The 144,179-nt window shown below is 37.2% G+C and overlaps 1 protein-coding gene across 6 annotated transcripts; it reads left to right on the top strand.

Moving 5' to 3' along the window:
* Positions 1 to 5,432: 5,432 nt before the first annotated feature.
* On the top strand, positions 5,433 to 107,339 carry TRIQK (triple QxxK/R motif containing). 6 transcript variants are annotated; one of them, XM_061123804.1, is made up of 6 exons: positions 5,433 to 5,549; positions 28,597 to 28,751; positions 64,949 to 64,984; positions 67,533 to 67,614; positions 98,881 to 98,966; positions 104,229 to 107,339. In XM_061123804.1, exons 4-6 carry the CDS (start codon positions 67,554 to 67,556, stop codon positions 104,340 to 104,342), a joined length of 261 nt encoding a protein of 86 aa, XP_060979787.1. In that variant the 5' UTR covers positions 5,433 to 5,549; positions 28,597 to 28,751; positions 64,949 to 64,984; positions 67,533 to 67,553; the 3' UTR covers positions 104,343 to 107,339. The 6 variants fall into 6 exon arrangements, with proteins under 6 accessions (XP_060979787.1, XP_060979788.1, XP_060979785.1 ...); XM_061123805.1 differs by having other exon boundaries at positions 67,536 to 67,614; XM_061123802.1 differs by lacking the exon at positions 64,949 to 64,984.
* The last annotated feature ends 36,840 nt before the right edge of the window (positions 107,340 to 144,179 follow it).

Raw genomic sequence — 144,179 nt, forward strand, 5'->3', positions numbered from 1 at the left:
AAAAGAAATAAATGAATGACAGTAATGATTATTTTTTACGTTGGATAAGACACAAGCCAAATTGTCAAAGTGTTACTAAATAAAGCCTTATTTAATAAGCGCAGAAGTGTTTAAGGATTTTCTGTGAATTGGATCTTGGAAGACTTTCTCTCTAACCACCACTGAGTGATCAAAAGTTCTTGTAATGTAAGTTCTGTTCAGTTCAGTTGCTCAGTCATGTCCAACTTTTCTTGACCCCATGGACTGCAGCACGCCAGGTCTCCCTGTGTCCATTACCAACTCCCAGAGTTTACTCAAACTCATGTCCTTTGAGTTGATGATGCCATCCAACCATCTCATCCTCTGTTGTCTCCTTCTCCTCCTGCCTTCAATCTTTCCCAGCATCAGGGTCTTTTCAAATGAGTCAGTTTTTCACATCAGGTGACCAAAGTATTGGAGCTTCAGGTTGAGCGTCAGTCCTTCTGATGAGTATTCAGGACTGATTTCCTTTAGGATGGACTGGTTGGATCTCCTTGCAGTCCAAGGGACTCTCAAGAGTCTTTTCCAACACCACAGTTCAAAAGCATCAATTCTTTGGTGCTCAGCTTTCTTTATAGTCCAACTCTCACATCCATACATGACTACTGGAAAAACCATAGCTTTGACTAGATGGACATTTGTCAGCAAAGTAACATCTCTGCTTTTCAGTAAGTTGTCTAGGTTGATCATAACTTTTCTTCCAAGGAGCAAGGGTCTTTTAATTTCATAGGTGCAGTCACCATCTACAGTGATTTTGGAACCCCCAGAAATAAAGCCTGCCACTGTTTCCACTGTTCCCCACCTATTTGCCATGAGGTGATGGGACCGAATGCCATGATCTTAGTTTTCTGAATGTTGAGTTTTAAGCCAAATTGTTCACTCTCCTCTTTCACTTTCATCAAGAGGCTCTTCAGTTCTTCACTTTCTGCCATAAGGGTGGTGTTATCTCCATATCTGAGATTATTGATATTTCTCCTGGCAATCTTGATTCCAGTTTGTGCTTCATCCAGCCTAGCGTTTCTCATGATGTACTCTGCATATAAGTTAAATAAGCAGGGTGACAATATACAGCCTTGATGTACTCCTTTCCTGATTTGTAACCAGTCAGTTGTTCCATGTCCAGTTCTAACTGTTGCTTCTTGACCTGCATACAGGTTTCTCGAAAGGCAGGTCAGGTGGTCTGGTAGTCCCATCTCTTTCAGAATTTTCCATAGTTCGTTGTGATGCATACAAAGGCTTTGGCATAGTCAATAAAGCAGAAGTAGATGTTTTTTGGGAACTCTCTTGCTTTCTTGATGATCCAATGGATGTTGGCAATCTGACTCTGGTTCCTCTGCCTTTTCTAAAACCAACTTGAACATCTGGAAGTTCACAGTCCACGTACTGTTGAAGCCTGGCTTGGAGAATTTTGAGCATTACTTTACTGGCATGTGAGATGAGTGCAATTGTGCGGTAGTTTGAGCATTCTTTGGTATTTCCTTTCTTTGGGATTGGAATCAAAACTGACCTTTTCCTGTCCTGTGGCCACTGCTGAGTTTTCCAAATTTGCTGGCATATTGAGTTCAGCACTTTCATAGCATCATCTTTTAGGATCTGAAATAACTCCATTAGAATTCCATCACCTCCACTAGCTTTGTTTGTAGTGATGCTTCCTAAGGCCCACTTGACTTCCCATTCCAGGATGTCTGGCTCTAGGTGAGTGATCACACCATCGTGATTATCTGGGTCATGAAGATCTTTTTTGTACAGTTCTTCAGTGTATTCTTGCCACCTCTTCTTAATATCTTCTGCTTCTGTTAGGTCCATACCATTTCTGTCCTTTATTATAACCATCTTTGCATGAAATGTTCCTTTGGTATCTCTAATTTTCTTGAAGTGATCTCTAGTCTTTCCCATTCTACTGTTTTCCTCTATTTCTTTGCATTGATCACTGAGGAAGGCTTTCTTATCTCTCCTTGCTATTCTTTGGTACACAGCTTTCAAATGTGTATATCTCTCCTTTTCTCCTTTGCCTTTTGTGTCTTTTATTTTCTCAGCTATTTGTAAGGGCTCCTCAGACAACAGGAATCAAAGACAAGATTTTTTGAGAGATTAATATAAAAAAATCTGAAAACTATGGTCATGAAAAAGGAGGAGAACACATTAGGAATTCAAGTTCATTCATTTATCAAGTAAAGTTTAAAATATTGTAAGAGAATGTACAATTTTTTGTACATTTTTGAACCTACAGAAAAATGTATATACTTTTGAGAAAATGTGAATATTTCAAGTGTGTTCAAGAGGAAGTAGAACAACTGAATTAAACCTTTAACCCCAAAATAAATTGAAGTTCTATCAGTACCAGATTTTTCCCTAGATAGAGTTGTGGTAAGACTTTACAAAGTAAACAACATCCTAACTTTCTGCAGTTTCCCAAAACAAAGAAAATAAGGTGAAGCTTCCCAAGTTGTTTTATTAACTTAATATACTGAACAGTTCCCAAAACTGAGCAATGATAGCAAACACACACATGTCCCACAATATGCTAATTATACTTCCAAAATAGATACAGAAAACATAAAAAGTATTAACCAGTAAAATTAGGCAGCATATTTTTAAAGAAGTATGACCAATAGTGTTTCTCTAGGATAAAATACATTCCCACACGAGAATAGCTACGAATGTACCAACTGTAAAATGCTGTTGCTCATTTCAATGGGCAATAATAAACATTAAATAGAAACAAAAATTCACTCATGATAAAAATATTTAACAAATCTAGACTAGATCCCCCTTAACTTAGTAAAGTACCAGAGATTTAAGTGATTATCATAATGCTGAAACTTCAGAAATATTTCAAATTAGAAGTGATGCCAAGATGAAGATTCTCTTTATTGTTGCTATTTTTCAACATCATATCAATGGTCTAAGCTAAGGGAATAGTAAAAATAAAGCAGTATATACATTGGAAAGGGAGAAACAACTCTAGCAGTTATATATAATTCTAAATTCCAAGACAGTTCATCATTATTTTTACATGAGTCTAAATTTCAAATCAATCAACAGACAAACATTTATAGCAACTGAGAAATTAAACCAAGTTGAATGGCTATATACATAATCAGTTTGCAAAAAGCAATAGCTTCCCCACAAGCTAATAGTAAGCAATTAGAAAATACAATGCATATAGTAAATGCAATCCACAAAACAAAAAAACTAGAGTATTCCAAAAAGCAAACCTAAAAATAAATATGGATAAAATATGCATGACCTAAACATAAAAATTATGCAACTTAGGTTAATGAGATATAAAAAAGATGCACTATGTATATTCAAGAATAACACTTAATATTGCAAAGGTATCTAAAAATACACTTGCTCCTCAGAAGAAAAGCTATGACAAACCTAGATAGGATATTAAAAAGCAGAGACATTATTTTGCAGACAAAGGTCCATCTAGTCAAAGCTATGGTTTTTCCAGTAGTCATGTATGGATGTGAGAGTTGGACTATAAAGAAAGCTAAGCACCAAAGATTTGATGCTTTTGACCTGTGGTGTTGGAGGAGTCTTGAGAGTCCCATGGACTGCAAGGAGATCCAACCAGTCCATCCTAAAGGAGATCAGTCTTGGGTGTTCGTTGGAAGGACTGATGCTGAAGCTGAAACTTCAATACTTTGGCCACCTGGTGGAAAGAAATGACTCATTAAAAAAGACTGTGATGCTGGGGAAAATGGAAGGCAGGAGGAGAAGGAGACAGCAGAGGATGAGATGATTGGAAGGCATCACTGACTCAATGTACATGAGCTTGAGCAAGTCCTAGGAGTCAGTGCTGGACAGGGAGGCCTGTTGTGCTCAGTCCACAGTCACAGAGTGGGACATGACTGAGCGACTTAACTGAATCTCTTAAACATGTACGAATATTCAAATATTCATTTGCTGAGCTTTGAATATGCAATTGAAAAAGGATTCAAATAAATAATTCACCATTTTTATTTAAATCTTACAGTATTTATTTACACAACATACTTTCTAATTTAGAACCAGAACACATTTTAGTGTAAAACCAAATATTTTTAAAATATTAAAGTAACATAATAAAGATTATGAGTTATACAAAGGAAAACACTTTTCGTACAGAGGTATTCATAACTAGCAAGCTTTCAGAAGAATTTGGAAATTTCAATAGGACAAGAGGATAAAATCATTTGTATCTGAAATGTGTTTTCTCTACTCCCAACGGTTTTATCATGGTATGGTGGCCATTTTAATTGAATCTCAACACACTTATCCAGAGGCATTGATTTTGTTTGTTTTTATTTTATTTCTTACTACCATATCTGACAAGATTAAACAGTTCTGGGTATTGGTGTAATATAGGTATATATGATACTATGGTATAATACGGAAAAAGGATTTTACTGTTTTAAAGCTGCACACATGCAAATCTGATTAAGAGTATTAAGATAATCTCATTTAACTCTATGGCTGTTTCTGGAAGAGGAACTGGAGACCAACAAAGGATTTAGAAGGACAGAAAATAAAATTACATTTTAGACTCAATTCCTGACCCCGATATCTTGGGACATCTCACAGAATTTTCTAGTTCGTCTGTTTATATTTGTCTCTTTTGTATGCTAATTCCTTTCTCAAGGTTTTCATGTGCTTGTTTCCTTTGAAAGATTTGATGAACTGGCCTAGAGGAAAGTGACTTGTACTTCAGTGAGAGAAAAATTAAAATGGAAGTCATGTAATGTTTTTAAAAAAGAAATTTAAGCTCATTTTTACCACAGCATAAAAAATAATGACTAAAGGCACTTTTACATTTGAATGAATGTTACTCTCTGACTTGGTTTCCTTGTCCATAGGTTGTGGATAAAACTTTCTTCGGATGTTGTGAGGATTTTATCAGGTATAAATCATTCAACTGTCAGATGCTGTGCAAAAAGCAGCTAGTAACAATATTTCATTCCCATTTTGTATGGGTGAAAGGTGAAAACTGGGAATCTGGACATATCGTCAAACCTTAAATGTTAGGTTTCGGAAACCACTTTTCCTAAACTGATCAGTCTGTTAGAAGCTTGCATCTGCAAACATTTCTTTCCTAGACAGTTCATCCTTCCCTCCAGAGATGTCCCCCAAACAGTTTGGATGGGGATGTGTGTGTGAGAGAGAGGTGAGAAAAGTTCAACAATCAAAATAAAGTATTTCTGTGTTTTATATTTAAAAACAAGTGGCAGTCCTTATTTTCAATTTCTAGAGTCAGTTTGGAGATAGGGATGAGGGCTTGAGAATCGCGTTAGACGTTGAGGAAAGGCCACATCGCCCGCGCATTTCCGTCGGGGGACTCGCGGAGGATAGACGGAGAGCCTGGCCAATCGGAACGCAGGTTAGGGCTGCTCCCGCCCCCTTCCGTCGAGCCCGCCTCTTCCCCGTGCCGCCCTCTGGGAGTCCGGCAGGCTCGTCCCGCCCCCTCCCCTGAGTGACAGGACCGTGGACAGCAACATTTCCAGCCGGACACGTAGTTGGTCGGCCCTTGCGTTGGCTGAACTGAGGTGTGTGTGGTGTGTGTGTGTGTGTGTCAGGCAGGGGTGGCGAGGGGGTTGGGGAGGGCCTGCCCGGGAAGCTCGGAGTCTAGGGGTGAAAGCGGTTCCTCAGTGGGCCCCCAGTGCGTTTAGGGGACGTTCGGTCCACCCCTGGGAGCCGCACATGGGCGGGCTGGGCGGAGGTGGGCGGGGAGGGGGCTTTGGCAGTGGAGGACCCTAGAGCCCAGGAAACCCCGTAGGAACGGTCGTGGCGTGAGGAACCTTCCGGGCGCTTGGGGCGCGCGCGGTGGGGGTGGGGCGGCGGGCACGGGCCTCGCGGGGTGGGCGTGGCCGCCGCGGTTGCTAAGGAACGGCGGGCCCCGCCCTGCCAGCGTGTCTGGCCCTGGCCGCCCGGCCCTGCGAAGCGGGGCTCCGGCCGCCTCCCTGCGGCCTTCCTCTCGGGTTGGGGCCGGCCCCTCTTGTGGCCTCAGTGAAGTGGCGTCCCCTGATTTCGCTGGCCTGCTCTCCGGTATAGTGGGTGGAGAGCTCCCACTCAGGCCTCCCTCTCCCATGTTACTCCTCTCCACACTTTTCAGCTCCTCTCCTTCCAAAATGAGCAAGGATCTGCAGACCAGAACATGCTCAGAGAAGGGTTTCAGGCAGCCTGAAGTGGCTTTATTTGCCAGGATGGTGGGGCGGGAATGAGCCTTTTCCTGGGGTTTGGTGAATGCTTGAAGCCACAAGGTACTGGTGCCCCTGTGGATGACTAGGACAAGGGAGATAGGAGATGTGATTTCTTCCACCTGGAAGTCATTTTGATTGCTGCTTCTGTTTGAGCTCAAGGAGCTTCTCTGAAGTTGAGGCAAGTCATTTTTGGACAGGTCCTAATCATGTTTGATCTCCCTTTGAGACCCGCTTATGGAGAAGGGTGGTTGGTACTAAGTGGCTGAAGCCCTCTTTGGCTCCACTGCCCTATTTAATGATTAACTGTGAGATAGTAACCATAGATAACCATTCATTTCACATCTCTTCTTTGCCCCCATCATCTGGCCCCAAATGATTCAGCAGAACAAACATTCCACAGAGAAAACGCAAAGGAACCAAAAGGCTGCTTTTACTTCCTTGTGCTAGGTTTACTGTGTAAATCCCCAAGAAGGAAGCTTGTACTGCTTGTTCACTGGGAAGAAGATTGACCTAAAAATCAGGAATCTAGCTGTTAGGAAATATTTGCCATTGGGCAGTAACCATAACTGTTCTCTCATCTGGGAAGTGAAGATACTTATGTGCCCTTTGGTTATAAAACGTAAGGAGGGCTAATTGTAAAGTGTTATTGATTACACTTTTAATCTTTTTTTTTTTTTTTTTGTCTATATGATCTCTGTTGTTGATTCAGTATTAGCTCTTCTTAACGTAGTTCCTGAAATGTCCTGCATACATTTTTCCCCATTGATATCACTAGATTTTTTTCAAGTATATGCATAGCCTGAAAAAATTGGGACAGATTACTTTTTGATTCAATGATGAATTACCTTTTTGGTGGTATATACCATTTTGAGAAGCCAAGGGAAACTACTGACTCTCCCCTTAGAAAAAGACACAATTCGAAACATGGATAAAGAACATCTGTTCTCGATCAACTTCTTGAGAGTTAAGAAAATTACTCTCCTATCTTGCCTCACTCCAAAGAGTGACTTGAGTAATTTATATCCAAAAGTACTGGGAGGAGACTTGGGTCTCTTCCATGTCTTCCACAATGCATCTTACTGTAACTGACCTTAGTTTATGGTCTTCAATGAATCCTTTTTCTTCTTCTTTTAAAAAAAATGTTTATTTTTTTAGTATTTAACAAGCATGAACTACCAATGATCAATAAATTATAGATGACTCAAAACCATGTAAATTGAATTTTTTTACAAATGTCATTTGATCATTCTTTCAGAGAATATTCTTATATTTAAGCAAATGAAAAGAGAAATTATTGTCAACTTGTTTGGGGAAATGTTAAATTGTATTTTTTAGACAAACATTAAAATACACAAACTTTCTCTTCTATCAAAGTCCATTTTTGACAAATAAAAACATTACTTTTAGTATATGCTACTAGAATTCTTAAATTCAAATGAATAACCTTTATAACATAATTTCCCATGGCTAAAAAATACTGTATTTGACTCCGGGTTGGCTCTTTTCCTGATTTCTGTATTAAAATAGAAGGTTATAAATAGAAATATTTTGGTTGCTAATATACCTTTATCTAACTTTATTAATAAAAGTGGGCATCAGTAGTAGATACTATCACTAGATAGGAAAAATGATGAAAAAGGAAAATATGTATCTTTTGTAATAAACATAAGAGTATTGCTTCTCTAGCACTTATAATTTTATTCAAACTGTTTAGTATTTGACTATTATTTTGTTAACTCACGTCATTTGTAGTAGAAAAACTAGTATAAAGACAAATTGATTACAGAGACAGTTCTAATGGAATTAGAGTTTTCGGGGCTTGGTAAATAATAGCTATTGCGTTTGTAAACAGACAGGTGGAGTTGGTAATATCCAGTTCATTACAACAGAGCTGACTGGATGCATTGCTTTCAGTGGGAGACCAAAACCGAGTACTAGTACTTCCTTCCCCTTTCTAGCTCCACTCCCTGTCTCAGAACCTAGACTTCAGTCCAGTGAGAGAAAACTTCAGTTTAAAGAACAGATAGATACACTTAGAATTGTTGGTCTCTATGATCTAGGGCAGAGAGGGAAGAAAAAAAAGATAAACTTCTAGTGTTTACAGGTTTGTAATAGGTTATCTCTACCATTGAAATAATATGGACCACTGGATTTCAGCTTTGGATCAGATAACTTCCCTGTTGAAAAGCTGTGAATACTGAGTGGAATCTGAAACCAGGACTATTAATCTAGTCCTCTGGTTTTTCATCCTGGATAGTACCTCTGAGCCATTTGAAGTATGTAGGGATGTTGTTAAATTGTTGTTGTTGTTCAGTCACTAAGTCGTGTCTAATGCTTTGCAACCCCATGGATTGCAGCAAGCCAGGCTCCTCTGTCCTTCACTATCTCCTAGAGTTTGCTCAAACTATTATGAGGATATCCTTAAAAGCGACTGGCTTTTAGGACCTTGAAGTTTAAGGATGTTGAATATTGTATAATGTACAGGTCCACCAGCTCAGTAAAAAATTTCCTTCTTCTACTCCAATGCCAAAATCATCTCACAGCTATTCCAGTGGAGTTCCTCCATAAATAAACATGGAACTAGAGCAAATTTCCCCCTAGTCTTTGTTCCTATGTACCATATTTTTTCTTTCTTTTTATTTGTTTTCTTTTAAATTTAAGTGTAGTAGTTTTATAATACTATATCAGTTTTAGAAGCTACTGGCCTTCCCTAGTAGTTCAGCTGGTAAAGAATCTGCCTGCAATGCAGGAGACCCCGGTTCTATTCCTGGGTCGGGAAGATCCCCTGGAGAAGGGATTGGCTACCCTCTCTAGTATTCTTGGGCTCCCCTGGTGGCTCAGGCAGTAAAGAATCTGCCTGCAACGGGGGAGACCTGGGTTTGATCCCTTAGCTCAGTTCAGTTCAGTCGCTCAGTCATGTCCGACTCTTTGCAACCCCATGAACCGCAGCATGCCAGGCCTCCCTGTCCATCACCAACTGCCGGAGTTCACCCAAACCCATGTCCATCGAGTTGGTGATGCCACTCAGCCATCTCATCCTCTGTCATCCCCTTCTCCTCCTGCCCCCAATCCCTCCCAGCATCAGGGTCTTTTCCAATGAGTCAGCTCTTTGCATCAGGTGGCCAAAGTATTGGAGTTTCAGCTTCAACATCAGTCCTTCCAATGAACACCCAGGGTTGATCTCCTTTAGGATGGACTGGTTGGATCTCCTTGCAGTCCAAGGGACTCTCAAGAGTCTTTTCCAACACCACAGTTCAAAAATATCAATTCCTCGGCACTCAGCTTTCTTCACAGTCCAACTCTCACAACCATACATGACCACTGGAAAAACCATAGCCTTGACTAGACGGACCTTTGTTGGCAAAGTAATGTCTCTGCTTTCTAATATGCTGTCTAGGTTGGTCATAACTTTCCTTCCAAGGAGTAAGCGTCTTTTAATTTCATGGCTGCAATCACCATCTGCAGGATTTTGAAGCCCAGAAAAATAAAGTCAGCCACTGTTTCCACTGTTTCCCCATCTATTTGCCATGAAGTGATGGGACCAGATGCCATGATCTTAGTTTTCTGAATGTTGAGTTTTAAGCCAACTTTTTCACTCTCCTCTTTCACTTTCATCAAGAGGCTCTTTAGTTCTTCTTCACTTTCTGCCATAAGGGTGGTGTCATCTGCATATCTGAGGTTATTGATATTTCTCCCGGCAATCTTGATTCCAGCTTGTGCTTCCTCCAGCCCAGCATTTCTCATGATGTACTCTGCATATAAGTTAAATAAGCAGGGTGACAATATACAGCCTTGATGTACTCCTTCTCTGGAGGAGGGCATGGCAACCCATTCCAGTATGGGTTCTCCAGCCTGGAGAATTCCGTGGACAGAGGAGCCTGGTGGGCTACAGTCCATGGGCTCACAAAGAGTTGGACTCGACTAAATGACTAAGCACACATGCAACATAGTGATTCAGAATTTTTGTAGATTATACCCCCATTTAAATTTATCATAGAACATTAGGTATATTTCCTATACTCTACAGTATATCCTTGTGGTATATTTATTTTATACATAGTAGTTTATGCCACTTAGTTCCCTACCCCTATCGTGCCCCTGCTCTCTTCCAATCTCCCCACTGATAACCAGTAATTTGTTCTATGTGAGTCTGTTTCTGATTTGTTATTTTCATTCATTTTATTTTTTAGATTTCACATATAAGTGATAATATACAGTATTTGTCTTATTTCACTGAGAATAATACCTTCTAGGCCCATTGTATTATTGCAAATGGAAAGATTTTATTCTTTTTACGTCTAAATAGTATTCTGTTTTATATGTATATATATACTTGCACACCACATCTCTACAGCCCCATGGGCTGTAGTCCGGCAGGCTGCTCTGTCCATGGAATTTTCCAAGTAAGAATACTGGAGCAGGTTGCCATTTCCTATTTCAGGGGATCTTCCGACCCAGGAGTCAAATCAATATCTCTTGCATCTCCTGCATTGGCAGGCAGATTGTTTACCACAGTGCCACCTGGGAAGCTTCTGTGTTTACATACCACACCTTGTTTATCCATTCATCTGTTGAGTATGTACCATGTTTTTGATATCAATAGATTTGACTCTAATTGTGAAGGTTTTAAAAATTCTGCTTAGAATATGGTTACTTTTTGGTATTCTCTCGGAATGACTAAAATTACATTAGTGGAAAATAGCGATATATATTTAATTATATTTTATATTCTTAAGACTAAATATATCCTTATTGAACATAAAAGAATCATAGACTCCTAAGACCTAAGTTTTGGTCACACCTATTATGTACAGTTAATCCTTTCTTATATGGTTCAAGTGTTAAGTATCTTTGCAACAATAGAGTGAGTATCTTTTCATGAAAAAGAAAAGGTGGCTTCTTAGCTTACTTCTTACTAATTCCCTTGTAGCTCAGTTGGTAAAGAGTCTGCCTGCAATGCAGGAGACCTGGGTTTGATTCCTGGGTCAGGGAGATCCCCTGAAGAAGGAAATGGCAATCCGCTCCAGTATTCTTGCCTAGAGAATCCCATGGACAGAGGAACCTGGCAGGTCACAAAAGTGGGACATGACTTAGCCACTAAATCAATATAGCTTACTTTTTATTTTGTAGTGTTAAAAAACAATGATAGAAAGGTAAATCCTCTGTACTTAGTGGTTTAACAAATTCTGTTGTGTTGAATCAGAAGGTGGAGACAGTTCCCTAAATGAGAGGATTGTATCAGTTTCATGATTTTTAAGCCATTAAACATGGAGAAAGAAGCAGGAATAAAGTAGCTTAGTTTTTGTGTAGTGGTATTACACAGATCAAAGTTGCAAAAGCAGCAGACCATTTAGACTGAACACCTTAAAATTTTGGCGAAGACGAAGATAGTTTAATCCCAAAGCATTTTTTACATACTTTGAATTTTAAAATATTCAAATATATATCTGAGTAAAAAATTATATGGATACCTGTGACAGAATCCTAATTGTGGATTGCAGTTTATAACCTCCATCAGGTAGAAAGTGCACTGGATTGAAAGCTTCAGACCTGGCTTCTTGCAGTAGATATATCATTCGTTAGATTTCATAATATCTTCAGGCATCAAGTTCCTTATTTGAGAATAGAAAGAGTTGAAGATTTTTGTTGGTTTTCTACCATTTTTTTCTGAAGACTATGCTTGAGTATTATGAAAATTCTCATTATTCACAGTGATTAACCATAGCACTGAATCTTTCTGGGCAGGGATATATTAGATTTTTTAAGGTATAATTTAAACAATAATCTCCCAGTTCCTGATTTCATTTTGTCTGTTCATAGAGGTTTATTCTCTTCTCCTTTCTTCAGTATCTCCCTCAACCTCCAAACACACAAACACTGGATTATGTAGAAATGATCTATATAGGCTCTTTCAATGCCAAATTTTTCTGGATAGATATAGCATTTGAAATGAATAAAGTGGAACAACAACAAAAAAATCCCACAAAGCCAAGAAAAAGGAAATTGGCAGAATATTCATAGGTGTACCTATGAAAAATCTGAGAAGAATTTTAAGGTAAGGAAGAACATTTGATAGAATTGTTTGATATCTAACACATAGAGAGGAGAACTGTATGTAAAAAGAGTCATGATTAAGTGACGGTGGAAAGAAGATTAGGTAGAACAAAAAGAGGATGAAAAAACTGAATAAATGTGAGAATTGTATTAGTTTTATATTCCTGATGTAACAAACTACCACAAATTCAGGATGTTATAATTCTATATTTCAGAAGTCTGATATAGGTTTTACTGAACTACAATCAAAGTATGGGCAAGGATTCTTTCTTTTCAGGGGCCTCTGGGAGAGATGTTTCCTTGCCTTTTCCATCTTCTAGAGGCTGCACACATTCATTGATTTATGAAGATGGTTCCTCCATCTTCAGAGACAGCAACATTGCATCTGACTCTTTCTGTAGTCAAATACACTTATGACCACAACTAGGAGAACTTAAAACATTTAGAGACTCAGTTAGATAGTCCAGGAGGTTATTCATTGAATCGCATCTGCAAAGTTCCTTTTGCAGTATAAGGTAACACATTTGCAAGTTCTAAAAATTAGAACTTGGGCATCTTTGAGGGGGAACATTATCCTGCCTACCACAGTAACATACTAAATAAGTCCATATTTGAGGCAGTAAAGAGTAGAACTGATGTTATTATAGAAAATTTAATGTGTGAACAGACTTGTAAAGTTACCCTAGCTAAAATACTGAATGCATGAAAAGAAAACTGTGTTTGGAGAAAAAAGAATGAAGTCCATTGTATGAGCGCTTGGAATTTCTGATATTTGTACCTGAAGAAGAGAACAGAACAATTCAGAAAAATGTAATAAGCAAAGAGATTGTTGTTGTTTTTTGGTTGCTAAGTCACGTCTGACTCTGCGACCCAATGAACTGCAGCATGCCAGGCTTCCCTGTCCTTCTCTATCTCCTGGAGTTTGCTTAAACTCATGTCCACTTAGTCAGTAGTGCCATCCAATCATCTTATCATGTTGCCCTCTTCTTCTCTTACCTTCAATCTTTCCCATCATCAGGGGCTTTTCCAATAATTCAGCTCTTTGCATCAGGTGGCCAAAGTATTGGAACTTCAGCATCGGTCCTTCCAATGAAAATTCAGGGTTGATTTCCTTTTGGATTGACTAGTTTGATCTCCTTGCTGTCCAAGGGATTCACAAGAGTCTTCTCCAGCACCACAGTTTGAAAACATCAATTCTTCAGTGCTCAGCCTCCTTTATGATCCAACTCTCACATCCATACCTGACTACTAGAAAAACCGTAGCTTTGACTATATGGACCTTTGTTAACAAAGTGATGTCTCTGCTTTTTAATACATTCTCTAGGTTTGTCATAACTAGTCTTCCAAGGAGCAAGTGTCTTTTAGTTTTGTGGCTGCAGTCACCGTCCACATTGATTTTTGAGTCTAAGTAAATAAAACTTGTCACTATTTCTACTTTTCCCCCAACTATTTGCCATGAAGTTGTAGGACTGGATGCCATGATCTTTGTTTTTTAAATGTTGAGTTTTAAGCCATCTTTTTCACTCTCCTCTTTGACTTTCATCGAGAATCTCTTTAGTTCCTCTTTACTTTCTGCCCTTAAAGTGGTATCATCTGCATATCTGAGGTTGTTGATATTTCTCTCAGCAATCTTGATTCCAGCTTGTGCTTCATCCAATCCAACATGCGCATGATGTACTCTGCATATAAGTTAAATAAGTAGGGTGACAGTATGCAGCCTTGATGTACTCTTCCCCAGTTTGGAACGAATTCATCATTCCATGTTCACTTCTAACTTTTGCTTCTTGTCTTGCATACAGGTTTCTCTGGAGGCAGGTAAGGTAGTCTGGTATTCCCATCTCATTAAGAATATTCCACAGTTTGTTGTAATTCACATAGTCAAAGGTTTTAACATTGTCAATGAAACAGAAGTAGATGTTTTTCTGAAATTTCCTTGTTTTTTCTATGATCCAGCATATGTTGGCAATTTGATCTCTGGTTCTTCTTCCTTTTCTAAATCTAGCTTATACATCTGTAACTTCTCGGTTCATGTCCTGCTGAAGCCTAGCTTGAAGGATTTTGAGCATAATCTCGCTGGTATGTGAAATGCGTGCAATTGTATAGTGATGTGAACATTTTTGGCATTGACTTTTTTGAGATTGGAATGAAAACTGAACTTTTCCAGTCCTGAGGCCACTGCTGAGTTTTCCAAATTTACTGGCATAACGAGTGCAGCATGTTAACAGCATCATCTTTTAGGATTTGAAATAGCTCAGCTGAAATTCCATCACCTCCACTAGCTTTGTTCGTAGTAATACTTCTTAAGGCTCACTTGATTTCACACTTCAGGATGTCTAGCTCTAGGTGAGTGACCACACCATCATGGCTATCTGGTCATTAAGAGCTTTTTTTTGTACAGTTCTGTGTATTCTTGCCACCTTTTGTTAATCTCTTCTGCTTCTGTTAGGTCCTTGCCATCTTTGTCCCTTATTGTGCCCATCTTTGCATGAAATGTTCCCTTGGTATCTCCAGTTTCCTTAAAGAGATCTCTAGTCTTTCCCATTCTATTGTTTCCTCTATTTCTCTGCATTGTTCACTTAAGAAGACTTTCTTCTCTCTTCTTGCTGTTCTCTGGAACTCTCCATTCAGTTGGGTATATCTTTCCCTTTCCTCTTTTGCCTTTTACTTCTCCTCTTAGCTAGTTGTAAGTCCTCCTCAGAGAACCACTTTGCCTTCTTGCATTTCTTTTTCTTGGGGATGGTTTTAGTATCCCCTTCCTGTACAGTGTTACAAGTCTCTGTCCATATTTCTTCAGGCACTCTGTCTACCAGATCTAGTCCCTTGAATCTATTCATAACAGTTTTGGTATATTCATAAGAGTTTTGATTTAGGTCATACCTGAATGATCTACTTTCTTCATTTGGAGCCTGATTTTCAATAAACAGAGATAGCAGGAAATAAAATTTTCTGAGCTAAAAAAGATCAATAGATGCAGAAAGGATATTTCTTATATAAGATATGACAACTCAGAGACACAATGTCAACAGTTTTTCAACTCATAATGATAAAGGAAAAAAATCCTTCCTATATATAGAAGGAGAGAGGAGAAGTTAGTGCATTATTATCAGGAAACCAAACTTAATGTGGTTGCAGACTTTTTTCTGTAGTTTTAAATACTAGATGACAACAGAGAAATATTTTTAGAGTTAAAAACAAAATTCCATGCTATTTGTTTTGTTCATGCACAGCAACAGAAAACCATTCTTAAGTGTATAAAACCTCTAAACTACATACTTTTTACTTCTGGAGGAAAAAAGATAATAAGAAGATGATACAATACAAATGCAAAAGCAATGGTATATTAAAAATCAAAGCATGATATATCATAGATTTCTAGGATATAGAGTGGCTTTAAATAATTAAGTCTAATTAAAACTTTAAATGAAAAAAACTGCATGAGAAGATGTATATTATAAAAATTTATTCAGCAACAATAATCTAGATTTAAATAAAACATGTAATCTTCTGATTTATTTATACCAGAGATGAAACCTGGTAATTCAAGAGTATGAATAAATTAAAAAAATACATCCAGCAAATTGTGACCCAGGCCCACCCACATCTGGCTTGTTTTTATAGAACCCAGGAACCAAAAATATTTTTTTGTGTTTTAAGTGGTTGAGAAAAAATTGAAACAATAATTTTTACAAGGTGCAAGGAATATGAAATTCCAGTCTTATCGATTATAAATAAAGTTTTATTGAAACACAGTCACGCTCATTTGTTTGCGTGTTGTCTGTAGCTGCATTTGTGTTAAAACAGCAGCTGTGAGTCATTGCAGCAGCGATGTAAATGTGGCGCTGTCCTTGCTCTGCACTGCTTCTCAGAGCACTGCAGATCAAATGGACAAAACTGAGTTATAATTTGATTTTGCCTCTTCACCTAAAGAGCCTAAGGTATTTTTGATCTGACCTTTTACAGAGAAACTTTGCAACTCCTAATCTAAACTATGTATAAGAACTTTGGTGTGTAAGACTGAGACTTTGATTTCAGTCCACAGTACCCAAATCTACTCAGCTATTGCCCTTCAATATGCTACTTACTTTAGCATCTCTTTGGTCTTATATGGACTGAGGTTAAAACCAGGTATATTATTCTGTATATTTAATCACTTAGATTTTCTCTTTTTCATCTCCATGCTTTAAATGAAACAAAATTCATGTAAAGATTTAGAATATCACTTCCACAGGCAAAAGTCACTTAATACTGCTGTAAGAAGAAAAAATGAATACTTTACTCTGGTATGCCAAAATCATATGTGCTTTTAGAGATAAGCACATACCACATTTAATAAGTTGTTTGTGTGTCAGTCATTTGATCAGCCTATATTTCTGGCAAGTATAGGTGATTATTTCAGAGGAAGTGGCATTGAAATGTAGTTTTGAAGGGTGCCTGTAAATTCAAGGTGAATGAGGCTAGTGCTAAGTTAACATGGAGGATAAGGTTTGTAAAGCCACTAGGCTGTCAGTAGGGTCGTGCGATTGGAAAATGAAAGAAATTCTGTAGCTGGAACAGAATTTGGAAAACTAGTGGCTGGAGTTGAGACAATAAAGACCTGCTAGCCCAGGCCAAGAAGCCTAGTATATGTCATGCAAAACAGTCTTCATCTTGTAGGCAATGAAGATCCATTTCAGATGTTTGAACTGTAGAGAAACATGATCAGATTAGTATTAATAATATTTAGATATTGGTTCTTAAAATTTTCAAATATAACCCTCCCCAAAATTCTCCTTAGAAAGCGTCACTACAAATAAAGCTAGTGGAGGTAATGGAATTCCAGTTGAGCTATTTCAAATCCTGAAAGATGATGCTGTGAAAGTGCTGCACTCAATATGCCAGCAAATTTGGAAAGCTCAGCAGTGGCCACAGGACTGGAAAAGGTCAGTTTTCATTCCAATCCCAAAGAAAGGCAATGCCAAAGAATGCTCAGACTGCCTCACAATTGCACTCATCTCACACGCTAGTAAAGTAATGCTCAAAATTCTCCAAGCCAGGCTTCAGCAATACGTGAACCATGAACTTCCAGATGTTCAAGCTGGTTTTAGGAAAGGGAGAGGAACCAGAGATCAAATTGCCAACATCTGCTGGATCATTGACAAAGCAAGAGGTTCCAGAAAAACATAGATTTCTGCTTTATTGACTATGCCAAAGCCTTTGACTGTGTGAACCACAATAAACTGTGGAAAATTCTGAAAGAGATGGGAATACCAGACCACCTGACCTGCATCTTGAGAAACCTATATGCAGGTTAGGAAGCAACAGTTAGAACTGGACATGGAACAACTGACTGGTTCCGAATAGGAAAAGTAGTGCGTCAAGGCTGTATATTGTCACCCTACTTATTTAACTTACTTATATGCAGAGTACATCATGAGAAATGCTGGGCTGGAGGAAGCACAAGCTGGAATCAAGATTGCCGGGAGAAATATCAATAACCTCAGATATGCAGATGGCACCACCTTTATGGCAGAAAGTGAAGAGGAACTAAAAAGCCTCTTGATGAAAGTGAGACAGGAGAGTGAACAATTTGGCTTAAAGCTCAACATTCAGAAAACTAAGATCATGGCATCTGGTCCCATCACTTCATGGGAAATAGTTGGGGAGACAGTGGAAACAGTGGCTGACTTTATTTTTCTGGGTTTCAAGATCACTGCAGATGGTGACTGCAGCCATGAAATTAAAAGACACTTACTCCTTGGAAGGAAAGTTATGACCAACCTAGATAGCTTATTAAAAAGCAGAGACATTCCTTGGCTAACAAAGGTCCGTCTAGTCAAGGCTATGGTTTTTCCAGTGGTCATGTATGGTTGTGAGAGTTGGACTGTGAAGAAAGCTGAGTGCCGAAGAATTCATGCTTTTGAACTGTGGTGTTGGAGAAGACTCTTGAGAGTCCCTTGGACTGCAAGGAGATCCAACCAGTCCATCCTAAAGGAGATCAGTCCTGGGTGTTCATTGGAGGGTCTGATGCTGAAGCTGAAACTCCAATACTTTGGCCACCTCATGCGAAGAGCTGACTCATTGGAAAAGACCCTGATGCTGGGAGGAGTTGGGAGCAGGAGGAGAAGGGGATGACAGAAGATGAGATGGCTGGATGGCATCACCGACTCGATGGACATGAGTTTGAGTGAACTCCGGCAGTTGGTGATGGACAGGTAGGCCTGGCATGCTGCGATTCATGGGGTCGCAATGAGTTGGACATGACTGAGCCACTGAACTGAACTGAACTGAAAATTCTCCAATGTTATGACTTGTAATTTCATGCGGCATAAGTTGCCTTGAGATATACCCATTTATATTCTATTTATAATGGTTCTTCCTTGAGGGAGATATACAAACAATCCCCCAATGTCTTTTCTCCATTTTACAGATGTAAAATCTATATCTCAGATAAATGATCTGAACACAGCTGTTCCTTGTAAAGGAAAGTGAGTGAGTTCTTTGATTAGATAGATTTGAGTTCAGTTCTCTACCTTTTCTTTGTTAACTGTGCATGCTTGAAAAACTCACTTAATAATTAGAAACCCTGATTTTCCCAGTTGGGTTTTATTGTATTTATCCCACAGGAATATTATGAGAATTTTTGATAATGTATGTGACATGATTAACACAATAAATGGAAACTGCTGATATTTTTATTATTATAATGTTCATCATCATCATTAGAAGGGTTCAACACCCATTATTCACATTTTCAAAATCCAAAGTTTTGAAAAATTATTTTTCCCAAGATTTTCACAAATTCATTTGATGCAAACCAGCCTTGAAGTGACAGGGGAAGACTTATATAGTACTTATTTTTTTAGTCAGTGTCAGTATTGATAAGATTTTGCTGTGAAGTATTGCTATGCTGCCCCCATGCGTGTTATATAATTATAGTAGCTATGACACATAGTTCCTTTCTGTAGTCTCCAAGACACCTAGCCCAAGCATTTTAGATAAAGACTACAGATCTATATTATTATGATTCCTTTAATAACAGCTTCATTGAGATATAATTCACAGTCATAAAATTTATGATTTTAAGCTGTACCATTCAGTGGTTTTAGCATATTCAGAGTGAGGTGTATGATCATCACTATCTAATTTTAGAATATATTTATCACCTCGAAAAGTACCCTTTATTAGTCATTCCCCATTTCTTCTGCTGTCACCTTCAGCCATGAAAAGTGAAAGTGAAAGTCGCTCAGTTATGTTTGACTCTTTGTGACCCCATGGACTGTATAGTCTATTGAATTTTCCAGGCCAGACTACTGGATTGGGTAGCTGTTCCTTACTCCAGGGGATCTTCCCAACCCAGAGGTTGAACCAAGGTCTGATGCTTTGCGGGCAGATTCTTTACTGGCTGAGTCACCAGGGAAGTCCAGAATACAGGATTGGGTAGCATATCCCTTCTCCCAAGGATCTTCTCTACCCAGGAATTGAACTGGGGTCTCCTGCATTGCAGGCAGATTCTTTACCAGCTGAGCTGCCAGCCTAAGTAACCATTTATCAATCTATTTTCTGTCCCTGTAGATTTTCTCATTCTGAATATTATATATAAAGAGAGCAAACAGGAATGATGCATTAATTGGACTTTTTGTAAATGACTTCTTTCACTTAGCATAAAGTTTTCAAAGTTCATCCATGTTGTACCATGTATCAATATTTCATTACTTCTTTTTATGTTGAATTAATATTGAATTGTATGGTTATACCACATTTTGTTTACCTATTCATCATGGATTGTTTTCACTTTCTGGCTATAGGGATAATGCTTCTATTTACATTTGTGTACACATTTTTATGTGACCATATTTTCATTTCTGTCACATGTATACCTGGAAATGGAATTTCTAGGTCACATGGCCTTTCTGTTTAGGCTTTGAGGAGCTGCCAAACTGCTTTCCCAAATGGCTGCACCATTTTGCTTTCCTACCAGCAATATATGAAGGTTCTAGTTTCTCCACATCCACATCAATATTCCTTATTGTTTGTCTTTTGGTATAGCCATCCTTCTTCTTATTGTTCAGTCTGTAAGTCGTGTTTGGCTTTTTGCAGTTCTATGAACTGCAGCATGCCAGGCTTCCCTGTCCTTCACTGTCCCCCAGAGTTTGCTCAAATACATCTGTTGAGTCAATGATGCCAGCCCAACCATCTCATCCTCTGTTGCCCCCTTCTCCTACCTTCAGTCTTTCCTGGCATCAGGATCTTTTCCGGTGAGTTGGGTCTTTGCATCAGGTGGCCAAGGTATTGGAGCTTGAGCTTCAGTAGCAGTCCTTCCAGTGAATACTCAGGACTGATTTCCTTTAGGATTGACTGGTTTGATCTACTTGCTGTCCAAGGGACTCTCAAGAGTCTTCTCCAGCACAATACTGGAAAAACTATAGCCTTGACTACACGAAGCTTTGTCAGCAAAGTAATGTCTCTACTTTTTAATATGCTGTCTAGGTTTGTCATTGCTTTCCTTCCAAGGAGCAAGCATCTTTTAATTACATGGGTGCAGTTACTGTCCACAGTGATTTTGGAGACCCCCAAAATAAAAATCTTTCACTATTTCTACTTTTTTCCCACCTATTTGCCGTGATGTCCTGGGACCAGATGCCATGATCTTCATTTTCTGAATGTTGAGTTCTAAGCCAGCTTTTTCACTGTCCTCTTTCACCCTCGTCAAGAGGCTTTTTTTTTTCTTCTTCACTGTCTGCACTTAGAGTGATATCATCTGTGTATGTGAGGTTGTTGATATTTCTCCCAGCAATCTTAATTCCAACTTGTAAGTCATCCAGCCTGACATTTTGCATGATGTACACTGCCTATAAGTTAAATAAGCAGGGTGACAATATATAGCCTTTACCTACTCTTTCCCAATTTTAAACCAGTTCATTGTTCCATTTCTGGTTCTAACTGTTGCTTCTTGCCCTGCATATAGGCTTCTTAGCAGACAAGTAAGGTGATCTAGAATTCCCATATGTTGAAGAATTTTCCATAGTTTGTTGTGATCCAACAGTCAAAGGCTTTAGCATAGTCAGTAGAAGTAGAAGTCATAGAAGTCATAGAAGTAGAAGGTGTTTTTCTGAACTGTGATCCAATGTCTTTTTGAATTAGTGTTTATACCCTTCAGAAAAATACCAGGAAATAGAATTAATAGATTATATAGTAGTTCTATTTGTAATTCTTTTAGGAACCTCCATTCTGTTTTCATAGTGGCTATACCAACTTACATTCTCAGCAACAGTTCCCTCTGTTCCTTTTTCTCTACATTCTTGCCAACCCTTGTTAATTTTTGTCTTTTTGATCATAACCATTCTGACAAGTATGAACTAATATCTCGTCTCCCTGATGATTAATGATTTTGAGCATCTTTTAGTATGCCTGTTGGCCATCTATATATCATTGGAAAAATGTCTGTTCAAGTCTTTTGTGCATTTTGTATTTGGGTGTTTTTTTTTTGTAAAAGCTGAGTTGTATGCATCTTTGTTATACTTTGAATATTGACTCTGTATCAGATCTGTCATTTGCAAATATCTTCTCCCATTCAGTGGGCAGCATTTTCATTTTGCCATAGTTTCTTTAACTGTGCAAAAGCTTTCTCATTTAGTGTAGTCCTATTTGTTTATTTTTGCTTCTATCTTCCATGCCTGGGGCGGCAGATCCAAAAAAATATTGCTGAGACTAATGTTAAAGAGCATATTATGTTTTCTTCTAGGAGTTTTATGGTTTCATGGCTTACATTTAAGTCTTTAATCCATTCAGTTTATTTTTGTATATTATGTGAAAAAGTAGTGCAACATGAGTCATTCACATGTAACCGTCCAGTTTACCCAACACCATTTATTGAAGAGGTTGTCTTTTCCCTATTTCATAGTCTTACTTCCTTTTTTGTAGATTAATTGATCATGAAAGTGTACGTTTCTTTCTGGACTCAGTTCTATTCCATTGTTTTCTGTCTTTTTGTGCCACTATCATACTGTTTTGATTACCGTAGCTTTGTAGTGTAGTTTGAAGTAAGGGAGGTAGATGTCTCCATCTTTGCTCTTCTTTCTCAATATTGCTTTGACTCTTCAGGGTCTTTTTGTGTTTTCATACAAATTTTATAGTTATTTGTTCTGGTTTGGTAAATAACCCTTTGGGATTTGATGGGAATTGCTTAAGTCTATTGATTTCCTTGAATAATAGGAACATTTTAACGATAATCTTTCAGTCCATGAGTGCAGTATATTTTTCAATTATTTGTGTGGCTTCAGTTTCTTTCATCAGTGTCATAGTTTTCTGAGTACAGGTCTTTTGCATCCTTGGTTAGATTTATTTCTAGGTATTTTATTCTTTTTAATGCAATTATAGATGGAATTGTTTTCTTAATTTCTCTGATAGTTCATTGCTAGTGTATAGAAATGCAACAATTTATATATATTACCATTTTGCATTCATTGAGGAGTCCTAACCATGGAGTCCTAACAGTTTTGTGGTTATATCTTTAGAATTTTCTATATATTTGTATATGTATATAAATTATATGGGTTTCCCTGGTAGCTCAGCTGGTAAAGAATCCACCTGCAATGCAAGAGACTCCTGTTCAAATCCTGGTTCAGGAAGATCCTTTGGAGAAGGAATACCCAATCCAGTATTCTTGGGCTTTCTTGGTGGTTTGAATGTAAAGAATCTGCCTGCAATGTGGGAGACCGGGGTTTGATCCCTTGGTTGGGAAGATCCACTGGAGGAGGACATGACAGTCCACTCCAGTATTCTTGCCTGGAGAATCCCCATGGTCAGAGGAGCCTGGAGGGCTGCAGTCCATGGGGTTGCAAAGAGTCGGACGTGACTGAGCAACTAAGCACAGCACAGCATAAATTATATAGTGTATACGTATTTTACATATATATGCATATATATAGTATGCACACACGTATATATATTCATGTCATCTCTAAATCGTGAATTTTGTCTCCTCTTTTCCAGTTTGGATTTCTCATTTCTTTTTCTTGTTCGATTGCTGTGTATATGACTTTTAATCCTATGTTGAATAAAAGTGGCAAGTGTGGGTATCCTTATATTGTTACTGATCTTAGAGGAAATGCTTTCTTCTTTTCACCATTGAGTGTAATGTTGGCTATGGGTTTGTTTTACATGGTCTTTATTATGTTGAGGTACATTCCATCTATACTCACTTTGTTGAGAGTTTTTATCATAAACAGATATTGAAATCTATTAAACTCTTTTCTACATCTGTTGATTATATTAAATATTTGATTTGATTTGTTAATATTTTGTTGAGGATTTTTGCATATAAGTTTATTAGTGTTATTGGCCTATGATTTTCTTTGTGGTCTCTTTTTTTGGTTTGGTATTCAATGTGCTGTTGGCCTTATAGAATGAGTTTAGAAATGGTCCTTCCTCTTCAATTTTTGGATTAGTTTGAGAAGAATAGATGTTTACTCTTTAAATGTTTGGTAAAATTCTATGATGCCATCTATGCCTGGACTTTGTTGAGAGTATTAATTTTTTAATAATTACTGATTAAATTTTATTACTCTTAATTTTTCCTCTTCATATTTTCTAATGCTTCCTGAGTCAGTCTTGGGAAATGCTATATCTTTAGAAATTGATCCATTTCTTCTAGGTTTTCCATTTTGTTGGCACATAATGGCTTGTGGTAATCTCTTATGAGCCTTTTATTGGCACGTAATAGCTTATAGTAATCTCTTATGGGCCAACTGTGGTATCAGGTGTAATGTCTCCTTTTTCATTTTGATTTAATGTTTTGAGCCCTCTCTGTCTTTCTTGATGAGTCTGGCTAGACAGTCATCTGTTTTGTGTGTCTTTTCCAAAAACCAACTCTTAGCTTGACTGAACTTTTCCCTCGCTCCCTCTCACGCCTTTTTTGTCTCTGTTTATTTCTGTTCTGGTATCTTTTATTTCTTTCCTTCTAGTAACTTTGGATTTTGTTAGTTCTTTATTTTCTATTCTTTTAGGTGTAAGATCAGATTGTTTATTTCATATTTTTTGTTTCCTGAAACAAAACAGGCTCTTATCACTGTAAATTTCCATCTTAGAACTAATTTTTCTGCATTTCAAAGATTTTGGGTTGTTGTGCTTTAATTTTCACTTATCTCCAGGTGTTTTTTTACTTCATTTAATTTTGGTCTGTTCCTCTTTTGGTTGTTTAACTAGCATATTGTTTAGCTTCCACGTGTTTGCATTTTCTGTAGTTTTTTTTTTTTTTTTTCTTCTTGTAATTGATTTCTGGTCTCATAGCATTTTGGTAAGAAAAAACTGCTTGATATATTTTCAGTCTTCTTAAATTTATTAAGGTGTATTTTGTGGCCTAGCATGTGATCTATCATGGAGAATGTCCCATGTGCACTTGAAAAAATTATGTATTGTGATATTTTGAGATGGAATATTTCATGTGTATCTACTAATTCCATCTGCTCTAATATGCCATTTAAGGCCAGTGTTTGCTCATTAATTTTCTGTCTAGATGATTTGTCCATTGATGTAAATGTGGTGGTAAAATCCTTTACTACTATTGTATTACTGTGTTTCTCCTTTTATATTGGCTAATATTTGCTTCATTTAGGTACTCCCATACTGTATGCATTTATATTTACAATTATTATATTCTCTTGTTGGATTGATCCCATTATCATTATGTCATGACACTCTTCATCTGTTGTTATAGTTTTTGTTCTAAAAATATTTCATCTGTCCATGCTATGCCAGCCTTTTTTGTTTCAATTTTCATGAGCACTTTTTTTCATTTCCTTACATTGAGTCTGTGTGTGTCTTTAGATATGTAATGAATCTTTTGTAAAAAGCACATATATGGGTCTTAATTTTTTAATCCATTCAGTGACTGAATGCCTTTTCATTGGAACATTAAGTTCATTTAAGCTTAAAGTAATTATTTGATAGGTATGTACTTATTGTCACTTGATTAGTTGCTTTTGGGTTTTTTTCTGTAGCTCTTTATTCTTTCTTTGTTCTTTTCCTTCCACTTTGATTCGATGACTATTTTGGTGTTGTTTAGATTCTCTTTTTTTGCAGTTTTGTGTGTGTATTTTAGGTTTTTGATTTGTGGTTACTGTGTGGTTCATATATAACAACCTATGTATGTATGTATACACATATGTGTATGTGTGTGTGTGTGTGTGTGTGATTATTTTAAGTTTATGATCTATTTAGTTTGAAGGCATTCTGACCACCTTATATTTTTATTCCCCCACTGCTACATTTGATGTTTATATTTTTGTGTCCCTTAACTATTTATTGTGGATATAGATGATTTTACTACTTTTGTCTTTTAATATTCCTACTAGTTTTATAAGTAGGTGATTTATTGCCTTTGCTGTATGTTTACCTTTATCAGCGAGATTTTTTTTTGCATTTCATAGTTTTCATATTTCTAATGTGGCCTTTTCTTCTTAGAGGAGTCCCTTTAATATATCTTTTAGACTGAGTTTGGTGGTGTTGAATTCAGCTTTTGCTTGTCTGTAAAACTTTTGGTTTTGCTAAGAAATCTGAATAAAAGCCGTGTCAGGGAAAGTATTTTTGGTTGTAGGTTTTTCCCTTTCATCATTATATATATTATGCCACTACTTTCTCATCTGCAGAGTTTCTGCTAAAAATCAGCTGATATGGGAGTTTCCTCAAACTTAACTTGCTGCTTTTAATAGCCTTAGCAAAGCTCCTTTGTATAACTTGTTGCTTTTAACTAACTGCTTTTAATATCCTCTTGTTATCTTTAATTTTTGCCATTTTATTTATAAAGTGTTTTGGAATGAACCTTTTTGTGTTCATCTTGTTTTGGAATCTCTGTGCTTCCTGGACTTGGATGTCTGCTTCCTTCCCCTGGTTAGAGACATTTTCAGGTATTATTTCTGTTCCTTCCTGTCTTTCTTCTGAGACTCCTATAATGTGGATGTTAGTTTCCTTGATATTGTCCAAGAGAACTGTTAAACTATCCTAATTTTTTTTTAATTCTTTTTTTTTCTTTTCCATTCAGCTTGGTTAATTTCCACTGGTCTATCTTCCAGATGGCTTATCTGTTCCTCTGTATCTAGTTTACTATTGATTTCTGCTAGTAAATTTTTTATTGCAGTTATTGTAATTTTTTCTCCATTTGGGTCTTCTTTATATTTTCTAGTTCTTTGTTGAAATTCACACTGTATTCATCCAGTCTCCTGAATTTGATGAGCATCTTTATGATTATTACCTTGAACTCTTTATTGGGTAGATTGCTTATGTCACCTTTGTTTGGGTCTTTTTCTGAGATATGACCTGTTCCTTCATTTAAGACATATTTCTCTGTCACCTCACTTTGCCCAGTTCTCTGTGTTTATTTGGCTTTATTAGGTCGGTCAGTTACATTTCTTATTCTTGAAGTGGCCTTGTGTAATAGACCTCTTGGGTGGCCCAGTGGCGTCCTCTACTCTGGTCACCAGAACCACATGTTCTGAGAGTGTCCCCTACATGGACTGCACGTGCTGTCTGTTGTGGCAGGGCCAACTGCCGTGTTTGTGCTGGTAGGCGAGGCTGGCCCCAGCCTGGCTGACTGTGAAGTCATGTGTTGTATGTTGGCTGTAGACCTAGGGGTAGAATGAGCTTCCCGTGCAGTTGGTTGTACAGCCTGGGGAAACAGGACTGCTTCCCACCTGTTGTTGGGTGGGGCTGGGTCCTAACATGACTGTCTGCATGGTCCGGGGGGATACTCGGTTGGTACTTATTGCTAGACAAAGGAGCCAAGTCTTTGGGTGGGGAGCCTGGTGGGCTGCTGTCTATGGGGTCGCACAGAGCCGGGCATGACTGAAGCGACTTAGCAGCAGCAGCAGCAGCTACACATTCCAGGGAGGTATGGGCCTGTTGCTGTCCCACTAATGGCTTGAGGCAAGAATCCAAAATGAGAATTGACAATGCTGACGTTATTGCCATAGAATGAGCTCCCAGAAACGCTTGTTGCCAGATTCTCTGTCCCTTTGGGGAGTCCCAGTTGCTTCCTGCCTCTCTGGGAGGCTCTCTGAGGTCAGCAAGTGGATCTGACCAGGCTCCTCTCAGACTGTTGCCTCTGTGCTGGGAGGCAAAGCTTGTGAGGTTTTGGGCATGCCCTTTGAGAGCAGAGAGTCTATTTCCTGTAGCTCTCTGGTTTTCCCAAACACAAGACTTTCTGGTTTTCAAAGCCAAGTGTTCTGAGGGTTTGTCTTCCTGGTGCAGGACCCCCAGGCTAGGGAGCTTAGTGTGGGGCTCAGACCGCTTAGTCCTTGGGGAGGAACTCTTAAGATTTTGATATTATTTTCATTTGTGGTTTGACAACTTGGGGAAGTGGATTCTGACTATATGGCATCTCTCCCTCTCATATTCATCTCCTTGTTTTCCCTTCTTTATGTGTTTAGTTGTAGAAGATTCTATATGCTAGTCTTAATGTTGTTTTCATGGAGAATTGTTCTGTAAGTAGGTGTAATTTTAGTGTATCTGTTTGGGAGGAGGTGTGCTCATGGTCTTCCTACTCCATCATCTTGGCCACCTCTGCAAGATATTTTTAATTATGTGACTATAATTAGTAAAAATTGTATTCTCAAATACTTATAGTTACATTTTGAGCTGCTTATTATTATTATATAGCAGTTTGGAACCACTTAAATTTGACATTCTTATTTATGTGAGAACAATTGGAACATAAAGCTAGATAAAAGTTCAGTTCCTGGAACATAGTAAATATTTAGTAAATATTTTTTTGAACAAAATGAATAAACCATACATTTTTTATTTTCTTCTTACTTTTTAATGAAAATTTGGCTTAGAAAGTAACATGCATGTAACAAATTATGGTTGAATAAATATAATTATATTTATAGATCAACTCTATAAATTGCACTAATGGAAAATAAAATTCAAATCAGTCTCTATATTCATATTTAAGTCTAAAATATAGTGGAAACATCTCTTACTGCTTTACAGACAATCACTATACAATGAATCATTCTTAAAGTGTGATCTGCAGAAGTAATGTTACTGTTGATTACTAGTGAAAGAGGGTGTTTACTTAAATAAGTTTGGGACACCTCGGTTCAAATAAATTTCAGTAGGCTTTTCTGTTACAGGACTTCTCAGAGCCTTTTAATGAAATTGTATCTTGTGTAAAGGGGGAATAGAACGCAGTGTTTTTCAAGTATATATTGGCATAGAAACTTAATTTGAATGAACATATAATAGAGTTAGCAAACCATGAACTACAACATGGAAAATGCTACTACAGTGATTTTATTTTGCATACACTAAGGACCTGGAGATCATCCATTTAATATATCCATATACTCTATTTGAATTCCAGTAAGAAAAAGCTGTCAGAATATTATTATTGGTGGAATTGAATTTGCCAGGAATGAGAGCACAGCTTCCTCAGTAGAGATCTTGCCTTTGGAAACATCTCACCTCTTGGCAGCTCTCCAGAGTTCAGACTTGGCAGCCTCAAGGACAAAGCTCAAGGTGTGTTTATTTGATTTAACATTTGGCAAAAGGTGTTTTGACTTGTGGTTTGTTTTCTTTCACTTTGTTTTTCTTGTTTTTGTTTGCTTTTGGCAATGAACTTGGGTTTGGAATTTGTTCTTTCTTATGGGAGGCAGGATTATGATGGGGAAATGTTTTTACTTGAATTTATTTTGTGATTTTGGACAAATCCAAAAAAACAGAGTGAGATCTATAAAACTATAAACCTTTATCTGATTAATTTGTTAAATCATTTATTATTAATTGCCTATAAGAATTTGTTGCCACATTAAAATATTTGATCTCTCTTGATATTTGGTACACTATGATATTTTGGTACATTACTGTATTTTGAGAATTATACATTGGTTAAAATCAGTGTTCCTGCATAATAAGTGATTAAGTTCATAGAACAAATTAAGATAATAAAATATCTATTATTCAACATTATTTTAAATCTTTCTTGATTAATTGGTACGTTGATGTCTCATAAATTTTGTGGAGAGAAGAAATTTGTCATAAAATGGAAGAAAATGGGCCCCTATTATATATGTGACCTTATCTTCTACCCTCTTCTTCTACCCCTCATTCTAATCAGAACTCTTTAGTGGTTCCCCATATATTTGTGGTGTAAACTCCAGGGCACAAAGGAAGTAGGACACTTTTTATACTTGCAGGAGATGGGACACTTCTTACACTCAGATCAAAGTACTGACATGATCAGTGTTTGCATCTGAGCACACGTATACGAATTTTTGTCTGTTTGGTGTATGTGTAAATGTGTGTTTTGGTGTGTGTGAGAGAGTGAGAGTGAACTTGCAAAGTCAGTTGACCTTACCTAAAGATCTATATTTTTGTGATTTGGGAAACAAATTCATGTGGCCAGACTGAGATGAAGATGTGTTTCAGGAGAAACACAACCTGGAGTTGCTACTGAATCAAACAGGAGATGAGATCAATTTGGGACTGAGAGGTTGCTGGGCAGTGTTCTGTACTTGTACAAAATCAGGTTACACATTTTACTGTAAAAATTGCTTTGAGAGGTTCAATTGCTTTTTTTCTTTAAATTGTTCAGAGTTCAGTGAATTTTGTGTATTTTCATTAAAAGGGTCCATGATATATAATCTCTTCCCTGCTCCCAAATTTTGGTTAAAATAATAAAGACCCAATAGTAGGGGAAAAATTTCTAAAATTAGTGAGGTAGTTATCAAGTGCTTTTATAAAATCATTTTTATGATGGACCTTGAAATAAATAGTATGTTGTAGTGAAGTTAATTTTCAGAAATAGAGAAGTGATTTGAATATTATTATATTTTTCTTAAGGGTTTTTTTGGAAAACATTGGAATGGACTGTAATTTAAAGGATATCCTAAAATTGTATTCCCTACTCAGCATTATATGTTAGAGCTAGGGTCATTTTTAACATTTGGAATGCTAAATTTGATACTGCATATTCAAGTTTTGATCATTGATGGAACCAGTTTTATCTAATGTCTGATTACCACCGCTCTAGTAAAAAGAACCATACTGACCTACCTAATGCAAGTGTGAATATAAGAGAAATTGTGATATATAGACTTAGAAATAGCATCAAGGGTTTACAACTCCTGAACTCCTGAGCAAGGAATAACAGAATTAGTGCAAGTGTTGAACTGAGTGGATTCTTTTCTTAGACTGGAGAATAAATTGAGATTTCTGACAAAGATTAAATTGTTAGTTTAAAAAATGGGACCAGTGTTCAAGATTTTTGTTGTTGTTCAGAAGCCTTCCATTTTAGAAAGTATTTTAGAATGCTCCTTATGTACATAAACTGCAAGCATATAAGTGATAATCTATTCATCCAAAGTTTTCAACACATTAAGAAGAAGACCGTATATATAATTTGCTGTTTTGAATTATCCAAAGATACTTTTGCTGAAGCCAATTAGCTGATGATAGAAGATGGTTAGGAGACCACATGATAGCAGAAAGGGTACTATTTATATGTAATTGAGTTACACATAGATATTATGAGACCATCCTTTTCTTTTTTTTTCTTTATATATCTGAGTGACTTTTTACATGAATGTAAGGTCTTCAAGTTCAGATTAGTTTTTTCTTTTAAAAGGCTTATTTGGAGTGTATGGTGACTCCACAGTGAGTAAGTGATTAAGTCAGTGTGATGGAATGATGCTGACAACATTTATCCAGCTCGCACTGTGTGGGGAGCACCATGTTCAGTACTTTAAATGAACTAGCAGTTTAATTTAACACTTACAGCAGCCACATGAGATAGGAGTTCTCACTGTACTGATTTGAAAAATGGTAAATGAGCTTAGCTTAGTAAACAACTAAAAAGTGACAGAACCAGAAAGGAAATAAGTGAAAGCAAGGAAGAGTTAACCCATACTTTATCAGACTTATCTCCTTATAAAAGAGAACTTATAGTAATATTTTAAAATTCAAAGCTTTTAAAATCAAGTTTATAATAATTAAGCATAAAATGTGGATGTTTTAAGTTAGCGTAATAGTTCTGGAAAATATCTGTTCAAGAATGTACTGAGTATCCAGTGTTCTAATTTATTTGAGATTTTTTTAGTATACAAACAATTGTACAAACATTCTACTGAAGGGAAATCATAAAATAAAAAATGGACTAATATGAAAAGAGCTTTTTAACCTTTTAAAAGTAACAATTGATAGGTCTAAGGTAAAATAACTTTCCTGTTGCAACACTGATCATCTAATTGTTCATATTTTGTCATGCTTGCGTCAAATCATGAAGAAATGAAATATTGATTGCTATAATATGGTTATTTATTTTAAATATTATTGACCATGACTTTGAAGAAATCTCTTCTCTCCTCACTTCTTATATACTGAAGATGCAGCATTCCAAGAAAGCAATTAAATGTCATTTGTAAAAGAACTTTATTTTCTATAATTACAGACCCAGGTGGTCTGTGGCTTAAACAGAATGACAGTGAGAAGTCTTAGGACATGTTTTTCCTATGAAGGACACATTTAAGTGCATTTTAGCATCAAAATAGCTATAAATGCTCATGATTAAAGATTCAATCTTCTTTTTGTTTGCAGTATATAGGGGCGTGTTTATGTGTGTATAGAAAAAAAGAGGAAGGGAAGAATAAATGTGAAAATGAGAATGAATTATCCCCAGGCTCCCTAGGTGTGTTGTTTTTAGTAGCTTTTCAGAATCCTACCACTGTAATTCAGGGAATTGACTAAACATTGACATTATCATTAAAATACAAGATACCATTTTTTTCTGTTCTCTTTTTCCTCTATTTTCTCTCAAGTGGTCTCATATTACTGTAGTGGATATTCTTTTATGTAGATGTCTCTACTATACCACTCTAAATGTCTCTGCTTGGTAGATCGTCTTGCATCTATTCTTGTGAATGCTTTAAGGAGTTAAAAAATGGATATGGTTTATGAACTTCATTATTGAAGATATAATAATGTGGTACAGTGAAAAATTGAAGTGTTCAATCACAAGGTCATTAACAAAGAATGAAAAATAATTAAGGGCAAAAGATGAAGGGAGATTTTAAGGTAAATTTGAAATTCAAGCATGAAAACACCACTGTGTTGAGAGAGGCATAGGAGAGATTTTTGCAGAGGATAGAACCTGTATTGAAAGTCTGGTTCTGTAGTAACTAGACTTTTGTACTGAAACAGATAACATGTAAGTCTTTGGAACAGGTTATAAAAAAATTTTGGAAAAGGGTAGCACAAGTGACAAATGTATTATAGTTAAAAAATAAACGGTAAGGGAATATGATTCATCAAAGAGAAATTTGGGCCAGAGATTGTGATTATGGTCAATAATGTGAAAAAGTTGAACAATTATTTTTTACTTTGGGCTTCCCTGGTAGCTGCTCAGCTGGTAAAGAATCTGCCTGCAGTGCAGGAGACTCTGGTTCAATTCCTGGGTTGAACAGTTGAAAAATTATATTTTTTCTTTATTAATGGCTTCATGCAGTTTATTAGTGCACTCAGTTGTTTACTTTCATAAAATCCCATTTTCTAAAATGAACCGAAAAGGGCAAGTTTAAAGACAGGGGCCCAGAAGAGTTCACAGCCTTTTTATGACATTTATTTCTAAATGCCTAATTTGAAAGAGAATGTCCTGGTTTTCGATTTTCATTTTTTTTTCTTTTTAACTTTTAGAAAGAGGCAGATGGTATGAAAACTGGACTCCCTTATTTAAAGGGAATGTTGATATTTATAACCAAGCTTATCTCCAGCAAGATTTGTTTTTTGCAGCTGTTCCAGGTTGAAAAAAAAAATATTAAAGTCCTGGCTTGTTTTTCTTTCCATATTTGGGGTGGGGGGGAGGAATCTTCAGAATGTGAAAAAGTGATGTTTGATTTTAAACATGAATGCAATGTAAACTGTGATTTTTTTGCTTCTATATGTGAATTTTCTGTTTGTATGCTGTGATGATATTACTCTTTTTGTTTCACTAATCTATTTCCTAGATACATCACACTTGGGAAATAATTTACTCATCATTTTCCTATCATCAAAGTATTCTAGGAAATGTAGTAGATTTTCACTGAGTTAGCCTTTATTGTGAAACTATTTTCTGACTTTTCATTTTGATATTAGTCATTTTCTTTCTTCCCAGAGTGAGTATATTTTTCACTGGGAAATAAATGTTTTCTGTCCCTTTTTTATAGTTATGTTATTTTTTATAAGTTGTGATATTCTTTCTTATTCTATTCTTTGCTTCTCTATTTTCAGTTGTAAATGCTGCTATTGCTCTGAACATATATATCTTAGCAATTTCCTTTTATAATTTCATTGTATTAATTGTATACAATGATACAAAATTAATTGTATTTTATACTCTAAACTTAATACATGGAACTGTCTCTTTGGGAACATGATAACGCTGGAATGAATATCTAAGTTCAGTTCAGTCACTTAGTCGTGTCTGACTCTTTGTGACCTCATGGACTGCAGCACTCCAGGCTTCTCTGTCCATCACCAAATCCCGGAGCTTACACAAACTCATGTCCATCGAGTCGGTGATGCCATCCAACCATCTCATCCTCTGTCAGCCCCTTCTCCTCCTGCCTTCAATCTTTCCCAGCATCAGGGTCTTTTCAAATGAGTCAGTTCTTCGCATCAGGTGGCCAAAGAATTGGAGTTTCAGCTTCAGCATCAGTCCTTCCAATGAATATTCAGGACTGACTTCCTTTAGGATGGACTGATTGGATCTCCTTGCAGTCCATGGGACTCTCAAGACTCTTCTCCAACACCACAGGTCAAAAGCATCAATTCTTTGGTGCTTAGCTTTCTTTTTGTTTTTGTTTTTCCATTTATTTTTATTAGTTGGAGGCTAATTGCTTTACAGTATTGTAGTGGTTTTTGCCATACACTGACATGAATCAGGCATGGATTTACATGTGTTCCCCATCCTGAACCCCCCTCCCACCTCCCTCCCCATCCCATCCTTCTGGGTCTTCCCAGTGCGCCAGCCCATGCTCAGCTTTCTTTATAGTCCAACTCTCACATCCATACATGACTACTGGAAAAACCATAGGTTTGACTAGATGGACCTTTGTTGGCAAAGTAATGTCTCTGCTTTTTAATATGCTGTCTAGGTGAATATCTAAACTTAAACACAAACATAATCTTTGTTAATATGTATTATGATTATGTACCTACATATACAGTTTTCCATAATAAAGGATATTTTATCATTAGATATATTAATTTATTGTGAATAAATGTGATTATTAATATAAGTGGAGATAAATTACATAACTTGCTTGTCAAATTGGAGCAAGCCCCACTGTTTACATACAGATAACTTCCTGAGTATAAAATATTATGTAAATTATGATTATGTCAGGTATATATTTTTCCTTTTCAATAATTAAAACTAAAACATTTATTTAAAAGTTTTTGTCTAAAAAAAAAAGTTTTTGTCTGTCAACACTTACAGTTAATCTATTTGATTTAGTATTATGAACACCAGCATATTTCTTAAATTTATAAAAGCCCAACCATTACTAGTGGGCTTCTCTGAAAGCTTAGCTGGTTAAGAATCCGCATGTAATGCAGGAGACCCCGGTTTGATTGTTGGATCAGGAAGATCCTCTGGAGAAGAAATAGGCTACCCGCTCCAGTATTCTTGGGCTTCTCTTATGGCTCAGCTGGTAAGGAATCTGTCTGCAATGCGGGAGACCTGGGTTCAATCCCTGGGTTGGGAAGATCCCCTGGAGAAGGGAAAGGCTACCCACTCCATATTCTGGCCTGGAGAATTCCATGGACAGTCCATAGGGTCACAAAGATTTGGACACAACTGAGCGAGTTTCACTTTCAACCATTACTAGTAGCAAGCAGTTTATTTCCAGGGAGTCTCTGGCTGTTTTCTGAATAAACCCCTTAAATATCAATCTTTGATTCATTAAGTAATCACTTTCTGTCTTTAATTGCATAGAATGTGTGTCAGTTCAGGTTATTCCACACCTCCTTTTGTTCTTCCTTTATTCTTTCTTTTTTACTCTCGATTGGTTCCTTTCCTTTTCTTTCACTGGAGTGTAGTTGCTTTACAATGCCGTCCTAGTGCCTCTGCACAAGGAATGCATCAGCTGTAGCATACTTGTGCCCGCGGCCACGTGGACCTCCCTCCCAGCCCAGCCCGCATTCCACCCGTCTGGGTTGCCACAGTCACCCCGCTGAGATTCCCGTGCTACGATAACCAGAGTTAAATGTGCTAAGTGAAGAATATATGGACTATTTGTTGGCGTATCACCTCTACCTATCTTTGTGTAAGGATTCACTCTAGTTGTTCAGTCACTCAGTCATGTCCGACTCTTTGTGACCCTGACGGGTTGCAGCATGCCAAGCTTCCCTGTCCTTTACTATTTCCCTGAGTGTGCTCAAACTCATGTCCACTGAGTCAGTGATTCCATCCAACCATGTCAGCTTCTGTTGCCCCCATCTCATTCTTCCCTTCATCGTTCCCAGCATCAAGGTCTTTTCCAGTGAGCTGGCTCTTTGCATCAGGTGGCCAAAGTATTAGAGCTTCAGCATCAGTCCTTCCAATGAATATTCAGTGTTGATTTCCTTTAGAATTGACTGATTTGATCTCCTTGCTGCCCAAGGGACTCTCAAGAGTCTTCTCCAGCACCACAGTTCAAAAGCATCAATTTTTTGGTGCTCGGCCTTCTTTATGGTCCAACTCTCATATTCATACATGCCTACTGGGAAAACTATAGCTTTGACTCTATGGATCTTTGTCTGTAAAGTGATGTCTCTGCTTTTTTTTTTTCCCTTTTTTTTGCCACTTTATTTTTTAATTGAAGGATAATTGCTGTATGGAATTTTGTGGTTTTCTGTCAAACATCAACAAGAATCAGCCGTAGGTACACACCAGTGTTCCCTCCCTCTTAAACCTCCCTTCCAACTCCCTCCCCATCTCACCCTTCTAGATTGTCACGAGCCCCTGTTTGAGTTCCCTGAGTCATACAGAAAATTCCATTGGCTATCTAATGTTTTCCATATGGTATTGTCAGTTTAATGTACTGTCCAGGTTTGTCATAGCTTTTCTTCCTCATAGCGAGCGTCTTTCAATTCCATTGATTCAGTCATCATCCATAGTGATTTTAGAGCCCATGAAAATAAAAGTCTGCTAGTATTTCCACCTTTTCTCTATCTGTTTGCCATGAAGTGATGGGACTGGATGCCAGGATCTTAGTTTTTTGAGTGTTGAGTTTTAAGCAAGGTTTTTCACTCTCCTTTTTCACCTTCATCAAGGAGCTTTAGTTCCTCTTTGCTTTCTGTGATTAAAATGGTATCATCTGCCTATCTGAGGTTGTTGATATTTCTCCTGGCAATCTTGATTCCAATTTGTGATTCATCCAGCCCAGCTTTTCACATGATGTGCTCTGCATAGAAGTTAAATAAGCAGAATGACAATATACAGACTTGATGTATTCCTTTCCCAATTTTAAACCCATCTATCATTCCACTCACTCTAGTATGTTAGTTCATTTTATAAATGCCATTTTTCCTTGCATGAGTGTTTGCCTAGTGTGGGTTTAGTAAAAATTTAAATGGAATTCTCATAATAAACAAATTGACTTGAAACATTCAGTAAAACTTGCTAGTATTCTATTACTCTGTGCTCTCACCATGTAATAAAGCAAGTGATTCTATAAGAGGTGTGAAACTGTGCAAACAAAAGTCTTGCACCTCACTACTCCTGATTTTGTTGTTATTGCTCATGTTCCCAATGGATGCCATGTGAGTGAGCACTTAAAGATCATTAACCTGAGGTTGTCTATATTCATTTCTACTTCTTTAACCAGAAGATCCAAAGTGTATGTTTCTCAAATTCTTTGAAAATAATAAAAATAAGAAAGATGAAAGGATGTTTTTTCAATTAGTACTATAGACATCTGAATAACATTTAGTTCAAATATCAATGGCTAAGACAGAAATAAAATACATTATTTTATTATATGTTATGGCTTAAGGAGATTTGTGCTTAGTCATATTAGGAGTAACAGTGCATAAAGGAAAGTGATATAAATATATATTTATAAATTATATTAAAATAACTGAATTTTTAATTTAAAAGCATTTACGTATTTCTTAGGCTTGCAACCTTTCATTTTGAACATCAGCAATCATTATTCTATTAGTTCATGGGAAAAATAGCACACTGCTTACAATAATCACCCTCTTTTTTTTTGAAATATTCTTCTAGAGGACCTGATTCTGAGATAAAATGTTAGCTTATGTGAAGGAGGATTTAATTAACACTGTTGAAAATTGACCAGTGGGAAAGAGAGAAAACTTGCAAAGTAGTAATGCCAATTTATAAAGAATAAAAACTGATTATAAAATAGAAACCTTTAAAGGATGTGTTAGTAGAGTATAATGACAATTTAATTTCCTAATAAGAATGTAGCTTAGAGAGCATCTGACAAACTTGACACATTTCTTTTTTTGTCTTTAAAAATAATGAGTGAGAATTCCCTGGTCATGGTTAGGATTCAGTGCTTTCACTGTGGGAACCAGATCCAGTTCCTGGTTGGGGAATTAAGAACTTGCAAGCTGTGTGGTGCTGCCATAAAAACAAAACAAAACAAACAAAAAGAAAACAAAAACACACACACAAATAAATAATTACTAATGATAACCAACAGCTATGTTTAACTGATTCAATAAACTAGGTACTAGCTAATTCATTTCCAGATATGTATTAGTTTTCTACAAATGCATAATACATTACTGTAAACTTAGTGGCTTACAACAACAATCTCTTATTAGCTCACAATTTTGTGGGTCAGGAGTCCAACATGGTCTGAATAGGTTTTATGCTTGGGATCTTGCAAACCTGAAATCGAATGCCACCCAGGCCATTCAAGGCTCTGTGAAAGAATCCACTTCTAAGTTCTTATAGGTTGTGGGCAGAATTTAATTTCTTATGGTTGTAGGACTAAAGACCTCCTTTCCTTCTTGGTTGACTGATCTCCTCCATGTCACCCTTATTTCATGCTACATGGACCTTTCCATCAATGGAGAATTTCTCATACATAAAATTGCTTTGAATTTCTCTGACTTCTCTTACTTTGACCTCTAGACTATGATTTAAAATGCTCATATGATTAGGTCAGTACCACTTGGATGACATCCTTATTTTAAAGTCAACTGATGTAGAACATTAACTAAATGTGTGAAACCCTTTCGCTGTTAATGTAACATAATCTTAGGAATTATATTTTGTCATATTTACAGATTCTACCCACACTCTAGGTGAGGAAGAAATTTGCGAAGAACTGCATATTGGAGGCAATCTTAGAATTCTACCAATCACATTTGATATAGTCATTGCTTATCAGTATAATGTATGGGTAATTTTTAATTTACTGGGTGCTCCAGGGTTGCCTCATTATTTTTGCAGTTAATACCAGCTCTTTCTTTCTCTACTTACTTCCATTTTTGTATTTACATCTAACATCCTACTTTCTACATGTCTGTTGCTATTATTATAACTTTCTTCTTATCTGTGTTTAGAACAGATGAGACATAGGAACCCACACATTGAGATTCCTACTTTTAAAAAGCAGCTAATGAATTCCTATGGAGAGTTATTCTTGGTCTCTCTTGGTCATTCAAAACTGTTTTGAGAAAACACAGTTAATTGCAAAAAGCTATATTGTATTTAGGAATTGATAGGGCAGAAATAGAGTAATGAATTATATATTTTACCACAGGCTCCCCAGACAACAGATTCTGAGGTGCAGCTTAAACTTGGATGCAATACTAGGGAGACAAGAGTGAGTGAAAAATAGAAGAAAAAAAAAACTAGATAAGGAGGAAAAACAAATATAAGGTGGTTACTGAACTGGCCACAGTGTAAGAGAAAATATAGACTTTTATTTAGTCATGTGGGACATCTCCAGGCTGGCTGTAGAGAGCCAATTAGTTGGATTGAGGAAGAGAAAGAAATCTATCTACTAACATCTTCCTGTCACTTATTTTTTATTGGTCAAAGCTCTATTCTTGTACTTTTCAGATTGTGTTTGGGCTATGGGGCTTGGGATTTGGAAGTGGTAGGAGAAGCCAAGCTTCCTATCGATGTAGGTGTAGGTATTGTTGTAGCTTTGGAGGTGGTGTTGGAAATTGTACCTTCACCTTTACCGTCACCCACCCCCAGAGGAAGCCACGTCAGCCAGGACTATTAGATTAGTTGTGGGTAATTGCTGGTGCTATTCATTGGGCAAGTGACTAAGCCTCCAGAAGACAGTGAATATGGGAAAATACATAAGTTGGGCCTAACATAGAATGTTGTGTGGTGATTGCATCTGGTCAACTTCTTTAAAGAAGTTGAGTCTTTAAAGTCTTTAAATAATTTAATCTTTAATTTAATCTTTGAATATTTAAGAGTCTTTAAATAATCTTTAAGGATTATTTGTAATATGTAAATATGCCTTTGATAGGATGCAGGTCACAGTTAGAACTCCTTAAATGTTTATGAAGTTTAATTTTTGCATAGAATATCCTCCTTTGTTCTCAGATGTGAAGTGAAGTGAAAGTCGTTCAGTCATGTGCAACTCTTTGTGACCCTATGGACTATACAGTCCATAGAATTTTCCAAGCCAGAATATTGGAGTGGGTAGCTTTTCCCTTCTCCAGGGAATCTTCCCAACCCAGGGATCGAACCCAGGTCTCCCGTATTGCAGGTGGATTCTTTACCAGCTGGGGTTCTCAGATAGTCCTTTCGAAATTTAGATAGTGTTTTTTTTTTTTTTTAAAGTTGGGGCAGTTAATCAAGCATAATTAAAATGATATATCATTCCTTTGGACATCCTTTGTTAGTTGAGTCCTAAAGTTTTGCTGAAAGGTGTTAATCTTGTGAGTGTGTTGCTTTTCAAATATGAGTATTCAACCAGGTCAATATTCTTTACCAATGTAGACAAAAGCCAATTGTCTATTTTCACATGATTACTGTAATAGCAGAATCTGAGATTAGTATTTACATGATCTTCTTAGACAAAGATTTTGTTATTATTTTTTGCTATTAGTAGGATCAGTGTAGGGTTGAATTCAGGTTCTCTGATAAGGCTTGTTGGACTTTCTAAAGTAAACAGGTTAAGAACAAACAGATGTATTTAATCTCTGATGTTTCTTCTGATTCTGTGATTCTGTTGTAATAAATAAACTGATATGCTAGCTAGTTATACTCAGCTCCTGCCTTTAATATATTTAAGGTAGGTTCCATGACTTTAACACTGCCATTCTTATTCATAAGTTGAGGTATATTCACATGTCTTTTCAACAGTGAGGCTGGGGAGCCCTCTGCTTTTTGAGGTTCCTGGGCGGTGGATCAGTTCCAGGATAGCCAGCAGCAACAGGGAGGCCAGGGACCCCACGCCTCCTGGACATCCTCCAACATCATTCAGCTCCAGTCAAAAAATCCAGCAGGGCCTTTGCTCAGGCCCCCGGGTGGCACGTTGACCAACCCCCAGTAGCCAGTAAAGGTTTGGTTGTTGTTGTTCAGTTGCTCATTCGTGTCCAATGCTCTGCAACCCTATGTGTGGACTGCAGCGCGCCAGGCTTCCCGGTCTTTCACCATCTCCTGAACTCTGCTCAAACTCATGTCCATTGAGTCGGTGATGCCATCCAACCATCTCATCCTCTGTCGACCCCATCTTCTGCCTTCAATCATTCCCAGCATCAAGGTCTTTTCAAATGAGTCAGCTCTTCACATCAGATGGCCAAAGTGTTGGAGCTTCAGCTTCAGCATCAGTCCTCCCAATGAATATTCAGGGTTGGTTTCCTTTCTATTGACTTGTTTGATATCCTTGCAGTCCAGGGGATTCTTAAGAGTCTTCTCCAACACCACAGTTCTAAAGCATCAATTCTTCGGTGCTCAGCCTTCTTTATGGTCCAACTCTCACATCTATACATGACTACTAGAAAAACTGTAGCTTTGATTATATAGACTTTTGTTGGCAAAGGTCTCTGCTTTTTGATATGCCATCTATGTTTGTTACAGCTTTTCTTCCAAGGAGTAAGCATCTTTCAATTTCATGACTCCAGTCACCACCCACATTTTAGAGCTCAAGAAAACAAAGTCTGTCACTGTTTTCATTGTTTCCTCGTCTGTTTGCCATGAAATGATGGGGCTGGATGCCATGATCTTCATTTTTGGAATGTTAAGCCAGCTTGTTCACTTTCTTCATTCACCTTCATCAAAAGGCTGTTTAGTTCCTCTTCACTTTCTGCCATAAGGGTGGTGTCATGCATATCTGAGGTTATTGATATTTTTCCCAGCAATCTTGATTCCAGCTTGTGCTTCATCCAGCCTGCAATTTCACATGATGCACTCTACATGCAAGTTAAATAAGCAGGTTGACAATATATAGACTTGACATACTCCTTTCCCAATTTTGAACCAGTCCATTGTTCCATGTCCAGTTCTGACTGTTCCTTATTGACCTGCATACAGGTTTCTCAAGAGGCAGGTAAGGTGGTCTGGTGTTCCCATCTCTTTAAGAGTGTTCCATAGTTTGCTGTGATCCACACAGTCAAAGATTTTAGCATAGTCAATGAAGCAGAAGTAGATGTTTTTCTGGAATTTTCTTCCTTTTCTATGATCCAGCAGATGTTGGCAATTTAATATCTGTTTCCTCTGCCATTTCTAAATCCAGCTGGTACATCTGGAAGTTCTTGGTTCATGTACTGTTGAAGTCTAGCTTGAAGGATTTTGAGTATTACCTTGTTAGCATGTAAAATACCTGCAATAGTCTGATAGTTTGAATATTCTTTGGCATTGTCCTTCTCTGGGATTGGAATGAAAACACACATTTTCCATTCCTGTGGCCACTGCTGATTTTTCCAAATTTGTTGGCATATTGAGTGCAGCACTTTCACAGCATCATCTTTTAGGACTTGAAATAGCTCGGCTGGAATTCCATCACCTCTGCTAGCTTTGTTTGGAGTGATGCTTCCTAAAGCCCACTTAATTTCTCACTCCAGTATGTCTGGCTCTAGGTGGCTGATCACACCATTGTAGTTAACCGAATCATTAAGATGTTTTCTGTATAGTTCGTCTGTGTATTCCTGCCACCTCTTCTTAATATCTTCTGCTTCTGTTAGGTCCATAACATTTATGTCCTTTATCATGCCCATCTTTGCATGAATTGTTTCCTTGATATCTCTAATTTCCTTGAAGAGATCTCTGATCTTTCCCATTTTATTGTTTTCCTCTATTTCTTTGCAATGTTCACTTAGGAAGGCTTTCTTACCTCTCCTTGGTATTCTTGGAACTCTGCACTCAGATGTGTGTATCTTTCCTTTCCTAGACCAGTGAATGTTTACACACTCAAGAGGGTCAGCAGTGGGGCAGCCGGTATCTGGGCATGTCCTCCGGCTACCTGGAACAGCTGAAGGGCGTGTCCCTGCTCGTCCGGGCCTGAGAAGACACTGTCCACTGGAGAAGGGAATGGCAAACCACTGTCTTGCCTTGAGAGCCCTATGAAAAGTATGAAAAGGCAAAAAAAAAAGATGACAGTAAAAGATGAGCATTCCAGGTTGGTAGGTTTCCAGTATGCTACTGGAGAAGAGCGGAGAAATAGCTCCAGAAAGAATGAGGAGGCTAAGCCAAAGCAGAAATGACACCCAGTTGTGCATGTCTGGTGATGAAAGTAAAGTCCGATGCTGTAAAGAACAAATTTAATTCAGATGACCATTATATCTACTACTGTCGGCAAGAATTCCTTAGAATAAATGGAGTAGCCCTCTCATGGTCAAAAAAAGAGTCCAAAATGCAGTTCTTGGGTGCAATCTCAAAATCAACATAATGATCTTGGTTCAGTACCAAGGAAAACCATTCAACATCACAGTAATGCAAGTCTATGCCTCAACCACTAATGCCAAGGAAGCTGAAGTTGAACAACTCCATGAAGAACTCTAGGTGAGTGACCACACCATCATGGTTATCTGAGTCATTAAAACCATTTTTTTTATAGTTCTTCTGTGTATTCTTGTCACCTCTTATTTTCTTCTGCTTCTGTTAGGTCCTTACTGTTTCTGTCCTTTATTGTGCCCATCCTTGCATGAAATATTCCCTTGATATCATCAGTTTTCTTGAGGAGATCTCTAGTCTTTCCCATTCTACTGTTTTCCTCTATTTCTTTGCATTGATCCCTTAGGTCAGGGTTCAGGGATATAGGTCCTTGGGATATATAAATGCATCTTTGAAGGAATGGGGCACCCAAGGAGAGCACGTATGGAATGGTTGTACTATGCTGTGCTTGGTCGCTCAGTCGTGTCTGATTCTTTGCAGCCTCATGGACTGCAGCCCACCAGGCTCCTCTGTCCATGCAGATTCTCCAGGCAAGAATACTGGAGTGGGTTGCCATGCCCTCCTCCAGGGGATCTTCCCGGCCCAGGGATCAAACCCAGCTCTCCAGCATTGCAGGCAGATTCTTTACCATCTGAGCCTCCACTGAAGCCCAGCTGTACTGTGGGTGGCACCAAAAATTAACAAGCAGACTGAGGAAAAAATGCTTATGATGGTTGTAAGCAAGAAATCAAGGTGATGGAGGTGGAAAATCAGGCGAGTACTGACTTAAAACTGATGCCTAGGAGTTTCGATACTAAGTACAGTTGGCCTTCCATATCCTCGGGTTCTGCGTCCACTGATTCAACCAACAATAGATCAAAATGGTTCAAAAAGAGAAAAAAACTCCAGAAAGTTCCAAAAAGCAAAACTTGACCTTGCCGCATACTGGCAACTAGTTTCATAGCATTTGCATTGTATCAGGTATTATAAGGGCTTCCCTGGTGGCTCAGATGGTAAAGCGTCTGTCTATAATGCGGGAGACCTGGGTTTGATCCCTGGATTGGGAAGATCCCCTGGAGAAGGAAATGGCAACCCACTCCAGTATTCTTGCCTGGAGAATCCCGTGGACTGAGGAGCCTGGTGGGCTGCAGTCCAGGGGGTCACAGAGTCAGACAAGACTGAGTGACTAACACTACTCCTATATAGGTTCTATGCAAGTATTGTATTATCTTATATAAGGGGCTTGAATGTGAAAGATCTTGGCATCCTTGGGGATTCTAGAATTAATCTCTTCATGGGTACTGAGGGACAGCTGTGCTCAGAAGTGCCACATATCACCAAGAGAGAGTTTTCATAAATAAGAACTGTTTGTCCTGTGGCACAGCCTGATCTCATGGTATTCTCATATCTGCAGCTTATGTTGTCTAAAATAGTCATCTGTTTCCTGAAATGTAAATATTCCAGAAGATGTGCCATTCTAGCCTTCACCCTGCTACACCTTTTGAAAGACAAACCATTTGAGCCACAGTGTGTTGTGAGTTGCTCTTGCATGCTTCATGGTTGGGGTTAGAGTGATACCAACGGGCCCGGGTTTACAGTTGTTGACCCGGTGTCACAGGGCCTCATTGACATGAGACCTCAAAAGTGCCCTGATTTGGGATGGTAAATTGTGTAGTCACCCTACTTTAGGTTTCTGTTGACAGAATATTTCTTTCACATCTGAAGCTGGTTGATAAGTGTGTCTCTTAACCAGTTCTTGGTAACTTTTATTCATTAACCGGATGCTTATTCCCTTCCTTTATAATCCTAAATCAGCTTTCTGATAATCCCTTTATTTCACCAAACTTTACGTGAAACAGAAGTTTTATAGGGTGATAATGTGCAAAATTTGAAAAGTTGGACAAGTAACATTAGAAACGTGGCATTTTCAAATCTCTTAGAGATTGACAAGGCACAAGTGGAGACTCAGTGAAGCTTTTCAGTAAAGCCAAACTTATTAGTATATTGTCCTAAAACATTTTGGTAATGTGATTCATGTTTACTTCAATGTAAAATACATGTAAGTTAAGAAAAAAGATTTTTAACTTTGAAATAAGCCAAACTTGGTTATAAATAGTGATTTTGATAGGTTTAGAGTGAATCAGAACATTTCATCTATACAGATATATTATTTAGAAATTCCCAGTCAAATGTGTAACATTTGGGCTAAACATGGCAAGTGTACAGTTTGCTCATAAACCTGTGTCTCAGGTAACTTATTGAAAGCTCTGAGAAGAATTTGCTAATATCACTTCACAGCCAAGAAAAGGGAGTTCATATTGAAAAATTATCATAAAAGAAACATATATCTGTTTACTTAGGAATTTCAGAGATAAGAATAGATGCCATCTGAGATGTTTGCATTTAGAGCTTATTGTTTTCCCTCATCATTTAGCCACCAGTTTTTGGTACCATCTGTATAGAATAAAGTTTTTTGTTGTTGGTATAATTGAAACAATCTTGGGTTTCATAAAATTGTCTTAAAATAACCTAGTTTAAAGGGATTATAAGTATTGAAAAATCAGCTTGTGACCTTTATAGCTAGAATCCTATTTTTAATTACTCGTTGTCTCATCAGGAAAAACGGTCGGAAGGTGTTTTGGTCAAAGATGCGAAACTGCCTTTTCTCTACTTCGAGTCACTGAAGCCAAAGATAGCCTTGGTATCTCTCATTCTGAGCTACTGTTAGTAGCTTGTAGCAGGCAGTGTACACACTGCCCAACTTACTGATTTATATTAGAATTGTGGACGTCTTTGCTCTTTTTTACATGGTTGAGTATGTTTCTCTTCTTATATCAGCGTATATATTACTTTGTATTAGTAAAAGCAGGGTCTGCAGTATTATTTGGTACCATATTATGGTAACCTACATAAACTTTTTAAAAGTACAGTTTATACTCAAAATAACCTTTATTTGAAGTGTTAGTCGCTCAGTCATGTCCAACTTTTTGCAACCTCTGGATTGTTGTCCAGGCCAGGCTCCTCTGTCAATGGGATTCTCCAGGCAAGAATACTGGAGGGAGTTGCCATTTCCTTCTCCAGGGGATCTTCCCAACCCAGGGATTGAACCCGGGACTCCTGCATTGCAAGCAGATTCTTTATCATCTGAGCCACCCAGAAAACCCCCTTTATTTGAAAGACAGTGTAATGTATGTCATTGATGATTGTTCTATTAATTATTAAAAGTTATATGATAGGCCAATCTAGCTTAATTAACACATCTCCTTTTGTAAATGTAGTACAGGAAATTAAAATACATTTCCCATTTTGCTGATTTTAAACCTTGTAAATCATAATGATCATTTCTCTGCCTAGGAACATGGTCCAGATAGATAGAAATCCCTCCCAGATTTGAAGTGCCTATTCCTTTGATATTTATGCAATTCAGAATTAAAAAAAATAATGTAACTAATCTCCCTACCCCTAAATGATGAGCGTTGTTGATGGTACATGCAAGGCAGCTTTTGTCTATTCTGGGCAGTATAAATTTAATGTGTTGTTTTCAAGTATGTCATGTGTCCAGATGCCACAACAATCTGTGCATTAGAAAGGCATTAAAATAAAAGTAAGTAAAGTATTTGTTGGTATTTTTTTTTATGAAGACCAGTGAATTTGTGGTGCATTATGTTTGGACTAACTAATTCTATTAGGGTTCAGGAAAAACAAGTATATTGTTTTCTTATAACCATTTGAAACATTTTATAATATGAATTTATAATAATATTCTGTACTCATCACCTACCCCATACCTACTTCTTCCACTATATTACCTATTTCTGTTGATGATGGTATCATATCTCTAGCCCAGTATTTTGCCAGGTATGGTCCACATACCAAATGAGTTTGAAAACTCTGACATGGAGTTGGTGGTTGTTTAAAATGCAGCTTCCTTGACCCCTCCCCAACATTACTGACCAGGTATCTCTGAAGAGTGCGACCTGGGACTTTGTATTTTAATTATGACTCTACTTTTAAAGCACACTTGGCTTCCCCATTTCCTCTGCCTCATGCCCTCATCCAGGGTGTTCCCATAGTCTAAAAGTTGAATACCAAACTGTCACTTCCTACCCACTTGCTGCATTCCTCCCTTAGTGGGTTGCCTTTGAACATAATATGGCTTTTTTTTAAAGCTTATTAACTATGTTCAAACCTTCTATTCTTTCTAATATCACTAAAAAGTGTCTGATTTACTCACCGCATTGCACAATACCCTTTTATAACTTCCTATTGAATTCAGAAAAGCCTGAGGTTTCAGCTTGTCTTGAAAAGCTTCCACAAGGCAGACTGCCTACTTGGCCTCTACTGAAGAGGCCCAAAGGTCTCATGGTCCCGGTGCAGGCTTCACATCTACTTCTAGCAGTGTTTCTCAAATGCTCGCACAGAGGAGAATTACCCAAGAGCTGGTTAAAAAGAACACTGGTGTCTTTCAAACATTGATGGCCTAAACAAACAAACAAAAAACCCCTGGAGATTCCTGGACCTTAGCCCTTGGGGTTCCTGGGGCCCAGGAATCTACATTTTTGCTGGTGATGGAACACCTTTTGGGAAGTATTGGCCTAGAGCCTCTAGTTGCTCCTGGTAAATTTGTGTGCCTAGTCAGACTCATGAGACCCGAGCCTTTTCTCTGCAACTGAGATCCTCAGGTCTGGGCAGCAGATACTTCCCACTGGTACCGGGATCTCCCATTGTTACCCAGGTCTCAGCTGACTGCTGGGAGGCCTGAGTACTCCGTGCAGTTTTGAGATGAGTTGGTTCAATATAACTCACATTCCTGGTATCTTCATTCACCATTTGGTGTTTTCAGTTACTAAGTTTTGTCCAACTCTGGCAATCCCATGGACTGTAGCCTGCCAGGCTCCTCAGTCCATGGGATTCTCCAGGCAAGAATACTGGAGTGGGTTGCCATTTCCTTCTCCAGGGGATCTTCCCGACCCAGGAATCAAACCCAGGTCTCTTGCATTGCAGGCAGATTCTTTACCAACTGAGCTATGAGGGAAGCCCTCATTCACTGTTTAAGATGACCTATTTGACCATTTGTCCTCCCTTTAACACATATGCATCCCATTATTTTGTGGCTTATTTGTTTTTGTTTTTCTTTTTGGGGACCAGTCTTTCACTATTTCCTTGCCTCTCTATAGTTTTCTTTGTGTCCCTCTTGAACACCATACTTTCTCAAGCAGTTAATGCTTTTACCTCTCGATGTTAATTGAAACCTTATTCTTGTCATAGACACCATTTTCCTGAAGCTTTTTAAAGCGGAGGCTGTTCTTTCTTTAACCCTCCACATACCCGTGGATTAAGAGTTGGTTGTTACCTTTTTATTTCTTTATTACCACTTCTAGATTGTTTCCTTTTCTGTGGATATAAGAGTGACAAGTAAAACAAAAATCCTGACTCCTTTGTGGTTCATTCCATTAGACTGTAGTGCTGTTTACCACTCTTCTTTGCTGTTATCTGTGGACATTCAAAGCACAGAGTCTCCCCATCTTAGTTTTTCTTTCCATCCTAGCTCAAATTGTACCACCCTCCTGGTGCCTTCATTATTTATATGTATTGAAGTCTGTATTATTTTGGTTTCACCTTTCCTTAGCTAATCAGCCATAATGTTTTTCTATCATTTTAGTCACCCTCTATCATAACCTACTCCAACTCAATGATAACATAAATCACCTCACCTGTTCTATTAATAACCTTTAGTTCTTCTCAAGTGAAATAAGACTTTGGTAATTTGGTAATTTGCAAATCTTTTAAGTCCAAAAAAGATCTGCTTTCTTTCAATCTGCTTTCTTCGTAACTCTTAAATTGTTGCTATCTCCATTTCTTTTTTAAGATGTTTATTTTATTTTAAGTTTTAAAAAAAATTTTATTTTGTAGTAAGTATAGCCAATTAGCAATATTGTGATAGTTTCAAGTGGACAGCAAAGGGACTCAGCCATACATATACATATGCATCCATTCTCTGAAAACTCCGTTCCCATCTAGGCTGCCACATAACATTGAGCAGAGTTTCCTGTGCTATATGGTAGGAGTTATTTGTTATCCATTTTTAAATATAGCAGTGTTTACGTGTCAGTCACAAACTCCCTAAATATCCCTTCCCCCTTTACTTCTCCTGTAGCGACCGTAAGTTCATTCTCTGTCTGTTGAGTGTATTTTCATTTCTTTTTAGATTCTGTGTATGAGAGATGTCATATATTTCTCCTTCTCTGACTTACTTAACTGAGTATGGCAATCCCTAGGTCCATCCATGCTGCTGAAAATAGCATTGCTTTGTTCATTTTATGACTGAATAATATCCAGCTGTATATGTGTACCACATCTTCTATACCCATTCCTCTGTCAGTGGGCATTTAGGTTGTTCTTTGTCTTGGCTATTGTAAACAGTGCTGTGACAAATATTGGGGTGTATGTATCCTTTTGGACTATGTTTTTTCCTCTGGATCTATGCCCAGCAGTGGGAATGCAGGGTCATATGGTACCTCTGTTTTTAGTTTTTAAGGTACCACCAAATTCTGTATTGGATGTACCAATTTACATTCCCACTTACAGTGTTGGAGGGTTCCCTTCTCTCCACACCCTCTCCAGCATTTATTATTTAATAGATTTTTTTGAGATAGCTATTTTAACTGATATGAGGTGATAGCTCTTTGCAATTTTGATTTGCAGTTCTCTAATAATTACCAGTGCTGAACATCTTTTCATGTGCTTTCTTGGCCATCTGTGTATATTCTTTGAAGAAATGTTTATGTCTTTTGCCCATTTTTTGATTGGGTTGATAGTTATGATGATGTTAAGCCTCATGAACTGTTCATAGATTTTGGAGATTAATCCCTTCTCAGTCACATCATTTACAAATATTTTATCCCAATCTGTGGATTGTCTTTTCACATGGTTTATTGTTTCTTTTTCTGTGAAAAACTTTTTGAGTTTAAGTTGGTCCCATTTGTTTATTTTTGTTTTTATTTCCATTATTCTGGGAGATGGATGGAAAAAGATATGCTGCAATTTATGTCAGAGAGTATTCTACCTGTTTTCCTCTAGGAGTTTTATAGTGTCTGGTCTCACATTTAGGTCTTCATATAGCTGTTTCCCCAGCACCAGTTGTTGAACAGACTGTCTTTACAACATTGTGTAGTCTTGCCTTCTTTGCTATATATTAATTGGGTGGGTTTATTTTTAGGCTTTCTCTCTGGTTCCATTGATCTATATTTGTATTTTTGTGCCAATACCATGCTGTTTTGATGACTATGGTTTTGTAGTATAGTCTGAAGCCAGGGATCTTATTCCTCTAACTCTGCTTTTCTTAAGAGTGTTTTGTCTGTTCGGCATCTTTTATGTCTCCATGTAAATTTTAAGATTTTTTGTTGTTGTTGTTCTAGTTCTGTGAATAATGCCATTGGTAATTTGATAGGGATTGCATTGAATCTGTAGATTGCCTTGGGCAGTATAGCTATTTTGACCATACTGATTCTTTCAATCCATGAACATGGTATATCTTTCCATTGGTTTCTTCTTTGATTTCTTTCATCAGCATCTTATAGTTTTTTAGAATACAAATCTTTTGTCTCCTAGGTGAGTTTATTTCTAGGTATTTCATTATTTTTGATATGATAATAAATGGAATTGTTTCTTGAAATTTTCTTTCTGATCTTTTGTTGTTAGTGTATATAAATGCAACAGATTTCTGTGTATTAATTTTGTAAACTACACCATTACCAAATTCATTGATGGGTTCTATAGGCTTGTGGTAGCACATTTAATATCTTCTGTGTACAGCAGTATCATGTCACTTGCACGCACTGACAATTTAACTTCTTATTTTCCAGTTTGGATTTCCTTTATTTCTTTTTATTCTCTGATTGCTGTAGCTAGGATTTCCAAAGCTGTGTTGAATAAAAACGGTGAGAGTGGACATCCTTGTCTTGTTCCTTTTCTTAAGGGAAATTATTTCAGCTTTTCACCACTGAGTATGATGTTAGCTGTAGGTTTTTTGTATGGCCTTTATAATGTTGAGGTGTGTTCCCTCTATGCCCACTTTCTGGAGAGTTTTTATCATAAATGGGCGCTGAATTTTGTTAAAAGCTTTTTCTACACCTATTGAGATGATTATATGGTTTTTATTCTTCAGTTTGTTGATGTAGTTTGTCAGAATCATTTTGTAAATATTAAAAAGTAATTGCACTCCTGGGATAAATCACACTTGATCATGGTGTATGATCCTTTTAATGTATTGTTAGATTCAGATTGCTCATATTTTATTGAGGATTTTTGCATCTATGTTCATCAGTAATACTGGCCTGTCATTTTCTGTTTTTGTGGTATCTTTGTCTGGTTTTAGTATCAGGGGGATGGCAGCCTTAGAGAATGAGTTTTGGAGTTTTCTTTTCTCTGTAGTGTTTTGGTACAGTTTGAGAAGAATAGATGTTAGTTGTTTCCTAAATGTTTGATAGAAGTCACTTGTGAAGCCATCAAGTCCTGGACTTTTGTTTTTTGGGATTTTTTAAATCATAGTTTCAATTTCAGTGCTTGTGGTTAAATATGTTTATATTTTGTATTTCTTCCTGATTCTGTGTTGGGAGACTGTATCTTTCTAAGAATTTTTCCACTTTCCTGGGTTGTCCACTTTATTGGCATTAAGTTGTTTGTAGTGATCTCTTATAATCCTACGTATTCCAGTGTTGTCAGTTGTACCTTCTCCTTTTTCATTTCTTACTTTATTGATTTGAATTTTCTCCCCTTTTTTCTTGATGAATCTGGCTAAAAGTTTATCAATTTTGTTTATCTTTTCAAAAAACAGACTTTTACTTTCATTGATCTTTGTTTTTTTTTTTTTTTTTGTATCTGTTTCATTTATTTTTGCTCTCAATCTTTTTGCTTTCTTTCCTTCTACTAACTTTGATTTTTTTTCTTTCTCTAGTATTTTTCAGGTATGAGGTTAGGTTGTATGTCTCAGGTATGAGACTTTTGCTTCTTGAAATAAGATTATATTTCTATAAACTTTCCTCTTAAATCTTTTTGGTCCATACCATAAGTTTTGAATCATTATGCTTTTATTTTCATTTTTCTCAAAGTGTATTTTTATTTCCTCTTTGATATCTTTAGTGATTCATTGATTGTTTAGTAGATATTTTTATAGTCTTTTTCCTTGTAGTTTATTTCTAATCTCATAGTGTTGTGACTAGAAAAGACACTAGATATGATTTTAATTTTTTAAATTTAGCAAGGCTCACCTTGTGGCCTAGTATGTGATCAATCCTGGAGAATATTCTGTGTGCATTTGAGAAGTAGTCTACTGCTTTTGGATGGAATGCTCTCTAAATATAAATTAACTTCATCTCGTCCAATGTGTCATTTAAGGCCTTTGTTTCCTTTTTAATGTTCTGTCTGGATGATCTGTCCATTGATAAAAGTAGGATGTTAAAGACACTCAGTATTATTGTATTACTGTTGATTTCTCCATTTATGATTGTCAGTATTTGCCTTACATATTGAGATGCTCCTATATTGGGTTCAAATATGTTTACAGTGTTATAGCTTCTTGAATTTATTCCTTGATCATTATATAATGTCCTTTTTTGTTTCTTTTAACAGCCTTTGTTTTAAAGTCTATTTTGTTTGATGTGAGTATTTCTACTCCAGCTTTCTTTTGATATTTGTTCGTGTAGAATACCTTCTTCCATCCCCCAGCTTTCAGTCTGTACGTGTCCCTAGGTTTGAGGTCCATCTCTTGTAGACAGCGTATATAGACAGTGTACCAGTAGGCACATCTTGTTTTTGTATCCACCTATCCAGTGAATATTTTTTGGTTGATGCATTTAATCCATTTACATTTAAGGTGATTTTCAGTATGTATGTTTCTGTTTCCATTTTCTTGTTTTGGGTTTGCTTTTGTAGGTGTTTTTCTTCTTCCATATTTCCTGCTTAGAAAAAGTTCCTTCAGTTTGTTGTAGTGTCAGTTGGATGGTGGTGAGATTTCCAAAAGTTAGGAAATCTCCTAACTTTTACTTGTCTGTAAACCTTTTGATTTCTCTTGTCAATTCTGAATGAGAGCCTCACTGGTTAGAGAGTTCTTGGTTTTAAGTTCTTCACTTTCATCACTTTAAATATATCATGCCTTTCCCTTCTAGCTTGCAGAGTTTCTGCTGAGAAGTCAGGTGTTAAACTGGTGTGAATTTCCTATGTTATTTGCCACTTTTCCATTATTGTTTTTAACATTTTGTCTTTGTTTTCTTCTTCTGGGACCCCTGTAATGTGAATGTTGGTGCATTTAATATTGTCCCAGTGATCTCTTAAACTGTCTTCATGTCTTTTCATTCTTTTCCCTCTATTCTGTTCTGAGGCAGCAATTTCCACCATTTTCTCTTCCAGGTCACTGATCCATTCTTCTGCCTCAGTTATTCTCTCAGTGATTCCTTCTAGTGTATTTTTCATTTCAGTTATTGTATTGTTTCATCTCTGTTTGTTCTTTAGTTCTTCTAGATCTTTGTTAAACATTTCTTGTATCTTCTCAGTCTTTGCCCCCATTCATTTTCTGAGATGGTGGATCATCTTCACTTTCATTATTCTGAATTCTTTTCCTGGAACATTGACTACCTTTGCTTCATTTAGTTGTTTTTTCTGGGATCCTATCTTGTTCCTTCATTTTGGACATAATCCTCTGTATTTTCATTTTTTTTTTTTTTTAAACTTTCTGTGATTGTGGTTTTAGCCTAAAGGCTGCAGGACTGTAGTTCTTGCTTCCGCTGTTTGCCTTCTGGTAGATAAGGCTAAGAGGCTTGTGCAAGCTTCCTGATGGGAGGGACCAACAGTGGATATAACTGGGTTTTGTTCTGGTGGGCAGGGCCATGCTCAGTAAAACTTTAATCTGCTTGTCTGCTCATAGGTGTGGCCATTCTCCATCCCTGTTAGTTGTTTGACCAGAGGCTGCCCAGCCCTAGAGTCTGCAGGCTCTATGGTAGGGTGACTTCCAGGAGGGCTCCTGCCAACAGGTGCTTCTCGGACTTGTGTTGCTGGTGCCCTCATCCCTGTGGCGAGCCACTGCTCCCCATGCTTCTGAAGGAGACCCTCCAACACCAGCAGATAGGTCTTCAGTCTTCTGTGAGATAACTGCTCCTTTGCCTTGGGCCTTAACTTGCACAAGATTTTGTGTGTGCCTTGTAAGAGTAGAGTTTCTATTTCCTCCAGTCCTGTGGAAGACCTGCAGTCAAATCCCACTGGCCTTCAAAGTCAGATTCCGTGGGGTTTCCTAGTCCCTTGTAGGACCCCTGGCTGGGAAGCCTGACATGGACCTCAGAATCCTCACAACAGTAGGAGAACTTCTGTGATCTGTTCTCTAGGTCTAGGATGCACTCAGTGGGTGTGGGATTTAATTTTATCATGATTGTGCCCCTCCTCCCATCTCATTGCAGTTTCTCCTGTCTTTGGACACAGGGTATCATTTGGTGGGTTCCAGTATCTTCCTGTCAATGGTTGTTTAACAGATAGTTGTGATTTCTATGTCCTTGCAGGAGAGTGCACATCCTTCTGCTCTGCTACTCTGAATCAATCTCCACTCCTTTTTCTATCTTTAAACTCCATGGTACATTGTTTCCTCTACTTTATATAGTATCCTAGTCTTTTTTGCTCTATTGCCCTTCTGTTATGCCTGTCAGAGAAAATTGAAACTTTGCTTAATCCAGCTGTCTACCCCTGTCTACCCCTCTACCCCTGTCTAAACCAGCAGTGCACACCTGAGCACTAATAAATACATTATTTGCAATCATGTAGTTTGCTGCTACCGTGGATTCATGGTTACCAAATTAATGTGGTCTCATAATGTTACTGATTTATCCTATTTTCCCTAGACACCTCTTTCCATTTCTCCACAATAGAAATTTCAGCCTTTGCACTCTTAAATCTCCAAACTTCTCACCTCCCATTTAACTTTTAGCAGATAACCTTGCCTCCTAATTCATATGAACAGAGAACTACCATTTAGAGCCCCCTCTACTTTTGTCTACCAGACCTCAAAACTTATATATAATTTTACTCACTGTTTTTCCTCTTTCCTGCTGAAGTGAAGTAAGTAAGTAAGTATCTGCTATGATTAGTCCTTCAGTGTACACTGAATTCTGTCCCTTCCTATCTACTTGGCAACCTCCATGATTTTCTAGTTTTTTCCCCTATATCTTCACCTCCTTACTTTATACTGGCACCTTCCAGTTATTGTTTAGACCAACTCAAATTTCCATGTATTCTCAAAAACAAACATCCCAGACTTCCATGGTGGTTTAGTGATAAAGAATCCACCTACCAATGCAAGGAACATGGATCTGATCCTTGGTCTGGAAAGATTCCAGATGCTGTTGGGAGACTAAGCCTATGTACCATGATTACTGAGGCGGCATGCTGCAACTACTGAAACCCATGTACCCTAGAGCCTGTTATTTGCAATAAGTGAAGCCTCTGCAATGAGAGCCCCATGCATCGCAACTAGAGAGTAGCGTCCACTCACAACAACTAAAGAAAGCCTGTGTGCAGCAAAGATGACCCAGGATAGCCAAAAATAAGTATGTAAATAAGCATAAAAAAAGAAAACAGAAAGAAACCTAAAGAAAAAACAAACATGCCCTCAAATGTAACAAAACAAGGTATAATAGGAAATCTCCCTACACCTTAGTTCCTCTCTACTCACTATCCTATCTCTTTCCTTCCTTTTACTTATTTTGTAATAGATTTGTCTAGACTTCTGATCTGTGCTTTCTCACCTTGTACATATTTCTTAGCCCGCAGAAATTATACTTAAGTGTATGTGTCTGGGAAGGAGCAGGGATTACAATGGTTAAATCATGTTATAAGGCCACTTATAATGAAATGGTAAATGTTTATTCAATTTAGGTCCAAAAGGGTCATTGCTTCTTTTGCTCACCATACTATATTTGAGATTAATTTCCATTGTTGCGTATTATCAGTAGTTTTTTCCTGGGTAGTATCTCTTTATGTGAATAAACCACAGTTTTCCAGTTTTTATATTTATCAACATTGGAGCTGTTTCCATTTTTTGGCTATTATGAATAAAAATGCTATAAATATCCTTTCATGAAGCTTTCTTTGTGAGCATATGTATTTCTCTTATTAGATAAATGCATAAGAGAAGAATTATTAGTAGTTAATGTTATGAGAAGTTGCTTAACAACGTTCTAACATGTTTGTATGATTTTACAACTCACACACATGAGAGTTTTAGTTGCTCCACACCCTCCCAATGTTCTGCAGAGCAAATCTTTATGTGAATTATTCTAGTGGGTGTGTAGTGATATCTCAATTCTAATTTTAATTTACATTTTGCTGATTACTACTGGTGTTGAGAAATCTTTTGTGTGCTTATTTATCACATGCATACCTTCTTTGGTGAAGTTTCTTTTATTCATTTTTTGTTGGTTTGTATGTTTTACATTATTTAGAGTTCTTTATACAATCTAGATACAAGTTCTGTTTGTCATATACAGGTATAATGAATATTTACTTCCCATATATAACTCACCTATTTATTTTCTTACTTGATTAAGTCCAGTAATTCCTATTTTTTCCCTTCAAGGCGACATACTATCTGTGTTCTCTCTACAGTGTTATTTGCCTACCCCAAGATCATGAAAATAATCTTCATTTTCTCCCTAGCAGCTTCGTTGTTTTATTATTTATATCTTTTGTGAGTTTTGTGTGTGATAAGATAGGGTTCTGTTTTTCTTTTTTTTTCCTGTAAGGATATACGGTCATCCCAGCACCATTTGCTGATACTGTGATCACTTTAGTTCTAAGTGTAGTGGAAGGACAGTCCCAACCACTAAGATTTCTTTCTTAGGATGTGACTTTTTGAAGTCATACGGAGTACTATCCTATAGTTACTTTTCTTGTTAATTTTTATGTCAGTGTTGGCAAGTGATCACCATTTTAGAAATCACCTTTTCACACATTCAAGTTTTTACATGCTCTTTCTGCACCTACAAAGGAAATTAATTTGCAAGTAAAGACGAAATGGTCACTTTGATGCCTGAAAACATTAGGAAGACCACTGTTAAACTCTCCAGCTTTATACAGTAGGAGTGTGTTCTACAACAGACCTGTCTCACTATTACACTTATGTCAAAGTGTAAACGGTCTACTTGAATGCTGTCACACTTCGATAGTCTCTTTTGTTGTTGTTCAGTCACTAGGTCTTGTCTTACTATTTGTGACCCCATGGACTACAAGATGCCAGGCTCCTTAGTCCTCTACTGTTTCCCAGACTTTGCTGAATTTCAAGTGCATTGAGTCAGTGATACTATCTAACCATCTTATCCTCTGTCGCCCGCTTCTTGTTTTGCCTTCAGTCTTCCCCAGTATCAGGATCTTTTCCCAGTGAGTCAGCTTTTTGGATCAGGTGGCCAAAGTATTGGAGCTTTGGCTTTAGCATCAGTCCTTTAAGTGAATACACAGGGTTGATTTTCTGTAAGATTGATTGGTTTGATCTCCTTGTTTTCCAGGGGACTCTCAAGAGTCTTCTCCAGCATCAAAATTTGAAAGCGTCAATTCTTCAGCATGCAGCCTACTTTATGGTCCAGCTCTCACATCTGTACATTTCCATTGACTATTGGAAAAACCATAGTTTTGATAGTCTTTTAATTAGCTAATTTTCATTTCCTTAGCATGGCCTTGCCCATCAGAACAAGACCCAGTTTCCCCTTCAGTCAGTCTCTCCCATCAGGAAGCTTCCATAAGCTTCTTATCCTTGTCCATCGGAGGGCAGACAGACTGAAAACCACAGTTACGGAAAATTAACCAATCTGATCACATGGACCACAGCCTTGTCTAACTCAGTGAAACTATGAGCCATGCTGTGTAGGGCCACCCAAGATGGATGGGTAATGGTGGAGAGTTGTGGCAAAATGTGGTCCATGGAGAAGGGAATGGCAAATGACTTCAGTATTCTTGCTTTGAGAACCCAGTGAATAGTTTGAAAAGGCAAAAAGATAGGACACTGAAAGATGAACTCCCCAGGTTGTTCCTGTATTGTACCTACCCATACAGGTACCAATATGCTACTGGAGATCAGTGAAGAAATAACTCCAGAAAGAATGAAGAGATGGAGCCAAAGCAAAAACAACACCCAGTTGTGGATGGGACTGGTGATGGAAGTAAAGTATGATGCTCTAAAGAGCATTATTGCATAGGAAACTGGAATGTTAGTTCCATGAATCAAGGCAAATTGGAAGTGGTCAAATAGGAGATGGCAAGAGTGAATGTCAACATTTTAGGAATCAGCAAACTAAAATGGACTGGAATAGGTGAATTTAACTCAGATGACCATTATATCTACTACTGTGGGCAAGATTCCCTTAGAAGAAATGGAATAGCCATAATAGTCAACAAAAGTCTGAAACGCAGTACTAGGAAGCAATATGCAAAATGACAGAATGATCTCTGTTCATTTCCAAGGCAAACCATTCAATATTATGGTAATCCAAGTCTATACCCCAGCCAGTAATGCTGAAGAAGCTGAAGGTGAACAGTTCTATGAAGACCAACAAGATCTTCTAGAACTAACACCCAAAAAAGATGACCTTTTCATGATAGGGGACTGGAATGCAAAAGTAGGAAGTCAAGAAACACCTGGAGTAACAGGCAAATTTCGCCTTGGAGTAGAGAATGAAGCAGGGCAAAGGCTAATAGAGTTCTGCCAAGAGAATGCGCTGGTCATAGCAAATACTGTCTTCCAACAACAAAAAGAAGATTCTACACATGGACATCACCAGATGGCCAATACTGAAATCAGATTGATTATATTCTTTGCAGCCAAAGATGGAGAAGCTCTATACAGTCAGCAAAAACAAGACTGGGAGCTGACTATGGCTCAGATCATGAACTCCTTATTGCCAAATTCAGACTTAAATTGAAGAAAGTAGGGAAAACCACTAGACCATTCAGGTATGACTTAAATCAAATCCCTTACGATTATACAGTGGAAGTGAGAAATAGATTCAAGGGATTCGATCTGATAGACAGAGTGCCTGATGAACTATGGACTGAGGTTAGTGACACTGTACAGGAGGCAGGGATCAAGACCATCCCCAAGAAAAAGAAATGCAAACAGGCAAAATGGCTGTCTGAGGAGGCCTTACAAATAGCTGTGAAAAGAAGAGAAGTGAAAAGCAAAGGAGAAAAGGAAAGATATACCTGTTTGAATTCAGAGTTCGAAAGAATAGCAAGGAGAGATAAGAAAGCCTTCCTCAGTGATCAGTGCAAAGAAATAGAGGAAAACAATAGAATGGGAAATACTAGAGATCATGAAAATTAGAGATACTAAGGGAACATTTCATGCAAAGATGGGCTCAATAAAGGACAGAAATGGTATGGACCCGACAGAAGCAGAAGATGTTAAGAAGAGGTGGCAAGAATACACAGAAGAACCATACAAAAAAGATCTTCATGACCCAGATAATCATGATGGTGTGATCATTCACCTAGAGCCAGATATCCTGGAATGGGAAGCCAAGTGGGCCTTAGGAAGCATCACTACAGACAAAGCTAGTGGAGGTGATGGAATTCCAGTTGAGCTATTTCAAATCCTGAAAGATGATGCTGTGAAAGTGCTGCACTCAATATGTCAGCAAATTTGGAAAACTCAGCTGTGGCCACAGGACTGGAAAAGGTCAGTTTTCATTCCAATCCCAAAGAAAGGCAATGCCAAAGAATGCTCAAACTGCCACACAATTGCACTTATCTCACACACTAGTAAAGTAATGCTCAAAATTCTCTAAGCCAGGCTTCAACAGTACATGAACTGTGAACTTCCAGATATGCAAGCTGGAATTATAAAAGGGAGAGGAATCAGAGATCAAATTGCCAACATTTGCTGGATCATTGAAAAAGCAAGAGAGTTCCAGAAAAATATCTATTTCTGCTTTATTGACTATGCCAAAGCCTTTGACTGTGTGGATCATCACACATTGTGGAAAATTCTGAAAGAGATGGGAATACCAGACCACCTGACCTGCCTCTTGAGAAATCTGTATGCATGTCAGCAAGCAACAGTTAGAACTGTACATGAAACAACTGACTGATTCCAAATAGGAAAAGGAGTGTGTCAAGGCTGTGAATTGTCACCCTGCTTATTTAACTTACATGCAGAGTACATCATGAGAAACACTGGGCTGGATGAAGCACACGCTGGAATCAAGATTGCTGGGAGAAACATCAATAACCTCAGATATGCAGATGACACCACCCTTATGGCAGAAAGGGAAGAAGAACTAAAGAGCCTCATGATGAAAGTGAAAGAGGGGAGTGAAAAAGTTGGCTTAAAGCTCAACATTCAGAAAACATATATGGCATCTGGTCCCATCACTTCATGGCAAATAGATGGGAAACAGTGGACACAGTGGCTGACTTTATTTTCTTGGGTTCCAAAATCACTGTAGATGGTGACTGCACCCATGAAATTAAAAGACACTTGCTCCTTGGAAGAAAAGTTATGACCAACCTAGATGGCATATTAAAAAGCAGAGACATTACTTTGCCAGCAAAGATCTTTCTAGTCAAGGCTATGATTTTTCCAGTGGTCATATATGGATGTGAGAGTTGGACTATAAAGAAAGCTGAACACCGAAGAGTTGATGCTTTTGAACTGTGGTGTTGGAGAAGACTCTTGCGAGTCCCTTGGACTGCAAGGAGATCCAACCAGTCCATCCTAAAGGATATCAATCCTGGATGTTCATTTGAAGGACTGATGTTGAAGCTGAAGCTCCAATACTTTGGCCACCTGATATGAAGAACTGACTCATTTGAAAAGACCCTGATGCTGGTAAAGCTTGAAGGCAGAGGATGAGATAATTGGATGGCATCACTGACTCAATGGACATGAGTTTGAGTAAACTCCAGGAGCTCATGATGGACAGGGAGGCCTGGAGTGCTTCAGTCCATGGCTTCACAGAGTCAGACACGACTATGTGACTGAACTGAACTGAACTTCATATCCTTAAGTGTGGAGTATTATCTCCAGGGATTTGAATCAGGTACCCTTGTTTGAAATATTAAAATAAAGTTTCCCAAAAAAATAAAATAAAATTTAGTTTCCATGATTTTGGAGATATGGAAATGACGTTTAAAGTAAATTGTAGAGTGAATGATCTTGTCAAAATCATGGACCTAAAAGCTGAATTTGATAGTGCACAGTAACATGAGTAGGGAACAAATGATAACTTGAACCATTAATAGTTCTTTATACTAAGGAGTTTTGCTTTATAGGGAAAAAGGCCATCACCTTGGATGACTTAAGTATGTTAATTACATGATCAGTTTTGAGTTTTTATAATATTACCCTGGAATGTTAGATCAGGGATATTTATCCTTCTTCATTCCGGCATCCAGCATAATACTGTATTTTCATAAGTGCTTCTCAATTCTGATCAAGTCACAGCCAAACGTTTTTGGCCTCTTTATAACTTTATCCTTAAGTAAGAGGGTTTTTTGTTTTTGTTTTTAAGTTCTGTCTCACAGCCTTATTAACTTAGCTGGTTATTTTTTCGTGGTCATGTTGAATATTTTTAATAACCTATGTTTTAATCTGTATTTAAATGTCATGGTCTGGATTGAATTCTCTTTCTGGAAGCAGAGACATATGTGAAGGTTTCATGTTTCTTATTTCTTTACATGTACTTTCTAGATTTCATAAGAGAAGTATAAATGAGCAATACAATAAGTTCATTGGAATGTGATTGAATATAACACTATCTTTGTTTTAAAGGTCATATGTTATGCTTAAAAATACAGATAGTAAATTGCAGTGCAAAATTTAGGTTAAGAAAAGATATTAAAAACTAAGTATTCTCTTTAATTTTAAAAGTCTTAAAGAACATGCAGTTTTAATCAAGTAAAGTTAATTATGAATTGTTTTAATATGCAATTTAGGCATTAAATAAAATTAGCATTTTTTTCTTCCTTAAAAATGTGTTATCAAGTTTCAAGAATGTTAAAAACTTCTCTGATGATTTAATCTGAAATCATTCCTACAGCAAAATTCATAAATAATAAATATTATCTTATTAATCCATATTTTAGTTTAGCTGGATCTCAGAGCAAGTTAATTCCTCAGGGAATGTAGTCTTCTTTATGAAGGAAGGTGATGAGATGTAATCTCTAAGGAATTAAATTGTGAAAACAATCTTGGTATTGTACATGCTAATATAAATCTGTTATTCCCTTTCCACATCTATCACAACACATTTTAAATTGTGGCTGATCTGATATGCAAATAGCTGTCTTATTAGAAATTGTGGCTGTATGTGCTAATGTCTCCCTGGATTTCTTGGGAGTTTGCTATCTAACCATCAAAGCAATAGAAATGAATGATGATTACTGCAAGGCTTTGAAGAACAAAGAAAGTCAGAGCATTTTAGAGGTTCTAGATGTGTGAGACATTGACAGTTTCACCATAAACATGGATGGGTTTCCCTATAGGTCTTTTAAAATAGCTCAATGTGTTTATTAGGAAAGTAAAATATTTCCCATCTTCTTGCATTTTTGCAACTAATATTGATAAAAATGTGAGCCATTTGCACATGTGTGTGTCCTCTAGGCATTTTTTGTTTGTTTCAACATTTGTTAAAATGTAACCTTGCTTAAAAAATAGAAGATAATTTCAAAGACAAGAATAAAGTTTAAATTTTTGAAATTTTACATAGGGATTACCAATCACCTAAATAGTTAGGGACATGCATTTAAAACTAGTTCCTCTTTAATGTCTCCCCTAGGTTGAAATTTTCTTAAGGTTTTTATATTCACAGGTTATCATATACCTAAAATGTATCATTCACAGAGTATAGGCCCTTACATTGATAAAACTTTAGGTTATTTAGCTTTTTAACTTTTGGTATAGTTTTTTCTATTTAAAGTACATTTTAAAGTAAATAAAGTTCAATTTACTTTGGTGAAAAGATAGTCTCTATGAGTTCCTGACATTTTTAAAATTTACTCCAGGTAATAAATGAAGAAAATACTGGCCTCTAAAGTGTTATCTTTATTTGACTCTTTGTGACCCCCATGGACTGTATGTAGCCCATCAGGCTCCTCTGTCCATGGAATTCTCCAGGTAAGAATACTAGAGTGGGTTGCCATTTCCTTCTCCAGGGGATCTTCCCCACCCAGGGATCGAACCTGGGTCTCCTGCGTTGCATGCAGACGCTTTACCGTATGAGCTACTAGAGAAGCCCAAAGTGTTCTGTTTGTTTAGATGTTTGTTTAAATGACCAGGAAAGATTTGAGGGAAACATAGTGAGTGACTCTGCTGGTAAGTAGCCTCAGTAACTTGCTTTTTAAACATTCAAGCTGTTCCATGGTGGGGGGGTGCGGAATTAAGGAGGAAATAATATATGGTGCCTCTATTCATTTAAACTAACTTCCTTCCCAAAATGTATTGATATCTTGTCTAATCTTACACAATCAAGATCAAAATAACTTGAGTCCTATCTACAATTAACAAATGCAAAACACTATGCAAATAGATTGTTATATGAATAAAATATAATGAAATTATTGACATTATTTATGGGTTTTGTATTATTAGAATTATTTTTAATGTTCTGAATTATACCAAGTGAGAATATAGGATTAGGTGATGTCTTGATTTCAATTCTGAAATTTTAAGGATGTGTTTTCTTAGATGTAATAACTACATGGTTTATGAGATATGAAGACAATTTATTTGACTTTTTGTTTAACTATGTCTACATTCCTAGATATTACTGTAATATTAAATCTGAAGATTATTATGAATGTAAAAGTAATTTTAGGTGAATTTATGATTTTCTTACATATAGGTAGAAATTATTACTTTGGAGATGTATTTTACTGTATAACATGTGATCATTGTTATTATTGCTCTGTGTGACCATGTGTTAGTCACTCAGTCATGTCCAACTCTGCAACCTCATGGACTATAGCCTGCCAGGCTCTTCTGTCCATGAAATTTTCTAGGCAAGAATACTGGCATGAGTAGCCATTCCCTTCTCCAGGAGATTAATTTATTTATATTCCATTAACTGAAACTCAGTCACATGCCCACAGGAAGCTGAAATATGTAATTGAGTGTGACCAGGAAAGAAAAAAAGGAGAACATGCAATTTAATAAATAGCTTTTCCTAAATTCCACATTTCTGATTATGAGTTAGTCATGCATATCCTTTTTCCTGCCTGCCCAGTAGGGAAATCCTAATGTTCTCCCATCTCCAAAGTCATAGTTCTCAAGCCAGTACACAGTCAGTGGTTCCTCGAGGTTTATAGATAATGAAATTTACCTACTGTCCCCCAGCCTCACCTGGCTTCTAATAAATAATAGGGAAGCAACAGATAACTGCTTCATATCTCTGATATTTGTTCCCATTTAGAAAGGAAAGATGGGAAACACAGTGGGACCATTGATCCATGTTGTACAGGATACCACTGAGAAGGCCCATTATACTGACAGTAGGCGTTTCTTGCTTAGCCTCTAATTATGGTCTTTTTGGAGAAATTCCCTTCTCTGCCTTCCGGATGTCTGCTCTTCCTGGTCACATGTGCAGTGCATTACACATCCACAGTTTGCCTTCTTGGTGGCAACACTCTGTTGGTTTAAGTTTAGAGGGCCAAGGATTGGTTTTCCTTCACAGACTTTTTTAAACAAAGTTTCTGGTTTCCCTGTAAATACAGTTCCCTCAGATTTTAATAACATTCTTACCATTTCCATTTAGTTCCATGTGCCAGTAGTCACACTGCAATTTCTTTCCTAGAAGCCGTTCTTAAGTCTGCTTTCTTTGTAAACATCAGACCTCCTGTGTCTCTCTTTCTATAGAGGCTGCCTCCAGGTGATTTGGATCAATAGATTCAGGTGAGAAAGGAACATTCTTGATCTACTCTTGGTCCCCTCCTCCATTTTAAAACTGAAAGATCTTAATGAGCATTTTTTTCTTCAAGACCTCATTAATTTTTATTTTTTCCTATTTGGTATTTAGAAGTCACCTTTTCCACACTCGTTCCCAAATTACTGGGCCCTCTCATCCCTCATGGTTTTGCTTGTTAACTGGCTAGTTCTTACCCGACTTCATCTTTATCCTGTAGCTCCTTCCTAGAAGCAGTGAGGAACAACTTCCAGGCCCCACTCTGAGGAACACTAACATCTATAATAGACCCCACCAACATCATGATTCGGTCTCAATAGAATTTCATTTCTTTTTCAGTAGAGTACAGTGAGGGTGAGAACTAAAATATTGCCTGCCATGTCAGTGAACAAAGGATATTGCAGCCATCAAGTCATTACGTTACAGCCCCGGATGGTGAGCCCTGAGGGAACTCAGGATGGAGGCAAGTGGGCTGCCTACTGCCAAGCCCACCTAGCAGTCAGCCTCTGCAGCCGCCCCTGATGGTGTACCTGAGGAAGCTCGGGATGAGCAAACACAGGGTGCTGGCCCGAGATAGCTGAAGTGCATAACAAAGGAATGATTTCAGTGAACTCAGCCTCTTGCATCTTCCCCTACATAGAAAAGTGCTAAATTTCTTAAACTTGACATATCTGGTTTTCTTTTATTAATAATAATCCTGTTATGTTCCAACTTGGTCTTTTGTCACAAAAAACTTCTATATATCCTGGATTCCTGCCTTGCCTTTGTGGAGGAGTCTCCCAGAGTTATTTGGTATGTTGTCTTAACTCTCAGTTTTTCAGTCGACAGTAGTAGTATGTAAGTGAGAGAATACCCTCCTCCATCCCAAGCAGATCAAGATTCTGTGTCCTTACAAATATACCCTTAGGGTTTGTTTGGGGATTGTTTCCCTTCTAGCCAATTGGAAGGGGAAAAAGAACACGGGGAGATTTTTTAGTGTGCAGGTCTGGAGTAGCACACATCACTTCCATTCATATTCTACTGACAATAATTCAATGAAATGTTTGGCTTGAAGCTAGGAAATATAGTGCCAGCAAGAAAAGGAGAATATGGATTTTGGTTGGTAGATTGCATTCTGTGCTACAATATTTAAATTCAATAACAAGAATAGGACTTGAAAGATACGTTATGGATTAAATCAAGCAGGGCCTATAATGTAGACTACAGGAGGAAGAAATTTTCTTCTACCCTTACAGCTTCTTCTTTCTGGTATAAGAATTAATATGAGACAGATTGACAGGAGACAATCAAACAAAGGTTTAATAACATGTGTACATGGGAGAGGCCCAGGAAAACCGAGTAACTCACCAAAATGGCTGAAATTCTCAACTTAAATACCATATTCAGCTCTATAACAGTGTGGTTTAATTGAGCATTGATAGTATTTGATAAAATGAATGTTACCAAGAACAAGCATTTGGGTAATTTAATTACCAGCAATTGTATTTGAAATAATTTTGTAATTTTTGTATTTTTTGATAATTTATTTGAAATAATTTTGTATTTTTTTCCCACTATCTAATGGGAATAACATACTTCCCTGGTGGCTCAGATGGTGAAGAATTTGACTGCAATGTGGGAGACCTGGGTTTGATCCCTGGGTTGGGAAGATCCCCTGGAGAAGGGAATGGTTACCCACTTCAGTATTCTGGCCTAGAGAATTCCATGGACAGAGGAGCCTGGCAGGCTACAGTCCATGGGGTTGCAAAGAGTTGGACATGACTGAGCAACTTTCACTCTCTCAATGGGAATAATTTTGGGAACAGTGACAGACATTATTTTCTTGGGCTCCAAAGTCACTGCAGATGGTGACTGCAGCCATGAATTTAAAAGATACTTGCTTCTTGGAAGGAAAGCTATGACAAGCCTAGACAGTGTATTAAAAAGCAGAGACATCACTTCACTGACAAAGGTCCATCTAGTCAAAGCTATGGTTTTTCCAGTAGTCATGTATGGATGTGAATGAGATTGGACCATAAAGAAGGCTGAGTGCTGAAGAATTGATGCTTTCAAACTGTGGTGTTGGAGAAGACTCCTGAGAGTCCTCTGGACTGCTTGGAGATCAAACCAGTCAATCCTAAAGGAAATCAATCCTGAATATTCATTGGAAGGACTGATGCTGAAGCTGAAGCTGAAGCTCCTGTACATGAGAAGAGCTGACTTGTTGGGAAAGACCTTGATGCTGGGAAAGGTTGAAGGCAGGAGGAGAAGGGATGACAGAGGATGAGATGGTTGGATGACATCGCTGACTAAATGGATTTAAGTTGAACAAGTTCCAGGAGATGGTGAAGGACAGGGAAGCCTGGTGTGTGCAGTCCCCGGGGTGGCAAAGATTCAGATACAACTGAGAGACTGAACTGAACTGAATGGGAATACGTCAAATGAATTTTTACCCATTGCTTTAAAAGCGGATTTTATGAAATAAATTATTCTTGAAGCTTTTAAACTGTCTTTTTTATTTTTTTAGGACTTCATCATAATTATTTTCTTTCTTTGCAGCAGGCATCTTGGAGATCAAAGATGGGCAGAAAAGATGCCTCCACTATAAAACTTCCTGTTGATCAGTACAGAAAGCAAATTGGTAAGCAATGAATTCCCTTTGATATATTCTTGTGAATTAAGATGAAGAAATAAAAGCAATTGTGTGTGTGATATTATCAAAATAACTTTTCTCTCATACATATGATGCACAGAATATGAATAACAAGAGAATGCACAGAGGTTTTAAGGAACAAAAACACAGCCTTATTTATAAAGAAATATATTTTTGTACTTAGGATTTTTCAAAGCTCTTACAGTTTTTATCGATTTGGTAAAAGCAAAAAGACTTCTATTTTTATTCTTAAGGCTGTATGCTTGTGTGTAGTCAGTAATTTTAATATTATCATGCTTATTTCTTTTTATCTTTGTGAAATCTTTCAGTTCTGTTGACTCTTAGTGGCAATAATGTGATAGCCTCAAAATTCTCCATTAAAATTTAACCTTAGTAAAATGGTGAACTAGAGAGAAGTCTAGTTATTAGCATAGAAAGATAAAAGGAATTGTCTCTGATTTAGACTGTGCAGGATTTCCTACCCAATCTTTTCAATAATGCATGGAGTATTTACAAAAAATTACCTACATACTAGGTCATGACCAAGTCTCCTCAATTTTATAGAAGCGATATCCTACAACTCCAACTTTGAACAGTGTGGTAAATTAAAAATCAGTTAAAAGTCAAAAAGTTAACTTTGATGCCCCCCCATCACTCTCTCTTCTTACATGTTCCTTCCTGTTCTCACCTGTTCCCACCCCTTTGGAAATTAAAAAGTAATTATAATAATAAATAGTTTAAAAAACTCTTCTAAATAACTAACAGATAAACAAAGAAGTTACAAGTCAAAATAAGTTGAAGTAATTGGTACCAAAAGATTATATACCTGTTTTATAAATATGATACATGAAGTATACTCCTAAAGGAAAAGATATTTCTGCAAAACAAAGGAGATGCAGACAAAGGGAAAATATTTAAAATTTAGAACCAATTAAAATTTTACATGTAGAAAGATTAAACCCTGCATGCATGCACGCTAAGTTGTTTCAGTCATGTCCGACTCTTTGCAACCCTATGGACTGTAGCCTGCCAAGCTCCATGAGATTCTCTAGACAAAAATACTAGAGTGGGTTGCCGTGCCCTTCTCCAGAGGATCTTCCTGACTCAGGGATTGAACCCATCTGTCTTATGTTTCCTGCATTGGCATGTGGGTTCTTTACCACTAACACCACCTGGGAAGCCCTAAATCAAGCCCTACTATAAATAAATAAAATAATCTGGAAACCCAATGGTAAAATGGGCAGAAAATATAAGGAGGCAATTCATATAAGTGGAAATCTAAATACATAAATAAAAACAAACAACTATTACATTAAAAGGGCTTCCCAGGTGGCAGTGGTGGTGAAGACCCCACTTGCCAATTCAGAAGATATAAGAGATGCTGTGTTGATCCCTGGGTCAGAAAGATCCTCTGGAAGAGGGTATAGGAACCCACTCCAGTATTCTTGCCTGGAGAAAGCCATGGACAGAGAAGCCTAGTGGACTACAATCCATAGGGTTGCAAAAAGTCCGACATGACTGAAGTGACTTACTTTGGAGATGCCTTTTACTGTATAATATGTGATCATTGCTATTACTGCTGTGTGTGACCATGGGTTAGTCACTAAGTCATGTCCAAATCTGCAACCCCATGGACTATAGCCTGCCAGGCTCCTCTGTCCATGGAATTTTATTTCCTATATTATAATAAAAAATAAAATCAAAAGTCTTATGAAAAGATCTCTTCATCTAATTGATCTCTTCATCTAAAGAGATGAAGAGAAAATAAAAAATAGTATTTCTGTCTATATATTTCTTGAGAGAAGTTTTATGATATTTGATTTTATATCTTCCCTTCACTTATGGGATGCTATATCAGTAATAGTGTGGGTTGTTGTATTATTTATGTACTTAGAGAGAAGGACTGACTTACCAGGTTGAAGTTTGATCAAATAGGATGTGAGAAACCACATGAATAAAGAATAGACATATTCAGGAACAATTCACATCCAACTCTTAAGCAATTGTTAGAATTTTGACAAGTGTATATATCCGTGTAACCACATATGCCAATCAAAATACAGAACATTTCCATCCTCTCAAGTAGTTCCTATGTCTCTATCCCACCCTCCCATATGCAACCACTGTTCTGATTTCTGTCATCATTGATAATAGAAAAGATAAAGCATCTGCTAGGATTTTTATTGAAGTTGAATTATATCTAATAATCAGTTTTTAAGAGTAAACATACTAAAAATCTAAAGTATTCTGTTCTATAATCATTGCATACTTTCCCTTTGATTTAGTTCTATTCGTACGTATAAGAGCAAAGAAAAAATAAGACAGACAGTAACATAATTGTAAAGTCTCATTCCTCTTCTTATACTAAATTGTTCTAGGGATTCTATTATGCATTATTGTTGTTCAATCGCTCAGTCTTGTCTGACTCTTTGTGATTCCATGGGCTGCAGCATGCCAGATTTCCCTGTCCTTCACCATCCCCCAGAGTTGGCTCACACTCATGTCCGTTTAGTTGGTGATGCCATCCAACCATCTCATCCTCTGTCAGCCCCTTCTCCTCCTGTCTTCAGTCTTACCAAGAATCAGGTCTTCTCTAATGAGTCAGCTCGTTGCATCAGGTGGCCAAAGTATTGGAGCTTCCGCTTGAGCATCAGTCCTTCCAATGCCTATTCAGGACTGATTTCATTTAGGATTGACTGGTTGGGTCTCCTTGCAGTCCAAGGGGCTCTCAAGAGTTTTTTTCCAGCACCACAGTTCAAAAGCATCAATTCTTTAGCACTCAGCATTCTTTATGGTCCATCTCTCACATCCATACATGACTGCTGGAAAAACTATAGCTTTGACTAGACAGACCTTTGTCAGCAAAGTGATATCTCTGCTTTTTAATATGCTGTCTAGGTTTGTCAAGCTTTTCTTCCAGGGAGCAAAGTATATTTCAATTTCATGGCTTCAGTCACAACTTACAGTGATTTTGGAGCCCAAGAAAATAAAGTGTGTCACTGTCCCTATTGTTTCCCCATTATTTGCCATGAAGTGGTGGGACCGCATGGCATGATCTTTTAGTTTTTAGAATGTTGAGCTTTAAGCCAGCTTGTTCACTCTCCTCTTTCACCTTCATCAAGAGGCTCTTTAGTTCCTCTTTGCGTTCTGCCATAAGAATGATGTCATCTGCATATCTGCTGCTGCTGCTGCTGCTAAGTCACTTCAATCATGTCCGACTCTGTGCGACCCCATAGACAGCAGCCCACCAGTCTCCCCCATCCCTGGGATTCTCCAGGCAAGAACACTAGAATCTGCATATCTGAGGTTATTGATATTTCTCCCAGGCAATCTTGATTCTTGCTTGTGCTTCATCTACCCTGGTATAGAAGTTAAATAAGCAGGGTGACAATATATAGCCTTGACATACTCCTTCCCTAATTTTGAAACAGTCTGTTGTTCCATGTCTGGTTCTAACTGTTGCTTCTTGACCTGCATACAGGTTTCTCAGGAGGTAGTAAGGTGGTCTGGTAGTCCCATCTCTTTATGAATTTTCCAGTTTGTTATGATCCACATAGTCAGAGGCTTTAGCATAGTCAACGAGTCAGAAGTAGATGTTTTTCTGAAATTCCCTTGCTTTTTCTTTGATTCAACAGATGTTGGCAGTTTGATCTCTGGTTCCTCTGCCTTTTCTAAATCCAACTTGAACATCTTAAAATTCTTTTTTCACATACTGTTGAAGCCTAGCTTGAAGGATTTTAAGCATTACCTTACTAGCATTTGAGATGAGTGCTATTGTGGAGTAGTTTGAACATTCTTTGGCATTGCTCTTCTTTGGGATGGGGATGAAAACTGACCTTTTTGCAGTCCTGTGTTCACTGCTGAGTTTTCCAAATTTGTTGGCATACTGAGTGCAGCACTTTCACAGCATTATCTTTTAGGATTTGAAATAGCTCAGCTGGAATTCCATCATCTCCACTAGCTTTGTTCTTAGAGATGCTTCCTAAGGCCCACTTGAGTTTGCATTCCAGGATGTCTGACTCTAGATGAGTGATCACACATCGTGGTTATCTGGGTCATTAAGATCTTTTTTTGTATAGTTCTGTGTGTTCTTGCCACCTCTTTTTAATATTTTCTGCTTCTGTTAGGACTATAGCATTTCTGTCCTTTATTGAGCCCATCTTTGCATGAAATTTTACTTTGGTGTCTTTAATTTTCTTGAAGAGATCTCTAGTCTTTCCCATTCTATTATTTCCCTCTATTTCTGTGCATTGGTCACTTAGGAAAGCTTCCTTACCTGTCCTTGATAATTTTCAGAACTTGGTTTTCAAGATGGCAGAGAAGAAGGACGTGTGCTTATCTTCTCCTGGGAGAACACCCAGATCGCAACTAGCTGCTGAACAACTGAAATGGGAATTCTGAGTTCTTGTTTGTGGAGCCTCAGAATGGAATCCACAAACATGCAAACACTCATGGTAGCAAGTGAATAGGATTTATTAGAGAGAAGGAAAGTACAAAGCTCTCAGCAAAGACACTGAGAGTGGGTACAGAGTCCCCCCAAAGGCAGGGATTACAGCAGTTTTATATCTTTACCAGTATTAATCTGTACATTTTTGGTTGGCTCCCATTCTTAAATCATGTTATTTCTGTCCAGTCAGTTTAAAGGTCAAGGTGCTTAGCTTAGCATCTTTATATCTTCTCTTGATCCTCAGATTAAGTCCCCCCCACCAACCCTGGCCATTTTATAATGGACCAGATATATGGGCTTAACATTAATGGTCACCAGTTGTTTTTCCCTCAGGCATATGGAAATAAGTTAATTACTCCCCTTCCCTGGATCTGAGTGCTGATAATTTATCTGACCAAGGACACATTCCAGGAACTCAGGACAAAGGATATAGTTTTAGGTTAATGGAGGGAGATGTTTACTGAAAACAAGACCTAGGTCTCAGAGTTCTACACTGACTGCCTAGCAATTTCTAACTCACAACCACCCACAGGAAAATGTTGAATCCCACCAAAAAAAAGATACCTTACATGCAAGGGCAAAGGAGAAGCCTCAACAAGATAGTAGGAAGGGTGCAACTGAGTGTAAACTCAAAGTCATACCTGCCAGAGATGCTTGGAGGTCACAAGTGAAACCTTGTGTGCACCAAGACCAAGGGGAAGGAGTGGGGACCTCCACAAGAGACTGAGCCAGACCTGCCCTTGGGTGTCTGAGTGTCTCCTGTGGAGCCGCGGGTCAGCAGTGGCCTGCCGTGGCCACAGGGGCTCTGGCTGCAGCCATCCTGGGAGGTGCGGTGTAGGGCATACGTCTTCTTGAAGGAGGTCACCATTATAGAGTCACTGAGCAGGTGACCCATGACCTGGAGAACAATTATACCAAAAAAAGTTCTTGCACTGTTGTGAAAGTTCTAGGACCCACAATAGGTTTTCCAACTTGGGAATCCAGCAAAGAGACTGAAACCACCCTCCCCTCCCAGGGAATTTGACTTTGAAGGTCAGTGGGATATGATTATGGAACTTCCACAGGAATGGGGAAACAGAGACTCTTGGAGGCAAAAACAAAACCTGTGTGCACCGGGACCCAGGAGAAAGGAGCAGTGACCCCACAGAGGGCTGAGCCAGGAGTCTCCAGCGGAGGTGTGCATCAGCAGAGGCCCGCCGTGGGGTCAGGGACACTGACGGCAGCGGTCCCCGGAGGCACAGCATCTGGCATAAGTTCTTTTGGAGGAGGTCGCCACTACCCCTACCATAGTTTGGACTCAGGCCAAACTGCCAGGAGGGAACACAGCCCCCCCCCCCCCCCCCGTCAGCAGAAGCTTGGATTAAAGACTTACTGAGCATGGCCTTGCCCACCAGAAAGTGAAAGTGAAAGTGAAGTCGCTCAGTCATGTCCGACTCTTTGTGACCCCGTGGACTGTAGCCTGCCAGGATCCTCAGTCCATGGGATTTTCCAGGCAAGAATACTGGAATGGGTTGTCATTTCCTTCTCTGAGCAAGACCCAATTCTCCCCACAGCCTTCTTCCCATCAGGAAGCTTTCACTAGCCTCTTATTCTCATCCATCAGAGGACAGACAGAATGAAAACCACAATCACAGAAAACTAACCAAACTGATGACATAGATCACAGCCTTGTCTGACTCAATCAAACTGTGAGTCATGCCATGTAGGGCCACTCAAGACGGGCAGGTCATGATAGAGAGTTCTGACAAAACGTGGTGCACAGGAGATGGGAATAGCAAACCACTTCAGCGTTCCTGCCTGAGTGCCCCATGAACAGTAAGAAAAGGCAAAAAGATATGACACTGAAAGATGAACTTCCCAGGTCCATAGGTGCCCAATATGCTACTGAAGAAGAGCAGAAAAATAGCTCCAAAGAAACGAAAAGGCTGAGCCAGAGCGGAAACAACTCCCAGTTGTGGATGTGTCTGGTAGTGAAAGTAAAGTCTGATGCTGTAGAGCACAATATTGCATAGGAGCCTGGAATGTTAGGTCCATGAATCTGGGTAAATTGGAAGTATTCAAATAGGAGATGGCAAGAGTGAACATCAGCATCTTAGGAATCAGTGAACTGAAATGGACGGGAAGGGCCAAACTTAATTCGGACGATCATTACATCTACTACCGTGGGCAAGAATCCCTTAGAAAAAATGGAGTAACCCTCACAGTTAGCAGAAGCGTCCGAAATAGAGTACTTGGGTGCATTCTCAAAACAACAGAATGATCTCTGTTTGTTTCCAAGACAAACCATTCTATATTATAGTAATCCAAGTCTATGCCCCAACCACTAATGCTGAAGAAGCTGAAATTGACTGGTTCTATGAAGTAGCTTAGTTGGTAAAGAATCTGCCTACAATGCAGGAAGCCTGGGTTCGATTCCTGGGTTGGGAAGATCCCCTGGAGAAGGAAATGGCAACCCATTCTAGTATTCTTGCCTGGAGAATCCCCTGGAACCTGCCAGGCTCCTCTGTCCATGGGGTCACGAGAGTTGGACACGACTGAGCAACTAAACTAAAAAAACTACATGAAGAACCTACTAGATCTTCTATAACTAACACCAACAAAGATGTCCCTTTCAACATAGGGAACTGGAATGAAAAAGTAGGAAGTCAAGAGATACCTGGAGTCACAGGCAAGTTTGGCCTTGGAGTACAAAATGAATCAGGACAAAGGCTAACAGAGTTCTGCCAAGAGAATGCACTGATCATAGCAAACACCCTCTTCCAGCAACATGAGAGACAACAGGCAGAGAGGTCAATACCAAAATCAGATTGATTATGGAGCCTCTCCACCTTCTGGTGCCTGGCTTCCCTTGTGGCTCAGCTGGTAAAGAGTCCGACTGCAATGTGGGAGACCTGGGTTCGATCCCTGGGTTGGGAAGATCCTCTGGAGAAAGGAAAGATTACCCACTCTAGGACTCTGGCCTGGAGAATTCCATGGACTGTATAGTCCATGGGGTCACAAAGAGTCGGACATGACTGAGAAACTTTCACTTTCACCTTCAGGTGCAACAAATATAGAATCAGCAAAAACAAGACCAGAAGTTGACTGTGTCTCAGATCATGAACTCCTTATTGCAAAATTCAGACTTAAAATGAAGAACGTAGGGAAAACCATTAGTCCATTCAGGTATGACCTAAATCAAATCCCATACAGTGGAAGTGACAAATAGATTCAAGGGATTATATTGGATAGACAGAGTGCCTGAATAACTATGGATGGAGGTTCATAATATTGTACATGAGACAGATTAACAGGACAGATATCAAACAAAAGTTTAATAACACATTTACATGGGAGAGACCTGGGAAAAATTAACTCACCCACATGGCTGAAACCCTCACCTTGAATACCATCTTCAGCTAAAAATAAAGAAGGACTTGGGGCTGGTGGTTTGGGATTTCAAAGGAGAGGAAGGCAATTCACATGAAGATGGAAAGCAAAGGTTTGGTAAACAAATGTTTTCTGGGTCCTGCAGAGATAGTGGGGGCTTCCCTGGCTCAGAAGGCAGAGTTTGCCTGCGAATCAGAAGACCTGGGTTTGATCCCTGGGTCAGGAAGATCCCCTGCAGGAGGGAATGGCAACCCTCTCCAGTACTCTTGCCTGGAGAATCCTATGGACGGAGGAGCCTGGTGGGCCACAGTCCATGGGGTCACAAAGAGTCGTACACGACTGAGCGACTAAGCAGGCAGACAGGCAGAGATACTGGAACACAAGAGTTCACTCTGATCTCCAGGCACCACCGAGTTTCTCCCACCACACTGCGCCACGTATTTTGCGGAAATCTCTAGTGCTAGCTCTATTCTTAGAGCACACCTTCCATCTAAATTTTTTTTAAGTAGGAGAAGGTCCAAGTTTCTTCCTGAGTGTTTTTGGGCCTCGATTGTTTTCAGCTCAAATGATCTGCATGCCAAAAAGACATTTGGGGTGGTAAATTTTGCTCCCCTACACATATAAATTGTTGTTTGGTTAGTATTTTTAATGCATTTTCTGGGACGTTAATTTATACGTCATAAGCAACTTACCAAGTTGTCTTTGTAGGAGTCCAAAGTAAAGTGCTTGTTTTTTTAGTACTAATGCCATTAAATGATGGATGGTATGTCCTTTGCAGTGTAGAATTAACGTCCAGTTATTTTGTCCAAAATTTGAAAAATTATCATTGTTTGAGTTGCCTCTGTAATGTGATTTCAAAAGTTTGCCTGAGATTTTTGTTTTTGAGGATGAACTCACTCGTTTCCTCTGTATAGCCCAGGTATCCCTCAATAATCTAAAGAAAAATACTTTTCTCAAATATTATTTTTGCAGTTAATACCTCTTTTTGTTTCTTTAGGTAAATATGTAGCATCATTTTGTATGACTAGCTAAGTATAAAGGTATACAGTGCTGATGAGAATCTGTTAGATCTGTGTATTATTGTGTTTCTGGTTTTTGTAATAATTTTCTTTTATCAACTTGATTGATTAAAATTACAATGTTATTTTGCTTGTGATCATGTAATTTGTGATTTTATTAATCTTCTAGCTATCAAAATGCAGATGTTTTGTTTACTGGCATAGCTATTGGAACTTGCTATAGACTTTCATAAGACTCTTGACCCTTGTTTTTGCAAAGAATTTTCTAGTTATTTGTAATTTATAATATAATAACTAAAAATTGTGTTCCTATAATAGTTGGAAAATGACTCTATGTCAAATTGTAATGTTCTTCTATGTATAATTTTGATAATATGAAAAAAATAAGGTTCCAAATAGCCTTTTGCTTTTTTAAGGAAGGGAGAAGGGATTTGAAGCAGTTGATGAGAAATTATTTTAAAATGTTGAAAGAAATATAAAAGTCTTTATTGTTGATTAGCAAATTTTATTATTTGTCAGTAATTTTGGCATGCTGTAAATAACTCGTCTTTTAATAATTCATTTGAGTAATTAAATTTAGATTGCAAATTTTTCTTTTCAAATATTTTGACTCTTATCTCTTAGCTTTTCTATTGTATCTTAATTGGTGTGGTCTATATAAATGGACAATAAATTATATATCTTTGTTATAGAGATCAGAGAGTGAATAGAACTTGGTATTCATCCCAGACAGAATTATGATTGAATGTATTTGCAAGATTAAAGCACTGAATTTACTTTTTTCTAATTAAAGGCAATTAAAGATTTCCAGACACAAATAAAAGACAATGAATTGAGGAATAAGTGTAGGAGCAAGTCCATTTGCAGGTGAAAAGATGTGCCTTTGAAGCAGAACCAGCTGTATTTTCATTGAAAGAATAACAGTTTAGGAAGCTTTTCTGCATGTGCTTGCTTGATAGCATAATGTACTCATAAGCAGCTTATGCAGTATTCAGAAAATAACAGTGCATTAATTTTTAAAGCAGCAAAGGCAGAGGAAGAGCAGTACTGCCACACGACGATAATGCGTGAGGCTCGTGTAAAGTCTCCTGTTCTAAGAAAGGGAAAAGGCAGTGAGCTTCTGAAAAATGAACAGTTATAAAACAATAACCGGATATTCACATGATAATGAGCTTAGACAGCAGTATCAACAAAGGGCAAAGATGCAGCCTTGTTTCTGGGCAAAATGAAGGAATCAAAAAGCAAAAAGCAGTTAATCTAGTCTTTTATTAAACTGAGGAGACTGTAAAACTGTGGCATGGTTAACACTGACTATTGCTTTAAGTGTAAAATAATTCACGGCATAAATGTAACTTTTTATGTTGAATTAAATAGAACATATTGATTACTCTGTTCTTTCCTAAATTAATGTAATATGAGGAATAGTAAATGATAATGTTGAGGTACCAAACTATTTATGATCTTTATTAAATATATGTTCTTATGATTCTTTATAAAAACGGTGCTCATGCTAAAGTTAAATATGTTTTAGTTATATGGAATAATAAGAAAGGAACTTTTAACATACATAACACCTACTGATTACAGATTATAAATGGAAATGACTTTTTAAAGTATTCTGTTTAAAAAGCAGATATTACACAGATTGTTTGCAAAGTACACATAAATAAAATTTATGAGAATGTATGGCATCATATTTGCTATCAAAAAATTCAGGCATACATAATTCAAATATCTTTGGTATAAATGTTTTTCTTTTTTAGTTATTATTTTGCTTTTAGTTGATACTTGTGATCCCTATTTAAGACTTGAAGCTGGAAATTCTGGTGATTATATATGATGAGTTTTCAAGTGTAAATTTTCAGTTTGTATTTAACAGCAGAAATCAGAGACAGACTAGTTTGCTTTGTTAAAGTTGCTTGAATTGGGAACTGTACACATATTATTAAATGAATCTTAGTTTTCCATCATTGGAAGTAACTTGTGAGACAACCCTTTGGAGCATACAGACTATTAAAATGATCCCAAGGAAAAGTATCCATTCCACTTTGCTCTTAGTTTTGTAAGAATGAGTCAGGGCTAGAGATAGCCATGACTCCAGACTGAAGCAAGGAATAAACTCTTCTTTTCTTATCTCCTGGAAACAACAGTGACCAATTATCCTCTCTCTCTCTCCTCTATTTCTTTCTCTCTCTCATTTTCATGTTATTTAAATTTGACTTTCTGTTCTTTATCATGAAATAATCCTAAGAATATCTAAGAAGATTCTCAAAAGCTACCCAGATATTTTCCAACCAAGCCAGGGGCTGTTACTTTCCAAGTCTAGGATCTTGAGTTATATTTAGACTTTTATCTTTCTTGTGAGAAAGAAATATTTAAATGTTTATAATGCTCTTTTTCCCTAGAAATTGGTTGTGTAGAGAGGATAGGCATTACACTCTAGGAGTAAGCAAGGAATTATAGGTTCAGGTTATTATTGTCAGTCTTGTAGCTGGTCATAGTGGTTTTAATTTATGATCTCCATTCTCAAATATTCATTCTAGATCTTCCTATTTTAGCAAACTTCTTAGTGGGATGAGCCGTTTACCTTTAGTGAGAAACATAAATCTTCATTCCTGAAGGTTCTAAGTGATTTTTCTTGTTATAAAGACAGATAGTTGGCTTTGCTATCCATGGGGATTGGTTCCAGAACCCCCATGGATACTCAAGTCCCTTATGTAAATAAAATGGCAAAATACAGTTGACCCTTGGACATCATGGGTTTGAACTGCTCAGGATCACTTACATGAATTTTTTTTTCCCCCACTAAATATATAGTAGAGTACTACAGGATCCTGAATTGGGTGGATCCATGGATGTGGGACCAGAGATACAGAAGGCTGACTACTGACAATAAAGTAGTACTAGATTTTTGACTGTGCAGAGAGTCAGTGTCTCAGCCCCTGCATTGCTCAAGGGCCAGCTGTATTTGTGTGTAGCCTATGCACATCCTCCTGTATGCTTTAAATCATCTCTGGATTACAGTTGTGCAGGAACAAAAAGCTGAACTGAAGTTGCTCAGTCGTGTCCAACTCAATGCGGCCCTGTGGACTGTAGCCCGCCAGGCTCCTCTGTCCATGGGACTTCCCAGGCAAGAGTGCTGGAGTGGGTTGCCACTGCTTTCTCCAGGGGATCTTCCCGACCCAGGGATCGATCCTGTGTCTCTTAAGTCTCCTGCACTGGCCAGCGGGTTCTTTACAACTAGTGACACCTAAAAAGCCCAAGATTACAGTTGACTGTATAGTTATGTCATTACAGTCTACCTTTGGTCATAGCAATACATAGAATTAACCCAGGAGTTCCTTCACAGCTTTCCATATTTCTTTTAGCCCTCACTGTGTATTAACAAATCATTTTTTCCTTGATAACAAACATTATTATAATAATTAATGTTACCCCACCCAGCACTGTGAATCCCCATTTTACTGTTTATTCATAGGCATGAAGAATCCAAACTGATTAGGCAGAAGGCTCAGTTTCCAATTCAGGAAAAAATAATACGTATTTTCTTAGGTTACCTCTCTTTCTAGGTAAGCTATACAACAAAATGTACTACTTAAACTTTGGCCACTGGAGGATTTCCCTTATAGATAGTGTTTTAGGACCACCTCCAAAATAGCAGTTTACTTCCATTATGCAACATATTTTAAAGAACCATCCACATACATTTTGTAGACTACTAAAATGGTATACAACTTTATGATTTGTTGAATTAGATGACTCCCAATTCATGACTGGTAGCTCAGGCCAGATGGTCCCTGAGTCTCATAATCTGATAGTCAGTCTTCATCAGAGCTTGGTAGCAATCCAGGAGTTGTTTCATAGCAGTTGTTTCCTGTTGAAGGGTATATGGAATTGTTTCAAAACCCTAGAGACTGCCACTTCTTTTTTATTGGGACCTACTAAAGGCTTATTTCTATGTCCCCGTTAGCTAGATGCACTTAAGGCTTCACTGACTATGCCATGTCATAAGTTCTAAGAGGTAGAAGAAATTGCACAGCAATCTACTGGAGAACTTTTATTGTACCATGTCTTAGCACCTTTTCAGGTTCTCTCCATGCATAAAATATGCATATAGATTAAAAAGCTTGACAACTACATAAGCAGCCATGTATCCATTATCTAGGTTAAATATCAGATATATACTTCTTTATGCACTTACCCAATTGCAACACCCTCAATGCCGCTATATTTGTGAGAGAGAACCACTTTCTTGATTTTGTGTTAATTTCATTTATGAAACTTCCACCTAGGTACATGTTAAACAATGTATTTTTTGTTTATGAACTTATATAAATGAAATCATGCTGTATATATTGTCATAAAACTTGCCCTTATTGAACATCATATTTTTGAGTTTTATTCTTATTGATAAATGGTGATATGGTTCATTCATTGTCTATGCCTTATAATAATCCATCATGTGACTATAGCAATATTTTCCAGCCTATTCTCTTGGTTTTGACAATTGCGTGATTCTCAGTTTTTTCTCTATGAATGATATTAAAAAGTTTCTATAAATAATTTCAGACATGTCTATTCTTTGGTTCACAGGCACAAGAATTTCTCTGCAATATATACACTGTAGAAAAACGTTGGATCAGATGTATAGATATTTGACATTATCAAGTAATGCCAGTTTTATAAGAAGTTGTGCCTATGTTTCATTCTTAATGATAGATATGGGACAAGTGCAGCAAGTTGACTTATTTTTTGCAGACAATCCTGATATGCTCCCAATCAATGCAATTCCATGAATCAAATTTAGTTGACAAGCTTCTGTATTTTTAATAGAATGCTCTGTGTTCTGTGTTCATATATATATATGTTCATATGTTCATATATATATATATGAACACATATATATATTCATATATATATATATGAATGCATGAGTGCATGCTAAGGTATTTCAGTCATGTCCAACTCTTTGTGACCCTACGGACTCTAGCCCACCAGGCTCCTCTGTCCATGGGATTCTCCAGGCAAGAATACTGGAGTGGGTTGCCATGCCCTCCTCCAGGGGATTGTCCCAACTCAGGGATCCAACCCATTTCTCTTAAGTCTCCTGCATTGGCATGTGGCTTCTTTACCACTAGTGCCAACTGGGAAGCCCATATATGAGTTTTATATATATATATATATATATGTGTGTGTGTATATATATGAATGATATTTATAAGAATGAATGATATATATCTGAAGAGTTTTCATATCTTTTCCAAGGCTTATGTCTTACCAGTGTCATGATGTCCTGCAGGTTGGTGAGGCAGTTACCCTCAGAATTAGATTATAGCAGTAGATGGAGAGTTTATTTAGTATACAAACAGTATACTACTGTTCCTTCCAGTAAAAGTATATAGTCTCTTATGGTATCTGTGATCAGAATTTAGAAAAACTCATTGGGTAGATTAATTAGCTAGTTGCAACCATACGGAAAGGATATTTATATTCTGCTAGAATAAGAAGGCAAAGTGGTTGTCTGAGGAGGCTTTACAAATAGCTGAGGAAAGAAGAGAAGCAAAAGGAAAGGGAAAAAAGGGAAAGATATACCCAAGTGAGCACAGAATTTCAGAGAATAGCAAGGAGAGATAAGGACTTCTTAAATGAACAATGCAAGGAAGCAGAGGAAAGCAATATAATGGAAAAGACTAGAGATCTCTTCAAGAAAATTGGAGATATCAAGGGGACATTTCATGCAAGGATGGGCACATTAAAGGACAGAAAGAGTAAGAACCTAACAGAAGCAGAAGAGAATAAGAAGAGGTGGCAAGAATACATAGAACTACAAAAAGATCTTAAAGACCAAAAAAACCAAGATGGTGTGGTCACTCACCTAGAGCCAGACATCCTGAAGTGTGAAGTCAGGTGGGCCTTAGGAAACAAACATTACTACCACAAAGCTAATGGAGGTGATGGAATGCCACTGAGTTATTAAAATCCTGAAAGATGATGCTGTGAAAGTGCTGTACTCAATATGTCAGCAAACGTGGAAAACTCAGCAGTGGCCACAGGACTGGAAAAGGTCAGTTTTCATTCCAGACCCGAAGAAGGGCAATGTTAAAAAATGTGCAAACTACCATACAGTTGCACTCTTTTCACATGCTAGCAAGGTTATGCTCAAAATCCTTCAAGCTAGGCTTCAGCAGTACGGGAACCAAGAACTTCCAGATGTACAGGCTGGATTTCAAGAGTCAGAGGGACCAGAGATCGAATTGCTGACATTCATTGGACCATAGAGAAAGCAAGGGAGTTCCAGGAAAACATCTATTGCTTCATTGACTATGCTAAAGTCTTTGACTGTGTGAATCACAAAAACTGGAGAAAATTCTTAAACAGAAGTACCAGACCACCTTACTTGTCTCTTGAGAAACCTGTATGAGTCAGGAATCAACAGTTAGAACTGGTCATGGAACAACTGACTGGTTCCAAATTGGGAAAGGAGTACGACAAGACTGTGCATTTTCACCCTGCTTATTTGACTTATATGCAGAGTACATCATGCAAAATGCTGAGCTGAATGAATCACAAGCTGGAATCAAGATTGTCAGGAGAAATACCAACAGCCTCAGATACGCAGATGATACCACTCTAATGTCAAAAAACGAAGAGGAACTAAGAGCCCCTTGATGAGGATGAAAGAGGAAAGTGGAAAAGCTGGCTTAAAATTCAGCATTCAAAAAGCTAAGATATGACATCCAGTTCCATCACTTCATGGCAAATAGAAGAGGAAAAAGTGGAAGCAGTGACAGATTTTATTTTCTTGGGCTCCAAAATCACTGCAGACGGTGACTGCAGGCATGAAATTAAAAGATGCTTGCTCCTTGGAAGGAAAGCTGTAATTAACCTAGACTGTGTATCTAGGTTAAAAAGCAGAGACATTACTTTGCTAACAAAAGTCCATATAGTTAAAGCTATGGTTTTTCCAATCATTTGTACAGATATGAGAGTTGGACCATAAAGAAATCTGACCACTGAAGAATTGATGCTTTCCAACTGGGGTGCTGGAGAAGATTCTTGAGAGTTCCTTTGACTAGAAGGATATCAAATTAGTCAATCCTAAAGGAAATCAAGCCTGAATATTCATTTGAAGGACTGATGCTGAAGCTACAATACTTTGGCCACCTGATGCAAAGAGCCAACTCACTGGGAAAGTTCCTGATGCTGGGAAATATTTAAGGCAAAAGCAGAAGGGAGTGGCAGAGGACGAGATGGTTAGATTGTTAGTCATGTTCATCACTGACTCAGTGAATATGAATTTGAATAAACTCTGGAAGATAACAGAGGACAGAGGAGGCTGGTGTGCTATAGTCCACGGCATCGCACAACTTAGCGACTAAACAAGTGCATTAAAAAGATTCTACCACAGTAGATTTAAGATTATTCAGTTAGTCTCTAAGACCAACTAGACAGTGAGGAAATAAATAGATTTGTGAAAATAATCAGTGTAAGTGCATATTTCGTTTTTCATGATATAGTCAGTTGCTGAAACTTCTCCAGGAATATGCATTCCCTTTGATTTACCACTTGAGAAGCAAGGGGAATAATATTTCTACTTCACTCTTACTTTCTAAAGCTCTCACATAACATGTCAGGGAACCAAGCTGGAGATTTTGCCTTTTTCCAAGGATATTATTTGGGGCTGTATCTCAGATATTGACACTTGGTATTTAAGCCTGACATCAGACATTGAACTTTTAAATTTTATTACCTATTAAGTTCTCTTTCTGACTTGAGAAACTTTAGTGACATTTTGACCTCCTCAAAAAGTTCGTGTTTTCTGAGTCTTTATAGCTCTATCTGCCAGTATTTGGAATCGCTTCCAACAGGTATCCACATGACTTCCTAAATTCGTTCAACTATCTGGATAAGTGACATCAACTGATAATGCCAAGTGCTGTATCAAGAAGGCCTTTCCTGACGACTCTACCCGAAACAATACATCTTTTGCTATTGTTTTCTGCCCCTTGCCAACTGGGTTTTTCTCTTTAGTGCTTTTCATTACCCGGCAAATTGAACTATTCTTTTTATGTGCTTATTATCCATCTTTTTACAGGGTTCAAGATAACAGGCATTTGGTCTGTTTTGCCAAACTTTCATTTTCAGTACGTTGAACACTGTTTCTATCTAGTGTAAGTGCTCAATAAATAATTTTTAATGAGTGAATTAAAGCACTGTTTAAGAAAATATGAGTTCTTGGGACCAATTGTGAACATTGTCAGTTATTCTTTGGTATAAGATTAACTAAAAAAATTGTGATATGTTCTGATATTACAGTATTTACAATACTGTTCTCAGAGAATCTAGCAACTCTATCTGCTAACCATAAAAATAATGTTTCCTGTAATTAAGAGCTTGGATACAGGTGAAAAAATTTAAAAAAATATTATAGATATATAGACATACAGATTTAACTTTTATATTTCCTTATAGATGATAATATTTTGTTACTTGCTAGCCAAAATAAGCTATTCAATATATATGTGTACAGTCATAGTGACTTGATAATCAGTTGCTAATATTTGTTCAAAGAGAAGTTTTATAATATAGATTTCCTGTGTGAAAATGAAAATTTTAATGTTACTCATTTGAAATGCCCATTTTTCAGCATTAGATTCAGATTGTTGTTTAGTCACTAAATTGTATCCGACTCTTTGCAACCCCATGGACTGCAGCACGCCAGGCTTCCCTGCCCTTCACCATCTCCTGGAGTTTGCTCAAACTCATGTCCATTGCTTCAGTGATGCCTCCAACCATCTCATCCTATGCCGTCCCCTTCTCCTCCTGCCTTCAATCTTTCCCAGCATCAGGGCCTTTTCTAATGTGTCTGCTCTTCAAATCAGGTGGCCAAAGTATTGGAGCTTCAGCTTCAGCATCAGTCCTTCCAATGAATATTCAGAACTGATTTCCTTTAGGATTGGCTGGTTTGACCTCCTTGCAGTCCAAGGAACTCTCAAGAGTCTTCTCCAACACCACAGTTCAAAAGCATCAATTCTTTAGCACCCAGCCTTCTTTATGGTCCAGCTCTCATATCCATACATGATTCCTGGAAGACCCATAGCTTTGACTATATGGACCTTGGTTAGCAAAGTGATGTCTCTGCTTTTTAATACACTGTCAAGTTTAGTCATAGCTTTTCTTCCTAGGAACAAAATCTTTTAATTTCCTGGCTACAGTCACTGTCCACAGTGATTTTGGAGTCCAAGAAAATAAAACCTGCCCCTCTTTCCATTTGTTTCCCCATCTATTTGCCATGAAGTGATGGGACCAGATGCCATAATCTTGGTTTTGTGGATGCTGAGGTTTGTTTTTTTTAATATTTATTTTTAATTAATGATGTTTGCTTTACAATATTGGTTTGATTTCTGTCATACATCAACATGAATTAACCATGCGTGTACATATGTTCCCTCCCTCTTAAATCTCCCCCCACCCCCCACGCATTCCCACCCCTCTAGGTTATTACAGAGCCCCACTTTGAGTTCCCCGAGTCATACGGCAGATTCCCATTGGCTCACTACTTACATATGTCGGCGTATACTTTTCCATAGGACTCTCCATCCATCTCACCCTCTCCCTCTTCTCCTCCACATTGTCCATAAGTCTCTTCTCCATGTCTGCGTCTCCTGTACTGCTCTGAGAACAGGCTCATCAGTGCCGTCCTTCTAGATTCCATACACACACACACACACACACACACACACACACACACACACATTAATATACGATATTTGTTTGTTGAGTTTTAAGCCAGCTTTTCACTCTCTTTCACCTTCAAGAGGCTGTTCAGTTCCTCTTTGCTTTCTGACATCAGGGTGATATCATTTGTATATCTGAGGTTGTTGCTATTTCTCCTAGCAATCTTGATTCCATCTTATGCTTCATCCAGCCTGGCATTTTGCATGATGTACTCTACATATAACTTAAATAAGCAGGGTGACAATATACAACCTTGCCATACTCCTTTCCCAATTTTGAGCCAGTTTGTTGTTCCATGTTGGGTTCTAACTGTTACTTCTTGACCTGCATACAGGTTTCTCAGGAGGCAGATAAGGTGGTCTGGTATTCCCAGATTGATTTTTAAAATGCAGATTATTTTGAATTTTGAAGAAAGTTGCTAAATTCTATTATGCAACATAAATAGCAAAGTTTACATATTCAAGTGTTTTTTTCCCTTATATAAATTACTACAAGTCCAGTGATTGACATGAAAGTTAATGTTTTATTGCCCCAAGTACATTACTTAGCTATATCATTAGCATATTTGGGGAAGGCTTCTTTAATTTCTTCCTAATAATTATCTTAGATGTTACATACAAATGGAGAACCTTTATAATGAGATATTGACAGAAACACACTCTATTTCAGATAGTACTGAAGGAATTTTAACATTCAATGTCAGGATTTCAGAGAAATTTTCTATTTGTATTGGCAATATTAGTAGTATAGTCATCTAAATGTATATTAATATTTATTTTTAAGAATTATATGTAATGGATAATTGAATCTATATTCTTACTAAGGCATAAAAACTGTTTTACATGTCACAGAATTTTTATTAGAATATTGGTTTTGCAATTTTATTTTAAACATACAAAGATGACATTTCATTAGTATATATATCTCATAAGTTTAAGTTTTAATATGTAGTTACTTTAGAGAAAATCAGACAGAGTGTTATTGCTGTTTTGATGAAGGTAATTGAGATTGAGGATTAGGAGTGGCACTTGTCATCATTTATCAACCTGAACATTACATTTATTCCTGCATTTGTTTCAGTTTTACTATATCAAGAAAATTCCTTTAATATAAATAAATAGTTAAAATAATAATGTAACTTTAGAAAAAATGCTTATTTTTAATTGGAGGATAATTGCTTTAAATATTGGGTTGGTTTCTGCCGTGCATCAACATGAATCAGTCACAGGCATACATATGTCGTCTGCCTCTTGAGCCTCCCTCCACCTCCCACCCAGTCCCAGCCCGCAAGGTTGTCCCAGAGAATAATGTAACTTTTTAGTAGTACAGATCTAGCTAAAGCTATTCTTCAACTAAACTGAATACAACATTTGACAGAAGAGTAGTTAGAAATTTTATTCCAGAACTAAAATACAAGTATTATCTAAGGACAACTTGCAGGTTTTATCACGAACATAAAGTTTCAGTAACCAAGTATGATAGTCGTCGTAACTATGCATGTGCCTTTCACTTTTTATTGCAAAACAGTTAAGCTATAATAAGCACATGCATCAAACAGGGACACCAGTCTCTTGCCTAGCATTTTTAAGGAAAATACATCTGTTCTACAATAGTATATTCACTTGTATAATTCTTTGCAGACATTTAAAGGCGTGGATTAATAAAAATCATTTACATATAATGGAAACAACTTTCCTAACCTATGACATATGTCCAAAACAATAAAATATATGCACAGAAAAGTCAAAAGGGGAAAGAACTAATAAATCTAGTACTAAAAAACAATGTGTTGCTTGTTTACATTTTATTATAATGTGGAATGTATTGGATTGCATGTTAAAATTTTTAATGATATATAATATGTTTAAAATAGGAAATTGTATAAAATATTGATTTGAATTATACTCTTAAAATATAAGTGTATATTTTAGAATCTCTTAGGAAGGTATTGAAACATTATTCTAAGAGATATATCAAAATACAATATATGATTTGAATGTAATATTGAAAAATATTCAAATAATTCAAAAAAGGGCATGAGCAGTCCAACAGAGGAAATCAAAAGAAAGAAAAGAAAACAAGAATAAAATGGTAGATCTAAATAAAAATGTGTTAATAGTTTCATTAAATGCTCACGCTCGTGCTCGGTCGCTTCAGTCATGCCCGACTCTTTGCAATCCCATGGACTACCCTCTGGGCTTCTCTGTCCTTGGGATTTTTCAGGCGAGAATACTGGAGTGGGTTGTCATTCCCTCCTCTGGGGGATCTTCCTGCCCAAGGATTGAATATGTATCTCCTGTGACTCGTGCATTGCAGGCAGATTCTTTACTGCCGAGCCACTGGGGAAGCCCTTCATTAACTGTATCTTCTAAGCATACCAATGAAAGGACAAAGGATTTTCAGATTGAAATTTTATATAGGCCTAAATATAGGCTGGAGATAAGAAACTCACTTCGAATATAATGATATTAAAGGTAAAATGATGGAAGAGAAGCATTTCTTGAATGGAAAGTAAGGACCTCAAAAGTGTGTTTTCCTAAACATACGGATGGACAATAAACACATGAATAGATGCTCATCACTAATTATTTGAGAAATGCAAATCAAAAATGCAATGAGGTATCACCTCAGACTGGTTAGAATGACTATCATAAAAGAAATCTACAAACAACAAAATCCTGGAGAGGATGTGGAGAAAACGGAACCCTCCTACAGTTGCTGGAATTGTAAACTGATACATTTATTACCCTACAGTTGGTAGAAATGTAAACTGATACAGTTATTATGGAGAACAGTATGGAGATCCCTTAGAAAACTGGGAATAAATCTATAATATGATCCAGCAACCCCACTACTGGGCGTAAACCCTAAAAATCAGTAATCGAAAAAGACACATGTATCCCAGTGTTCATGGCAGCACTGTTTACAATAGCCAGGACATGGAAGCAACATAGATGTCCATTGACAAATGAATGGGTGAAGAAGTTGTACTTATATACAATGGAATATTGCTCAGCCATAAAAAAGGAATATATTTGAGTCAGTTTTAGTGAGGTGGATGAACCTAGAGCCTGTTACACAGAGTGAGGTATGTCAGAAAGAGGAAAACAGATATAGTATATTTATATATATATATATACATATATATATATATAAACCTAATTGCACAGAATGAATGGAGACACATATAGAGAATGGACTTGTAGACACAGTGCGGGAGGAAAAGAATGGGACTAATGGAATAAGTAGCATCAACATATATATACTATCAGGCGTAAGATAGCTTTCTCTTAGCTTGCTGTGTAGCACAGGGAGCCCAGCCTGGCCCTTTGTGATGACCTAGAGGGGAGAGTTGTGGGGAAGGGAGGGAGGTTCAAAAGGGAGGTGATTGGTACATATAGATATATAAAATTATGGCTGATTTGTATTGTTGTACAGCAGAAAACAAGGGAACATTTCATGCAAAGATGGGCTCAATAAAGGACAGAAATGGTATGGACCTAACAGAAGAAGAAGATATTAAGAGGAGGTGGTAAGAATACACAGAAGAACTGTACAAAAAAAGATCTTCATGACCCAGATAATCACGGTGGTGTGATCACTCACCTAGAGCCAGACCTCCTGGAATGGGAAGTCAAGTGGGCCTTAGGAAGCATCACTACAGACAAAGCTAGTGGAGGTGATGGAATTCCAGTTGAGCTATTTCAAATCCTGAAAGATGATGCTGTGGAAGTGCTGCACTCAATATGCCAGCAAATTTGGAAAACTCAGCAGTGGCCACAGGACTAGAAAAGGTCAGTTTTCATTCCAATCCCAGAGAAAGACAATCCCAAAGAATGCTCAAACTACCTCACAATTGCACGCATCTCACACACTAGTAAAGTAATGCTCAAAATTCTCCAAGCCAGGTTTCAACAATATGTGAACTGTGAAGTTCCAGATTTCAAGCTGGTTTTAGAAAAGGCAGGAGGACCAGAGATCAAATTGCCAACATCTGCTGGATCATTGAAAAAGCAAGAGAGTTCCAGAAAAATATCTATTTCTGCTTTATTGACTATGCCAAAGCCTTTGACTGTGTGGATCACAATAAACTATGGAAAATTCTGAAAGAGATGGGAATACCAGACCACCTGACCTGCCTCTTGAGAAATCTGTATGCAGGTCAGGAAGCAACAGTTAGAACTGGACATGGAACAACAGACTGGTTCCAAATAGGAAAAGAAGTACGTCAATGCTGTATATTGTCACTCTGCTTATTTAACTTATATGCAGAGTACATCATGAGAAATGCTGGGCTGGATGAAGCACAAGCTGGAATCAACGTTGCTGGGAGAAATACCAGTAACCTCAGATATGCAGATGACACCACCCTTATGGCAGAAAGTGAAGAACTAAAGAGCCTCTTGATGAAAGTGAAAGAGGAGAGTGAAAAAGTTGGCTTAAAACTCAAAAATTCAAAAAAAAAAAAAAACTCAACATTCAGAAAACAAATATCGTGGCATCTGGTCCCATCACTTCATGGCAAATAGATAGAGAAACAGTGGAAACAGTGAGAGACTTTATTTTTGGGGGCTCCAAAATCACTGCAGATGGTGACTGCAGGAAATAAAAAGATGTTTACTCTTTGGAAGAAAAATTATGACCAACCTAGACAGCATATTAAAAATCAGAGACATTACTTTGCCAACAAAGGTCCATCTGGTCAAGGCTATGGTTTTTCTAATGGTCATGTATGGATGTGAGAGTTGGACTATAAAGAAAGCTGAGCACCGAAGAGTTGATGCTTTTGAACTGTGGTGTTGGATAAGACTCTTGAGAGTCCCTTGAACTGCAAGGAGATCCAACCAGTCCATCCTAAAGGATATCAATCCTGAATATTCATTGGAAGGACTGATGTTGAAGCTGAAAGTCCAATACTTTGACCACCTCATGTGAAGAGTTGACTCATTGGAAAAGACCCTGATGCTGGAGGGATTGGGGGCAAGAGGAGAAGGGGACAATAGAGGATGAGATGGTTGGATGGCATCACCAACTCCATGGACATGAGTTTGAGTAAGCTCTGGGAGTTGGTGATAGACAGGGAAGTCTGCTGTGCTGCAGTCCATGGGATCGCAAGGAGTCAGACATGACTGAGTGACTGAACAGAACTGAACAGCAGAAACCAACAAAACATTGTAAAAAAGCTTAAAAATTAAATTTAAAAAAGCTTGCTCCTCTATAAAAGCAAGAATAATGGGGAAAATTGTCAAAGTCAACTTTTTAAAAAAAATCTATAAATTAACAAAAATTTTAAAACAGTGCAAGAATATTTATTTGAGAAAAGCAGCCAACTCTGAGTAAAACATCAAGCTTTGTTTTGTTCAACTCGCCTTAGTCCTATCTTTCTCTCCTCAACCTTACATTGATAATAATAGTCATGAAAAACAGCATCCTGCAGTCACTGTAGAAGGTGGAGTGGGTTTGGGGCTGCCCCAAATCCCATCCTCTGAGAACTGTCACTATTTGACCACAGTGAGTTGTCTGGCAACTCACTGAATATCCCCATTCTCAGAACTCATCTTTATTTGACCTGCCTTATAGCTCATTCTGTGTCCTTTCCTGATGGCATTTGGGAAATACAATCTGTGGCAAGCATTTAATATCACAACTGCCTGGGGCAGCATTATTAGTTGGGACTAGTATGAGGCTGACCTAAAAAAAAAAAAAATTCTTTTAGACTGGGCAGTGCGATGTTCATAGTGTCTTTGAAAATCCCTGATACAGATTTTTGGGAATCTAGAAAGTCATGAACCTGTGGAGGGCTATGCCATGTCCAGTAAAGACCTGGGGAAGCTATCAACTCTCACTTCTTACTGATCTTGAGGACGCTAGCAGGAAGTGAAGGCTAAGGCAAATTATAATGTCCTGTTAAAGCATGAAACATCTCTTCAACACACCTGGAAGGCTTACTGGTTCAAGACATTTAAGAAAATATCTATCCAGTTTCTAGATGAACGTTAAGCCAAGTGTCTCCGTATGACAAAGAATACAGACTATAGAATTAGCCCGTGAAAGTCACTAAACAAACAAACAGACAAACACTAAGACCAATAAAAGAAGAACAAAGACCAGTAACAACACATCCCAGGGGAGATCTGTTTTGAGAGTTGCCATTTTACATTTTTAAACTGTTGCCACATAACATTATTTTGTAGACATCTGTTTTCTACAAAAAGTATGGAACAAAAAAATTTAGCAAATTATGGTCCATACAAAGAAAAAGGATAGAAACTGTCCACAATGAAGCTCAAACTTTGGACTTACTAGACGAAGACTTTAAATCAGTCATTTTAAATATGTTCAAAAAATTAAAGAAAACCATGTCTAAAGACTTGATGTATGACAATGATGTCTCAACAAAAAGAGAATAATTATTATAGAAATGTAAATTATGTATCTAAGGAAATAGGAATTCTAGAGTTGAAAAAATATAACGATAAACATAAAAATTTCACTTAAAGGGCTTCACAGTAGGTTTAACCTTATAGGAGACACAGGGAACATGAAGAGAGGTTATTGAGATTATGCAGTCTAAAAAACATTACATAAAAGTAATGAATAAAATGTAGTTAAATAGGAATAGAGCCACAGATACCTGCAGGACTCTATCCTGCCTACAAGTCTACGTATAATAATAGTTCTAGAATAAGAGGAAGAAGAGAGAGGGTCAAAAATAATATTTGAAAAAATAATGTCCAAAACCTTCTCTGATATGATGAAAAACTTTAATTTGTATATTCAATAACCTCACAAAATTTTGAGTAAGATAAACTGAAAGAGGTCCACACATAATAAAATTGTTGAAAGTCAGACATAAACAGTGAATCAATGTGCTGAAAGCAAAGGAATGCCAATCAAGCATTCTATGTCAAGCAAAACTGTCCTTTAAAAAATGGAGAAATCAATGTGTTCTTGGATAAACAAAATCAGAAAATCTGTCAATAGCACACTTACCCTACGAGAAACACTTGAGGAAGTTCTGTAGACTGAAATCGAAATACATAAGATGGTAATTAGAATCCACAAAGAAAAAATAAGCTAACATCAATAAAGGTGACTTCATAGGTAAATATATCTACAAGTGTTTTTGTATATTTTTTTTCTTCTCCTTTCTGATTTATTAGATACTAATAAAGCAGTACTTAGAGGTAAATTTATAGCTGTTAATGACTATATTAATAAAAAAGATTTCAAATCAATAACCTTCATCTCTATCTAAAAAAAATAGAAAAAGAAGAGCAAACTGAACTCAAAGGAATCTGAAGGAAGGAAATAAGAAAGATTAGAGTGGAAATATAATACCAAAAAGAAAATCAGTAGAAAGAAATCAATAAAACACAAGCCTTGTTATTTAGAAAGACAGATGAAATTGAAAAATCTTTAGTTAGACTATTAAGGGGAAAAAAAGGAAAAATATTACTAATACCAATAATAAAATAAACCAGTATATTATCAATCTTACAACTATACCATGAATTGTAAGGGAATATAGGCTTCCCTGATAGTTCAGTTGGTAAAGAATCCATCTGCAATGCAGGAGACCCCAGTTCAATTCCTGGGTTGGGAAGCTCCCCAACCAGCTTGGAGAGCTGGACAAGGGAACAGCTTACCCACTCCAGTATTGTAGCCTGGAGAATACCATGGTCTGTATAGTCCATGGGGTTGCAAAGAGTCAGACATGACTGAGCAACTTTAACATTCATAAGGGAATACTATGGGCAGTCATACACTGAAAAAAATAGATAACCTAGATACAATAATACCAAGTGCTAATGGTGATGAAAAACTTTCAGAACTCTTATTTGTTGCCGGCGTGAATGCAACCAAACTGGAAGATGATTTGGCAATATTTTTAAAGGTAAACATGATCACTCACCTAGAGCCAGACATCCTGAAATGGGAAGTCAAGTGGGCCTTAGGAAACATCACTATGAACAAAGCTAGTGGAGGTGATGGAATTGCAGTTGAGCTATTTCAAATCCTAAAAGATGGTGCTGTGAAAGCATGTGCTGTGATGTGCTGCACTCAATATGCCAGCAAATTTGGAAAACTCAGCAGTGGCCACAGGACTGGAAAAGGTCTGTGTTCATTCCAATCCCAAAGAAAGGCAATGCCAGAGAATGCTCAAACTACCACACAATTGCACTCATCTCACACGCTAGCAAAGTAATGCTCAAAATTCTCTAAGCCAGGCTTCAACAGTACGAGAACCGTGAACTTCCAGATGTTCAAGCTGGTTTTAGAAAAGGGAGAGGAACCAGAGATCAGATTGGCAACAGCCATTGAATCATTGAAAAATCAAGAGAGTTCCAGAAAAACATTTATTTCTGCTTTATTGATTATGGGAAAGCCCTTGACTGTGTGGATCACCACACACTGGGGAAAATTCTGAAAGAGATGGGAATACCAGACCACCTTACCTGCCTCCTGAGAAATCTGTATGCAGATCAGGAAGCAACAGTTAGAACTGGACATGGAACAACAAACTGGTTCCAAATCAGGAAAGGAATTTGTCAAGGCTGTATATTGTCACCCTGCTTGTTTAACTTATATGCAGAGTACATCATAAGTGCCGGGCTGGATAAAGCACAAGCTGGAATCAAGGTTTCTGGGGAAATATCAATAACCTCAGATAGGCAGATGACACCACCCTTAAGGCAGAAAGTGAAGAAGAACTAAAGAACCTCTTGATGAAAGTGAAATAGGAGTGAAAAAGCTGGCTTAAAACTCAACATTCAGAAAACTAAGATCATGACATCCGGTCCCATCACTTCATGGCAAATAGATGGGGAAACAATGGAAACAGTGAAAAACTGGATTTTCTTTGGCTTCAGAATCACTGCAGCCATAAAATTAAAAGATGCCTTCTCCTTGGAAGAAAAGCTATGACCAACCTAGAAAGCATATTAAAAAGCAGAGACGAGATTTTGCCGACAAAGGTCTGTCTAGTCAAAGCCATAGCTTTTCCAGTAGTCATGCATGAATGTGCAAGTTGGACTGTAAAGAATGCTGAGTGCTGAAGAATTGATGCTTTTGAACTCTGGTTTTGAGAAGACTCTTGAGAGTACCTTGGACTTCAGGGAGATCAAACCAGTCAATTCTAAAGGAAATCAGCTCTGAATATTCATTGGAAGTACTGATGCTTAAGGTGAAACTCCAATACTTTGTCCATCTGATGGGAAGAACTGACTCATTAGAAAAGACCCTAATGCTGGGAAGGGTGAAGGCAGGAGGAGAAGGGGATGAGAGGATGAGATGGTTGGATGGCATCACCGACTAGGTGGACATGAGTTTGAGTAAGCTCCAGGAGTAAATGATGGACAGAGAAGCCTGGCGTGCTGCAGTCCATGGGGTCACAAAGAATCAGACACGACTGAGGAACTGAACTGAACTGATGCTGAATAAAAAAGCCCTTGTCACATTATTGCCACATTATTGAAAAGACCAAGCTAGAGAAACAGACAATAGAGCAGTTGTTGCCAGGAATTATGGGTCAGAGGGAGGGTGAGTGTAGAAGGATAGTGTCAGAGAGCTTTCTGTAAGATGTTATGGAAAAATACAAATGAAGCTTTTGGCTAACCCAATATAAATTTTCTATATCCAGACTGTAGTAGTAATTACATGAATCTGTATATAAGCATTAAAATTCATATAACTGTACACCAAAAGAAAAAAATGTTGACTTTACTGTATGATAATTTAAACATGAAATAATAGGATTATATTGGAAAAAGGCATAAATCAGTCCATCAGAAATTATGGAGATGCTTTTGTTGAGGGAGATAACTTTTGCTACTTAAACTATATCATGGGAAATTCAAATATGGAAATATGATGATTAGTGAAAATGAGAAGAGAAAAATGAGATGATTGAGACCCTGTATTAGCTTCATGGACTTGAATTTCTCTCATATAAAATATAGTGAGCAATTGCTAAATTGCTACTTTGGTAATTGTGTTATTGATATAATCAGAATCAGATCCAATTGTATTTCAGAGTTTGTCTACATATAAAATCTAGATTATATAAAAGTGTTTTTTCCTAGGGGTAAGTAAGTAAAGTCAAGAGCTTCTTTTTTTATATTTTTATGATCATGTGGGCATAGGTATTTTTTGAAGCAATAAAAAATTAAAATGTTAAAATTCTCATTGGATATAGAGGAAAGATCTGGTTTTAGTTATAAAGAACTTAGCAGATGTCCCTGTAAATGTTTTCCCTTAGTAGAATGAATTTTGCAATATATACTTTTGGATATCATAGTCGGCAAAGAGAATGCTACATTAATGACAGATGCACTTTTTAAAGTATTAGGTATGCAATAATTTTTAAAACTATTTATTATAAATATAGCTTCAAATGTTTGTATCAACTTTAATATAAATCTATAAATATTATTCTTTAAGAGATTATAGGAGTTGAATTGAAATAGAATGTATTATTTAACCAATGGCAAGTGAAGTAGAATGATAAAATCCCACTTTAACATTGACTCTTTTAGCCATTTTTGTATCAATTTTATGACAGACACATCATCCAAAATATTGTATGTCTATGAAAAGCAAATGGGTTAAGATAATTCTTTTTTGCTTATTTATTTTGTCCCTCTTGCATCCAGAGTTTATTTTAGGGCATATATATGATAATATAAGAAATGACTCCTTGGCTTCATATCCATAATAATGAAATTTCTCTTTAGATTCTCTTTAGAAACTTGCTTTGTAACCATGAGTGGAAACATTTGATGTGTCACCAGTTTCATTGTTCTGAACTGTTTATATCTCAGCAGGAATAATGACATGAATAGTTTGACTATTGAGATGTTTGACTATTGAGATGTGAAATCAGAGTGAATACTTGTCAAGGTTTTTTTTCAGCAAAATTAAATGTTGCTAATTTAAAATGGGTCAGAGTAATATTTTTCTGTATTTTGTTCATTGCATAATTTAAATTTAGATCATTTGATATACATTCTTACAATTGGCTCATTTCTGGATCATTAAGCTCTACCATCAAATAATATTTATTAGACTTCTGGATGCTCATAGATCCAGAATGATTGTTATACCATACAGTTAAGGAAATAGCATACACTCTTCTTTAATAAAAACATAATTCTTCAGCCAAACAAATATTTTTATGTAACAAATACTTTTATCTAACAAACACAAGCACGGCATTTCTTCATTATTCCAATCTATTTGTTTCACTTCTCCCTGCCATTTCTAATTCTAAAAATCTAATACAATTTTAAAGATACTTTTGAATCATTAGCAAACTGGTTAAGAAATATATTGCACATCACACTTTGATGATATCCTTTATATTAACTGCTTTCAGATTTACTTCAGTGTGGCCAAATAAGAGAATATAAAATACTCAAAGAGATTAAATGGTCAAATGTTAATTCCCACTCAGAATGACATATGCTTATATGTGACACTCATTTGACTCAATTCTTAGCTAAGAGTTTGGTTAACAAAAAAATGTATGTTATCCTAGTCAATGCTTTTGTTGCTGTTACTGTTGCTAAATCTATTTTCCTCACAGACTGTGTAATAGCTCTTTTGTTATTCACTAGTGGGGTCACCAGATGGCACACAGAATAAAGCAAATTTTGTGACTCTAACTCAATTTTGTTCATTTTTGGTTGTTAAATTTGGAAAAGAAGATTGAAACTAATATTTCAATATAGCTACCGTGCACCATGTATCAAGCCATGTTTATTCTGTCCTCCGTTGATAACAAACAGAATTATTTTTTTCTAATGAATTGAAAGTTAATTATTTACAGATCAGTCTTCAATATCTTACCTAGAGAAAGCTTGAGGATATTTCTCAAATTGGTTATTGAATATTTGATATATCCATAATAAAATTTCTAATAAACTGTTAAGAAGATTGAAACTAATATTTCAATATAGCTACCTACATCATGTATCAAGCCATATTTATTCTGTCCTCCATTGATAACAAACAGAAGTTAAATATTTTTTTCTAATGAATTGAAGGTTAATTATTTACAGATCAGTCTTCAATATCTTACCTAGAGAAAGCTGGAGGATACTTCTCAAATTGGCTATTGAATATTTGATATATCCATAATAAAATTTCTAATAAACTGTTACTCTTCAGTTACCAAGACAAAATTGTTTCCCTGCATGTTAAGTCACTTCGATTGTCTCCAACTCTTTGTGACCCCATGGACTGTAGCCCGTCAGGCTCCTCTGTCCATGGGCATTCTCCAGGCAAGGATACTGGAGTGGGTTGCCATGCCCTTCTCCAGGATGAAGACAGTTAACCTTACCTATTTAATGGGATCGTATGTATATTCATTTATTTCCATATTTGTCTCCAAGTGCTCCAGATGCTCTTTGCTTTTATTCTCTAAAGGGATTTTTTTTTTTTTTTAATTTTTGTTGATATTCACTTCACAGGAAACTGAGTATGTCTGTCAAGTCTTCTTCCTGACAAAGTAGGAAAAAGAAAAGTTGACCTTTTAGGGTGAAAAGTTTATGGTTTCTGTAACTGGGAATTACTTTGCAACTTTGTGTTCCAGGTTTACTCTATTTAAAAGTTCTTTGACATTTCAGATGGCTATTAAACTTGAATTATAGCTCATTGTCTGAAATTATTTCTTTTTAGGTAAACAGGATTATAAAAAAACCAAACCTATTTTACGAGCAACTAAATTAAAAGCAGAAGCAAAGAAAACAGCAATTGGCATAAAGGTACCTATATTTGATAACTTTAAAATTTGATATATTGCCTGCCACTTCATTTCTAAAATGGATTGCATAAATGTTGAATTCTAAATGTTTTATGACATTTCAAAATCTAAGTCAAATGCCAGAATTAGAGGCTTTTGAAAAGAATTTACTTAATGAGAAACATCCTTAGATTTTATCAGATCTTAGATTAAGACCCAATATCACTTAAGAGAACCAGTTACACTTAAAGTTGCAACTTACTTTTTCTGTAGCTTCTGTTTCACTTCAGTGCTATATGTGGCCTGGATCAAAAACTTTTCTCATTTGCAGAAAATTTCATTTTATGGTGGTTTATATTTTAATTATAATTGTGTATACTTAGATCACTAAAATACATAATTTTGCTCATGTGTTAGTTGTCAGTACTCTCGATGATGAAATTCTAATGATGTTCCCAGACATGTTCTTTTAAAAAACCAGTGTTTTAACTGCTTAAGAAGGATAAAAGCTATTGAGAATGATGTTAACAGATAATCCAATGTGCTATCACAATGAAGTTCAACAAAATTACATTTACATTATTACTCATGTCAACTCTGCCAAGTATTTAGAGTAAAATTAAACTATAAATAGAAAAATTATTTTGGTGGCTCCACTGTCAAATGTGTAAAATTAAAGTGGCTAGTACATATATTTTATTTAAATATTAAAATGTTAAAAGGAGATTTTGGTTTTTATCTGGCAGATGAAAAATCAATTTTTCTAAGTTATAGCTTATAGCAAATGCCAAGGTATTACTACCAAGCTGTAACAGCTGTTGAACTGCCAGATGATATATTTGGTTGTCTTCCAGAATTTGCTATTATGATCACAAAACACTGCCTTCTTTTTACTCCTGATTGCTGATTTTGATCAAGCATTGCCGTGTGCTGTGGTATGTTTTCACAATACAATCTCCTCACTTAGTTCTGTGTGTAGGTTTTTAACGAAAAAAAAAAAAAAAAAGGGAATCACCTTTTTGTTTAAAAGAGAGATGATTAATCTTTTGAAGTTTTCTCCTAATTTCACATGAAATTTCATTCATCTTTAAACTTATTTCTATGATGTAAACTTTCTAAAACCAGTGCTTATTTCCTTATTTCGCAGTTAGTTACCTGATGATTGTCTTTTGTAGTTAGAGCATTGTCTTGTCATTTTCCAGGAAAGCTGTGTGTCATTTGCTTTTATCTTTCACAATACAGTACTTTGCTTTTGTTTTGTCAGAAAAATATTGAGGTAGCACACTCTCCTTGTGGCACAATATAATGAGAAACTATAAATAAGAATTTGAAAAGCAGTGCAGCCGTGCATTTATTGATGTATACCACTTTCCCATGCACTTCCTTTTTCCTTTGCTCTTATAATTTTTGCTATGGTTTTACTCGGAGGAAATAACCATATTTCTAGTTTAAGTCTAGTTTACAGTGCAGTCATTTAATGTACTTTTTCAAAACAATGTAGGATTTATCTTATATGAGAAAAAAATTGTTCTTAGATTTCATTTATGATTTAAAGCATGTACAGAAAAGTTTTTGACCTCAGAAATGTAGCTCCTTTTTAATAAACTAGCATACCATTTGATTTGTAACCCTGTGAAAAACAAAAACCTTAGCCTTAAACATTGTTTACTTTGCTTGAACATTTATGTGAAATGCCCATTAAAATGATAGGGAACTTTTTGGAATCAGAACCATGGAGGTGTTTTACATTTCAAATCTAGCATACTAATTAGCTTGCCCTGTCAAACTTTGATTGCCTTGTCATTTTAGCATAGTATTTTAAATAACGAAGTTTCTTTCAGGATTGCCATTTAATGCTATTTAATTTCCCCAGTGAGTGATTTTATCCATACTGATAATGTCAGAGAAGCAACCAAGGACTAACGAACATCAGACATGTTTGACTCTTAACCTAGTTAATACAGGATGACCGTAATGTTATCTTTTATCACTTGACTACTTAGTTTTTAGAGGGAGTCATAGTTATGCTCTTCAAATAATTTAAATCTATAGAAAATATGAACAACTGCATGGAATAGAAAAATAAGAGCAATGATAAAATTGAACACAGAATAAAGAGACCTAGAATCACTTGCTTCTTTCCTCTACTGTTAATAATGATGCAGAGTCTAAGATAGCACATTTGTAAAATGGATTTTATGCCATTTACCTCACAGAATAGTTGGGAGAGTTAAATAATACAATGATACAATGAAAACACTTAAAATAAATATGTGTTTGAAGTAGCCATTACTGGTTTGCATAAATAAGACTTTGCTTGGGTGCTTGTCCTTGGCCTAAAGATCCCCTCCTTCAACTAAGTCTGTCTTGTGTGACTGTACTACATGTTACCAAGTGTTCATGGTTTTGTTGTGAAGATATTATTGTGGATGTTATTGCAGTAAAGTTTGCAAAGCAGTCTATAATTTTAATATATACCTTACATATGAATTATATAAATCTGACTCAATCCTTCATTATTTATTTAGAAATTGTGTTACCATATTGTAGAACCTGTGAAGGGAAAGAAAAGACATAATGATTTTGGAGGAATTTTTGCAAGAAACCACTTCCAGATTTCAGTAGCATCTAAAATCAACAGTATTGATTGAGGAATCATGGATATGAGATAGAAAAATTGCAAAATAGGGGACCTTACCCTCAGGGGCTTCCAGTGCTTTTTAATAAATGAATGTTTAGCAACAGAAAAATTCAAGGAACAATAATGATTCAGAATAAGACATGAATATGACTGCTTCAAAATGTGGAATTAATTTCTTGAGAAGCTATTTTTGGTTCCTGTCTCTTACCAATGTAAACAAAATAATTTATGACCCAGTAAAGTGTATCACCTAAAAAATATTTGTACAACTAATATTTGCTATTTGGTTGCTGTTCAATGTGAAAACTTTCTTCAAGAATTGCAAATTAGTAAAAAAAAAAAAATTTAGAATACAAATACCTGTTTCCTAGTATTTATAAGGAAAAAATAGTCTATATTTAGTAGTTTATTAAGTTTATCTGAGGAAATAATTATGATAAAATAATAAGGATCAAAATTTGATTCATTTGTTTTATAAATGACATATTCAAATGTCAACCAGATATTGCTAACATGAGCCACCTGGAATTATTATTTTTGTCCTTTTTTGTTATTTCTGATCTAAAGCTAACAATGGCCAAGGGCGGGGAGAGTCATAAATGTCTTAGGGATATAAGTTATGATTAGCATAACTAGCATTCTGAAGGCAGTATTTTCCAATTTTACCACGGTTTTAACCTTCCAAACATGCAGTCCCCACAGTAATAATCTCTTTAACAGAAAAGGGACATTTTGACAAAAACTATTTGCTGTACCTCCTCATCCAACACGTCTTTAGCCTCACGTGCATACCATAGTATAGTGAATAGACTGAAATGAATGAATAGATCCTCTGAAGTTGTGTTCTATAAATGTTCTCTACTTTCTACCCTTAAACCTCTTTTTTATGCCTCTGGATATTCTAAAAATGTACAAGGAAGGTGAAACAGTGTTGCTTGAAAGGATAAGAAGGAGTTGAAAAGCAGCAGTTAGAGGTGATCATCGGTGGGAATGAGGACCACGGCCTCCAGTGGAGAGCAGAAACTTGATTCTAGTGTTAGGCCGATGTGGACGGTGACTGCTGTGGGACAGCTTTGTCGTCCACGACACGGGACAGATGGAGTTTGCAGTTGTGTGTCCCTTGCTTATTACATCCTCTTAAATTAGTAGCTGTGTGACCAGATGGGTCTGGGAGCACCGCTGTGGGTGCAAGAAAGTAAATGGAACCTGTCTGCTGCTGCCCTGCCCTTTTGAGATGCCAAAGTATTCCAACTGCAACAGAGGAAAATTCACGTTGATCTGACATTATATTGATAGGGTAATTTTTGTTTTGTTTCGATTTCATTAAAGTAGATTTAGAAATCAAATCTTACAAAAATAGTTGACACTGAATCTTTCAACCCCGTGATTTTCATTAATATTTACTTTTAAAGTTTTCAGATCCAAAAAAAATGTAATTATAAAGCTAAAAATCTATATAAAATATCCACTTGTAATTTCAAAATTCAGGTAAAGATGACATGTTTATTATAAACCAAATTGATTTTATTGTCTTTAAAATTTTATTAAGTGGCATTTGAAAGCTACATTTGTATTAAGTGCAAATAAATTGTTTCTCCATAAAATAGTGTCAGGAAGGTGTGTGATGTGAAAGTGAAAATTAGAAGGGATATTTAAGCCCTTTAGGGTACTGTACTGGCACAGTTTGGTCTTTTTTCTGTTTAGCCAAGTGATGTGCTAACATTGAGAAAATTCCTTCATGGTGTGTCTATGTATCAATACAAAAAGTTTATAGATTTTCTAAAAACCAATATGATTTTGCTGTGGTATATGTGGTAAACTTCTTGGCTATTATTTCAACATAATCAATATAATCTGCATCAGATCACTAAATGATGTACCCAGGACCATCTTTCATAGTTGTGATAATTCTATCATATCATATCACGCTTCATGATCCAAGAGTGTTCAGTTTCGTTCTGCCACGTTGTAAACTCTAGAATTTAGAAGTTAAAAATAAGAGTTTTAACAAAATAATATTTAATAAGGATGTCTGTGGGCTTCCCAGGTGGCACTAGCGCAGAGACATAATCTAGAAACTTGTTCTAGTTGTTTCCTCCCATTAGAGAAGGAGTGATCATTTTAGAGTCTGTGTCCAAATGCTATAATAATAATAAATGTGTTGAAGCAAGAAATACAGAGCAAGATAAACTGTGTAGGTACAAACTATACTGCTTGCATCCAACAGTTTGATATCTAAACTATGAAAATATATTAAAATTATAAATGTTAGTGTTACTATTAGAAAGACACACGCTAAATAAAAGTAATGACAGGTATGAATATATTCATATTATGCCCACTGATGTTATTTAGTCACTAAGTCATGTCTGACTCTTTTGTGACCCCATGGACTGCTAGCCCACCAGGCTCCTCTGTCCGTGGGATTTTCCAGGCCACCAGGAAAGCCCACCCACTGATGTCTTGCCATTATTATAGGTATTGTCAACCACAAAATAAGTTTCTTCGCTTAATGACAAAGTGTTAAACAAAAAGAATGTGATCATTCTAAACTTTTTTTTTTTAATCTCATGAAACTGATAATGTTAACCAATCTCATTTCATGAATTTCAAATTTGCTTTTTTTTTTTTTTCCTTCCTCAGGAAGTTGGCCTTGTGCTGGCAGCTATATTGGCCCTCCTGCTGGCTTTCTATGCTTTCTTTTATCTCAGACTGTCCTCAGATGTTGACCCTGATCTGGAACCAGATGAAGATTAGTTGAGCAGCAATCAATACATGAAAAGGAAATAATTTTTTAAAAGCACCTCTAGGGACCAATACTTTCTGAAGTACTGAGACAGCAAGATCTTGAATTTTTTTCTGCTGGTATTTTCAGTTTGCAGAAATATCTTTTTAAGTAGTTGCGTAGGATATCAAGAAAAGAACCTTTCCTAGCAATGTTGTATAATATGTGTGCTACTAGATACTCTTATAAATCTTTCTACTTTGACAGGCAACCTATTCATGGTACATTTTGATAAAATGGGAAACAGATCCTAAATTCTTCGGATGTCTTAGGCAATTTATGTGTATAACTCCATTACTTGCAGATTACCAAATCTATTTTGTTCCGTATACATCATGAGTAGAAGTATATATCCTCATTTCCAGAAGCATTCTCTAGTCACATTCAGCGCCTAAAAGGGAATGAAAAGTCATGGGAAATTTTTCATTTTACAAAGAAGCCCCGCTTTCTTTCCAGACGTATTTTATATCATTAGAGAGACTATCTGCACATACATCTACAGTAATCTTTTTCTTTCTTTGCCAACTGTTCACTGCACATGTGCTCCATCAGAAATGGCACCTGGATGACAGAAGCTCAAAGAGTCACATATGTCTCTAAAATAGAGTTCCTTTCCTCTTGGGCTGTCTGAACTGGTGTAAATAGAAAGTTCAGTTGATCTTGATTTTAATTAACTTATTACTCTACTAATATAAACTTGGAATCCTTTTTTAATTATGTTGTTCTGGCTGCTTGCTGTATCAGTTTGCCCCTCTTGTTAGGGAGTAACAATCTGTCATCTAATTGTGCAGTCTTTTTCACACAACAGTAATAGCAGAAGACCTACCTACTCAGAAACACTTTCTTGGGTTGCTCATATCTGAACAATGCAAACTTGTTTTACAAAATTTTGCTTTGCCTCTTGGGAATTAAATTAATTAAGACTCTTTTGTGAAAAGTAATAGAAGAAAATATGTGTCTTATATTACCTGCATATGGAGTTTTTTGTTTATATGATTTTTCAAAGTATTTTACATTTGTTGGGTTATAATGACTAATGTATTCAATATTTTTTACTGGTAATCAATTTTTAAAATATTTTTACAGCACACAAATACATTAAGCTTAGAAAATGGAAAAGTATGTGTCCACACCGGAGTCACTAGTTACTACCTTATACAAATATGTATAGAAAATGAATAGTTTGCAACATGTTCATAGGGTGATTTATAGTGTATTTATAAAGAGTAAATAAAATGTTAAGATTGTTTCCATACTCACCAAGAGAACAAAGTTTTGATAAATATCTTTGAGACTTTTGCGGATAGTTGAAAGTGGCTATATAGCATTTTGTTCTATAGAATTTTTTCAAGTAGTATAATTTATTTCATCAGCGTGAAAACAGCCAAAAGATCCAGTATCCTCAGAGATCCTTTATGTCAAACAGCTGAGGGCAGAATTTAGCCAATGGTATTTACTGGATTCTTCCCCTTGAAATCACAAACTTAAGAGACAGACCAAGAGTTCCTATATACTCACCATAGTGGACCAATCCAAGTGGCATTTTTAGGAAAGGTTGCAGCATTTAATGCCATGTGGTATGTCTGTTTGTGAAGTGGGTGGCAAGGGAATATCCAAGCTGGCATTTTGGATATGATGGGTCTTTTACTTTCCTGAGTGACATGCCACATGTCAAGAAATACTGTTTTCCCTTACTCCTATCACATTTACGTGAACAATTTTCATTTAGTTATTTTCCCTCCCATCTGGTGCTAAATGCAGTCCTATTAAATAAAGATTATTTCTAATTTCAGTGGTAATTTAAATGCAAGGATATGTAATACTTGTTTATTAGATACCTATCCAAGTGAGAGATAACAGAATTTATAGTATTTAAAATACATGATTATACTCTTAGAAATGTTTGAAAATTCATTCCCCTGAAAAAATAATTTATTATCCTGTTCTACCGTTGAGGTATTCCTTGGGAGAAAATGTTGTTTTTGACAGTAATGAATATTAGGCTAAGCACAGTATGATTATAGACAAATTTCATTATATAGTTTTACCAATACTCTGAGTCTATGGCTAGTCTGTTTGTATGACTGATTGACTTATGGTAAGTTCTAAGAGCTAAATTCTGATTTTAATAAATAGCAGGTAAAGTGAGACAGTGTATGTTTACAAAACACTATTTTCGTGAAGTCCACATTTGTCAAACTCACCTTAGTTAGAAAGCAGCAGTTTTTTATAGAGAAATCCCAGGTTGAAGTCTAGTTTGAATCTTTGAAGGCAGAGGTGTTATCCGGCCTACAGCTTCAGGGCACTACACTTTTGAATAGTGAGGGGTATTTGGTGTAAGTCTGAGACTGGCACCAGACAAATTTTAGGAGTGGGTTTTTCCCCTGCAATAATTCATCACTCAGAGCAATTCAGAAGACAAAAACAGAAAAATGTAATTACTTTTCAGAATGTTTGAATCTGTTTAACATGCTGTTTCTGCAGGAAAAAATAATTTCAACTAATGCAGCTGGACTTAACGTACAACCTAGGAAATATTGTGAATGAAGTGAAAATGGTTACTGCATCTTACCTTGCATGCAAAATAAAGAAAATGTAAATTCATCTGAGAAGAGATGTAAAACTATTACCTCATATAGAATTTCTTTTGAAACAAATGTACTAAAAGCCTATTTTAGTACTAGTGTGAGGTTTGTTGTTTTAAGGTGACAAAATACTTGAAGATTTTCTAATCTTTTTCAGTTTTTCATAAAATAGAAATATTTCCATCTCAACTGATGATTACAAAGTCCTGAGAATATATTCTTATTCATTTCTGTAATTTCAGTAGTGTAGTGATCTGCGTATATTTAATAAATGCATGTTAAAATTAATCTCTTTTAGTCTTCTCAGAGCCTGGTGCAGTTTTGGCATGTGATATATGGTTTAAAATTATTTGCATTTAATAAATAAAACTTAAAATCACAATATTTTTCAACTCAGCATTTAGCATTTATGATCTTTGCTTGTATTGGGGCACATATACATTTAATCCTGGTTTTCTTAAAGATCAAAACAACTAGCATTAGATCTATTGTAAAACAGAAATATTGCTCTTTTCCAGGAATACATTATTCTGATCTTAAGCATCGTTCAAAACCATATTCGTTGTTATAAGTTAACATAGTCTAAATCTTCACTCTTACTGAAAATAAAACTAAATTTTCATTATAATGCTTATATTTATGTGAAAATGAAGATGCTTTATTTTTCCAGATTCTGAAATTATATAGTCGTGATAATTCAGTAGATCAAGTTATACTTTAGATAAGCTTCGGAAATAAACTTCTAGAAATTGAACAGATTTTAAATGTTAATGTATTTCATCTATAAATAAGGTTATTGAGCCAGAGGCTATCTAAGATAAGCTTTTATTTTCTTGTTACCAACAGTTAGGCTTCTTTCCACTTACCTGAGGCTTCTCTGGGGAGATTCACACCTTCTCCCTTGGCAGCACTGCCTTCTTTTATTAGAATTGCTCCAGTGCAGTCTGGTGAGGATGTTTGCTAGATTTTGTTCCACTGACACCTTATCTAAAATCAGTACAACCTACAGAAAATATCGTAGCAGATAAATCCAGTGCCTACAGAAACACTTTGCTATTTTGTATAGGTTTTAGCTACACAGGTAAATGTAGAGGGAACAGGGAGAGTTGCTTAAAGAACTGTACCAGTGTGGAAATATCTATAGTGGGTTGGTAAATGTATTTAAAACAATTGAACTGCTGTCATATTCAGCATTGTGCCTCCTTGTTAAACAAAAAAATTTTTTTATCCCTAGCAGCAGACATGAGATCCTTATTTCAAGAAAAATAAGATACTTTACATGCCAGAAGATTTTTTGATGACAGTACCCCCTCCTATTCTTCATTTTTTAAAACAACAACCAAATTGGTGGGGAGGCAGCCAAAATTTGAGGTACCAATGCCTCTCGAACAGATGTCGCACCATTATTTTTTAGCTCGTTTAGATGAATAAACATGTTAAACTGTGAAGTATTACATTTTAGATTTTTTCATTAAAAAAAGAGACAATCTGTTTACTGTCCTAATTGAGACAACAATCTTTGTGGTTGCCAGTTTTGGCAGTCATAACAATGAACTATAAATATTTGGACCAACCAAGTAAATGGTGGCTATAAAGGCTATAGCATGTGTAAAGTTCTGTTTTCATGGGCACCCATCTTAGTATGGCATTTTTTTTTCTGACTTCTTCAAATACAATTGTTTGTGTAAATTTGAAGTTTCATGGTAAGAAATTGATTTCAATATCTAATTTTGTTCTAGTTTATCATCCTTTTCAGTGTTCAACTATCCATCTGCTTGTAACAAATTGCTTCTGCAGTTGCTCTGTTCAATGTGATAAGGCAAGGTCTTCATTGGCTTGTCTTCTCTGTACATCCTAGGATAATATAAAATTCAGAGGTTTTTTTTTTTCTTTCCTATTCTCATATTTATAAAGTGAGGATAAAGGCATTTTAAAAACTCTTAAATTGCAGCAGTTTTTTTAAAAGAAAGTTTTATAAATAAAACATGACCAAATATAACTCTTGGTATAATGACCAATGATGGAGGTCATAGTCTTAGCCCATATTAGTACACTGTACATAAAACAACAGGTGGACCAAAGAGAAATAACCCAGAATTTTAAAACCTACTTGTTACACTAGCTCCTACACATCTGTGATCAAGATAGTGAGTGCCCTTCTCAGCATCTTATTTGAGTTCTCTTGTTCACTTACTCTATACCGTCTCCCCATCTGCCTCAGTGCTCAATTCTCTGAACATTCCTTCTCTGTTTGTATGAACCTCACTTGTACTTTGTTGTACTTAACTTGGTGTGTACTATATTAACTGCCTCTCATATCTACCATTTTACTTAGAAATATCACTGTTCCTCTCCTTTTTTTTCTATTGTCTTTCTTCTTACCTGCTTTCTTTATCTGTCACTAAACATATGTATTACACAAAACTAGAGAGAAGAGTACAGTGAGCCTCAATCCACCCATCACCTAGTTTCAACAACTACCAATGTTTTGCCACTCTTTTTCATATACTCCACCCATTTTTCTGTAACCTGAGGTATTTTAGAGCAAATCTCAAATATGCTGACATTTTACCTGCAAATATCTCAGTGTGCATTCCTGAAAGTACTTTGGTATTTTTGTTTGTTTTTGTTTTCTGTTAGGTTTTTTTTTCTTTAGTTACTAAGAAGCTAATCAAATTAATCAGTTCCTCATATTGCTTAATACCAAGGCAAGAGTCAAATGTCCTTAATTGTCTCTAAGATATCTATTTAAGATAGGTTTTCAACCAAGATCTGTACTACCTTTGTTTGTATGTCTCCTAAATTCTTATAAAGTTGACCCGTGAACAGCATGGGGACTAATCTGCCTATAACTTATAATCAGCCCTCCATATTCCTGGTTCCTCCACATCTGACGATTCAACCAACCTTAGATCATGTAGTAGTATTTATTATTGAAAAATATCCACATGTAAGTGGGTGCCTGCAGTTCAAACCCATGTTATTCAGGAGTCAACTGTATTCAGCAATAAACCCCTCTTTCTTTCATGCCATTGATTGCTGAAAAAAACAAGTTACTGGTCCTTTTGAATATTCAGCTTTCTAGATTTGGCCTTTTTCATTTTATTATTCATTTTTTCCCTCTAGTTTTCCTGTTTTCTGTAAAATAGAAGTTCAGTTTTAAGTTAGATTAGATCCAGACAATTTTGTTGTTGTCATTTGTTTTTTAATGAGACACATGATATCTGCTTGTCTCACTTATGGCAATGCTGAAATTTGTTACTGGATTCATGTGCTGGTAACCTGATTCCCTCCAAAATAAGGTTTTACCTAAAGCTTTTTAATCCATTCATAATTGTTGCCTAGGTTATTAATATCACTAAGCATTTCAAACTGGTGATTTTCCATCTTAGCATATGTTAAGTGAAATTATTAAAAACAATTTTTACCAATTATTTGGTTAGCTTAAACAGCTTAAAGAAATCCAAATTTCAGAATAATGACTTAGTACTCTTAACTGTGGCCAATGAAGATGTGTCATTGTTGTTCCTGTTATTTTTGTATTATCATTATAAAGGCATAGATTTTACACATGTGATATGATTCAGTCCATTGCAATCTTTGTTCTTTTCAGTACTGAAATGAGAATTATGTTATCATGCTTCATATTATTAAAATCATGAAAGCTTTATGCTTTTACACTATTTTAAGTTATTCTGAGAGTGACAGCCAGTTAGTCAGATTTTAGAAACAACAGGAATAAGGAGTAAATGTGAGGAAAAGTATAATATTTGCAAATTATATGATTGACTAGAAAACTAAGAAAATAAGTTTTATGTAGCATGCTCTTTTAGAAAAATATTTGTGAAAATCAATACTTTTATCTATCTATACAATAATTAGCTAGATATAATAGCATAAAAATACCTTTTACAATTGCAATCAAAACTCTAGAATTATCTGGAAGAAAATCAGCAAAAGTATGAAGAGAATTCACTGGATAAAAGAACATTACAGGGTGACATAATAAAACTTTAAAAAAGGAATTAATAAAAATAGTCTTCTGCTTTGGAAATAGAAAAGAGAAACTTAACCCATCAGATACTAAAGTGTATTATAAAATTATAATACATAAAATAATGTCATTGTCAAGGAAAAGTAGACAAACCAATAGAAAAAGTGCAATGTCCAGAAATAGATCAAAATATGAATATTCATTTAATGTTTCCTATAAGTCATGAGGATAGATTAGTTAGTTATTAAATGCACTAACTGAATATCCATCTGGAAATTAAAAGATGCCTAAACCATGACTTAAAACAAGATTAAGTTCTGATGGAATTTGATTTCTGTGTGAAAATGAAATGACAAAAAGTATTAGAAGAAATTATAGATATTTTTAGAAGCTCTTAGTAGGGAAATTATTTCTGGGCATTGATTCATGAGTCAGAAGCCATAAAGGAAATACTGTGGGTTTATAACACATTAAATTAAAATCTAACACACAAGCCAGTACCCAGTGTTAATTAAAGATGTGAAGAAACAGTCTCTTTAATATAGTGCTTGGGGGAATAGTAATCTCACACACTTTCTGGAAGGGACTTTTGCAATGTACTTTAAAACTTCTTAAATTTGATGTATACTTTAAGCATTCTTCATAATGTCAAAAAAAAAACCAAAGAAACAAAAAATTAAAGCTACCTATATGTCGTTGGTGGCTCAGAGGGTAAAGCGTCTGCCTGCAATGCAGGAGACTCGGGTTTGATCCCTGGGTCAGGAAGTTCCCCTGGAGAAGGAAATGGCAGCCCCCTCCAGTATTCTTGCCTGGAGAATCCCATGGACGGAGGAGCCTGGTAGGGTACAGTCCATGGGGTCGCAAAGAGTTGGACACGACTGAGCGACTTCACTTTCTTTCTTTTCTTTCGTATGTCCAATATAGGAGTCTTTTTAAGTGTCTTGTTACTTCTATAAAATAAAATGTGATGGATTCACTAAAATAGCATGTATTTATACTTAACTGACAGGGAGAGAGGTCAAAAAAGTTATAAATGATTACAAGTGATTGTGATACAGTTCTCTTTTGTTTGAATGTATATATGTCTTGGGCTTCCCTGGTGGGTCAGTAGTTAAGAATCTGCCTGCAATGCGGGAGACACAGGAGACGCCGGTTGGATCCCTGGGTTGGAAAATCCCCTGGCAGAGCCTGGGGGACTGCGGTTCATGGGGTTGCAAAGAGTCGGACACGACCAAAGCCCCTGAGCTCGGAACATGTCTCTGTGCTGTAAATGTGTTTGAGTGTGTTGGAAGAATATTTAGCAAGAATTAAAGAGTATTTCAGAAAAGAACTGATGTTGTAATAGGGAAGAACCTTTTGTATCCTATTACCAGTTAATAACTAAAGATATTGCCTGTAAACTTAAGTTACACTTAATGGCTCATCTCTGGGAATCCTGCCTCCCAGGTAATGAATGTTAAGCTAAATTAACCTTTGTTTCGCTCACGGCTTCCCTGGTGGCTCAGATGGTAAAGAGTCTGCCTGTAATGCAGGAGACCTGGGTTCGATCCCTGGGTTGAGAAGATCGCCTGGAGATGGAATTGGCAACCCGCTCCAGTATTCTTGCCTGGAGAACTCCATGGACAGAAGAGCCTGGTGGGCTACAGTCCATGGGCTCACAAAGAGTCGGACACGACTGAGTGGAAAGATTTTAGCTCAACAAGAAACATCCTGACCAGACCCACCTGTGAATGACTAGAGAGAAGAAGAAATTAACAGATCCCTTCTGGGGGCTGATGAAAAATCAGGAAATATTGCACTTTACTCCTTCCCCTTTTAGTATAAAAGAAGCCTAAATTCTAACTCAGGCAGTGTGGTTCTTTGAGACATGAACCCACCATCTTCTTGGTTTGCTGGCTTTCTAGATAAAGTTGTTATTCCTTGCCCCAACAACTTGAGTCTCCATTATTGGCCTGTCATGTGGCAAGCAGTATGAGCTTAGACTTGATAACAATTTGGGATTTATTCACTTGTTCATTTGAAGAAAATGAACGTTTGCTACATGCCAGAATTGTTTTTGTGCTTGCAACATACCCATAAACATTAAAAGAAAAAACAAACAAAAACAATACTCTTGCTTTCGTGACATATGATCTTCAGAGATGGAGTGGTGATGATTTCATCAAAAGAGTGAAAAGTGTATTCGTACCACAGCTTCCTTATCCATTCATCTGCTGATACACCATGGAATATTACTCAGCCATTAAAAAGAATTCATTTGAACCAGTCCTAATGAGATGGATGAAGCTGGAGCCCATTATACAGAGTGAAGTAAGCCAGAAAGATAAAGAACATTACAGCATACTAACACATATATATGGAATTTAGAAAGGTGATAACGATAACCCTATATGCAAAACAGAAAAAGAGACACAGAAATACGGAACAGACTTTTGAACTTTGTGGGAGAATGTGAGGGTGGGATATTTCAAAAGAACAGCATGTATACTATCTATGGTGAAACAGATCACCAGCCCAGGTGGGATGCACGAGACAAGTGCTCCGGCCTGGTGCACTGGGAAGACCCAGAGGAATCGGGTGGAGAGGGAGGTGGGAGGGGGGATCGGGATTGGGAATACATGTAAATCCATGGCTGATTCATATCAATGTATGACAAAACCCACTGGAAAAAAAAAATAATAATAATAAAAATAAAAAATAAATAAAAAAAAAAGAGTGAAAAGTGTATTCTAAAGTGAGAGAAAACCAATAAAAGAGTATAAAGACATACTAGCATTTGGCCTGTTGCAGCCAAGAGTGGCTGGAGCACAGAGGGCACGAGGTAGATGGAGTGAGAAGGTGATTTATTAATGTCCCTTTGTACTCATTGTCGCCTTCTTTCTTTCATCTGCCTCAAACCATTTCCTTATATTTAATCTTGGAAAACGCCTACCTATCTGTCCTTGAAGACCTCTCTGTTCCCCGACTTTTCTGGCCTTTCCCCTTCCAGTCCCCAACCCTTCCAACTCAAGGCTAGGTGAGGTGATGATTCTCTGTCTTTTAGAGAATTTATTCCATGACAGTTATTCATTTATATAATTCTCCAACTAGACTCTGAGGTCTTTCAGTGAAGATTCTGAGTTTTATTGCTGTATCTCAAATGCCAAGAATGCCTCTAGACCCATGGTTTTTGCCACAGTAAATATTTTTAAATGAATGAATACTACACCCCATCCCCTAGAACAGGGTTTGTCAGTGTTGGCACCATTGGCAGTGTGGGCCAGATAATTCTGTTGTGGGGCCCTGTCCTGAGAAAAGGAGGATGCTCAGCCGTGTACTCTACCCTACATGCACGTCTATGCCAGCAGGACCTCCTCCTGCCATAGTTATTATTGGAGGAGGTTATCAAGAAGATGTGACCACTCGTGGATCCATCAGTTAGACTAGGGCAACCTTGTATTTTCTGTTGTTTTTACTTTTTGAACATGGTTGCTCTGTTATCTGGCGTCTTGTTATTTGGTATATTGATATTCAAAGTTATTAAATCTTGATTATGAATTTTGGCTTTTAGCATTATAGAATGTCTTTGATGTTTTTATGTCTGAGTTCTGCAGTTTTTTTTAATAAAAATGTCACAATTCTTGCAGACTTAGTTTTTTTGATATGTTCTTCCTCTAGCTATAATTTCAACCTTCTGAATCACTGTATGTTAGGTGTGCCCTTTACATAGAATTACAATTGTAGAGTTCAGATTTGTTTTATGAGCCTATTTGGATTTTTTTTGGTAATAGCTGAGTGAAACCCATTCACATTTTTTTAATATTATTATGAACTCTGCAAATAATTTTATAATTTTATTTTACAAATAAATCTAATCTATTGACATATATATGTTTCTATATTTGATGTGTCTTCTAAAAAATTTGGTATTTTGAACATTGGTATTTTTATTTAGAGATTTCACTTATATTCATACATTTTTTAATACACCTAAATACATTTCACAAATAATCTGTTACTCAGTGAACTGTCAAGCTTAATGATATCCTTGATCTTCATCTATTACCTATAAAGCAGTCAATAATCTTAGACTGCTTTCTCCTTAATCTTTCCCTTCATTCATTTCTAGTTGTTTTCTTTCTACTTTTCTAGAGCATATTCTTCTACTCATGCCACTACCCTTTTTGATACTTTATGCTTAAATTTAACTCTAGAATTAAAAATATATGAAATACTCATCAGTTCTTTTGCCAAAATTTTCCATGTTATCTCCTGGTTGAATGAAGCTCAGCCAACTAAGGAAGGGCTCATATGTAAAGTATTCCCTGGATCCATGAACCTTTTAAGTTTTTTTTTTTCCTATTGCTTTTACACTTGGGGCAATATGGTGACTATAAAATACTTGACTTGCAATTTTTTTCCTTCAGTCTCTTCAAAATGTAGCCCCAAATTGCTTTGTTTTTGTTGTTGTTGCTACCCTTGAAAAGCTTAATGGCAGTCTTTCCCAATTTCCTCTCTACGGGCGTAACTTGATCTTATTGCCTGTATACCCTGAATTCTAATTGTTTTTCTAAGATATGTCTCTCCCTCTCTCTCTCTCTCTTTTTTTTTTTTTAAGTTTTCTAGGCACACAGTGGGCACTTTAAAAATGTAAAAATAATATTTTCTTTGTTCTGAAAAGTTTTCTTCGATTATACTTTCACATCAGTCATAGAATGTCTTGTTTTCCTTCTTCAGAGACTTCAACTGTATGTATTTTTGAATTCTCTTTTCACATCTTCCATTTCACCATATTCTCCTTGATCCTTTTACTTAATACTTTATTTCACTTTTATCTTCCTGGTTTTCCTGCTTTCCTTCAAAGTCTCAGTAAATTTTGCTACAATCTATTATATACCTGGGGTACCTTTCAATTTATTCTTATTTGTGAGTCGGGCTTTTTTTTTTCCAGTTTCTTTGCTGAAATCAATCAGCTCCTACTGCATTTTTCCCCATTTTGTCACTGTGGTCTTAAGCTTTAAATTTTCTATTTCTCGTTTATACCTGTATCTACATTTACATCTGCATCTCTATCTACATATCTACATCTAATTTCCAAATGTTTATTTGAGGATTTTTAGTTCAGTTAAAAATTGTGTTAGCGTTCTTCTGATTTTTGGTTTGTTTTTTGTTTGTTTGTTTTTTGGTATGGGATAATTCTTCAGCTGAAGTGTTTTTATTTAAATTTTCTGTTTTCTTCTTCCATTAGCTTTCTATGTAGTTCGCTTGAGTTTTTCTCTATTTCTAGTCATTTTAGGGGTTGAGTCTATAGTCCAAGATCATCTCTTTACAACAACCTGCTGAAGACAGTTTCTTTAATCAATGCTCTCAGTGGTAGGGGAGACAGGCAGGATTGGCATGCCTTATTTCTTTTTCATTTCTGAAAGATCCTCAGTTTTTCTTTTACCTTCTTTCTCATTTCTGCTACTTCCTCATAATCTTTTCTCTACTTTTATGATTCTTTATAGGAAGCTATGCTCTTTTGACACTGCTAACTTCTTCAGTATTACTCATTTTCAGACCTTTCTCCTATACCTGGTACTGTGAAGTGCTAAATACCAGAGCTCAAATGTTGGCACTTAGTATTATTTCCTTTCTCTGGGGTCCATGACTTGTTGATGTGCTCCACTTTAGAAAGTTAAAATGGTGTGTCATTAAAATGGTCTGTCTTAAGCAATCCGGAAGGAAATCAGTCCTGAATATTCATTGGAAGGACTGATGCTGAAGCTGAGACTCCAATACTTTGGCCACCTGATGTGAAGAACTGAGTCACTGGAAAAGACCCTGATACTGGAAAAGATTGTAAAGAGGAAGAGAAGGGGACGACAGAGGATGGGATGGTTGGATGGCATCACTGACTCAGTGGACATGAGTTTGAGCAAGCTCCGGGAGTTGGTGTTGGACAGGGAGGCCTGGCATGCTGCAGTCCATGGGGTTGCAAAGAGTCGGACGTGACTGAGTGACTGAACTGAAGCTTCCTAATTTTGGAACCCACAGACTTAACAGTAGTCTTTTAAAAAATATTTGTTTATTTGACTGCATTGGATCTTAACTGTAGCATGTGAGATCTTTCATTGTAGTGCACAGACTCTCTAGTCATGGTGTGCAGGCTCAGTAGTTGAGGTTTGCAGTCTTAGTTACTCCACAGTATGTGAAATCTTAGTTCCCTGACCAGGGATCAACCCTCATCCCCTGTATTCCAACGCAGATTCTTAACCGCCGTTATCACTAGGGCAATTTCTTACAGTAGTCGTAAGATGCCTGTTGGAATGTGGTATTTATGTTTCTATTTACAGGTAACCTGATTCTGGTATTTTATGCTTCCTTGTAAGGCTCAACACATGAGCCATTTGTGATTGTATTTTCACTCTTATTTTGATATTATCATTGGGTGGAGGACGTGAGAGATTTCAGTTTAGGAGGATATCATCATCTCAATTCCCACGGTTTTTAAATAAATCTTGAAATTGCTCATTTTCTAGGTTAAATGTACAAAGCTACCTTTGATTTGGTTTCTATAGACCTTATTATATTTTGAATTTTAAAATGTTCTTATGTCTTCTAATTGAATACTCCTAAATGGACTCCATAATTTGAGGGGGGGAGATCTTGCAATTTTGATATTCATCATAGTACCTGGTATACTTTTCATACACATAATAGTTTCTCTATTAACTGTTTAGTTATTGCAACTATCATTTAATCAATATGAGAAAATCTTTTTATATAAGAAATTCTAAGCAAAATATTTGGGTTTCCTATACATCTTTTTAAAAAGATGTCTTAGATAAATACTGAGAAATATCTCCTAAAGGATATTTCTTAAAATATCTTGAGAGTTTCTTTAAAAGAAGCCATGTTTTAAAAGAAACACAAATATGAGAACCTATTCTCATGAAAAAGATGGAAATAATAAGAGTTTCTCCAATTCATATTTTTTCAATAATTTCTCTGTAAAAAATAAATGGAAACCTATAAATTTTGTTCATTTTAACATGTGTAAAAATTAAAGCAGCAGACAATAAGAAAATATACACATTATTGTAATCTCTGCTATTTATTAATTCATTTAATTTAAATGCAAATTATATGTTTTAATAATCATAAATTGCTTGGCATCAGGTTGTTCCTAGTAATGAGCAGTTCAAGAGATGGCACTTTTTTGAAATTCTAATAAAGCATTCCATGGAGCCCTTTTCCTTTGTGAGCATGGTTGCCCCTTGAAACATCCTGCAATATAGAGCTGAAATGATTTAAAACCTCAGAAGAAGGTTTTTAAGGTTGGAATAGGAAGCCACTCTTGGCTTCATGGCCAGATCTGAACACTGAAGTTAAGAAGTAATTTCAAATCAATCTGTAGAAAGATTTTACCTCTGATCATGAGCAAACAGAAGCCTTCTCTCCAGTAGGTGTCAGGAGTCCTGTGATGGACACTAATGATGTCTGCTGCCTTTTATCATCTGTCAGGGACGACTCACATTTATTTCCACACAGGCAGTGAGAACATTTAATGAAACAAAACAGCATTATCGAGCTCCAGGTTTTCCAATCCTCTTTGGTGCTAGAAATGAAGCTCTAGGTTCATTAAATTGTGGCTTGTGGAGGTATACTACAATTATAATCCACCAAACCAAAAATTATAATAAGATCCCAAAGCGAGGCTTTAATATACACAGACCTCCTCTCTCTATTTCAAAAGTTCAAGTTAATTCAGCAAATATCACAGGTTTAGAATATGTTATAGGAAATAGTTATAGGAAAAATACAAAAATGAATAAAAAAAACCAAAATCATATTGTCCATAAATATATCCTAATAATATCTATACATTAATTAGTTTGTTTTGAGCCTTCTAGACTTTATACTTTCATATTATAAAATATGCAATATGTTTGTTCTCAGATCTCAATAGCCTGTGACTACAGTAATGCCCAAATTTGTGCTGTCTTTAATGAAAAGATACACAAATGTAGACATATACAGGCCTAGCATATTGCCGTATTCTTATTTATTCATTCGTTCAACAAATATTTACTACATTTCTACTAGAAGTAAGGCACTTTTTAGCAACTGGAAATATAGCAGTGAACCAAAATAATAAAATCTTGGTCCACATAGAGCTCATATTCTGGAGGAGTAGGTGAGCAGAAATAGAAAGGGAACATGAAAAATATGTGCAAATATATAAACATAATATGGCAGGTGACGAGAAGTGCTGTGGAGAAAAAGAAGGTCAGGGGCTTGGAGAAGGAGCATCTCTTCACTCAGCTTGCTCTACAGAGCCACAATTCAGGCTCTTCTTGATTTGACCACACACACTTCCACCGGAGGGCCTTCGCACTGACTTAGGTCTATTTGACTTTTTCCTTCATCTCTAATCTTTGCTCAAATGACACCTTCTAGATGAGGCCGACCCTAACTAGTCTACTTAAAATTGCAACCTGATGCCATATCCTCTCCCCAGCACCTCTAAACCGTCACTGTATTTGGTCACTCCCTAGCCTGCTTTTTCACTTCTCCTGATTCTTTGTAGCCTCCCTTTTCTCTCTCCGCCCTTAAAATGCCAGTGTTCCTCAGAGGGCCATTTATGATCCTCTCAGCACACGTCTGTCTTTAGTCCGAGTCCCTGGTTCCAATCTAATTAAATTGAATGGAATTCATTCATTCCCCAATGCTCGCCTGTGTTTTTCTTCTCTGCTCTTCGGTCACACTGTCCTTCCTTTCCGGATTCTTTTTCTGCTTTTACCATCAACCCACTATCAGATCTGTAGTACCAGTCCTTTCAGATTCAACTAGGATAGCCTGTCCCTTTCTCCCCAGAGCATCTCAGCTTCAATAAGGTGCTGACCACAGCCCAGCAAGCATTAGCATTCATCACATATTCTATCATCAGCCTATAGGCTGGCCACATGTCTGATTCATCTTTTCCTGCACTGGCCTTAGGTAGCTGAGATTCAATAAATGGGCTGATATTATAATGGCACAATAATAATCACTAGGAAAATGCCATTTAGTTAGCAACTTCCTGAATTCCTAGCATACTCTGAAATTAAGAAGTGAGCACATTAATTCCTGTCCTGTTGAAAACACTGTGCTTGATGAAACCACTCAGTGAGTGATGGGTACGGCATAGCATCCCTGAGAAGTAGGTATCTTTTTCATATTCTGAGTAACCAGACATGGAAATATAGAAACATATATATTTTTTATATAGAAAATAAATAAAACAAATTTACAAATATGCAAATTACAGTGGTTATCTTTTCTTCAGTTACTTTCAATGAACTATTTATATGTACATCAATACTGTTATTTCACATGTTTTTATAATGTTTTACACATTTATTATGTATGACTTCACACTTATCTGAGTACCTTGGAAGAGCTCACTCTGAAATAAAATTAACATTAATGATTACTAATAGCAATTTAATGAGGCATTATATTAACGTGAGAAGATTAGGGCTTATTACTAATATTCCTCATATGATAATTTTTTTTGACGGTTTTAAAATTTGTCATGTTATTGAATTGGCCCCTTTTCCTTAAGCATTGCTTTGGCTTACAACTACCAAAACTAGAACATTTTATTAGCTAGTTATAATAGTAACAATAAAAGCTACCATTTACTGAACACTGTGCCAGTGAAGTCTACTGGTAGGCACTTCATGTGTATCATTTTCTTTGATCTTTAGAGAATCCCAGGAGGTAAACCATATTGTTATCCTCATTTTGCATTGAAACAGGCTTAGAAAAGTGAAGTGATTTTTCAAGGTCGTGATCTGGAAGTAATGAATATAAGTTTTCAAGATAAAAATGTCTGATTTTAGAGCCAGTCTTTAAATCATGTTTATTCAGCTTCTAAATATCTTTGCTGTCAATAAGACATATTTGTATAAACAATGCCACTTCTATTGAGTTTGCCAGTTTTCATATTTAACATCTGTAAGGTCATGCTGTAGTTTGCTCTAGGAAAAAGCAAGTGTTCCCAGATAAGGAACTTATTAAACACATTATGGTATGAGATATGATTACTGCATTTCCATAATCTTTTATTTGAGAAACATTAGCTTAAAATAAACCTGATATAGGTTCTTATTGTGCAATGTTGCCTTCACTTTAAGTGCTCACAAAATACATTTTTAAACAGCACATCCTAGACTCTTGACTGGAGCCAGATCCTCTGACCTGCTTTGAAAGAGCAAAGCTAAGTTTGTCCACCTCAAGTCTCCCCAAATTTCACATCTTCATGATTCCGTGTGTGCGTGTGCTCAGTTGCTCTTTGTGACCCCCATGAACTGTAGCCTGCCAGGCTCCTCTGTTAATGGAATTGTCCGAGCAAGGATACTGGAGTGGATTGCCATTTCCTACTTCAAGGGATTCTCCCCTCCCAGGGATGGAACGTGCGTCTCTTGTGTCTACTGCATAGGCATGTGGATTCTTCACCACTGTGCCATCTGGGAAATCTTCATGATTCCATTGTGTATATGTTAGCTACTCAGTCATGTCCAGCTCTTTATAGCCCTATGGACTACAGCCCACCAGGCTCCTCTGTCCATGGAATTCTCCAGGCAAGAATACTAGTGTGGGTAGCCATTCCCTTCTCTGGGGAATTTTTCCAGACCCACAGATCGAATGCAGGTCTCCTACCTTGCAGGCAGATTATTTATTGTCTGAGCCACCAGAGAAGCCCCATGATTCCATAAGGATATCCAAACTAGACTGACGAATTCACACTAAATGTCCTTAAAGTTCTAAATAAGTGATACATGAAAGCTAAGACACGAATGTAGTTGAGACAAAAATTCTTCTTATGGATCGCAGACTTTGATTTCCTCTTACAAGCATTTGTCCCAGCTTTCCTATCTGAGGATCATCTTCCTTTGACAACCAAGGCAGAAAGAAATCGTCAGCCTTTACCAAGTCTGTTCTCTGCTTGTCATCTGTCAGTACTGATATACTAGGACCTGAGCAGCAGGCAATGTAGAACTTCCTTGCTCTTATTTGGAATATAAGTGAAACTTTTTTGTATTTGTCTTTATCAATTTGCTCTCACTTCAATTCATTTAGGAACTTAGGAACTTAAACTTCTTGATGGCATTCTTTAAAGTCTCTGCTACTTTTTTGATATCTGTTCTTTATTTGTGGTAGCAAATTTTTTCTTTAAATTTTTTGTTGTACTTTTGTTTGCTTTGCTTTTATTGTCAAAACCTGTTTATATTTACAATGTTTTAAGAAGAAAGGTGATTGTAGCATTTTTTCAAGTGGAGATGGTTAAACTGTATAGTAAACATCAAAAGGAAAAACCTACGGCTTAACAAATCCAACCAGTGAATGATATAAAATATCTTTAGTTTTTCTGGCAATAATATTTCATGCTGACAATAGTCAATTTGGACAGCCTTATGGCACATCAGAGAGTAAGGATGGTCCTATTTGCAGGGCAACAATGGAGATGCAGACCTAGAGAAAAGACTTGTGGACATGTTGGTATAGGAGAGGGTGGGAAGAATAGACCGAGTGGCATTGAAGCGTGTTTATTCAGCTGGTCCAGAACCATCACTTTAGAAGTTACATATACCTCTAAAGGCAGCTTTCAGGAAGTATTAGAGAAGAACAAATATTACTCTCAAGGTGTTCTTCTTTAATGCACCCTTTTGCTTTAAAATCCACCGGAAAGCACCCATTAGAGGTGTATGTGACTTCTAAAGTGATGGTTCTAGACCAGTTGAATGAACACGCTTTGGGGACCTGATGAAAGCTCGGGGCACCCCTCCCTTGAATAATGCACCTACAGATTCAAATCTGTAAAGACTTTCTCATTTTTATCTTTATTAGGATTATCATAATTGTATTGAGGCAATGAAAATTTAATATAAATAATTTCACTTTTTCACTTTTTTCCTTCTAATTAATATACAGCACCGTGTAAGTTTGCGTACAGCATAATAATTTAACTTACATACATCATGAAATAATTATCACAATAAGTTTAAACGTCCATTTCTTATACAGATATGAAATTAAAGAAAAAGTTTTTTCTAGTGATGAAAACTCAGGATTTTCTCTCTAAACTACTTCTATATTTAAAACATATAGCAGCATTAATTATATCAACCATGTTGTATATTACACCTCTTAGTACGTATTTATCTTATAACTGGAAGTTTGTACTTTTTGACCTTCAACATTATGTTAATTCCTGGTATATAAATAGTGATTCAATATTTCTATTCTATGCATTATAAATGATAACCATGCTGTCTAGTTACCATGCAAAATATTACATTATGTTGGTTATATTCCCCACATCATGTATTTCATACTCCTGACTTATTTATTTTGTAACTGGAAGTTTGTCTCTCTTAAACTGCCTAACCTATTTCATCTCCTTCAGTCCCTTCCCCTCTGGCAACCACCTGTTTTGTTCTCTGTATTGATGAGTGTTTCTGTTCTGTTCTGTTTGTTCATTTATCTTTCAGATACCATATATCAGTGAAATCATTCAGAATTCATTTTTCTCTGTCTGACTTACATTATTTAGCAGAATACACTCTAGACCCATACATGCTGTCGCAAATGGCAAAATTTCATTATTTTTTATGTCTGAGCAATATTACATTGTGTCTATATATGTATACATATCATATCTTCTTTATCCATTTATCTATTGATGGGCACTTTGAAGAAGGAAATGGCAACCCACTCCAGAATTCTTGCCTGGAGAATCCCCACAGACAGAGGAGCCTGGTGGGCTACAGTCCATAGGATGACAGTCAGATATGACTGACCAACTAAGCATAGATGTCCTTTAGGTCTTGCTGTTATTTTCCTTTGCTGTCACAAAGGGTCAGACACGACTGAGTGACTTACACGTGGTTGTTTCCATATTTTGGCTATTATAAATAGTGCACTATGAATATAGGCATGCATATATCTTTTTGAAGTAGCGTTTTTCTTTGCTTCAGATAAATGCATAGGAGTAGAATTGCCACATCATATGGTAGTTCTATTTTTAATTTTTTTTAGGAACCTCTATTGTTTTCCGTAGTGGCTGCACCAAATTTGTATACCCATCCAACAGTTCAGTACTGTCGCCTTTGCTTTACATCCCCACTCACGCTTGCTTTTTGTCGATAGCCATTTTGATAGGTGTGAGTTGATATCTCATGGTGGCTTTGATTTGCATTTCCCTGATGATTGTGATATTGAGGATCTTTTCATGTACCTGTTGGCCATCTGTATATATTCTTTGGGGGAAAAAAAAAATGTCTATTCTGTTCCTCTACCCATTTTTTAATCCATTTGTCTGTTTGATATTGAATTGTACACATTCTTTGTACAATTGGATTTTAACCCTGATCAGATATATCATTTGCATATATCCTTTCCCATTCGGTAGATGACCTTCGGGCTTCCTTGGTGGCTTAGTTGGTAAAGAATCCACCTGCATTGCAGGAGACCTGGGTTCAATCCCTGGGTCCGATCCCTGGGTCAGGAAGATCCCCTGGAGGAGGGCATGGCAACCCACTCCAGTATTTTTGCTTGGAGAATCCCCATGGACAGAGCAGCCTAGCGGGCTACAGTCCATAGGATGACAAAGAGTCAGATATGACTGACCAACTAAGCATAGATGTCCTTTAGGTCTTGCTGTTATTTTCCTTTGCTGTTGAAAAGATTTTTTGTTTGATGTAGTCGTATTTATTTTTGTTTTTGTTTCCCTTGCCTGAGGAGACAGAGCCAAAAAGCAAATATTTCTAAGGCCAATGTCAAACAGCATGCTGCTTGTGTTTTTTCTAGGAGTTTTAAGATTTCATGTTTTATGTTTGAGTCTTTAATCCAGTTTAGTTTATTTTTGTATGTGGTGTGAGAAAGTAGTCTAGTTAGATTTTGACAGCATGTAGCTGTCCAGTTTTCTCCAAACCATTTGTTGGGGAGACTGTCTTTTTCTCATTGTATATATTTGCCTCCTTTCTTGTAGGTTAATTGGCTACATAATTTTGGATTTAGCCCTGGGCCCTCTATTCTGTTCCATTGATCTATGTGTCTGCTTTTGTCCTAGTACCATATTGTATATAGATTATTGTAGCTCGGTAGTATAATTTGAAGTCAGCGTGCATGATACGTCCAGCTTTATCCTTCTTACTCAAGATTGTTTTGGCAGTTGAGGGGCTTTTGTGGTTCCATACAAATTTTACAGTTATTTGTTCAAGTTCTGTGAAAAATGTCATTTGTATTTTGATAGAGATTTCTTTAATCTGCAGATTGCCTTGGAGAGTATGATCATAATAATATTAATTTTTCCATATCACAAGCAGGATGTACTTTATATTGTTTGTGTCATCTTCAGTTCCTTACATCAGTGTCTCATAGTTTTCCAAGTTTCTTCCTCCTCAGATTTATTCCTCTGTATTTTGTTCTTTTTGATGCATCTCTAAATAGAATTATCTATAAATTTTCTTAATTTCCCTTTCTAATAGTCTTGCTGTTTGTGTATAGAAATGTAACAGATTTACATATATAAATTTTGTATTCTACAACTTTTTCTGTATTCATTGATGAGTTCTAATAGTTTTGTAGCCTCATTAAGGTTTTCTATATAAAGTACCATGTCATCTGCAAACAGTGACAGTTTTTCTTCTTCTTTTTCAATTTGGAATTCTTTTGTCAACTGACAAAACACACAATGTGTTAGTTGTGAGTCAAGTTTTATTTGGGACAAAATCGGGACTATAGCCTAAAAGATAGCATTTCAAATAGCTCTGAGAAACTGCTCCAAAAACGTAAGAGGGTAGCTTAATATCTCTAAGCTACAGTATTTCCATGTGCTAAATGTGATTAGTTTCTACTTCATTGATTGAATGTTTTTTGATGGGTGAGAAATAGATGAGTATGTCAGTTCCTTAACAGATAAAGTGTCACTGATTTTGTTAATTGTAGTTCCTCAGCACTGGTTCAGAACAGTACCTGGCACATAATAGATGCTTAATGAATATTTACTTAAAGACTCAATACAGTATGCAATATTGGACTTGCCTTGTAATGATTCATTCTGAAATTTAAAAATAAGTACTAAGGACATACCATCTGCTAGGAATATGAGAGAACAAAAGTGAAGAAAAAGAGAAACAAGAATAAAAAATTAATAAGAGAGACAGAAGCTACAAGAGAGACTATGAGAGAGAATAAAAATGAGTCCAGAAATAAGAGAAAGGACTGTGTACATAAAGTTAGTCACTCAATTGTGTCCAGCTCTTTGTGACCCCATGGACTATAGCCCACCAGGCTCCTCTGTCCATGGAACTGTCCAGGCAAAAATACTGTAGTGGGTTGCCATTCCCTTCTCCAGAGGATCTTCCCAACCCAGGGATCAAACCTAGGTCTCCCGCATTGTAGGCAGATTCTTTACTGACTGAGCCGCCGGGGAAGCCAGTGTGTACATAAGGACAAGTTAACTGAAAAGACCGATCTCTATATTATTTTACGAGTGGATGAATGTTAAAAAATTACTCTCCTTTGGCAGCAAGAAGCTTCCTGCAGCAGCAGTACATCCGAAGCAAATCTTTATACCTGTTGCTTAGCATTGACTGGATATATAATACGTGGATTATAAACGTGGATATATAATACACATTTATTCAATTTCATAGATTATCTTAAAGTCCCTAAGTATGTCTTCAATTATTTATTGATAGAATTTAACCAACAGCTAGTATCCTAGCGCTTCCATAGCATTTTCTTTGGTTGTTCTCAGCATCTATTTGCATGACATCATTATACATTCCCTATGAAGAATGCAAGGAATGGCCACAGGTGTCTGGCACATTCTGACTATGTCCAGGAGACCAATGTCATTAGGATAATGACCGCAAGTCATCCTGCTTGTCTATGTGTTGAAAATCAAAACAAGAGGCAAAATCAACATAAGTGCAGTTAATTTAAGGTACTTTCTCTCTATTTATTAAAGCTAATTTCAAGTCTGTTTCACATACAACGATTGCCCAAGGGATTAAAATGCCCATGTCATATAACAGAGTTGCTCTCACACTGCCCCCGGCTTTAATACTTCCAGGAATGGATTTCACTGCTTGTGACGTTATTGCTGGAAAGAGTCCTACTGTAAAATAAGTATCAATGATGTCTTGGCAATGCCAAAGCAATTTATGATTTTTATGACCGTCTACACTGGTGTCTAGTATTAAAGCAATGCAGCTGGAGGCTAATTAATGGGTACAGGTAGGATGCTCCATCCTGTAAGAAGGAGGCCGCCTGTTCCCTCACCGGCTGCTGGCTGCAGCTCTCATACTGATAGCATGTTGTTGCCAGTGTTGCCACCTCATTAGAAAATTAGCTTTTAATTAACTTTGGAAGCTGTTGCATGGGTTTCAATAGGAGGCATACATTTGTACACATCTTGTTGCAGAATTAAACCGCCCCTCCATGCTTCTAATGGGCCTCTCCTGCCTCGCAGAAAACCAGCAGTCTAGCCGCTTGCAGGCAGCAGCTCCGTGGGTAGCAGTGGCCACGCAGCTCCAGCTTGCTCCCAATTACAAAGAGATATCCCTAGTGCCCTCGTGAGCAGCCCCTTACGCCAAGGCCACTTGAGACATTAAGCGGCAACAGAGAGGACCGCGATCCCAGATGCTCCCCTTTCATGCTTCTGACCCCCAACCTGGCTTTAATGGTACATAGTCTGGCAAAAATGTGCCTTACCTCATTTTTATATTTAAGCATCTCTGCCTGAGCGCAGTGGTGATAAACCTACAGACAAGATAAATAGCTAGATGATCACTCTTCTCCCCAGGGGAAAGTCATGCTGTCAATTAGGCTAATGGGGGTTCCAGGTTCAGCTTTGGCATGCCCTAACACTAGGGAAGGCTTTTTGCCCTGCATCGCTGCAAAGCCCAAAGATGGATTTGAAATGTAGCTACAACCCTAGGGTGGCCAGTCAGCAAAGAGAGAAGTCAAGAATCTGATGATTAATCATCTGCCGCAACAATAGCAGAGCAGAGAGGATGAGGCCCATGAGACCAGATCTTTTGAGCTCTATTATAATTATACATCGCCTCTTTCAATTCTATTTGGTGGCTTAAAAGGAGATATGGGTGTTTTCTCTTGGAGAAGTGAGGCTCCATCCTTTACTAAAAGTAACTGTTCTTTTGTCATACTTTTTCAAAGCACTTACTCTGACATCTCATTTGATCTTATTACCAGTCTTGGAAGGACTTAGGGCAAGTGGCATTTTTCTCATTTTCCAGCTAATGGAACTGTGCAACACAGCAGAGGTTAGTGATTTCCCTGTGATCACACAGCCAGCCGGTGATGGCATCAGGATGACAACCCAAATAATCTAGCTCTCCTAAATTTTTATAATGGTTCTCCACGGCATCATACCTTATTCTCCAGTCATAGAAATTAAATTATGAACTGCTGACAAATGATTTTTGCAATTGTATCTGTTACATTATTTGTCAGGCATTGAAGTATAACCTAAAAAGTAACACCTCTTGGCAAATACAGTCTGCTAAACAAAGAAATAATTTATTTAATCCAGAATTAGAAAGCATAAGGTTAGCACTGATTTATTGAACAATTGGGGGATATGGGGATCATAGTTTTTTTTTAGATACTAGCAGAAAATGACAGACTGTGCAATATTGGGATTTTCCATTCAAAAGACTGCCTTTTTGTAGTATTAATGTTAAATTATAAGCAGGGTGACCATGTAGTCTCCTGATTTACCTGGGTAGATCCCAGTTTTCAGCTGATATCTAGGCATTCAATTGGTTTTAGAATTTGTCCTGGAAAAAATTTGACAACTTGATAGTAAATTCTGTGGCACCCTAATTTGAAGTCGAAGATTTATCTTCTAGTTATATCGTGCCAGTGAGGCACCAATGCTTCTCCAGATTAGCCGCTGGAAGTTTTTTAGGAAATGCTTTATTAGTGTATACTGCCTGTGCTTTCCCAGGAGCAGATAATAGTTGTGAAGATGGCAACCACTCACTGGTCACTTCCTCTAGGCGAGGTGTTATGCTTTATGTACATCATTATTGCCTTTAATCATCCCCCAGCACCCCTGGGCTTCCCAGGTGGCGCTAGTAGTAAAGAACCTGCCCGCCAGTTCAGGGGACATAAGAGACTAGGGTTTGATCCCTGGGTTGGGAAGATCGCCTGGAGGAGGGCATGGCAACGCACTCCCGTGTTCTTGCCTGGAGAATCCCATGGACAGAGGAGCCTGGAGGGCTACAGTCCATGGGGTCGCGCAGAGCTGGCCGCGACTGAGCCACACGCACGCAAGCCCTCTGAAATAGTTACCATCATTACACATATTTTACATAGGAAGACACTGAGGCTCACAGTAACCAAGCAACCTGCTCCAGATCTAACAGTAAGTAAGGGGCAAAACCAGGACTTGAGTTTAAGTCTTCCTGGCTTCAAAACCCAGACTTGAAACAGTGATGATCTTTCAGAGTAGGCAAAGTCTCAATCCAGGTCTGTCCACCGGTGGGTTTGACTCCTAAAAAGAGGAGAGCAGTGTCTTAGGTCTCCCAAGTCGTTTTCATTAGTTTAGCCTAAATATTTTCTTCTTATGCTTTGACAGGAACAAGAATCACATGAGGTGCTTTGTTGAAATGCTGAGTCTTGTTTCAGAGATTGACTTGGTAGACTATAGGAATTTCCCTTTTTATTAAACTCTTTGGGTAATTCTGATGCTCAGTGACTTTTTCAACTACACTTTGGGTAACTTTGATGTATATATTTTTAACTATTGGAAAGTTTGAATTTGAAGAGAGATCACCAAATAGGCTGGGAGAAGCAGAGGTAGACCACCTATTTCACTGAAAATCCCTGAAAAGGAGAACAACTATAACGGTGGATATTAGCTACTGGCTTTGCACCAGACACTTTGACGTTTTATTGCATTTAACCTTTATAACAATCTGGTTGTGTGCGTGTGTGTGTGTGTGTACACATTTTACCAATAAGAAAATTAAGACTACTAAAAGTGAAATGTCTCTTACTAAATTATGCATCTTGTTGAGGGTAGTGTCAGGATACAAACTTGCATGGTTAATACAACTCTAATACTTTGTATTTTTTATATGGGCCGAAGTACATCAAAGTTAAAAAAAAATTTTAATAGTATCTCCTACATTTACATTCTGACAGTTTTTGTCTTCTTTTTGTACCTTATATTTTCTAAGTTACTTTCAGTGGGCAAGTGTGATTTTTATCATCAGAAAACAGCAACAACATAAAAATATTGTTATTTTTCACTGGTTGGCTCTCCCAGCAGTACACCTTGAAACAAGGATTTGAACACAAATAGTTTATTTAGGAAGTAACCCCAAGAAGCACTAGCAGGGAGTGCAGAAAGGAGACAGGAGAGAGACTGATGCCCACACAGGGTGTTCATGAACAGATAACCACGCGTGGGACTCAGTCCTCCTGGGATAGCTGGAGAACTGCACAGAGTATTACTCAGGGCTGTCCCACCAGGGGGTTGAGAAAGTGAGGCTCTGCACCTTCCAACTGCTGTCCATCATCATTACTCAGCATTTCCAATCTGCCCTGTCCATGGTATGAGAATGCTTCTGTGGTCAGGGAAACTTTTGGGCAAGGAGCTGCAAGTGTTTCCACTAAAAGGTCATTGGGCTCAGGGAAGCTGACTGAGCAGGCTGCATTATGGAAGCAACGCAGATGAAGCTCCAGTAAAAAAAAAATAAAATAAAATAAAAAATAACTAGTGCGTCTCCAGAAAGAATTATAGTTTGACTTATTCAGGGTATTTCAGAAGTATACAGCCCTCCTGGTCATTCACCTTTCCTATTTAAAAAGTGCATAGATAAGATAAACTTAAGCTTTGACTTTTATCTATTTTATAGCCTACACATAGGTTTATTTTTCTGTTACTAAGATTTTTATTTTCACTATCTTGTTAAAAATATACACCATCATTTTAAGAAAGGAATCAGCTTCTATTCATTGTGTTGGCTTTCTGCACCACACAGGATAAACTTATGTTTGAATTCCCCGATTTCTGAGGACCATGGAAAAATGAAACAAGGGAGATCCAGAATGTTGCATGTGACATTTCTTCCTCATATAAAAGGATGGAAGATCTATGCCACACCCACTGTTTTGGACACCCCAAAGGAGAGGTCAATACTATTGATCCAAGGAACTGACAGTTAGAACCTGACAATCCCCATCCGTCATAACCTAAATCAGCTGAAATCCTGCCACTGCTCTTTGGGGAACAGTAGTCCAACAGAGAAAATCACCTTTGCTAATTGAGCCTCTTCTGGGGGAATTGCCAAGTTTGTGCTAAAAGCAGCTGTCCCTGTTATTCACTCCAGAAAAGGACAAAAGAGATGGATCAGAGGACAATACATATTGGGTTACCATCATGTCCCTGTATGTTTTTATTGCCTGCACAAATTCACATCAAAGTAAACTCTGGGCTGTATAATAAGAAGTAAAACTCCATCTCTTCATTCTTCTGTTTTTAGCAATAGAAATTCAAAGATAAGCAAATGTTTAAAACTAGCTCAAATTAACAATATTTTTGAAAATTTGTCTAATATGGAGAAATGAAAATAGGACCAAAAGAATGTGAGGTAGTTCACCTCAAAAAGCTGATATGATTTTCAGCTGTGCAATAGGAAATGTCTATTTCTCTTTCTTCACTCTGTATTCTGGTCAAAGGCATTACTATAAAAGAATATTCTTCTTTGCTCTTGTTCAACATATCCATTGCTTGAGATCTCTGAGATTGTTAACTAAAACATTTTCTTCTTGAGATTCATTCTCTTTTTCTAAAATCTCTCAGATGATCTGCTATAAGGAGGAGGTGTGGGTCCTAAATACCAGATCCTTAAGGCAACATACATATAACCGGTCCTAGATAGAAGATAACATGTAAATGCTTAAAGAATAATAAATAAGTGTAAGGGGAAAGTCCAAAGACAAAAGAAGATGGAGATGGAGGTCAGAACTTCACATTTGTCCTTGAAGTCCAGGTTTCTCAGTTGTCTTTTCTGGGCTGGGCTCCTCAACAGCATCACTACTACTCTTGGTGTGGAGGACCAGAGATTTTTCAGAGAGAAGCCTCCTCTGTTGGTCCCATATTTAACTCTCCCCAAAATCACTGCAGATGGTGATTGCAGCCATGAAATTAAAGGATGCTTACTCCTTGGAAGGAAAGTTATGACCAACCTAGATAGCATATTAAAAAGCAGAGACTTTACTTTGCCAACAAAGGTCCGTCTAGTCAAGGCTATGGTTTTTCCAGTGGTCATGTATGGATGTGAGAGTTGGACTGTGAAGAAAGCTGAGCACCGAAGAATTTATGCTTTTGAACTGTGGTGTTGGAGAAGACTCTTGAGAGTCCCTTGGACTGCAAGGAGATCCAACCAGTCCATCCTAAAGGAGATGAGTCCTGGGTGTTCATTGGAAGGACTGATGCTGAAGCTGAAACTCCAGTACTTTGGCCACCTGATGTGAAGAGTTGACTCATTGGAAAAGACCCTGATGCTGGGAGGGATCGGGGGCAGGAGGAGAAGGGGACGACAGAGGATGAGATGGCTGGATGACATCACCGACTCAATGGACATGAGTTTGAGTAAACTCCAGGAGTTGGTGATGGACAGGGAGGCTTGGTGTGCTGCGGTTCATGGGGTCACAAAGAGTCGGACACGACTGAGCAACTGAACTGAACTGATGTGGGTTTTGTCACTGTTTTGGTATGATTTTTCTGGAGTATAGTTGATTGGCAATATATCTGGTTCACTTTGTGTACACCTGAAATTTATACATATATAATAAATATAACCACTTTTTAGAGATTCTTTTCTCACATAGATTATAGAATATTGAGTAGAGTTCCCTGTGATATACAGTAGGTCCTTATTGGTTATCTATTTTACGTATAGTAGTGTGTATATGTCAATCCCAATCTTCCAATTTATCTCTCCCCTTCTCTTTACCCACTGATAATCATGTTTGTTTTCCACATCTGTAACTCAATTTCTGTTTGTAGATAAGTTCATTTGTACCTTTTTTTAAGAGTCCACTTGTAAATATCATGTGTTATTTGTCTTTCTCTCTGACTTCATTCAGTGTAACAGTCTCTAAGTCCATTCATGCTGTTGCAAATGGAATTATTTTGTTTCTTTTATGGCTGAGTATTCCATTGAATATATATACCAAATCTTTCATTTATTTTTTATTTAATTATTTTTTTAATTGAAGGACAATAGCTTTACAGAATTTTGTGGGTTTTGTCATAGATTGACAAGAATCAGCCATAGGTGCACCCAGGTCCCCTCCCTCCCAGGCCTCCCTCCCCATCTCACCCTTCAAGCTGTCACAGCTTAAAGCTGTTTCAGTTCCCTCAGTCACACAGCAAATTCCCATTGGCTCTCTACTTTACATATTTCTAGGTTACTCTCTCCACACAGCTCCCCTTCTCCCTCCTCCCCTCCCCCCATGTCCATAGGTCTGTGCTCTATCTGTTTCTCCATTGCTACCCTGGAAATAAATTCCGCAGTGCCATCTCTTTAGATTCCATATATATGTGTCAGTATATGATATTTATCTTTCTCTGACTTACTTCACTCTGTTCATCCACCTCATTAGAACAGATTCAAGTGTGCTTCTTTTTATGGCTGAGTAGTATTCCACTGGGTCTATGTACCACAGCTTCTTCATCCATTCATGTGTCGATGGACGTCTAGGTTGCTTCCATCTTCTAGCTACTGTAAATAGTGCTGCAGTGAACAATGGGGTACATGTGTCTTTCAGTTTTGGTTTCCTCAGGGTATATGCTTAGGAGTGGGATTGCTGGGTCATGTGGTGGTTTTATTCCTAGCTTTTTAAGGAGTCTCCATACCGTCTTCCATAGTGGCTGTATCAGTTTACATTCCCACCAGCAATACAAGAGTGTTCCCTTTTCTCCACACCCTCTCCAGCATTTATTGTTTGTAGATTTTTTAATAATGGCCATTCTGACTGGTGTGAGGTGGTTTCTCATTGTAGTTTTGGATTTGCATTTCCTTCTTTTTCCATTCCTCTGTTGATGAACACTGAGATTGCTTCCATGTCCTGCCTACTGTAAATAGTGTTGCAGTGATCATGAGTGAAAATGTCCATTTGAATTTTGGTTTTCTCCAGATTTGTATATTCCCGGGAATGGAACTGCTGAATCATATGGTACTTCTGTTTTTGTTTTTAAATGAATCTCCATACTATTTTCCTTAGTGGCTGTATCAGTTTACATTCCCACTGATATTGTAGAAGAGTTCTCTTTTCTCCACACCCTCTCCAGCACTTTTGCTGGTAGATTTTTTTCATGATGGCCATTCTGATAGGTGTGAGGTTATACTGCATTGTAGTTTTGATTTGAATTTCTCTGATAATTACTGATACTGAGCATCTTTTCATGTGCGTTATACCCATCTGTGTGTCTTCTTCAGAGAACTGTCTGTTTACATATTATGCCCATATTTGGATTCAGTTGTTTGTTTTTTTGATATTGAGCCACATAAGCTGGATTTGTCTATTTTGTAGATTAAACCCCTGTCACTTGACTAAAGTGACAAGGAAAATGATAAGATAGTTTTATAAAAACTCTAAAGCTATAAGATACTGATGATAGAAGTCAAAGATGACACAAATAGATAAAGAGATATACCATATTCTTGGATTGGAAGAATCAATATTGTCAAAATGACTATACTAAAGCAATCTACAGAGTCAGTGCAATCCCTATCAAATTACCAAAGGAATTTTCCACATAATTAGAACTATATATATATATATATGATTTGTATGGAAACACAAAAGAGCCTGAATAGCCAAAGAAATCTTGAGAAAGAAAATGGAGCTGGAATAATCAGGCTCCCTGACTTCAGACTGTACTACAAAGCAATAATCATCAAAGCAGTGTGACACTGGCACAAAAGCAGAAATATAGATCAATGGGACAGCATAGAAAATCCAGAGATCAACCAATACACTTATGGTCACTGAATCTATGACAAAATCTATGACAAAAGAAGCAAGAATATACAATGGAGAAAAGACAGCCTATTCAATAACAACAACAGCAAAAACTGGGCAGCTATATGTAAAATAATGAAAGTAGAGTGCTCCCTAACATCATACACAAAAATAAGCTCAAAATAGATTAAAAAGACTCAAATGTAAGGTCAGGTACTGTAAAACACAGGAAAAGGTAAGCAGAACATTCTTTGACATAAATCAAGGCCAGATCTTTTTTGGTCCACTTCTTAGAGTAATGAAAATAAAAACAAAAATAAATCAGTCCAGTTCAGTTCAGTCGCTCAGGCATGTCTGACTCTTTGTGACCTCATGGACTGCAGCACACCATGCTTTCCTGTCCATCACCAACTCTCACAGCCTACTCAAACTCATGTCCATCACATCAGTGATGCCATCCAACCATCTCATCCTCTGTCATCCCCTTCTCCTCCTGCCCTCAATCTTTCCCAGCATCAGGGTCTTTTCCAATGAGTCTATTCTTCCCATCAGGTGGCCAAAGTATTGGAATTTCAGCTTCAGCATCAGTCGTTCCAATGAACACCCAGGGCTGATCTCCTTTAGGATGGACTAATTGGATCTCCTTGCAGCCCAAGGGACTCTCAAGAGTCTTCTCCAACATCACAGTTCAAAAGTATCAATTCTTCGACACTCAGCTTTCTTTATAGTCCCACTCTCACACCCATACACGACTACTGGAAAAACCATAGTTTTGACTAGATAGACCTTTGTTGGCAAAGTAATGTCTCTGCTTTTTAATATGCTATCTAGCTTGATCATAGCTTTTCTTCCAAGGGACAAAGGTCTTTTAATTTCATGGCTGCAGTCACTGTCTGCAGTGATTTTGGAGCCCAAAAAAGTAGTCTCTCACTGTTTCCACTGTTTCCCCATCTATTTGCCATGAAGTGATGAGACTGGATACCATGATCTTAGTTTTCTGAATGTTGAGTTTTAGGTAAACTTTTCCCACTCTCCTCTTTCAGTTTCATCAAGAGGCTCTTTAGTTCTTCACTTTCTGCCATAAGGGTGGTGTCATCTGCATATCTGAGGTTATTGATATTTCTCCTGGAAATCTTGATTCCAGCTTGTGCTTCATCCAGCCCAGTGTTTCTCATGATGTACTCTGCATATAAGTTTAATAAGCAGGATGACAACATACAGCCTTGATATACTCCTTTTCCTATTTGGAACCAGCCTGTTGTTCCATGTCCAGTTCTTTTGAATAATTACATAAGTGAATAAATCTAGAGTTTCACATCTAATAAGTCAGTAAGTTGGGTGATGCAGTCTCTTCAATACCTCTATTGCATATTTCACAAACTTTCATCCTTATTTCTTCTTCCTGTCTTCAGACCCTCTTCCTCTCTCATCAGCTTCTTGTCTCCTTGCCTTCAAGTACAGCCCTGGTCCATCACTTATTCTTCACATAGTTATGGAATTATCTTTCCAAAGCATAAAAGTAAACATTATATTATCTTGCTTCAAAAACCTTGCCAAAAATGAAAGTATAGGAGCATTTTAGTAAAAGGCAAAAAAAAGACATTATGCAACTTCCGTGAACATACCTAAGGGGTCATGGAGACTGAGGCATGATTACACCAACGGAAGGTGCTGGGTTGGGATGAATAGAACAATAGAAGTTCACAGTTGAACACAAGACTTGATGTCCAAACACATGTAAGGGGTCATGATGCAGACATCAGTCAGCTATGGGGTTCTCAGAGGAAGTGGTGGAGCCCATTCAACTAAATGAGGGTGAGTAAATAATTGGGCTTCACAGGTGGCTCAGTGGTAAAGAATCTGCCTGCCAAACAGGAGACATAGGTTCAATCCCTGGGTTGAGAAGATCGCTTGGAGGACAAAGTGGCAACCCACCCCAGTATTCTTGCCTGTACAGTCCCATGGACAGAGGATCCTGGTGGGCTATAGTCCATGGGGTCACAAAGAATCAGACATGCCTGAGCGTGCATGCAGTAACATAACTATCTAGCATCTCTCTCCAGCTACCAATTACCACTAGCTAGTGTCATTGGCTTCCCGGGTGGCTCAGACAATAAATTGTCTGCCTGTAATGCGGAAGACCTGGGTTTGATTCCTGGGTTGGGAAGATCCCCTGGAGAATGGACTGGCAATCCACTCCATTATTCTGGCTTGGAGAATCTCATCGACAGAGGAGCCTGGCAGGGTTTAGTCCATGGTGTCCCAAAGTGCCGGATGCCACTGAAGCAACTGAGCACACATCCATGAAATACCAATAAACATCTTTGTAACTAGAAATTTTAAGAGATATTCAAAGATATTAGCTCTAAAATGTCAGAGATAATTAAATGCTCTTAAACGCAGTATACATGGAAAGATGGAATAAAAATGTACAAAAGATAAAATAAGTATTGTATTTCCTCCAAATTTGTAATAATAGGGCAAACTAACAGAGACTATAAAAGATGACTTTTTACAACTTTAAATGCCCACAAAAAATAATTTAAATAATGAGAAAAATTTCATTCAACAGACAAATCTCTTCAATAAAGCACAAACTGCACAAGCAGTAAAATAAGTTCTCGGTGTATCATACTTCTATGGGCGCCCTGATAGCTCAGCTGTAGAGAACCCACCTGCAATGTAGGAGATGCAGGAGACAGGGGTTCGATCCCTAGATCGGGAAGATCCCCTAGGGGAGGGCATGGCAGCCCACTCCAGTATCCTTGCCAAGAAAATTCCATGAACAGAGGAGCCTGGCGGACTGTGGTTCACAGAACTGCACCATTGGACATGACTGAGCGGCTAGCACACACATTACACTACATTAAAAGAATTTAAGCTTCTGATCAAGCAAGACACTATAAATAGAATGAAAATTCAACACATAGGTTGGGAGAAGATATTCATAATTCATATAATATGCAAAAGATTAAAATCTAGAATTTTAAAATTATTTCTACAAATGATTAAGGAAGGGAAGGAGGCAGGGAGAGTCAGAGGGAGAAAGGGAGGAAGGAAGGAGGAAAAGAGAAAAAAGGAAGGAAAGAAGGGAAGAAGAGGTAGAGAAAGAATGAGGAAGAGAGAAAAAATAAAAGCTCAATAAAAAAATGATCAATGTACATTAACAGAACAATTCAAAATAGAAACCCAAATGTTTAATGTTATAAAGTGATAAACTTCACTAATAATGAAGAAAATTAATAGTGAAGGAATCAAGTTCCATCATTACCTATCTGGCTAACCAAATTTAATTTTTGACAATTCAGTTGCGGAAGAAGGATGGAAAACTAATTTTAAACTATGAAAACTATAAAAATGAAATTATTTTATTCATATAAATCAATAAAACCAGTTCAAAAATTTATTTGGTGGTTGGTGTTGGGTTCAGTTCAGTTCAGTTCAGTTCAGTCGCTCAGTCATGTCCGACTCTTTGTGACCCCATGAACTGCAGCATGCCAGGCCTACCTTACCCAAACCCATGTCCATTGAGTCAGTGATGTCATCCAACCATCTCATCCTTTGTTGTCCCCTTCTCCTTCTGCCCTCAAACTTTCCCAGCATCAGGGTCTTTTCCAGTGAGTCAACTCTCCACATCAGGTGGCCAAAATATTGGAGTTTCAGCTTCAACATCAGTCCTTCCAATGAACATCCAGGACTGATTTCCTTTAAGATGGACTGGTTGGATCTCCTTGAAGGCCAAGGGACTCTCAAGAGTCTTCTCCAACACCACAGTTCAAAAGCATCAATTCTTTGGCATTCACCTTTCTTTATAGTCCAACTCTCACATCCATACATGACCACTGAAAAAACCATAGCCTTGACTAGACAGACCTTTGTAGGCAAATTACTGTCTCTGCTTTTTAATATGCTGTCTAGGTTGGTCATAACTTTCCTTCCAAGGAATAAGCGTCTTTTAATTTCATGGCTGCAATCACCATCTGCAGTGATTTTGGAGCCCAGAAAAATAAAGTCAGCCATTGTTTCCACTGTTTCTCCATCTATTTGCCATGAAGTGATGGGACCAGTGGAGAAGGCAATGGCACCCCACTCTAGTACTCTTACCTGGAAAATCCCATGGATGGAGGAGCCTAGTAGGCTGCAGTCCATGGGGTCGCGAAGAGTCGGACATGACTGAACGACTTCACTTTCACTTTTCACTTTTATGCATTGGAGAAGGAAATGGCAACCCACTCCAGTGTTCTTGCCTGGAGAATCCCAGGGTTGGGGTCGCACACAGTCGGACACAACTGAAGTGACTTAGCAGCAGCAGTAGCAGATGGGACCAGATGCCGTGATCTTAGTTTTCTGAATGTTGAGCTTAAGACAACTTTTTCACTCTCCTCTTTCACTTTCATCAACCCATTATACAGAGTGAGGTAAGCCAGAAAGATAAAGAACATTACAGCATACTAACACATATATATGGAATTTAGAAAGATGGTAACGACAACCCTATATGCAAAACAGAAAAAGAGACACAGAAGTACAGAACAGACTTTTGAACTCTGTGGGAAAGGTGAGGGTGGGATGTTTCGAAAGAACAGTATGTATATTATCTATGGTGAAACAGATCACCAGCCCAGGTGGGATGCATGAGACAAGTGCTCGGGCCTGGTGCACTGGGAAGACCCAGAGGAATCCGGTGGAGAGGGAGGTGGGAGGGGGGATCGGGATGGGGAATACATGTAACTCTATGGCTGATTCATATCAATGTATGACAAAACCCACTGAAATGTTGTGAAGTAATTAGCCTCCAACTAATTAAAAAAAAAAAAAAGAAAAAAAAAAATAGGCTCTTTAGTTCCTCTTCACTTTCTGCCACAAGGGTGGTGTCATCTGCATATCTGAGGTTATTGATATTTTTCCCGGCAATCTTGATTCCAGCTTGTGCTTCCTCCAGCCCAGCATTTCTCATGATGTACTCTGCATATAAGTTAAATAAGCAGGGTGACAATATACAGTCTTGACGTACTTCTTTTCCTATTTGGAACCAGTCTGTTCCATGTCCAGTTCTAACTGTTGCTTCCTGATCTGCATACAGGTTTCTCAAGAGGCAGGTCAGGTGGTCTGGTATTCCCATCTCTTTCAGAATTTCCACAGTTTATTGTGATTCATACAGTAAAAGGCTTTGACATTGTCAATAAAGCAGAAATAGTGGTGGTTTAGTCGCTAAGTTGTGTCCAACTCTTGCGACCCCATGGACTATAGCCTGCCAGGCTCCTCTGTCCATGGGATTCTCTAGGCAAGAATACTGGAGTAGGTTTCCATTTCCTTCTCCAGGGGATCTTCCTGACCCAGGGATCAAACCTGGGTCTCCTGCATGGTAGGCAGATTCTTTACTGACTGAGCTATGATGGAAGCCTTGTATAATGATGTACATAGGAGTGGTATCTTTTGAACCAGGCATTCTAGACGGACATGTACATCTAGACCCATACTGTACAATACAGTAGCTACTAAACACATGGAGTTATTTAAATATAAATTAATTTAAGTAGAATTAAAATTTAAAATTATCTTCTTGTACTACCTACATTTCAAGTGCTAGTGGCAAATGTCTATCATATCATGGTGGCTAGTGACTTTTGTGTTGGACAGAGCAGAAATAGAATATTTCCATCACTGTAGTAACTCCTATAAGACAGAGACCCTAAGATTGTCTTTAATAATAATTTCTATAAGGAAATAATTCTTTTCTTTCTGACTCCCCCATTGCACCCCAATCTTGAAGAACTGCCACCACTGTATCTAACAGCCATTGATCTAAGATGACTTGTCTCAAAGACATTTTCTATCTAATTTAGTTCAGGCACTTTAAAAACATTAGAGAAATAACTTACTCACATCTGAGTATATAAATAAATGAAAATAAATATTCAGTTTTAGGAAAGAAGCTGAAAAATAGCCCATCTGCCTAAAACAAGTTTACCAAACTGGAGACGTGTGAGCCTGCAGATATATTTTGTTTGGCCCATAGTTTGCTTTTATTTTTGTGTTTTTAATTGCACTAGTGTCCAACATTTAAAAAATAGATCTTGTTTAAAAAAATTGCCTGGATTCTCTTTAAAAAGTAGAAAAATCTAGAAAAGTAAGTTGACACTTTTGATGGAAAACCCTTGCTTGTGCTGAGTAGTAGGGCCTTCCTTAAGATGGACACTGGTTCCCCAGGAGTTCGACATTGTTCACCACATCACTCATTTTGGTCATCTGTAGGCTTCTGAGTTTGTAACTCCTGCTCCAAATCTAGAAAAATGAGTTTATATGTTTCTAGCATACCCAAACACTCAAGGGCTCCCAGTAATGTTGTAGTTGCATGTGGTTGACCACATGAACTGACCTCAGTTCAGTTCAGATCAGTCACTCAGTCATGTCCTACTCTTTGCTACCACATGGACCACAGCACGCCAGGCCTCCCTGTCCATCACCAGCTTCCAGATATTACTCAAACTCATGTCCATTGAGTCGGTGATGCCATCTAACCATCTCATCCTTTGTCGTCCCCTTCTCCTCCTGCCCTCAATCTTTCCCAGCATCAGGGTCTTTTCCATTGAGTCAGCTCTTCGCATCAGGTGGCCAAACTATTGGAGTTTCAGCTTCAACATCAGTCCTTCCAATGAATATTCAGGACCGGTTTCCTTTAGGATGGACTGGTTGGATCTCTTTGCAGTCTAAGGGACTCTCAAGAGTCATCTTCAGAGTTCAAATGCATCAATTCTTTGGTGCTCAGCTTTCTTTATAGTCCAACTCTAACATCCATACATGACTACTGAAAAAATCATAGCTTTGACTAGACGGACCTTTGTCAGCAAATTACTGTCTGTGCTTTTTAATATGCTGTCTAGGTTGGTCATAACTTTCCTTCCAAGGAGTAAGTGTCTTTTAATTTCATGGATGCAGTCACCATCTGCAGTGATTTTGGAGGCCCCCAAAATAAAGTCAGCCACTGTTTCCACTGTGTCCCCATTTATTTGCCATGAAGTGATGGGACCGGATGCCATGATCTTAGTTTTCTGAATGTTGAACTTTAAGCCATCTTTTTCACTCTCCTCTTTCACTTTCATCAAGAGGCTCTTTAGTTCTTCTTCACTTTCTGCCTAAGGGTGGTGTCATCTGCATATCTAAGGTTATTGACATAAACCTTTGATCATCACTTGAACTTGAAAAGACTCAAACATCATTGATTGAGTGGTATTAAGAAATTTTAGTTTGAGCATATGATTCTCTGCACGTGTTTATTTCTGAGGTTTTATTTATATAGTCATGTCTGTAGGTATGCATCTGACAACTGTTATTTTGAGGAAATAAAGTAGAGGTTAAGGTCCAGCCATCCTCAGCTGTTCGAAGCTAATATTTTGTTAACAGATGCACCAGAAAACACTGTATCACTTTGTTTACACCTGAATTCGGGAGGGAGATAAAGAAGCACAATGTAAATAAGCATAATGTTTTCAAGGAGCATAAACATTAAAACCAAGTGGTTAATTGCTTTTAGGGAAGAATACCTGACTATTCTTCACATCTGACCTGAATTCCTTCTCTTAATTAATTAGGCAACAAAAGCATTAACATAACTATTCAGGCAGAGGTTTAATGGCTATTCTTCAGGGATATTGTAAAAAGACTTGCTGCTTTATTGAGTTTGGACACAATTTAGTTTAATAATTTGGTTTCCTGAAATCTTGGGGGTAAGTCAAAGTCAACAAGTTTAAATGGTTGGGTAGTTTGGAGATAGGGCTGGAAAGACAGGCTGATTTTATTGGCAAAACTCCAACTACTAGCACACGATTAAGACTGCCTCTGGGGGCGGCGGGGGGAGTGGAAGAATAGAAAGGCAGAAATTTGGAAAGAGAAACATCTCCCAAAGACAGTGGAAGAATTGGAACTCCTTGGGACACAATCTCTTTAGACCAGTGTGTTCTAAACTTCAGTTCATAATCCATTTGTAAATCTTGAAACTAACATCAAGAGATAATTTTAAAACAATATTTAATCTTTCTGTGTGATGTGTTTTCTAATACTTCTTGATGGCATTTTTCTTCTCTTTATTTTTATTCTGTTTAAAAAACTTTGTCCATGACTTCCCCATTCTCTTCATTAGTCTTTCACTTTTTAGTTTTTCTTTCACACACATGGCAAAGAGATGAAACAAAGCAAGAAGAAAAATTGCTGCAGATAAGCCATGAGCTTCCATCTTATGCTGGGCTGCTGCATCTGTTGCTTTGGTTTTTTTTTTTTTCCTTCAGTCCTATCTCTTACCAGGTTTTCTGCCTTGAAAGAAAAGTCAAACCCTCTGACCCTCCATTAAACCAACAATATGGTTACACGTTTTCATGAATTGTAGTGCCTAAAGTCTAAAATATTAAGTACTAAGGGTATAAATGATGCTGTCTGATTCACAAATTCTGCTAATCCATTGTATTTGCATGAGTATTTATGAGAATTCTCTAATTGAGCACCAATCCACTTACTTTTCTTCAAGCAGGAAGGGACTTTCTACAGGGAGTAGATGGGTTACAAAGTCATCCTGAGAGCTGAGGAAATGGGCTCTTGGTAGAGCTCTCAAGAATGATTCTGAAAAGCCACACAACAGAGCTAGGTCGTCAAAGAAACTACTACCCATAAGCAAAATCAATGAGAGAAATTTAGTCTTTCTTGACACCCCTATGCCTAGTCCAGAGGCTGGCAAGGTTATGATTAGGAACACTGCCAGGACTGGACCCTAGGTCTGTCTCATTCCTTCTGTGCCTGTGTTCCCACCATTCTGCATTCAGGAGAGCTGGACTACTGGCCTTCTCTGTGTTCTTTGTCAACTGACATGTTGTCTGTGAGCCTTAAATTCCTCATCCATAAAATAGACCTAATATATCCTCCTATAAAGTTCTTTCAGAATCATGAAAGCAAATTCTTGCACAAGACCTGACATAATGAATGTTAATTCCATTTTTTTGTTGTTGTTGTTGTTTAAAAACTTATTATCAGCATGCAACACCTTATATAGGAGTGTTTTATTCTGAGGTAGTCAACTTGATGGATTGGAAAAAATGGAAGAACTGTTGCCCTTTTGAATCACAGAGGTATTTGTAATCATAAACCCATGCATGCCTTTGAGTCAGCATGATCGAACTGAGATTAGTGTGATCCCTTCCTACAGATAACAGTGCTGT

Source organism: Dama dama, chromosome 21 (assembly GCF_033118175.1).
Source record: "Dama dama isolate Ldn47 chromosome 21, ASM3311817v1, whole genome shotgun sequence".
Classification (NCBI taxonomy): Eukaryota; Metazoa; Chordata; class Mammalia; order Artiodactyla; family Cervidae; genus Dama; species Dama dama.

Bases quoted from the DNA above. Each gene is read 5' to 3' on its own strand.
- TRIQK (XM_061123804.1), top strand. From the start codon at position 67,554: ATGGGCAGAAAAGATGCCTCCACTATAAAACTTCCTGTTGATCAGTAC. The intron at 67,615-98,880 runs GTAAGCAATGAA...ATTTCTTTTTAG, and splicing joins TCAGTACAGAAAGCAAATTG to GTAAACAGGATTATAAAAAA. The intron at 98,967-104,228 runs GTACCTATATTT...TTCCTTCCTCAG, and splicing joins AAACAGCAATTGGCATAAAG to GAAGTTGGCCTTGTGCTGGC.